The sequence below is a fragment of the Rhea pennata genome, chromosome 16, assembly GCF_028389875.1.
Source record: "Rhea pennata isolate bPtePen1 chromosome 16, bPtePen1.pri, whole genome shotgun sequence".
In the NCBI taxonomy this organism is placed as follows: domain Eukaryota; kingdom Metazoa; phylum Chordata; class Aves; order Rheiformes; family Rheidae; genus Rhea; species Rhea pennata.
Window position 1 is genome coordinate 7,453,345 of NC_084678.1, and position 108,313 is coordinate 7,561,657.

Here is a 108,313-nt window from a genome sequence, read left to right on the forward strand (position 1 = left end):
ACCCTGCCCTGGTATAGAGGGACAAGGTGCTGTGGGTGATGGTGCCTGGCTTGTGCCATGGCTGCCTCAGCCCCTGGCTCACCTCCTCTGTAATGGCAGCAGGATTTTTCTATAGATGCAAGGCTCTTAATGGTCTTATTTAACTGTTCCAGAGAAAAGCATAGATATTTTTACAGGCTCTGATTTTTCTGTTATGTTGCTTACTGTGTATGGAAATAAAAACAAAAGCAGTAGTTGCAAGTATGAGTACTTTAGTGCTGTTGTAGCTTTAGAGCTCAGATGGGGTTGAGCCCAGTGCTAGGAACAACTGACCCCAAGCCAGTCAGTCTGGTTATCTTCTAGCCTTCTGCAGCTGGGCTTAAGCACTTGAGTAAGCTCTTTAACTCCAGACAGTCATTCTGCAGCACTCAGTTTACAGCAGTTTCAGCCACACTTCTTTCTTATAGAGACTCCAGGCTCTAACTGCACTTTGCAATTGCAGAGACGGGCCTGTCACTTGCGCGCGTTAAATGGGACGGCGCTGGGTTATCACGACGGGTGGACAGGCGAGCCCTGGGAACACCTTCCTCCGTGCCACCAGAGCACGTCACCCTCGCTAGGGAGATCCAGTCAGCGGCAGAAAACGAGCTCCGTCCTCTTCCCCATCTGAGGTTTAGACACTGAATAACCCACGATATGCTGGGTTTCCGCCGCGTAAAGGGGAGCAGGCGGTACTGCGATGTCTGCTGTCTCGTGACAAGCGCTCTGGGGGGGGGCTGGTGTTGCCTGGTGGCCCATCTCCGCTCGGAGGAGCCCTGCCAATTCCAGATGAGGGAGAGCAGCTGCTCACTTGCGGAAAAAGGGCTGGGGAGCGGGGCAAACAAATTTCCAATCTATTTTTACCCTCCTATAATCAAACAGGGAAAATAATTTGTTTGTATATGCTTTCCACCTGGGAATTTGGATACTTTCAAGGAGTGATTTCAGTGCCTAAACAGTGGTGTTTGGGGAAAAAAGACACTTCCGACGGATGGAGTTAACAATGATCTATGGCCTTGGGATGAGTGAGGAGGAGAGGGGAGAAAGTTAAATGCATGGGATTAAATGCTATCATGGCCTGGTTTGGAGCAGACTTCTCCAGGAAGACAGAGTACCGTCCATTAGCTAATTATATATTAATAATGATGCTTGTCAGTGCAGCATTTTTTTGAAAAGTTGGGGATTTTCCCATTGCTACTGTGCCCTCGGTCTGCGAGTGCTGCAGCGGCTCTCCCCTCCCCCCCCATGCTGGGAGCACCCCAAGAAGCTCGAGGTGGGTCCAGATCCTGCGTCACCTGCCAGATTTCCGCTCCTGGATCCGCGCTGCTGGTGCTGCAGCAGCATTGCTCCTCTGAAACGTGGGTCTCCTGGGAATGACGTGCTTATCAAACGTCCTTCCAAAGCGTGAAGTGGATGGAAATAGTCATTCACCAAAATGACTGTGTTTATTGCATGTAACCAGGGAACGAGACAAGTCCTGCTGCGAATCGAAGCATTAAGAAAATATAGACGTAATTTATCCCCATCCCCGCGCAGAGCCCCGTGTAGCTAGCTGCCAACTGTTGCTCCAGAAAAACAAAAATACCTACCGGGCAGCCGGAGGAAACCGAAAATACTCCTCCAGCCCCACGAGAGGCTGCAGACACGGTCACCCCTCCGCAAAAAGCCTGCGGAGGCCTCGGGGACCGGGGGCTGCACGGCCCCGACGGGGCGGCGGAACCGCAGCGGGGGAGGGGGGCTCCGCGAGGGGGCGGGGCTCCGCGAGGGGCGGGGCTCCGTGAGGGGCGGGGCTCCGCGGAAGGCCCCGCCCACCGGGCGCCGCCGCCGCCGCTGATTGGCGGCGCCGCTGGGGGCGGGCCCGGGCCGCGGCGGCGGCGCGGCGGCGGCGGCGGCGGCGGCAGCAGGTGGCTCCGCAGCGGCGGCTCCGCAGCGGCGGCTCCGCGCTCCCGGCCCGCACCGCCCCGCACCGCCTCGCCGAGGCCCCCGCCGCAGCCAAGACGCCGCGGGCCGTGCTCCGAGTGAAGAATGGGGCGGCGAAGCTGGCCAAGCCGCCGGCGGCGGTGGCGGCGGAGGCCCCCGGCAGCGCCCCCGGGCCCGGGCTCTTCATGGAGCGGTCGCAGAGCCGCCTCAGCCTCTCGGCCTCCTTCGAGGCCCTGGCCATCTACTTCCCCTGCATGAACAGCTTCGACGAGGAGGACGCGGGTACGGCGGGCGGCGCGGGGCGGCGGGCGAGGGGGGGCTGGGGCGGGGTTATGAATGGGTCGGTGGTCGGGGGGGGTCGGGGTGTGATGGGGGTGAGGAGAGGGTCGGGGTGTGATGGGGGGTGGTCAAGCAGGGGTTTGGGGTGTGAACGGGGCAATGGCCAGACAGGCTGTCGTAAGGGTGTAAATGGGCTGGGGGGTGAGGCGGGGGTTTGGGGTGCTAGTGGAGGTGGGGGCTACAGAGCAGGTTGGGGTGCAAATGGGGCTGAGGGCCAGGCAGGGCGTTAGGGCGTAAAGGAGGTGGTGATCAGGCGGGGAACTGGAGGGGAGTTGGGGTGGGCATGAGGCAGGGGACTGGGGTGTAAATAGGGAAAGGGAGTGAGACGGGGGGTCAGGGATGTAAATGTGGCGGGCACAAATGCAGCTGGGGTGATGTGTGGGGTTGTGGGTGTAAGTGAGCTGAGGAGCAACGTGCAGGTTGAGCAGGAAAGGGGCTGGGGAGCGAGGCGTGAGATTAGTGGTGTTAATGGGGTGGGGTGGTGCAGGGGGCTAGGGCAGCAAGTGGGGCTGAGGGATGAGGGATGAGGATGCTCTAGGGCTGATGGATATAGGTTGCAGGAGACCTGGGGTGATGTGCAGCATCAGGGGGTGCCGGCTGCAGGTGTGAATGGGGCAGGATGTATTTGGGGCAGGGAGGGTGGGAGAGCGCTGAGGGAAGCAAGGGAGGAAGGTGTCCTCAGGGCAGAGGTGGGCGGTGCGTGGAGAGAAAGCACGGCTGGGAAAAGCACGGCGCGGTGGGGGCCCGGGGCTCGCAGGACGTGGGGAGGCAACGCGGCGGGGCAGGAGGCTTGTGTGCCCATGGGGAGCGTCCGTGCGGGGACTTCAGGGGCAGCCCTAAGGGAAGGACGATGAGGATCGAGGAGGAAGCTGGGGTGTGAATGGGGTCAGCAGCGAATGAGTTGGTGGGAGAGGGGATGCGGGAGCCGGCACCGCCGTGCGGGCTGTGCCCAGGGCTTCCAGGGAAGGGTAGCAGGTTTCCAGCGTGCTTTGTGTGTGTCCGTCTGTGCTCTGATGCTGAGGAAGCAGGAATTGCAGCGCGGGGGTGGCTCTGATCCCCGGAGCATGGGGGTGGCAGCAGGAGCAGATCTGGGTGAGGTGGCTGCTTTTAGCAGGAGAGTGTGGGTTCGTGCTGTGCTGGCGCTCGCCCTGACTCAACGCAGGCTTCGGTGTGTAATCGGTCCCCTTCTGATTTCCATCTACATGGCACAGCTGCTCGGGAGGGTTTTGGCGTCTCAGCACACGTTTTGTGTGCAGCAGGAAACCTGGGGTTGGGATGCCGAATTGCATGTGTGAGGAAGTGTGTGCATCTGGAGATTAAAGAGGGGGGATCTTACTGCGATAATGAAACGTGCTGGCTGTCTTCTAATTGATATCAAAATCAGGGGCATTTACAAATGAGCAGCTTAAGCTTCAGCTCTCCTCTTGTGCTGAGCTGCCTCCTATATAAAGCGGTGAAGGACAGCACTCGGGGAGAAAGCGTATCTTCTGCTGGATGTTGTGTCCAGCCTGCTGCTGATTTATAAGCAATGAACTCTCAGGTTAATTGTTTTGAGGGGTCCTTAGCACAATACACTATGCCGCTTTCCGGGCAAAAAAGGAGATTTTGTTGAAACCTAGGTAAAGTGTTATTTACATAATCCTTTCAGAATGGATGCAGTCATTTTTTTTTGCCTGCTTTGTGAAGATATTTTTGGCTTTAAAGAGTTGGCAGTGTTAATAACACAAGACTAAGCTTCAAAAGGAGGGAAAATAGTATGGGAAAGTGAGAAAGAACCTGGGTTGAACAGGAGAGGAAGGATGCTGGGTGCAGAGAAGGCGCTGGGAGCAGGGCGCAGCACAGCGGATGTGTGGATAGAGAGGGCATGCAGGGAGTGGATGGAGAGCAGTGTTTAAGCGCTTTCTCCATACCCAGTGGCTTATTTTAAAATGTGTCATGTTTTTTAGTGGTACACATTGTACCAGAAACTGAACCTATGCTATAATCCTTTGAATAACAAATAATGAAACTTGGTAACTAAGCCATATTTTAATTCTGACTGTCACGGGTGCATCTCTCAAAATGCCGGCTTGCTCCTTTGTCTAGTAGCTCGTCCCAAGACATGCAGATTCCAGCAGGAATACATGGGCAAGTTGGCACGTGAAATGCTGCACCTGTAACGCCGTCGTTTTTAAATGAATTGACGTCAGAATCGCTACCTCATCTACATGATTAACTTACAGTTGTCATCAGCATCATGCAAGGATGCTAGGAAGCAGGGAGAAGACTGTATCCTCCAACTGATACATTTTTCTAATTCTATTTTAAAAATCTTGCTAATGATTTATTTGCTTTTCATATCCAGTTTGAGTGCTAGGGAGCATACGTGGCAATGATGGGAGCTTTGGGAAGTCTCGGTGCTGTTGCTTTGGAAATGATGTATAGCGAGACGTGTTAGAGTATGAGAACCCGACACAGTGACTTGAACAGTATTTCGTTCCTGGGTGCCTGACCTCTTTTAGTCTGAGCAAGGTGACAGTTAAAGTGAATACTTCCTGTTCTAGTGCTTAGAAAAATGGTTTTGCACAGAATTTACTTACTTATTCTCACTGAATGCTCATGCATGAATATTAATAGACTGCTCTTAACAGAACACAAATACTCATCTCTGAATTAAATAAATCTGCAATTAAGACCCCATTTTCAAAAGGTTAGTAGTGGAGCTTGCTTGCCTGAGTTCGTCTCATTAGAAGAGCTACTTGAGGTAACATGGAATACACTGGGAGCATAGCAGTATTGCTCCTTTATTTTATGACTGTGCATATGTATTTAGACATGTACGAGCAAAAAGTAAGAAGGAATGTGTGCAGCTTTTTTTTTTTTTTTGCATTAAAATTACAAGTAAATAATTTTTTCAGGATAAAAAAATGTTGTGGAGGAGAAAAGATAAAAGAAATAATATGTTTGTGGCAGAGTAGATTCTATGATATTCCTAGTGATGCATGCTCCTGAAATGGAATGAGACTCTGACTAGTTTTGATTGCAGTGTAACTTGTGTCAAAAAAACAGATCTTGAATTAGTTCAGACAGGTGAATACTGCATTTGGCAAGATGTTCTCAGTAGGAGATGGCAGCAAAAAAGAAAAGACTGATCCCACAAGCATTGACAAAGTAAACAATCCTATTTCAAACGGACACATCATCCATTTTGTGTGAAGCTGAGAATCATGTCTTCAAGAGAATAGTCATCTTACAGAGAGAGAAGAGGAGTTGATAAATGGCCAGCCTTAAAGGAAACTTGACATGTTGCCCTGAAAGGAGGAAACAGCCTAATGAGAGCTAGCTCAAATCTAAATAGGAAAGATTCTTGAATTGTATTATTTACGTTACTACAGGTGGGTCAGATTAAAACAATGTAGAAAGATGCTTGCAAGAGTGCCAATGCAGAGAGCTGTGCAGATTTGGAAACACTGCTGGCTATATTTGATCAAGACTAAAAATATCTGTGGATTCTAGCATTTCTCACTTTATATCTTGAAAAAATGGACCAGCTTTTGAAAAATGCTTTTGCTTGCAGAATACTTCCATTTCTGCTTTGGCCTTTTTATTCTTCTTTACTGTCCATCTCGGAGACATTAGATGAGAAAACTCTTCTCATCTTCCTCATCTCTTCTGCCTGCTACAAAGCCGGGGGTGTCTAAAGTGGTTTCTCAGAAATGAAGTGGCTGCAGATGGTGCCCGCTTATATCATAGCATGTGAAAGCAGAAAGGTCTGTGAACGGGGGACGGTAATAGCGATGCAGGACTTGGAGCAAGAAATCTGACCTCTCTTTCGAATTATCCTAGAACTAATCATACTGTAATGCCAGTGTGACTGAGCTTCAGATCTGTCCTGTGGCAAATACGATCGTGTGCCTGTTTCTCCAAAGAGCTGGATATGGAGTGGCACTGAAATTTTTACTCCTGCCTTGTAATAGTTGGTTCGTTCCTTAGCTGCTTATACAAAGAGGATACTTGGAGCAAACACAGAGCTCTGCTCCCCAGTAAGGTGGAGCAGGGCTTTGAAATAACGGAAATTACTGCCTGGAGTCCCTACATTATTGAGTGCAGACTAATAACTCTTTTGATCTCAGAATGGTAACATTGCGATGCTTCCTGTTGGCTGAAGGCCACTGTCTGCACTCCGTCAAGCTCCCTGTGAACAGCAGTGAAAGTTAAGAATAAGTTAAGAACTCCTCTGGGTCCAGTATTGTTCAACTTATTTATCAGTGAGCTGAATGAAGGGACAGAGAGCACCTGCAGGAAGTTTGCTGCTGATGCCAAGCTGGGAGGAGTAGCTGATGCACCACAGAGCTGTGCTGCCATTCAGAAGGACCTCGGCTGGCTGGAGAGATGGGCAGAGAGGAACCTCCTGAAGTTCAACAAGGGCAAGTGCAGGGTCCTGCACCTAGGGGGAAAAACCCCCATGCACCACTACAGGCTGGGGACTGACCTGCTGGAGAGCAGCTCTGCAGAGAAGGAGCTGGGGGTCCTGGTGGACTGCAGGCTAACCATGAGCCAGCAACATGCCCCTTTGGCCAAGAAGGCCAATGATATCCTGAGGTGCGTTAAGACGGTTGTCAGCACATCGAGGGAGGAGATCCTCCCCCTCTACTCAGCCCTGGTGAGGCGCCACTGGGCGTACTGTGTCCAGTTCTGAGTTCCCCAGTACAAGAGAGAGACAGAGCTACTGGAGTAAGTCCAGTGGAGGGCTACTAAGATGGATAAGGCACCGGAGCCTCTCCACTACGAGGAAGGCTGAGAGAGCTGGGTCTATTCAGCCTGGGGAAAAGAAGGCTGAGGGGGGATCTTATTAATGTGCATAAATATCTTAAGGGAGGATGTCAAAGAGGATGGGGCCAGACTCTCTTTCTGTGGTGCCCAGCAATAGGATGAGAGGCAACGGGCACAAACTAAAACACATGAAGTTCTGTCTGAACATGAGGAAAAAAAAATTTTTTGCTATGAGGGTGACTGAGAACTGGAACAGTTGCCCAAAGAGATTGTGGAGTCTCCTTCCTTGGAGAGATTCAAAAGACATCTGGACATGATCCTGTGCAACATGCTCTAGGTAACCCTGCTTGAGTGGGGAGTTTGGACTCGATGATCTCCAGAGGTCCCTTCCAACCTCAACCGTTCTGTGATTCTGTGATTTTGAAGTTGGAGTTACCATCATAAATATTGGTTTAACTTAGGCAAATGTCTGACTTGGCCTGTTTTGTCCATAACTGAAAAAGTCACAGAGCTCAAAAAAAAGGAAAACTGTAGTGCTCATATTGAAATGGATGCATGCCTGTCAGTATGAAGTACACTTTCCTACCTAAGTCACGCCTGTGAGCTTATGGATTCTCCCTCTGCTCTGCTGGGGTTCGATGGAGTCACTGGAGGCTGCCTGCCATCCCAGGCTCTCTCTCCTGTCCCGGACTGCTGTGACTGCTGACCATCACAAGCAGATTAATCATTTCAGTGACTGCACTTTTTGTGTGCACGTTTCTAGAAATGGAAGCTTAAACTAATGCATATTTCTATCTGTTTGAAAACAATCTTAATCACACTAAGGATCTGCCATGCACTTTGTCTCAATCTTGATTGGATTCAGCCTTTCGCTATGCTGGTATCCGTATGGCAACATGTCCTGAACTGCCGAGCAACAAGTGCGCGTGGGTTCAAAATAATGTGTTGAGGATTTATGACTGTGGGAGCCTGTCTATAGGCAACTTATGAATTAAGGTGCTGTTTGCAACTTAAGCAGCATTATCACGGAGTGGTGCAAGAAATCTGCCTTTTACTGCTGGAGGCCTTAGCCTTGCTGAATTCAGGGCTGTGGAGGGTCCTTAAGATTAATGGTGATGAGCTCTTCTGTGTGTTTGCTGATGTGGGGGAGAACCAACTTTCTCTGTGGGCAGCATGGAGTTTGGAAAACTCACTAAAACAGAACAAAAAGTCAGATTTTTGGTAGAGAGCAATGGAAATTGCCTCAGAGCTACACAGGTACACACAAAAACGTAGCAAATTTTGGATAGGGAAGAGGAGGTGGTTTTAGAAGCATTCATTTTAATGGTGGACCTGCTGTGGGTCAGGCAGCCAGAAATGGCCATCAGTTCTGAGAGGTGCAAGCATCTGGGGAGGATATTGTGTGCCGTAGAGGACGTGAGCTACACTTGAGGAAACAAAGATGGAGAAATACACAAAATGATTGAGCATAAGTGGAAAGTACCCTGCTTTAAAGTCTGTGTGGACTCTGCAAATTCTGTGCTGTGTCTCGTGCTCATGAAGAGTGACATTGTCAACCCTGAGCGCTAGCAAGGTTGTAGCCAGAGGATGAGGTTTCCCTCAGCAGCTATGTCTAAATTGCAGGATCCAGGAGTACTCCTCAAGCCTGGGTATCTGCTCCAGCTCTGCCCTAACTTAAACAGGGTGCAACACAGGCATGCGTCAGCTCCTTTCTCCTTCGTTCTGTGTCCTAAATCCCTTGGGAAGGAAATCCAGCTTCCCTGGCCAAAGTGATCTGAGGCATGCCCTGGCTGGGATGTGAGTTTGGATGTTTGTATAGACTATAGCTGTAGCTCTGTTGCAGAGTGTGCATACCCCAAAGTCCAGCTATGACTTGAGCATCTACGAAAAGGGAACCTCGTGAGAGTTACAGGGCTCTTACGCCTGTGAAAGCACGGGCATCAGAGAGGAGAAGTTACGATACAGCTGCAAGGGATGAGTAAGGAGACCAGCGGATCAGGGCACGGCGTGGCAGCCAGACCACTGCCCAGCTCGGTGGACCTCTGCTATGGCTGTGAGAAGGCAGAATAAAACCATGTCTCAGCCAGCTGGAACCAAGTATCTGGCAGAGAGAAAATGGTTTCCAAAGTCAAAATGTCTCCTAGATACTGACAGTAAGCCCTCCTTGTGTCAGCTGCTCATTTGGGAAACAGTGGAGTCAGAAATCACAAAATCCAACTTAGGCTGCTTTTTTCACAGAATCAAGTACTGGCAGATACACTGTTTCCATCAAATGCTTCGAAGAGAAGCAATGTGAAATGTTAATTTAATGGATTGATAAAAACATATTTAAAACACGTTGAGGTGGAATAATGGGCTAGCTGTGGACTTGTGGGATAGTCTAGAATACTACTTTTGTCTGGGTTGTATCTATTGAACTCCTCTATAATTTAAACATTAAAGCGTCATCAAGTTATTAAATAAAGAGAGCCCCTACGTGTGTTTCCAAGTTGCCATGGATATTTTTCAATTGCAGTTCTGTATTGGATTGGAGTACACATAATTTTAAAGAAAATGATGATTCAAATCTTTCTAACTATAATGTATACTTTGTAAATGTATGTTTGAGGGTGTTAAGTCCTTCTGGTGTTTAGTTCTTTTTTTGTTTCTTCTTAAATTACCTTAGCAATTTTGGGTTATCCTGCAAAACTAACCAGTTTTGTTAGCTGTTTGATAGGTAGGTAACCATGTTCACATACAGAACGTAGAGGGAACAGGGGAAATTATCTGCACAGCTGGAATGTTAGGTATTAATCTGTTACAAACGAAATGATAGTTCATCCCTATAACCCTGTGAAGATACAAACTCGGGCTTGTCTGGCAACACATTACCCTAGGGATGCTGCAGGACAAATCTGGATCCGTCTGGAACGTGCATGTGCGTAGAGAGCCTGTCTGTGCCTTAATCCTTGCCGTGAACCTCACCAGCAATCTTGGCTGGTGCAAGAGGCAGTAAAAGCCGTGGCTTTTCCTGGCCTGGTGTACGCTACAGATGTTTAAAGGGTGGTGTTAAGCTCCAGCCATGGGTGCTGGTGTTGTAGAAAGCTGGTTATATGTGATGGCTGCCTACAGTAAAGGAAAAAAGTCCCTTTGTCTTATTCCACTGTCTATTTACCCTAAATAGACAAGTCTGTTCCTGGAAAGCTTTCCTTCTAGGAGAGACTGTTCCCATATTGCTTCTATTTCATGTAAAGTTAATTCTAATGCAACTTTTATTAATTCAAAAGCAGTGTTCTCCAAGCTAAAGAAATCTTTGCTCTGTCGGATTCCTACATCAGGACAAGTTGTGAAATGCTGCAACTACTTTGCTTCAACATTTCCGTTTGACAGAATATATGTATCTGCTTTGTGTAGGGAAGAATTAGGCTTAATTGGGCTAGTTGTTTTGAGAAATAATTCATCTGTACAATTATTTTCTGAAGCACTATCCGCTCATATTTGAGTGCCTTCAGCTAGATTAAAAATGTGAGCACTTTAATTTAGGAAACGGTCTGCAAGTTGCTAATGCGTTTTAGTGAGGCAGTGAGACCTGGTGTCTGACTCGCTTGTACCGGCTTCTCAGCCCTGTAGTCTTGTCTTCTCTTTCCCCCAGGCATCTGTCATGCTGCGCACCCTTAGCGTATTTGAATATGGATTTCCAGCCTTCTGCAGAACTGTAGCAGAATGTGAATATCCATCTATCCACATGATGTTCCGTCAAGGCTTAGCTTTCTTTTCTGAAAGAGGGTGTGAAAACCATGCTATACTATGTGGGAATACGTGTCAAGATGGGATCACGCAACGCAGATGATGCCTCATTAGGTGCTGTTGCTTAAGTAGTCTGTGCTGATCATATGCACAAATTAGGCACGCTCTGCTTTTGCTACCAAACCATGCTTGCCTTGTGCTTAAGTTATATTATTGGCTTTACTTTTATAAAGCAGCATGCCGGTAAAGATTGGAAAACCTTGATTCAGCCTGACTTCATGTGGGAATAAAGCAAAGCTCATCAGCCCTACCTTTTAACCAAATCCAGCCACAGTTAAATCGCTATAGCAGATAATACCTATTTCAGCTTCACACCATTAGCCTGTTATATCATCACCTTCCAACACACAAAGAACTCATACAGCCTTGTGGAAGCTGGCTGTCCACAATGTTCAAGTGCTCAACAATTTGGAGAGTACAGCATGTACAGAGGTGAATTTCACATTTTTTTATCAAAAACTATTTTATGACTAAGAGGAGCTCGTGCTAATGTCTGCATGTCCTTATTCTTAGAAATGTTGGGGTAGAAAGGGTCTTGATGTCACCTGTTTCAGTTCCCCAGGTAACTCACTCCTTCCAGTATTTAATTTTCTAACTAGAAGGACAGTTTTCCCTAGTGGTTAACCTAAATCTGTGTGGAAATTAAGTGAATTACTGTTGTCTTGTCCCCCAGGGACGTGGGAAGCGATTGATCACTGTTGTCTTTAGAGCAGCTCTTCATGTTACAAGTCTGTTCTTGTCTGTGCGAATAGTCTCAAGTCAGGAAATAATTGTCTCCCACACTTCGTATACAACATTCCTATAAATACATGTTTTTGCAAGAATGTCCCCATTCCTGACTCATGCTCAGGATGTGATCCATGCCACTTTCCGTATCATTCTCAGCAGGATTGCTGCCTGGCTGGTCGTTCCCTTCTTTTTGCATTTGTGCATTCAATTTCCCCCCTCCATGCGCAGGCTTTCTGAAGTTGCTGCTTTTTACTTGACTTTATTGAATTTCCTCGTATTGATTTGGAGGAGTGAACTATTTTATCCCATCAGTGTCGGTCGGAATTCTAATTCTGTCACTAGCAAGACCAAGCTGCTGGGGTGTTGGTGTGGTTTGAAGGTGGCTGAGCGTCTATGAGAAATCGCTTTGTCCTTGGGGCTCTGGGAGCTCTGCACTGTTTAATGGATGGTTTTGGCAGCCAGCGAAAGAGAGGTCTGAGGCTGGGGGGTCGCTTCCAGCAGAATCTGCAGACGAGCTGCAGCATCCCCGAAACCCTCTTGCTTTCGGCACGCCCGGAGCGGCCTGGCCTTCAGGCCTGCGTTAGGCACGTTCTCATTGCTTCATCTTGCAGCGTTTGGTTCAAGGGACTGCGGAGGTGTCGTCAGCAGCTAGAATTGAGCGATAACTGTGCTGGGTAGTGCTTTACTGTGGTGCTGGTGGCAGACCTGACTTGAGTGGTTATAACCTCCCTCCCCGCGGCCCTGGTGATCGTGGCCCTTTCTGGAGCTGGCCGTTTTTGCAGTGGTGAGAGCTCAGCAGTCCCTGGGGTTGGACTGCAGAAGAGTCTACCTTGGGTCTACCTTGTCGGCAGGGTAGGGACTCTTCTGCCAGGTGCCCACCAACAGTACACTTATTTACGCTAAGTGGGAATGTATCCCACTGCATGGATGGAAAGCATGTTAATTGTGTTGTAGCCAACATATCTATAAGGATAAAGATAACTTCTCTTTGCAAATCCTGCCTCTAGTTTAGTGTTTTGCAGCATCTTGGAAGGATTGTATGGGTGGGTGGGTTTTATTTTATTTTTACTATTTACCTTTCCTCCTATATTTGGTATATGATGAGACATCACAGCACTAGCAAAAAGTTATGAAGCTTTGATTCAAGATTTAAAGGTGGCTATTTTATGTGTTTTTATGGCTGTTTTAGGGGGTTTTAATCAGATTGTCAGGAATACAAATCAGAGAAGACTTCCTCTTTTTAATGCCTGCTGGAGTTCAAGCCGTTGTGAGCAGCTCACTTCTGGATAGTAGTGCTGTGACAAATACAGTACGGCAGCTTTCAACATGTCTCTGACATTTAGTACATGCTACTGTCCCTTTAGCAGAAACTCTGCTAGTTAGCATGAAATCTCGCTGGTGGCCCGTGAGATGGGAGCAATCATCTTGCAGCTCTTTTGCAGAACCCTTTCACCTTTAAAGGGTTTTTAATTAAGCCATGATGATAAAGGTAGGTAGTGGCCCAGATTAAACTGTGCGACCTGAAGTTGCCTGCCATCACAACCTCCCCGCTCCTCCCTCAAACCCTGCAAAGCAAATGCAGGACTTGCTGTCATAGCCCACTGTTAAATTTCCTACTTGGTCGATGGTGTTTTGGGACATTATTGCCAAAAAACACACACTTTTGTACTTGAGCAGGCTAATCCCTGTACATCTGCCTTTGGGAATTACACAGCCCACTCCTGATTGGAGATTTTAATTTCAATATAATTAGAAAAAGCTAGTTAATGTTACTTGTGATTTGAGATAAAAACAAGTTTTCTGTGATAATCATAGTTTTGACACCAAGAATCTGTGCTTGCTTTAAATGTTAAATATCCAAAGTTTCTGAAAACAGCCGTGAGAGTTTGGGTCTCTAGCTGTTTTTGAAAGCAAATGGGATTTGTCCTGCCTTCAGCAGGCTTGAAAATCATCTTCCAGCCTAGCAAACGAGAGGCTGAAACTCTGCCGCTTTGGTCATGCAAAGGCAATTCAAGCCCAGGAACAGATTCTTGTTTAGATCCTGCCATTCAAGTAAGTCGGCAAAGGACCATTCAAAATGCTGGTCTGGAAATCAGGACAAGAAGTGCTGGAAGTAGGCTTGCAGTCCAGCGTTCAGCCTGACCGACCACCCTTGCTAAATCAAAGCATGATTTATGGAACTGTTTCAGTTAAAAGCTTTTTCATGCACTTCAGAAAACCGAGCTGTCCGTTTGGTCAAAATCCAGTATCCCGCCGGTTTGCACTGGCTGCTGCCTGCAGCAGGAACCACGGCGAAGCTCCGAGAGCCGCTTTCTGCAGGCTTTGCAGTCAGCCACGTCGGTGCTGCCTCTCGTAGAACAGACAGCGTCGAAATGTGGCACAGTACGAGGACATCGCCATGGTAACGGTAGCATCCCATGACACCCGTTCTTGTACTGTGGTAGCGACGCATGCTGTCACGGTCGTACTTCCTTTCCCCATCTGGGGCCGTTACGAGTGCCACGGTACAGATCATACAGATTTGGTTAGTGGCTGCTAGTACTTAGGGGGCTGAGCACAGCGAAGAGATGAGATTATGAATGTCTTCAATAAGGCAGGTATTCCTGTTTTTTCCCTCGCTTAATTCAGACTAAAAACAGCTGCTTTTGTTCACTGCTGCTGCAAAAAAGCAACTTTCTCTCTGCCATCAGGCAGCTCACTGGAATATCTGGTTTGTAGGTGGCATCTCAGGCGCCCGGGCTCGTATCTCACAAGTCTTTGTCAGGCAGCTCCAAGATCGCTTGGTTTGTGGAAACGTTCTGTTCGTGTTTCCAATCCTTTCAGTCTGGAAAGAGCTTAGTGCCGTCTTCCGTATGCACCCTGTCGGGTCTGCTCTCTGCTCTCGTTCCTCTGCTGCTTCTGGCACTGCTGGCCACGCAGCTCCCCTGGGGCAGAAGCCCGAGGTCTTTGGATGCGGTCGCCTACAAGGCGCTCTCTCGGATTCATTCGTGTCTCAGTCCATGTTTTTAGCCTGCCTATAAATAATTCAGTTCCTGCTGCTGCCTTTGCAATAACAATGTTCCTCAATATTCCTCTCAGCCTCCATCTTTTTTCCCCCTTTTTCTGTATTTATCCATTTCTGCTAGGTGATGTTTTCCAGTATTAGCATCATGGCGTTTTTCTGCTATGCAGACCACACGTGGGGTTTTTCGTCTCCTTTTTCTTAACTTAGGGACAGCTGTTCTCTACATTTTCTGATAAATGACAGAAATTTTACAAAAAAAATAAAGGGCATAATAAAGATATTTGCAGTGTTGCAGTCTATGGCTGTTTCAACACTTGCGCTTTTCACTTCTGCTTGTACGTACAGTAAGGTGATCCTGGTTGCAAGGAAGGAGACAGGGTGCTGTAAACAGGAATGAGGAAGGAATAACACTTTTGTGTGTTTAGGGAAACACACCAGTTGTTTAACCAGTTGTTCAGTTACTGCGTGTGCATGGTTTCTGAAGACTGTAGGGCCAACAGGCACTGAGTCACCTGTTAGCAATTTGCCCACCTAAGATGCATCAGCTGTGGATTTGGAAGCTAGGTATGCGAGTGCGCAGCGAGGCTCTTGCTATTGCTATAGCAAAAGGGGTCGTGTGATAAAACTTGGACTTACGACTTTAGCATCTGGTCTAAAGTATTTTTACTTAAAGGGAATGAGGCAGATAATTAAATAGAAGGTTAGAGAAAGTACAGATGGAAAATAAAGGAAGAACAATTTGACCTTTGGTTTTTATCTGTCCTTTAGGACCCACTTCTAGACTCTTCCAGAGCAGTATTCTTAGCGGTCCAGACTGGCCCAGTGCTCCACTTGAGTCATCCCAGAATACCAAGTTAGCTTCCTATAAACTTACTTTTTATTTGTCTCCACTGAATTCTTAGGTCCTGCATAGTAACAGGAGCAAGCCTGACCTGTCTGCTCTGTGTCTGCAGAAACACCACCAACCCTCCTGCACAGGAGTCTTTTTTTTGTTGTATTTTTTTTGGGGGGAGGGGGGTGTTTTGTTTGGGGTTTTTTGTACAAAGTTCAGTTTTTCCCAGACCCAACCCAAACCCAAGCACCTCTAACATGGCACAATGTCAGCCCTATTTTACTCTTTTTCTAATGGTTGACTAAGTACTCTCTGGCTTCCCTATTAGGGAGCTCCAAGTAATTTTTTTTATTGTTAGTTATGGCAGAATTCAGCTTGTTCTTCTAGGAATAAAACCAGGCAAATTACTCGCAGTCCATTCTAGGTGGTGAGTTTGACTCTGTTTTCACAGTCTGTTCGCTTTAGCCATCTGCTGCAAAGAGACTGCAAGCTTGTAGGACAGATTGACTGTGAAAATCAGGAAGTTAATTTTGTTTAATTTCCTAAATTCTCTGAAACTCCTATTTCCCTAAACACCTTTTCCTCAGAACCCTAAGACACTGGGTTTCCACAGACCACATGTACAGGATATTAACTTTATATTCATGAGAGATGGGAGAAAAGTGAATCCTGAAAAGGTAACAATATGATGGACTGAAATGTTTCATTCATCAGAACATTCGTTAATAAATAATTTCCCAAGCTTCTATAATTTTTGTTAAGAAAATGCTTTTATTTACAAGTTGACCAATACAAAAGTATTCTACAAGTGTCAGTAATGCATATTCAAGCAACGTTTGGCCTCTAGTATTCCATAAATGATTTGTAAACAGGATTTTGCCTTCTCTAATGCTGAACAGCTATGTAGGGAGAGAGTCAGTCTTTCATTTCAGTTTGTTAGGGGAGTGGAAAAAAAGCTATAACATCTTGATAGAAATACATTTTGTAAGGGTTTAGACATTATAAAAGATTTATTGACCTGCTCTCTTAAGCTTTTACAGTTTTCAGACATGAGTGAAATTGCAGGCAAAAGTGAACATTTTAAAACTTGATGATCTAAGTGGTCTAGGGGTCAAACTGTTTCACCCCTTGATACTCCAGTGCTCATCTCCTCAGACTGGCAGGTATCATTCCTGTAAGGCTGTTGTGCAAAAGGGGGAAAGAAGAACTGAAAAACTAGGACAGATTTGGATTATATTTAACACTGTTCTATTTCAACTTGACAACCAGCTATCGAACACCTACAAGTTTGCAACCGTGATTCACTCGGAAACTGGTATAACTGATGTCACCTTGTATTAATAGCTACATAATTGTAGCTGCATTTAGCAATGAGTTTCATTAACAGCCTCTACAAACACAGTGACAATTGTTTGAAAACCTGAAAATATTAGGTGTATATAAAAACAGATTATGCTGTAAAGGAACCTCCTTGTGCTGCCAAATGTTGTGTTTACAGCAAGTTCTTGCAGTTGTTATGCATAAAAAATTCCTTTTTATCACTTAGGTAGGTCTTCTTGATGGCAAAAGCTGTTTGAAGGCTGATCCATGCTTTGAATTAATAAGGAGCTGCTGATTTAATGAGGTATGTGATGGGAGTGTACTGAGGAGCTGCCATGGTCATGGGGTTCTGCACCAAGAAATCCTTATTTCTAGGGGTAAGTGGAAGCTGTCTGACAACTTCCTGAGTGGAGGTGACTGCTTTGGGAGGTATTTGGTCCTTTACCTGTTTTAGTTGGACATGTTGGGCAGCAGTCCCATCCTACGAGCTTGCGGATGATGTGGTCACTAGGACCTCCCGAGCATGTTTCAGAGTTTGTGCATTGGGAGCTTGTTTCCTTCAGACACCTCTATAGGGAGCTCTGCAATCCAGTTGCCTGAGCTACGCGCCTGAAGCTGGGTGGTGTGAATTTTCCTCTTCTGAGGCCAGACTGGGTCAAACAGAAAAAAATGAACGCTCTTTGCCCTAGCTGCGGCTGCCCCTGGAACTGTCATTCTCACAAACTGCATCGACTGTGCTCTGCAAGTTGTACTAAGTTCTTTCAGCTCAGATCCCCCTTGAGCTTTGAACATGTTTCTTGGTGTGGGCTGCTAGCCACCTCCAAGAATGGAGCAGAGGAAGTGGCAGTGCTGATTGCTTCCAACCATCTTTTTCGAAGATGATGAATTGGTAGCTATTGTCCATGTAAGTGATCCTCCGTGGCCTCTGTTAACTGTCCTCTGGGACAACTGAGGCAGTTACTCTTCTAGGCCCTCAGTAGACTCGCCTCTGCATTAGCTGCATGCAGTTTTAAGGTCACCGGCATAATAGGTCAAGACTAACTGTAAAAATCAAATGAAAACTGAGATTCGAGAGAGCAAGGTTCAGAATGGAGTTGGCTCAGTGTTGAATTGCTTAGTCTGAATCTTGCTGGGATCTACAGCTTCACCTCTGAAAAGGTTACTGGAAGTAAATCCATAGATTCATAAATTTTGGCTGGGTTTTCTAATGTTCTGAGTATCTCTGGAAACTAATCCACTGCTGCTCACAGCAGTCAGTCATCTGTTTTCTTGTGTTCCTTCTTTTTCTTCCCTCTGCCTCTTCGTCTCTTCTCGTTGCCTCCTCTCTTCCTTTTGACCGTGAATAATTTAATTGTGTTTAAATTTCCAGGTGATGTCTGCTTCTGTCTCATTCATCTATCATCCATTTTTGGCATCTGTCACTTGCAGCTCTTCCATGTACTGACTTTTAGAAACTGTGAGTCTCATGAGCAGCAGGAATGGTTGGTTCAGGACACAGCAGATTTGCAAATAACAGACCTCTAAAAACTGACCTATTAGCAAGGGAACAAAATTCTTTATTTTGAAAAAAACAGAAGTCTTAGACAATGTTTTCCCTTTCTGATTGTTCCTTTTTACAGGCTTAAAAACATTGTATTCAAGTGCAACACTAAATAGTCATTCACCCTTCCTCCTTTAGAGTGCTAAGTAGCTGTCTGGATAATTAACTGTAGTCTATCAACTTCCAGTAAGATGGTTTATATTTTATATTTCATAATAGTGAGTGATTCATTGGGCGTATAACACAGCAAGTGATCAAACCACCTCTGGCTCGATTTGTCTGTGTTGAAACAGCCTATGACAGTGAAGGAGTATAATTAGCAAGGCGCATAGAATGGGACTGAAAAGATGCGAAAATAAGCAGAGGAATTTGAAAAGGATTAGGAGAGTAAATGACAAACCAGTAGTTAAATGGTGCATGATTAATGACTGTTAGAAGTAAAAGGTTGACTAAATATTGTGACTCTGTAATGGCTGCCCCAAAGCAAGAGAAAATATTTTGTTCAGAGACTCCAAAAGTGGCTTTATATCAACAGACTTTTTGGCTCTTGGTTAGACGTGTTTCTTCTTAAACTTTGGCTTTGGTCTGCGTGATCATCGGCAGACACGCTTTCGTTGACTTGACCCGAGAATCCATCTTCCATCTTTAATACTAATGATTACTACCAAAATAGCTGCGCTTATGCAGTCCTTTGAAATACTGTGAGATAACTTATTCCTATTTTGAGCCTCGTTACAGGTGGTAGTATCAAAATTGTCTGAAATTGAAGGGCTAATAGGTGGCTCTTTTTCCTGTGACTAAGGAAGTTAAATCTGTACCATAACTGTTTTTCTTAGTAATTGGGAACTGGTTTACAATGATAGTAGTTGTATAGGAAAGAAAGCTCAAGATATATATATATAGCTGGTGCATTGCATGCAGGAGGACCTAGGATTCCCTCTTTTGTCTTTATATTGACTTTGTCACATCTTTTATACAGTGCCTGATCTGGGACTGGATTTCCTCTCTGATCTCGTCATTATTTCTTAATTTAATCTCCAAGGAGATTGAATTCCTGCATGTATTTAATAAATATACTGCTGAGGATTTATGAGCAAACTCTGGATTTTCTCTTAGCTGTAGTATCTGGCAAGAGTCATCCAGTGCACCTCTGATGTTTTGGTATCAGTGTTCAAAGCGTTCCTAGCTGTGCTTTCCATCTAGAGTGGGCCTACAGCCACTCTCAGATCTATCCTTCTGTGTCCTGGAGGAAATGAGGTTGTATCTTAATGTGTTTTTAAAGGTCAAGATCTGTCTCAAACTCCTCCAAGATGACGGATATGAGAGTAGAAATGCCATCCTACTCTTGACATGATTTGACCAAGTTTGCAGCTGACCTAATTTCTCCATTAGGAACGTTGAAGCGGAGCTGCAGGAAAGGGAAAATTTGAATGCAGCAGAGTGAGCTGAGTGTGTGGTTTCAGCTCTCAAGAGAACTGGCTGTTAATTTTGCATTGTAGATTCTACATGAAATTACTCCTTAACCTTTGGCTTGTGGTATATACATTTTGTTGAAGCTAAGGAGCTAGGAAGGGCATCTGCTGTCTTCCTTATTGGGAAGAACATGGCTAACTTTGGAGGAAGCAGCTTCTCTATTTTTTTTCTTAAAAACTCATTGTCAAAATTCATTTTTTCTTGTTACCACCTCCTTATGAGAACAGAGTTGGATATAACTAATGAAATATAATTGTTTTAAATTTCTCTATTTGTTCTTCTTTAGCAGGACTGTACTCAGTTTCTTTTTTTTCCTGCTCAGCAAGCAATTTCCCCCCAGCTTCCTCAGGTCTTTCATGCTCTGGAACAGAAGAAAAAACCTTTCTCAAATAGGTGAATCTAACTGTAAAAACACAGAAACTGGAATAATGTGAGAGTGGGAAGAGAACAGATTTAGAACTTGGTTCAGACTGTTTTTTGATTCATTTTTTTGAAGTCTACATTTCAATTCACTTGCATTTTTCCCTCACCACCTTTTAAGGACTGTTCCAGGCATAGCTGAACTAATTGCATCTGTTCTTCCTGATCATCCCCTGTGAGGCACTGCCAGCTCCTGCTATCATCTGCAGCCTATTTGGATGGCCAAGCTGCAATTTGGGTGTATCTGGAGCTAAGTCTGTCCTAACCAGTCACCTGTTGCTTCTTCTCCAGCCTTTTATCTGGTGCTAGAATTGGCATTTCCTTCAGCTGGGCACTAAATTTGAAGTTTTCTGTGCCCATGGGTGCTAGTTTTCATGGAACTTTGGCAATATACTATTTCTGGAACCTGACCTCCCTGCCCACTGTAGTTAAAAGGTTCAAAAGGTATTGAGACTGGAAAAGAGAGATGGACAAGTCTTGTTCCCATAGGCAGCTATACTAAAAAGGCCATCTTTGTCCTGCAGAAGAGGAAATGCTGCTCGTGGGTTATGTGCTTAGACTAATGGCCAGATTTGCAGAGCTGTTCAGAGGCATACGTCTTCCTCGTCATGCATCTAGGGCTTTAAGCAGTGCCTCAGGAGCCAGCTCCCACTGATTCAGGGTCTGTCTATGTTACCGGAAATCTAAATGTCTTTAATAACTTCAGCCTTTAAATGTAAGTGTATCTTACAGGTTGTCCACCAAATATACCACATATAATAATGTTATATCTAAAAGTTCAGTTAATACCAGTATAATTTTCTTGAGTGTCTGGTTGTCTGTTGTTCTCTGGTGATACTTTTTCTTAAAATATAGGGCATGTGAAATAACTGGATGCATTAAAAATAAGAAAAAGAAAGTGAGCTTACAAGAAACACTTGTAAGTTCAGGGGAAAATTATTCCACATTAGAAATGATCAAAGAAGCCTATTTGATTTAAGTTTACTGTGATCTGCCTCTTTATCTTGAGATGCAGATATCATTTATCATTCCTGTATTTAATCGTTAGACTTCACCCTATGTTATGGACAAGTGCTTTATAAACTAAAATGAACCAGGAGTTGTTTTGAGTGCAGGCAGCCAGTATAAACCCTCCTGAAATTTTAGAGAGATCCCTGCGAGCCTTCTTCATTCATCTTAGTCAAAAATCCTGTTAAATCTCTTGGGTTTGTAGGCTTGAGACAGCTCCATAGCTGAACAAAGTCAGAGAACTGGGGTGTCAACTGTAAGGAATTTGAAACTGCGGTAAATAATTAGCTCTCAACAAAATGTCTGCAGCGAATTTCATCTCATCAGTAAAGTCATTATTAGAGGTGCATATAAGGGATCGGTTAATCTTCAAAGATCAAACCATTATTATGAACTGCATCAGTATGAAAAGTACTCTGACACTGTGGGAGAAATCACTCTGTGAGAAACAGATTTATGTTACGCAGTGCTTTATAGTTCGGAAGTTTAAATACAATTCTGTATTTATTAAGCACAAATGTGGAAAAAATTTTATTTAATGCAACTTTTTTTTATTATTATTTGTAATGCTTTATAGGAAAATCTTTTCATTGTAATGAAACAGTGTATGTAGGATTCTTTTGATTTTAGCAGGTAGGGTTTAGAAGAGTTCAGTTCTCTCCTGGATGCGGGTGCCCAAGCTGCATTGCACAGGGAGCTGATGGGAATAGCCAGCTGTGAGAGAAGCATAGATCTTGAGGACAACATTGTATCTAAGAAATCTCAGGTGACCCTTTCGCAGGGCTAGTGATAGAAACTGAATTCAGACGGAATAGCGAGATCAGTAAATGGATTGCTGTTGTCTGTCCATCGTTTGGAGGGTGTCAGTGGTGAATTGGCAGGTGGCGTCAAAAAGACCGCTGCAGGTTGTCCAGTGAGACTTGTAGATTATCCCCATGACCTATAGAGGAGCTCTCTCTGCATGGGCTTGGTGGTGTGCTTTTGTTTCCCATTTTGAGAACATTCACTGCTGGACTGGGATGTTCTGGGAAGTGGACAGCGTGAAGTAAAAACAAGCTGGTTATGCTAATTGTGTAAGAGATAAGGAAGAGGCCTTGGCAGTACTGCAGATCTGCCACATGAAAAGGAGGAGCACCAACATCTAAGGAGTTACAGGCAAGTGTTGGGCTACAGCTGAAAAGTGCAGACGTGCTGTGAATGCCCTGGTATGGCTAGATACCAGAGAAATGACCAGAGTATCTTTGCCAGAGTAGAGCAGTATAGCTTCAGGGACTTGACTTCCACTCGATGGCATGGCCCAGTGGTTCGTATTTTGGTGATAGAGCCACCTCTTGGTTTTGGCGGAGTGAAGAAGAGAGGTAACTGTATGAAATAACCAATGCCGTTAAAAATGGGTGTTATGTCATAGATAGAATTGACGTGTTTTAATGAAGAGATGAGATGCAGGGTTTCCTTTTTTGCGTTTTCAGTGGCCTGGCAGTCTACAGCTTATCAATAAAACTGTCCTGAGGCAAATCAGACTCCGTATTTGGAAGCTCCTAGGTTGAACAGTTTGGTTTTCTCTCTGAGCACTAAATTGCTTTGAGTTCAATAATTCATCTCCCTCCAACTGCTTTATTGTCATTTTGATTTATTAATGAGTTAGCTTGAACAGCTGTCCTAATGCTGCATCACAGCAAAGTAAAACCAAGGGCTGTGCTAAGTGCAGATTGCAAATGTGAACACATATTGTGGGAACAATATACTATTACCCCATAGCTGGTCCCAGAGGGACCATGTGGTTGGTAGATTGGGCATGCAAAAAGTGGAGCTCCTAAATTCTAACCTTGTTTTGTCAGTATCTCTTCCTTATCCTCTCTCTCTGCAGAAGAGCTTTAGATCATGCTTTATTTTTTGGAAGTGGATTATGATGCTTAATTAGATAATGTTTGTAAAGCAGTGTACAAAAACTGCCAAGGGTTGCTGTCCTCATTGATATTATTAGAGCTGGAGGAAGACTGCCAGAAGGTATTGATTACTTGGTAAAAATAAACCTTTCAAACTTCTTTGGTCTTTATTCATTACTGCTTTTTATCTTTGCTGCCTGCAAGCGTTTTAGAGGGTGGTTTTGTTTGCCAAAAGATCAAAACAAAAATGTTGACAAATACTGGTGCCAATTCATAGCCTCCTGTGTGGGTGACAGCTGCACAAACTCCTCTGATTTCTTGAAAGTCTCTCTAGGATTTATGTCCACTTAGATCATGGAGCTGTTGCATGGCCAAAGCACCCAAATAGTTAGGTACAGATAGCAAACTAGGTATCAAAAATGAGAGCATCTCTTTGTGCTTTGTGAAAGTTTATCTATTGTTTATAGAAGTTTATATAAACTTTATAAAGTTGATACTTTGATAAATCTTTACAAATTCCCCTCTAATTTGTTGTTGTATGCACCCCGTGTGAAGTGACAGAGAGAGGATCTGCCTACCTTGCTGGTAATAGTTGCCCTGAATTAAGCTGCTGTATTTGCCTGGCAGTTAGCGCTAGCTCTGTTCAGTGATGTTTGCCAATTAGTTCAGTACAGTCTTGCAATGTGCAGGGGGTACCGCTGAGACTTTGGAGCTCATGGGTGGGAAGAGCTTGCTGCCTTTTGGGTTTCATTTGCGGTCCATCTTGCAGTGGTGATTTACAGGTTCTTGTATGCCTTGCTGTGGAGGAGAATACATCACACTTTGGATTTATTAAGCAGCTGTGCAAAAGAGGGAGAATGTTTGGAGCAAAATTTATTTTTTACAACAGTAAAATGGGGGAGAGGAGGAGACCCTATCTGTAATGGAAAATATATGAAAAACATAAATATTATATGACATTCAGAAGGGTCAAGTTGTGCTGGGTAAAGTGAAGTCCCCAAAGAGAAGTGGTACAACAGAAGGACACTTTGAGAGGGAAGCTGGCTTACAGGGTATCGGAAGGATGAACTAGTCATTTGTGGATCTAGAGGGCTGAAATGCAGTAGTGTCTTCAAATCAAATACAACCCTAGCTTACTCTGATTGAAATGGGCAGCCAGAGCAGAAGCCAAATGCCCGCTCCTGTTCTGAAGCAGGACAAGGCATAGACCTCCAAACATCTGCACATATTATGACCTAGAAATCCCCTCAGCAGGGAGACTAAAGGCAGAATTTGGTGATGACTGCAAAATGCTTTCCATGCATGGATTCACTTTGGTTGTTGTGAGTCCCTTTGTGTTCGTTTTCTGCTGTTATCCCAACCATTGAGCTGCTTTGAACATTTGTGTTTTTAAGCAGTTTTTAAGCAAATACTGATGCCTGCATCAAGTGAGTCATCCGGTACTCTTAAGAACCGTCCTGTCGTGGAGCAAAGGACATGTCTTGCCAAAGCTCCTCGTTAGTGCTTGAATGTCCAGCACTGAACTGGCATGTGAACCTGCTTGCTCAGGGACCGAGTGCCTCCCCAATGCCTTGACCAGTCTTGCTCTTCAGTAATCTTGAATGAATACCGGCTTTTTTTTTTTTTAACAGAACAATCCACAAACAAAAGAGAGGCAAGAACCATCAACAGATTATTTTGTGTACACTCATTTCCCAGGAGCTAGCTGCTCCTATTTCTTCTAGAAGTAACTAAGATGTGAGTAAGTCTTCCAACTGCCTGCTAAATAAAGTACAAGTGAAAGAGGTTTAAAAAAAATGAAAAAGAGCAAATGATGTAGGAATTAATCTGCATCACATATGTTATCGGTAAAAGGCTGATGGGAGGAATATTTCTAATACTGGGAAGTGGCAAAGAGATTTCTTTTGTTACTAAAATATCTCGTAACCCTTCAGTAACTTAAGAAGAGCTGTGGGATATGGGACAGTAAAGATTTGACAGCATGACTTGAACATTCTTGTAATGGAGCTGTTTCACTGAATACAGATTTTAATTTTGGCAATGCTGGCTAAATCCTCCTGTGGACATGGCGTGCCTGGTGGCCCAGGCGCATGCAGAGTTACGAACACGAGTGTTGGCATGTAAGGTGGAGCATCGGTGTCTGTACCGGGACGAGGACCTGCCCCAGTGGGCTGGTAACAAACGAAGGAGAAAGGAAGACACACAGGACATCAATTAAACCTATTAAGAGAGCTGCAGAGGAGGAAAGCTGAAAGTGGCTTATAAAACGAATGGGAGAGGGGAGCTGTCAGATGAGGACTGTGCTCTCTCTTCTGTGTTGTGGCAAAATGGAAGAAGTAACAAGTTTTTCATCTGCAAAGGTATCCACAGAGATGGGGAGATGAAAAGATCTCACCCCGCAGGAGGTAACCTGTGAGGGAAATGAGTGGTGGGACAAGGCATCAGCCTGCCATCTTCATCACCTAGCACCAGCACTATGGGTTTCCCTCCAGCCTTGTTTGACACTCTGCTATGTGGCAGACGACGAGACCTGAAAGCAACAGCTTGGTGTCTTCCCTAGAAAGCTCCACTCCCACAGTCCTGAGTTTGGCCCGTTTTGTAACCCAGCCTCATAGCTCAGCTAGCAGCAGCTATTCGGGTTTCTTGAGGTGCTTCTCCAGGGCACTGGTCCAGCCTGCAGCAATTTGTGGCTTAGCCTTTCTCTCCTCCTGATTATTATTGTTACTGCTTTTTCCATTAATTTTGCCCACTTGTTTTTTGATTCTTGTCAATGTCCAGCAGCCACGGTGTCCTGTGGGCAGGAGATGCAGCTCCCTGCCTGGAGGTGAACATCCTCGTTAGGTGTAGGTAAATGGTTGGGCTGGTGAGCTCTTCGCTGTGGGCTGCCACAGGCTGTGGTGGGGCAAAGCTGAACTTAGCACATTACGCTGGTTTAATGACAGTAATAGAAAGTCAATTTATAGGCAAGAACAAATTGCCTTTCTGTATGGGGAGGAGGAGAATTCCTCCCCTGTGTTGCATTATTAAATTTATAATCTTCTTTTCTAATGCTTTTCAAAAGTGAATATTAACAGAATCTTAAAATGTGGATTTTATATTTATGAGCTGCATTTTTTCCCTCAAACTTCTTCGGTTCTATAATTTATCTTTTAAAGGTGAACTTCAGTAAGGTGGGTGTTTTAATTTTATTAAACTAAAATTCCTTATTTGGTGCCTCTCTGGAGAAGCTTACACACTCCAAAGATGCGTAAATTTTGAATAGAAATAATAGATATCTATTTTAATCTTTGAGTGGAGACTTCTGGGTTTGGGCTTATTCTCTAGCAATAAAAGACACTGGAGAAAACAAATGACACATTTTTGCATGCTATTTGCTAGTGATGAGGCCGTTGTGATTGCTCTTTTTGTTGCCAGGGAAACATCCAACCCTGAACTCATGGCTTTGCAGGTGAGAGAAGGAGGAAAAGATATATATATATATATATAATATTTTTTCACTCCTAAGTGTCCCTTTAACTTTAGATCCGAGAGCGTGAATGGTTTGGTACCTAGGATCTGTCTCTGAAGGTTCAGGTTGAAAATTGTGTGCGTGGAGGGGGTCTGTTTGTACCTCGTTGCATTTGTATCCATGTTAATTGAAGTAAACGTGAAGATTGGAGCCTGTTCCCACAGCTTCACTCTAGTACTAATAACATCCGCGGTGTGACTAGATGTGCACAGGCTGCCAGCACGGTTATTGTATATACCGGAGTGAACCAATGCTCTGAATGCAGCTAGTAATGGAAGGGAATTGTACTGTACCTTAAATTAACTTCTGTGACCTTGCCAGCATTCATCCTGAGAAATTCCAATGTCAACTCCTTGAAGTATGAGAATACAAAATTTGAGAACTGCAGGTAGAAAAAACAGGTAAGTTATACACACCCAGATACTTTATAAGCAAATGCAATGTACAGTGCCCTGCTCTGACCTCGCTGAACCACTTCTGCTGGTAAATTGTTGCCTGCACAATTTATAACGAGGTTTTATCATCAAACGTTTTCTTGTTATTTATGGTAGAATTATTTTTCCCCTAAATAGAGATACATAGTGCTCTGTAATGCTTATTGGATTTTCCTGAGATGGTAGCACAGTCTGCAAAACTGTATCTGTATTGGCTAAATCACAAGTGCGTACTTCGTTATTTCTTTCATCTGCCCTATCCTCTTTTCTGCTACCCAGTAGAGGGATAAAGAAATCTGCAAGATGCTCTAAAGCGTTTTATTCATCCCTCCTCCTCCTCCAAAATATGTTTAGAAATATTTGGCATAAAAATGATGTTTTGATGAACTTGCTGCCATGTATGTGTCAGTCATGGGATAGCTGTGCTACCAACTGCCGTCCAGCTTTCCTAAATGATGGCGAGCAACCAGATGGGCTGGTGTGCAGCTGTTTTACAATATGAGTGAGTGATTAACTTAAATTCCAAGATCTGTTTCTTCCTTTGTCTAATGGTTGGTAATTGAGAACTGTTTAAAACTAGCACTTAGTATTGCTCCTCAAAAGCATCAAGCTGCTACATTGATAGCTTTTATTCTCTAATGCAAAGTAATCTTCAAACAAGTGTGATATTTTGATTGGGTTCCCACATCCTCCAACATCTTTCATCAGAGATGAAGACCTTATGTCTATTTTTCAGCCAATGTATTCTTTTTCCTTTACTGGAAGCCTGAATACCCTGCTTAAGCAAACAATGGACTGAATTTTCCAAGCTGCTTGAAATCATTGTTTTTTCTTGTTTTTTTTTTTTAATATCTGAATGCTCATTTTGCACATACAGAAGACATCTAGGAGGCAGTAACATCTGCCTTATTTGTCTGTGGGTGAGTTTATCACTTGGGTGAGAGTTTTTGAGTGCATGTCTTTAGACTGTGAATTTTTTTTTTTTTTTTTTTTTTCAGTTAGGAGGTTGCTAATTAAATTCCAGTGCCTCTGTGTTTTGGGTACTGGGTACTAGATGGTGTTTCCTTTGTGTTTAATGACTTCACTTGTCACCAGTTGAAGATACCTGTCAAGAACAAAGTATAGCTGATGGGACTGTTTGCTATGTGATATGATCCTGGTGTTTTGACCACTTTGAAATCAAAGTAACCATGGATCGCTTATTTTAGGCTACCCTTACAGAATGAGGGGTGCCTTGCTTCTAGGCACAGGAAATGTAAGCCTGTCTTCCAGCTGTCCAGAGATTCCTGCAGCCCAATTACTGTGGTCATGAATTGCAGGGTGTCCTCCTCCTATGCCACCCAAACAGCAGCAGGCATTTCAGCTGTGTTAAATAGGCCTTCATCCTGAAAAGGGATCCGGATGAGAGAGCCTTTGAGTGTAGCGGACCCATTTGCAAGAGCAGAGCTCTCATTTGCAAGTCAGAAGAGCCAATTAGTGAGTCTGGCTGCTCCTGTGCCAAAGCCTTCAGCTTGCCTGCCAGCGAGTGTTGGGCTGTTCCCCAGGCTCTCCATGACATGCAGTGCCCTCATTGCACCATGCTTGCTGTTTGTGCATCGCAGGCAGGCTATGGGGGAGGCCTTGCCCCCATTCTTTGCACTGCTTTGAGGGAAAATATCACCTTTGGTGCATCTGTAGTGAGATATGGTAGACACGTAGCAGAGCAGGCGCTTCCCAGCCATGGGACTGTCAAGGAAGCCTTTGCAGGAATTGGAGCAATGTGAAGAATTAGAGGGGAAAAATGTGTCCGCCTTCATCCTTTGCCTAGTGTCTGCTACAGATATTACCTGAAAGCACCTCTTGTGAAGCCTAATGCAGATGGTTATGTTAGCTGGTGAAATTGCCTGAAATCGGAAGCTGAATGTCTGAAATCGCTGGCTGAAATTTTCTGGAGACCAGGCCATTGTCTTCCCCTTTCCGCTTCCTCAGTGGGTCAAATAATTGCTTCCAAATGGGCACAAGTTATTAAGCAGTGTGTATAAATCAAATCAACTCCTTGGGAGTTTGATCATTCATTCCTTCAAGGAAAATATGCTGAAGTAATTACAATCCCTGCACAACATAAATCATGATATCCCAAGTGAGATTTTGCCCAGTGATTCTAGTTTATGAATGACTGCAGGGTTGCATGGCTTCACGCCTGCTGGAGAAAATGTGGCTCTCGTTTTTTTTTTGCATGTGTTTCTAACAGATGAACAAGGGTTGTGTGACTCATTCTTTGTGTCAAGACCATTGTCAAGACCGGCTGTGCGTGAACACAAAGCAAAGTGGCTCACTCCTAAAAGAGACTTTTGTGCTTCAATGGGACAAAAGACAAGGAAAGAAAAACTTGTTATAATTAGACCTTGTCAGCTGTTTTCCCCTGGACTTTCTTTACCAAAACTAAGCGTAACCTGTCTTATCTGTGAATGAGGGAAGCAATTATTTCTTTAGTACTTGTGCGAGAGCACTGTCCTCACCATCTGCACTCACTCCATCCCTTGTAAAACCATGGCCTGTGCTTTCCTGTTTTGGCTAAATTTAACAGAGAAGTTTCAGTCCTCAAGATACACAGTCCCTGCACATCCTGTGAAAAGACCTCTGAGGGGGGAGACAGAGATCCAAATTAGTGCCAGGAAACTAGGAAAAAGGCCTGAGATATGAACCACAACACAATGCTGGAAGCTGAGCTTCACAGACTGTCCTGCAGATGAGCTGGTTTCTGAGGAACTTTTGCTGTTCCATGACCTCAGGATCTGCTTTTTCGGATGGAAAATATAGCTTGCAAATAGGCTACTTTAGATATTCTGCCTATTTCTTTCTTCCAAAGAGTGAGTGAGTGCAAGCCCAGGATCCAGGGCTCTTTGAGCAGGTAAAATTAGCAGCCAGGTGGGATAAGAGGGCTCGAGGGACAGCCAGCCTCTTGGGATGCCTCCAGGTTAGTGAAGCATAGGCAGAGCAGCTCTTTCATCTGATGCCATCATCTTCTTAGGATGACACTTCCTAGCTATTTTTGTGAAATCACCTCATTTTCCTGATCCTCTGCTAAATCGAGAAGTTTTCTGTGGCTCAGACTCATTCATATTTCACATGCTGGACCAAGATGATGTCCTCAGAGTTGTTAATAGTATAAGAGGGATGGCAGAATGGTGGCAGAGTGCTCTGGTTCTTCAGCGCTCTTGTAGTTAAGCAGTTATCCTGACCTGACCATTATAACTTAGGCTGGTCTGCCTGAGGACTTCCAACGGCAGGGACGCGGACCAGCTCTACACCTCGTCCTCTTCGTGAAGTGTAAGAGAGTCCTGGGACATCCCCAGCAAGCAAACTCGCTCGCCCCTCTGCTGCTCAGGTTTTTCCAATGCTCAGGTCTTCATAGTTCACAAAGTTTTAGACTTCTGAAATGAGAAAGCTTTGCCTTAATGCGCTGCTGGTTATTAGTATTATTATGTTCGGCATTTCCCCAGCTTTCTGAGGAATAACTATTACAATGCAGTGGTTAACAATGAATGACCCAGATTATTTAACTAATTGCCTATGGACTGAAAAGCACTAATTTCAGCTGTTGCTCCCAGAAGGCTGGGACGTGCCCGTCCGAGATGTGGCTCTGCGAGGGATGACTGGTGCAGTGTCAGCAACCACACGCCCCTCCCTCGAGGCCCTGGGCTGCAGACTGCAAGTACTGTGGTTTTACTAGTAGACTGCTGAATAATTCTTTAACGGTGTGTTTCTGTGTGCATATGGACATTTCATTTAATCACAGACTCCTTCCTGCAAAGCCTGGCAGATTGGAGGAAGAGAAAGGGGCAGCATGTTCCATTTTCTTGTAAAAATAAAAATGCAGAACCAGCCATCAGACTAAGCTATTTGGATCCTGCTGTCGCAAACAGGATAGAGACACACGGGAAGAATGCTAAAGAGTCAGACCGAGCAGAACGGTTCCCAGGAAATACTTTGAAAGAAGCGAACATTTCTGTAGTGTTATGGTGCTGTAAATTTTTTTTTATGGTGAAAATTCTAAAATGGTTCTAAATTTTTTTCATAGTTGTTAGAAGTCTCTTAAAAAGCCATTGACAGTAGAATATATATGTTTACCCTTTGATTTCTTAGCTTTTTCTGTCTTTTGTCAGTGAAGAGAAAATCTCAGTCATTTTCTTAGCCACAAGTTTTAGCCGCGAGGCGCCGGCTGCCTTCCGCCCGCCCCGGCCTAGTGAGGGGGAAGGGGGCAGAGCCCCACGGGAGATTTTCTGTTTAATTTGGAAAGAGAGGGTGTAACTTTATTTGCATCTGAATCTAGGGCAGGAGGAGAAAAGCAAGCAGACCGATCCGTCTGTTCATCCGCAGCCATTCTCCGGCATTTCGGGGGGTGAATCGGGCTGCGGCGACGGCCCGGCTCGCTCCTGCTCCGCGCCCCGCTGGGCCGGCGGCGGAGGGAGCGCTCGGCGCCGCCTCGGAGCCTCCCGGGCGCGGAGCGGCCGAGTTCGCCTGGTTAAACTGCCCCCTGAAATGACGGGCCGGTAGGTCTTTATTTTTTGCTCGGCAGCAGCAGGCCCTTAGGAAGAGCCTGGCTTGCTCCCGACACGGGTGCCGGGAGCGAAGGCCCGCGAGGCCCCCCGGCACGGCATGGCACGGCACAGCACGGCACAGCACGGCACGGCGGCCCTTCCGCTTGGCACGCGTGCTGGGCCGTCCTCGTGGAAGGAGGGAGAAGGCTTTTGTTTTTTCCTTTGGGATTTGAACACAGGGATTCTCTTAGTAAACTCGGGGTGGATTTGCAGCCCGTGAATCTTAGCACACGGCTGTAGGGATTCGGCATGTGATGAAACGAGGGAAAAGAAATCTTTTATTTTAAGCCCACTAGAAACAGGAATGCTGTGACAAAGTTTGAAGCGGAGAAGCTAGCATTTTGGTTCTTTCCTCAGTAGAATATTTGAAAATAAATGGAAGCGGGTGAAGTGGTAGAGCTTCAGCAGGATGTCCAGATCTGGAGCTGAGGCTCCCTCTGCTTCGTTTGCTTTACACCCACAGCTGTGCTAAAGACCAGCTGTTGGGCTCGGGGACCTTCGCTTCTCAGAAGGTGCTACATCCCTGAGTAGGTGGGTACTTGGTGTTTTACGTTGTTCGTTTTCAGACCAAAACTGACTCTCACCATTTCCACCGTGCTGCAGACCTTCATGGGGAGGAAAGCAAGAATCACCTGTCTTTCTGACCTTAGGAGTGAGCTTAGTAGCTATGGAAAACAAAAGATCTCACAGGACCTTATCTGAGCCAAGGATAGTGCAGGCAGGTTTTGTGTAAACAGCTGCTTAGCTCAGAGTGCCTCTTCTTTGCAGACTATCAGATCCCACCCTATCCCAGCCACGCGCTCCTGATGGCCCGGGATGCTGACTTCAATCATGCGCCACCATCCCCGATGCTCTTCCACCGTCATCTCTGCTGATAGTTTCCAGGTGATCTGCAACATGCTCTGAAGCCGGCGTCTGCTCTGTCAAATTGGTTTGTTCTCTGTTCCCTGCTGGGGTTGTCAATTCTCTGTGGTGCATAAGTGCTGGTTTGTACCTGGGCCTCGTTTTGGATTGAAGCAGATAAATCCCTTGCTGAGGAACCCAGGCGTGAAGCCAGAGAGTAATGTGTGCCCAAGTCAATATCTTACAGGATGCATGGATGCAAATCGATCCATACTGCTTGGTCCACATAAGGAAAGCAATGGAAATGTAGTCTCTTTGCTCAGCTTTGGACTAGTCTTTGGTGGAAAATACAAAATGTTATTTTGTCCAAGACTTTGCAATAGGAACAAATGGAACCTGAAAGCAAACATCCAACTGATTCCCTCCACCCCTCCCACCTCTAGACGCACTTGCACTCTAAGGTGAAGTTTTGGAAGGAGAAAACCAGGGCGTTCCGCTTGTGGGGCGCTGGAGCGCACTGGGTAGCCTGCGCTGGTGCTGCATGGTCACGTGCTTTGGATACCGGCGCATTCTGTGCTTGGGGAGCAGTTGGTTAATTTAGAAGCAAAGCTGATTGAGTTAAAACTCAGTCAATTTCTAATCTCAGGGTTAAATCAATGTCAATTAATTCTAAAGTATGCAAGGGCCCTAGCATATGCATGATGTGTTTTTTTTTTTCCTGCCTGTGTTAGTAGCATTCAGCAAGCTGAACAGACACAGAGAAAATTAAAAGCAAGAAATTGGAAAAGGAAGATACTGAGCACTGAGCTGGGAGAAAAAGAAGCGACAGGAGAGGAGGTAGTGTAAGGATAACGGACAAAGGGGCGTACTGCATCCCTCAGGAAGATCAGCTCAGTAAGCATCTATTGTAGGGTAACTCTGTATGATGGTAATAATTATATAATCGTGACCTTGCAATGAGCTGTTGCAGAACTAACATGGATTTTCAAGACTTGATGTCCTCTGAGCACAGAGACCTGTCAGGTGGCTTTAGAGATCCATACTTTAGACTGGCAGAGAAGACAGCATGAAAGACAGGGACTGTGTTTCCTTAGGGGAGAGAAGGACACAATGCCCTTTTTTTTTTTTTTTTTTTTTTGGGGGGGGGGGTATTTTTCCCCAAGATTAAGACAGATACTGTTTCTGATGGCAGTCAATTCTGCCACAGAAGCTGCATCATCCTTAAGAGCTGCCTTCCAATGCAGCTGGCACTTGAAAATATCTTTAGTGAAGTGAATGCTCCAAAAAGTGCTGTGCCTACATGGTGCACCTGTGTGGTCACTTTAACTTTGAGGAGCTTTTGGTTAGTTGATCTGATGTCAGTCCTAGACAAGATTCGGGGAAAGACAGTAATGCGATTCAATTAATAACGAATGAAAGGATAGCAATATAATTAGTACTAGTCAAGAAGGCTTTGCAGAAAATGGGTCTTGTCAGACACTTTTATTCTGCATTTTAGCAGAAGCACGTATGTGGGTAAAAGCGGTAAGTATGTAAGGGCTTTGACCTAGAACAACGTCAACCTAAAAAAGTAATGCTTTATAATAATGATAAATGGATTAAGAACTGGCTTCACATCTCAAAAAGCATGATTAAAGGCAGTGAGCTGTTTTGAAGGCCTGGTCATGTTCAGCATTTTCATTTGATTTGGAGCAAACTTGAATTTAATTCTTACCAGATTTACAGATGATAGCCCTGTTGGCAGGATAGTAAACAGTACTGAGAATGGGAGAGTTGTATAGAGTGGTTTGGGCTGTTTGCTAAGCTGTCTCCTTTGAAATAAAATGTTTTCTTACACTTTAATATAAAATTCTGCAGAGCTGTACCAACAGAACAGCCAGGGACAAGGAGAAACAGTGAAGATGAGAGTACCAGCAGGATTTTACCTCTGTACATGGCCTTTGTACTAAAACACGCTCTCTGGTTCTAGTGTGCATGTTTTCAAGAGAGTGCTTAAAACCTGGGGAGGTCATTAAAATGATTCAAGGACAAAAAAAATAAATAAAAATAAAAGCTTGAGAAACATAAACAGGCTGAGCTGTTTAACTTGTCAAAAAGCAGATTGAGAGATGACTTGATTACGCTGCAGAAGAGCCTTCATAGCGAGAACACAAAGCAGCCCTTGCTGTGGAGAAGGGCATTAGGGAAAAAAAAGATGATTGAAAGCTGACGAGAGACAAACTTAAGTCACATCTTCAAATGTTGGGGAGTGAAATAAACTGCACAGGCAAATGGCAGATTCTTCATCTCTCAATACCTTCAAATCCAGACTGGATGCCTTTTTTTAGAAGGTATTCTTTGGCTAAGCATAAATGATTTGGTTGAGCACAGCATGAACTAGCAAAATCTAAGTGCTAGTCAGTGTGGAAAACTTGGCAAAGTATCTTCTGGTCCCTTCTGGTTCTTGGAGTCTGATCATCAGGGTGACTGTGCTCAAGCAAAAAATTTCTTCTTCCCAAGGTCATTCTCAGCCAGAATCTGCTCTCTAGCTGCATGTTGCACTGCAGACTTGACTGGCTGCTTAACCTTTGTGGTTTACTGCTTAATTGGAAAAAGTGCACAGAATAAATCTGGTGACACTGCAGAAAAAGTCAATATTACTTTTGCTTGTTCCAGATACTACTAACAAAATAAGACAAATAGATTTGCCAGGCAACACCCTCACAGAGGCATACTGTTTACCTCCTTGATTTACAGAGGGGTTGAAGCACAACGCTCTCCTGTATTGCCTGGAGAAGGCTGCTAATAGGCGAGTATTGCTTGTGAAATGCTTTCAGTTCACAGAGAAGCAATGCAGCTTTGTAGGTATTTATTTCCTTTCTGCATCCTGTCCTTTTCCAGGTGGTCCTGTGCTTCTCTTCCAGCTGAGGGAGTTAAAACATTCTATTTTTTGTTACATACTGACAATGAGTAATGTTTGACTGAACGGTTTAAGTGGGTTAGGAGCCTACATCCCATGTCCCTCAGTGTTACTGGTGCTTATCCTGGTTTTTCATTCTGTTTCAGTCTTGACTTGCATGCTGTGTTGGGTTGGAAGCCTGCCTTTTTGGTGAAACAGGTTCATCCCCTTCTGTTCAAGGGAAACTTATGGCAAAAAGAGAATGAAGGGAGAAAAAGCCACAGACATCTTTCTCAAGTGACTAGAGATGCTTCATTCACTTTATTAATTGCAGCAGTTGCTACGCATTCCTGCCAGGAAAGGTAGGGAGGAACGCAGGATCTCCGTCACTGCAATCACAGCTCAGACAAGGGCAGGTCAACTGCCCAGGATATCAGCTCTTTTCTTATTTTCTAGAGCTTCTCTGTTATCATCTTTTTTTTTCTTTTTTCTTTTAAATGAGAATATCCATGTCTCATATCTGTGAAAACCTTTAGGAATACTGGAAGACCAGTAACTTGCAGAAAGCCTGGAAGAAGAACTGAGAGAAGTTTGGACTTGCCCATTTACCTCAGAAACAAGGTAGTTCATCTGCCATACAGGGTTGTTGACCATTAATGAGGCTGTTCCTTATTCAGGAACGGAGAACAAGCCATTAGGTTGCAGGTTTATAGCAAGATTTCTCTTTCTGGTAATACAGATACTTGGAAAACACCGACACTCATTTTCCTCCTTGCAGCCTAAGCCAAGGAAGTGCCAAGGGCAATAGGCAAGAACCATGCTGCAATCTGGTCATGGTTTGAATGTGCCTGGTCCCCTGTCGCCAGCACCCTTGTTTGACTTGAACAGGCTGAGAGGTGTGAGGGTGTCATGGAGTACTCTGCAAATTGCGCGTTTTTCCCTCCGTGAATTCCCTTTGCATATTCAGCAGGATAGCCAAAGGCATCTGGCAGTCTACTTTGTCTCCCGCTGATGTGCTGCAGTGCTAGCAATGCAAAGATGCACATGTGGTGCTGCAGCAGGACTTACACCAGGCCAGCTGAATCGTTTCTGGTACAGTGCTCTCATATTGCCCATCTTCCACAGTGCTATCTGTCTTGGTCTTTGGGACCTTCTGCTATGTGCAAGCCAAAAGATAGATGATGGAAAGCAGCAAGCACCTTGGGTTGCTCAAATGCCTTACTCTGCCCCAAGCCGCCTTATTTTGTTGCGAGATGGAGGTGCATAGTTTTCTAAGCATGAATTTCTTCTGACATCTCTAATTAGATTATGGAAATAATCAAGAGATTTTTAAAGTATAGTTGGACAATTGAACATTTTCTGTTTTTTTATGTATATGTCACTTCGTTATTTTGACACTAGTTGAATACTAAGGCTCTCATAATAATTAACCTAAAAGATGCAGAGGGATGAGTATTCTGAGAGCAGGCACATCAGGGAGGGGTGAGAATTAATGGATGTTGATGAGTAAAAGACTGTATGTAGAGGTCAATGAGACAGAGAAATTAACTGGACCATCAAGTCAGTCTACAAGGCTGTGGGATGCTCTCTGAAAGGAACCCGGAAATCCCATCAGTCAGAGCATCCAGACTGGGCTTGTAGAGGGGACATCAATGGGAACTTCTCTCCAGTGGCTGGAGAAATGGGGCCTTTTCATGAGGCTTTGCTTTTATTGATGCCTGTATTAATATTCTTGCCTGAAGGTTTGGGTTTGGAAAACACTTAAAAATATCTGTTTTACATTTGTGTAACTTCCTGATTTATACAATGTGTTTCATACATTGCTCTAGGCACACAAACAATACAATTTGTATTTAATGTTAACCCAAACATGCATATTCTACCCTGTTAGCCCACAGGGACATACATACACATACTACACCATATGTGGGGACAGCAGCTGGTACAGCACCCTGGGGCCAGTGTGTTTACACAGTTGGAAACGTCATGATATTAGAGGAAAAGGGGACTTTATGGCTGAATTCATACAGGCTGAATGAACAGGTTGAGTTCCTGTTCTTGCAGAACACTGTAGGTGTTATTTGAGAAGTAGGAATGGAAGCATTTCTAATATCTTAGTGGTTTATTATTATTTTTTTATACCAAGAAAAGTATTTCTAGGTCAAGCCACTTTCTCCACAAATAAAAATGCTCTGCATATTTTGAACAGTTTCTTACAGATGCACCCTTGTTTCTAAAGTAGCTGGAAGAGACTTTGCCTCTTTGGTGTTCGGGGGTCCTGAGTACTTGAGGCTTGCGTATCTGGGTCACTTCCCCAGGAGTACTCTTCAAAAAGCTGGTGGGTTTCCAAGAGCACAATTACTGTGTTGCATTCTCCCCTCCATGCTACTGTCTGCCACAGTAATAATAACAAAAGGCAAAATAATCAGTAGCAATATAAGGAAGTTTGAATCAAAGGTCTGTTGCTTGAGACCTAATGAACAGCATCTTCCTTTTCAGGTTTCTGGGCAAACACCTCTGAAGGGATTTAGATATTCTGGCTTGTATAGAAAACGTGTAGCCAATGTGTTTCCAGATGCGTGCTGTATGTAAGATGAAATTTGTAGTTTCCTAACACTAGTAAAGGCAATCAGCGGTAATGGTATACATTACATATTCATTATATAACATGGTGGTTCTAAGAAACACAGACTGCTGGAAAAGGATTAAAATAGCAGCTGCTAATTTCAGAGCCTTTGAAGACTGAACCCAGGAGGAGAGAGAACCCACTTAAGTCCCTTTTGGGCTCTGGCTGAGGGTGTGTGTGAAAGGACTAGTTCTCTCTGGGTTTTTTTCCAGTACTGACCCTTTTCCAGAGTGGCCTGTATCAAGGAATATTTTGGCTGTGCCTCAGTATTTCCCTGTTGCCTATTTGAGAGGTTTCCTCTATCTGCAGCACTCCTAATGCCGTCTGGCCTTTTCCTTCTCTTCTGATGCTTTGAAGCTGACCAGGAATTATGGGTTATTCCTGCTCCTCCCAATCTGAGAGAGCAGTGCAGAATTTAAGAAACATTAAAGGCACAGCTGAGTTGTGCACCTCAGCTCTGTCTGTAGTTACTGCTGCTCTGTTCATGAGTTGGGTTGCTCCACACGTGGGGCCAGTGTGTATGCACCTGTGCTCAATGCGTAATTAATTGATACAAATGGTTAAAGTAACTAGGGTGGTATGTATGTTTTGAGTGTCTGCTGGGCCTTGGCTTGCTGGAATACCAGGTTTGTCCCAAAGATGACGGAGCTGTAGTTGAAGCAGGGCTGAGTGATGAAACACGTGACTGCCAGATTGCCAGGCTGATCTTCTGAAAGGCCGTCTTTGCATTTCCTTGACTCTGTTATTCCAAAAGAGAACGACGGCTGACTGCCTTTTCTTCACTTCTGTTTGTAGATGGAGATGGTCGGAGACTCAAAGGAGCCATCCAAAGGAGCACAGAAACTGGACTAGCTGTTGAAATGCCCAGCCGGACCGTCCGTCAAGCCAGCCATGAATCCATTGAGGACAGTATGAACAGCTATGGATCAGAGGGAAAGTAAGTCATTGAAAGTGAGCTGCATAATCACTTGTGGGATGCTCTGATCTTGCTATACCTATTTTCCTCCAGTATGATAGATGATGTGGGTTTTTTTGACTTGTCTGTGCTGCAGGTATACTGCCCATTCAATTAGAGCAGAGCGGGTCTCTCTCCCTGCATAGCTGGCACATACTTCAGCTGTTTATGGACTTTTCTTTTTTTTTAGTGTCCTCATTATTCTGAGCTGAAGCAGGTACCCATTACTTTTAACAGCTTTGCCTTTAGAAGAGTAGTTCAGGGTGAATAGCTGAGGATCGTTACTGGCAATAAATTATAAGCCAGGAGCCTTTAGCATGTTGAAAAATAGCTGTATGTTTCCCCTCTTCCAAAATAGCCTTTTGGGCAAAAAACTGTGCCAAGGAGTGCTGAGGTGATGAAAAGGATACAAGTAGCAAAATGATCATATTGATATCAAAATATATATTTAGAAGCGTCTGTATATTTTGGTAACAAACTCTTTTTCCATTTAATCTTGAGTTAGTGTTCTCAACAAATGTATATTAGAAATGTTTTTTGACCCTAAGAACAATTATAACACGTTTTCTTGCATATAGGTTTTATACCTGAATGCAAAGCACAGGAACCTATGTCTAGAATTTTAGGGTCTGACTTGACCCAAATTCTGCTTTTTGTATTCACATATTTTGAAGTAATATATTATCATCATTTTATTAAGATGACCATTTGTGGGAATTCTTGAGAGGGAAAACCCATAGAAGGGGGCAGAGGGGAATATGTATCAGTAGATTCCATCCTTCTAGGTGTGAGGCCAAAATATTTGTATACCTAAATCAGGTACTGCTTAAGTACTATGCTTGGCTTCTCTCTGGGCATTCTCTCCTGTCCTCTGTGGTATTCCAGATATGCTGTGCTACTACAAGGGTAGAAGAGTGTAAAGGCTCTCTCAACTAATGCCACTCTGGTGTTAAATAAGGCTGTAAGTTACAAGAGCTTTCTTTAGCTTTAGAAGTAGGCTAACCCTAGAAAAGCATCATGGATCTGCACTAAAGGTTGGGAATAGTAATGAGAAGTCAGTCTGTGATGGAAATCTTGCCACTCCTATGCTGGGAGGCACTTTGTCTCTCTTGTGAGCTGTTGTCTCTGGAGAAATATTCCTACTATACCACCAAAATCCTGTGGTTTGGAGTGCTGCCTCCACTACAAAGTTTAGAGGATTAATGATTAAATTCAGTCACTTGGCAGTGTGGGGCAAGAATCCGCTTTCCATGTGTAGGAGAACGCTTTCCTTTTCATAATTATTTAACTTACCCTTCTGGGAACGGGGTATGGTTCTCCCAAAGGCCTGTGGCCATTACGTATACTGAATGCTTCGACTGGTCTTTCAACAAAATAATACACTCATGCAAGTACTGTTTTACCCTTGAGGCAAGGAGCATGTAGCTAGCAGCTCAGCGAAGAGAAATCCTGTCTTGCAATCTGAATATGTTTGTTAGAACAAGTCTAACATGCAGTATTAGAATCTCAAACACTGCCAAAACATCCTCATTAGCCCCTCCGCGAGGGATGGGGCAGTTTCTCCTCTTACTTCTCTGGAAGTTGTGATAAATAGCTCTTGAATGTTTTATTCCTAGGCAGGATAATTGATCTCCTCTGGAAAGCCCTTGGGAGTTGCACTTATCTGTCAGAACCACAAGCGATAAGCAAACAGGGTTGAGAGTACAAAGAACTAAGAGGGCTCTGTTCTCTAGGAACATGGTGGGAGGGGAGTTTCTTCTTTCTTCTCCCACAGCAAGGAAAGGAAGTGTTTGGGGAATAGCTTCAAGGGGCAGATTTTTTTCCTGCTAGATCAGGTTTCTACTGGCTTCTCTCACATGCTGCAGCTGTGTTCTGAGGGAAGCGATGTGAAGATTCATATGACTGCACTGGTTATGGCAAGTTTATTTTCTTATTGATGCAGATTCTTTTAGGTCAGAGACAGTTTTCACTAGTGACTAGCAAAACCCAGTTTTCAGAAAGACGAGATTGCCCTGTTTTTTCTTACCCAGGCTTCTCTTCGGTAAGTTCACACAGTGGAGTCAAATTTCATCTTCCAAAGTTCAATGTGTTTTCTTAATGCTTTTCAAGATAAGGACTAAGAGGACACCTTCCAGAGGTGACACACTGAAACAATCAAGGATTGGAGTTGAACTTTGCTGCAGAAGGCCTTAAATACCTGTTCTCAGCCATAGACAAGCATGCTTTAAAAACTGACGTTAGGTTTGACTCGTTTCACATTTATTACAGTTAACCACCAGCTAGCTACATTTAGCTGAAACTGCTCTGCTTCAAATACAAAGAGTCAGTGGAAGAATTTTTCCATGCCACATAATTTGAGCAGTGCTGTTTATACCAGAACACCAGAGTGCATAAAACAGAGATATTTTTATGAAGAGGCTTTCATTATATAAGAATATGCTTCTCTTCAAATACGCTAGGCTCTTCCTGGCATATTCCCATATTTCCTTCAAGAAAATACTTTGGGGTTTAACCTGAAAACTAAAATATACTGAAGATTAACTGGTCTAAAGGATGCATCTTCTGGAATTTAAGATCATACAGAATGCCAGGAAGGTGCATGACAGCGTCAACACACTGCTCTATGGCTTTAATTTTTGTCACGCAAAAAGTCCCCCAGCCATTACTGCCTTTTAATACTGCACAGTCATTGTGCACTAGTGTAAGAAATCAATATAATAAAACTCGATATGAAATGTTACAAAAGGGAAAGGTAGCATTTATTTTAAACAAAACTTTTCGGTCATTCACACCCTTCCTAGATTTCACTCGCACATTCTCACACCCACGTGCAAGTGCCAGGGTACGTGTATCCAGGAGGTCTGGCCAGGCTTGCTTATGTGCTACAGAGAGGACAAGGGATGCAATCTGCTAAGTCCTCACTATGTCTTCTGAGTTCTTCTTGAGCAATACCAGTGCTTGAACGGTCTTTTCTACCTTCTAGGACTTGCCCATTATTATGGGGGGATCTTGGTTACTTCAGCCCCCATGAATCTTAATGCTGGTACCTCTTTTTTTTCTGTGTTTTGAGGATCTGTGCAGTTATAGCCTGTCTTTTTATGATATGCTCTCTAACCTTGTTGTCCTCCTTCTGTCGTCAGAGCACAGGTGGTCTGCTGCTATGTTGTTTATGTTTTCAGGCACACAGATGTTTCCATTCGTAATTCATCCATTAATCTTAATATTGGTTACAAATCTCTACAATAGTATTTTCTTCTAGGTGTGTACTTAATCTGCGTGACAGGACAGTAACCCACTGTAGCAAGTGCCTACTAGGCTCTGTCACGACAGCACCGAGATTATTGCAAGGATAAAATTTGGCAGATTAGAGTAACTCCCAAAGAATCTTGAATCACTGGGATTCAAGAGTTCCAGTTCCATTCTAGCTCTTGGACAACTTAATTTTGTTTTGGCTGGATTTGGCTGCAGCTGCACAAGACCATGTTGCAACAGTCAGAAAGCAAGATTCTGGACTTATGTGTACCTTATTCTTGCCAACCACTTTCTTTCTGAAAAATGAAGCAGAAAGACAAAAATGGATCTGGAACAAAAGATTGCTAGCTGCCTTAGTTCCTAATACGTAGTACTCGTAGGTTTTTTTGTTCTTACTGACTACTGCTGAGATGATTAATTTACAGGGAACTACAGCAATTTTTCTTGCCTTAGAAAAGTGCAGCAGATGATGACTAGCAAAGACTTCGAGGAGTGTTCTTGTAATATCTGAGGAGATTAGCCTTCCTTGTCCAGCAAGGAAGCATCTTGTTCATCATACTATCTCTTTTTCCCCTAATCACGAGGGCAGTATCTGCTGGGGCCTTACTCAAAGCTGCCATCACGAAGGGAGCTGGGCACATTCCTGCTGTGCCCTAGCCTCAGCACAATGGACCTGCTGAGCACAAGCATCTCACAGTCATGGGGTCAGTTGTGTCTCTTACTGTTTCTGTAAATTACAGCTTGTGCGTGCAAGGAATCACTTATCAGCACTGACCAGTGCTGATAAGGCTAATTTGAACTAATGTCAAGACTAAGACTGGGATAAATGCCTGCCCTTGCCTACTTTCCTCTAAAGCAGTAACTAAAAGGAAGCTGGGGAGAGTAATGGTCTGGCTTGTGACAACATGGCCATGTTAAAATTCACTTTCTTTCATCAGAACTGCCACAATGTCCATCTTTGTTTAAGAATTGTCAGAAGACTGCATCCTAGAAGCTGCTGGTCACCAGCTAGAAGATTCATATCACAGTTATTCCTTTAGTGCCTTTTTTTCAGTATCCAAAGCCAGGAGACTTCTAGACTCTTTTATGGCAAGTTCGTTTCAGGGCTCTGCTATTATGCAGGCCTTTTAAAAATAATGAAATGTGGTACTAATACAGTTGAGCCTGTAAGAAAGCAAGGGCTGGAGGTCTCAAGAAAAGCTGACCAGGGGAGGCAAGGAGGATTCGTTCTGTAATATGCCAGGAAAAGAATTAGCCTTTTCAGCAACAGCAGATCTTTCATGTTGCTAGGCTTGGCCAGCATGGCTCAGAGAGGATGCTGTCTTGCAAATGTTTTAGTTATAACACTGAATGCTGTGAATTTGCAGAGTGGAACTGCTTGGGAAAGGGCAGAATTACTTGGAAAGCAGGCAGCCACCTTACTTGTACTTCGTATGCCTGAGACAACTTGTGATCTCTGAAAAAGGAACTTGCCTGACAAGGTGGGGAAGGGAATGGGGGAGGTCTTTGTACAAAACTTACTGCACAGTTTTTATAGCTTGGTTTAGGTGGCAGAATTCATACAGCAGAAGGAACTTGAGGTACAAATGGAGTACAGTGTGTTATAGCACATAAGACAGTACGTCACAGTGCTAAAAATGTTGCAGAAAGTGGAGTGGCCAGGAAAGTAGATAAGCTTGTTAAGGGGCAGAGACTGGATATTGCCTGCCTGTGAAAAGAGGTGAGTGATTCGTGCTGTTACGTTGACTTTAGATATTGCAAGGATCAGCATTTCCAGAAAACCTTTTGCAGTGGAGGTTCCTACAGTATTTGCATCAACTTTGACAGCCCATCATGCTGCGCTTGTGTACCTGGTCCCAAGGCACCAGGACACTGTAGTCGGATGTGCATTGTGTTAATAGTTCCTGATGTGCACAATAAATATTTTAAAGGAAGAGGCAGTGGACGTTAGACCAGTTCCACCTTTCTCCTTAGTTGATAGTTATCTGTTTGGCTTCTATACTAATTAGATTCAACTTAAAAGAGCTTAACGTGCACTGTGGATGAGTGTGATTATTCTAAAGTATATTACTGCTCCCTGAAATCGGAGGATTTTTTTTTTTTAAATTCTCTGACAAAATGGCTATCAAATGTTATCAGTCTGGGAGGAGACATTTTTCTTTCCTTCTGGATGAAGGGAGCACAGCAGAAACCAGCGACAGTGATGCCGTACCTGGTTTCTAAAGATAGAGTCAGAGAACCTCCCTGTGCAGTAGATGTGGAAGTACAGCAAATTTGTTAGTTCAGCTGTGGAGGTTTAACCGCTGTTTTCTGTGGCATAGCTGTGTTTAGGCAACTTGCTTATTAACTGTTGGTGCCCTAAAGTGTTTGAGTAAAAAAATCTTTTAGGAGTATTTGCAAGGAGAGAATAATGGTTCCTGAACCCCAGAAATGCTCCAGCCCAAACAAATTCCATGTAGGTATGAGCCACCATGGAGCTCCTCTTTAATAGTGTGTCACTTCTGAAGGCTTGAATTAATAGCAAATAGGCGGTTGTGTGGATAGTATGAATAAACCCATGAAAACTCAGTTGGTTAGAGCATGGTGCTGCTAATGCCAAGGTCAAGGGTTCAATCCCCGTAAGGGCTATGCTGAGGGTTGGACTAGATGATCTCCAGAGGTCCCTTCCAATCTTACCATTCTGTGATTCTCAGAAAAGCACAAAACAAAATGTTACCTTTTGAAAATAGCTGTTTACTGTTTGTACTAGGGGGTGGTTGCATTGCAGCAAGCTGTGTTCACCGTTACCCCCCACAGCACTGGAGCAGCACACCATTGCAATGCCCTAGTGTAGTGAAGAGGCTCATGGAGATTTGGGCCAAGGAGGACACAAAGTCTTCTCACAATAACCTGGTTCTTGCCAAAGCTGTGTGACAAAAGGGTGTTGTGCCTAACCTGCACAGGGAGCAGAAGTACCTTGCAGCAGCAAGTATTTAGCTGCTACTAGCTGGTGCAATTGAGAGCAGTCCCAAGGTCTTGTAAGATGGAATTAAAAAGCAGTGTATCAAAAGCAAAAGAATGAAAATACTCTGGCCTGTCCTTTGAAAAAACAACTCATAAATGCTGATGAGGAATGATGTGCAAAGGGAAAGGACTGGAAAGGATGGTTTGGGAGGAAGAAGCCAGTGTAGTTAAACACAAGGACAGAGCCTCTAGGGAAGGTTTGGTATCTCCATCACTGTATGGCTTTGGCAAACCTCTGTCATGAAGGATGTAGGCAAGGCTAATCTGATCTTGGGACCACTGTGTGAACTAGGTGACCTGTGGATGCCCTTTCTTGCCCTCTTTGTACAAGTTTTGCAATGTCCTGGCAAGCTGGATCTGCAAATGCTTGCAGCAGCATAATGATAGTACCTGGCATACAGCAGCCCAGAAGCAATTTAAAAATAGATCTGTAAAGAGGTCACACAAACTCCACATGGATGAGGAAAGAAATTAATGAAACATTTTCCCTAAACGTGTCTGTGCTGTTACACACTCTGCATGCTAATGTACAGTGAGCAACAGCTTGGGGTGAGGAAGCCACTGAGTAGAGCCATGTACGCAGTATGAGAAGGATCAAACAGGTATTCTGAATTCTTGTACCATTTTGCATTGAAATTGGCATTGTCTGTTACTGAGTATTACTACTGAGTATTCAAAACATGATCAGTTTTCAAGCAAACTTTGAAAAACCAGCTCCCAATATGAATACATCTAAAGGGTGGTCTCACAGTGAAGAAACCAACTGCATGATGATTTGTACACAGAAAAGAAGGGCACAAATTTTGCAGTGTGTGGACTAGGAAATGCTACTGCCATAAAAGAACAGAGAAGCAAGCAGCTGGCAAAGGGCCTTTAAGCTGCTCCTAAATTATACTAGAAAGGGCAGATTTCATATGCCCTGACCTACAGCATCTGCAACCCAGGAGTAGGATCTTCAGAGACTGCTGCACAGATTTTGTAAATAATCAGGATTATGAATATTGCCTTAAACAACAACAACAACAAAAAACCCCAGCCAACAGCTAGGCAATTTCAGCCCCGGCTTCCACACAATTCCAAAGAGAGTTGAAGGCATAATCTTGTTACCTTCTTCACGAAGTCAGGAGTGATAATGACAGATGAATTTTGCACGTGTGGTGCATACGAGTGTTCCGTGCAGGTCTGCCAGGAGCCCAGGAGCTTGGGCCCACAGCTCTGCATTACAGTCGTAGCCTTGCACGCTGGTGTCTGCGTGATCTTGTCTCCCTCTCGTGGGTGTCCAAACGACTGCAGCGATAGCAATTATCCCCCGCTGGCTCGAGGTGTGTCCACACTGCGATGCTGCTATGCCTTCAGTGTGGCCTGGATGGATTCAGGCTAGATGCAAACTGGCTTGTGTACCAGGAACAACATGAAATGGCTTTTTTTCTGTTGCATCTCAAATGGATTTTGCAGTCTGGGCTGAGCCTTATGGTGCTGCTGGTACCTGAACTGACAACCAATGCTGCTACAGGTCCCTGCTGCTGCAGCTCTGTCCAGACCCGTGGTGGTGGTGTCAGAGGCCCCAGGATCAATAGCATCTGGGTTGTCTTGAAGCTGATGCCTCAGTTGTGCTCATCTCCTTACCTAAAGCCAAAGGCTATGTTTGGCAGGTCCTCAAGCAAAGCTGCCCTTCATTTGCCCTTGTCACCTTCACCCAGGTTGCTGAAAAACAGCAAAACCTGCAGCCTTTAACTTCATTAAAATCACTCTGATTCAGCTGTGGCAAAACAGAGCCCATGAATCATGATTAGTGAAAGTGGAGGGCCAGAGAAGAGATAATTAATTTCTGTTTCCTGTTGAAAAAGCTGTGTTGCACTTGCTCAGTGGAGAATTTGTGCCCTTTAGACAAAAAGCTGACAAGTGTCACCTGTTAATCTTCTCCTCTTGCTGCTGTTCGTCAGTGTGAGATGGTGCCACAGCAACAGCCCCGGTCCCCAGGGCCTTGCTAGTTATGACAGTTGCTATTTGCAAGTCAGTTGCAAAATGCTCCCTCTTTATTCCTGCTTTATTTTTAGCACTTCTTTTTAGATTGAAGTAAAAAAAAAAAAATATACCATTCTGGTGATAATCAGGTTGCAGCCTTTTCTTCCCTTAAGGTGGAGTGATTCTGGGGGGAAGAGGCAGGGGTTTAAATGACTGAAATCGAAAACTTTCCCACAGTCTGGCTTCTAGGCAATGAAAAACAAAAATGCCATTCCAGGTTCACTGCAATGCATGTGAAAACCCCTCTGTTGGCCAATTTCTCTTCCTACTCGCTTCCCTTACGGGAAGAGCAAACGAGCGATGTGGCAGGTCTGTCCTGCAGGTCTCAGAATCGCGCCGTGAGCAGCCCCTTTGCCTCAATAGCCTGAGCTCTTCTTTGAGCACTCGACATACACACCTTGATGAGCAACATTTGAGCATCCTAAACTTGACCAATGCAGCTAAATGACTCCTGCTGTTTTTTTTTTCTTTGCATGCCTACTAGATTTCTACAGTTTTATTTTCCCCTTTTCTCTCCTCTCCGGGGAGAAGCAATAGCTTTTGTGGAGGTAGCACGATTTTTCCAGAGGGAAATCATTTCCATTCCATGGTTATTGACAGTGTCCAAATACGTGTTCAGGAATCACTCAAAGCCAAGGAGCCGGATTCAGAGCTGCTGCTTCTTATGTCTGATAACGTGACGCTGTAAAAAAAATCAGCCTCTGTGCAATGTAGTAGCCAGTTGCACCAGCTAACGGTATAGTCCATTAAAGAATTAATTCCCTACATCTTCCTCTCCTGGCCAAATATAAAAACAACAGGGAACACTAAAATGACTAATGTAATTTTGAGTTTTGCATAGTTCTAGTAAACTTATAGACTGAAAGTGTTATCAGAACTGCCTGAGTCTTGACCTTGGTGTCTGGTTTTGGATGGACTTCTGCCTTTTCTCTAAACTCAGCCTTAGTGTTGCAAAGCAATAGCAGCTTCATTTGTTCCAGCTACACAGTTACTCTCCTTGCAGGTGTCTGGACAACTGTGTCATGTGCTCACAGGCACAGCCCTGGTGTCCCTGTAGCAATTTCCCTCATTCTAGTCTCACTCTGTAATTTGTACTGACAAATGTTCACTGTTTCAGCATGGTCCTCAGCCCTCCTGCTTCTGAGACATGTGTGGTGGTAATCACCATGTTGGAGCTTACCTGGGCTGAGTTAACCAGCAACGGTAGCTTTGCAAACACTTCCAGTTTCTGTTGGTTCCCCTTTAGCCCAACAGCTCTCTTACTGCTGTTGCATACTGCTCCTCGTGCTCTTCTGTGCTTTTCTCCCATACTGGAATGTCGTCGATGCAGGCTGCAGCATCTGCTGCTCCGTTAACACGTGCTTTCGTTTCCTAGGGAGCTGCTCAGCTGCTAGGCAGAGCCTCTGGGAGCAGTGCTGCCCGGAGGAGGTGGTGGTTTGGTGTGCAGAAAAACATGTGCAGTTTCTCTCCAAACACACGGCAAGTACAGACAAATATTTGACGTTAGCCTTCACCAGAACTTTCTCCCCAGTTGAGAAACAGTCTCCTGTGGCATAGTTATTAAATTATTTTGAGTCTGCAGGTGGGCAGAAAGATCTCTCTTCTATGCTCTCCTACAGTGATCAGTGGGTAGAATTTCTCCGGATGATCTTCTCCCTGCTTTGCACAGCAGTAACCCAGTCAAACCCCGCCACGTGCTCTGCCTTTGGGGAGACCTTTCTGAGACCCAACCCTGGGTATGTTTTGGGCTGCTTTAACTCTAGTCTTCACTCAGTCCCTGGAATTTTCTTCTATTATTCTTATGCCAGGCATCATCTTAATGAGAGCAAGCACATCTGCTTTAGCTTGCAAGGAGCATTTCTCCTGAACTGTTACAAGTTCTGTCTTGTCAGGTTGTTATTTACATGCTTGTGCAGGTCACATACTCCCTGGGGTAGGAGTAAGACCTAAGTTTTACCCATTTATCTTTCACAAGTCGAAGAGAATGGGGGGAAAAAAAAAAAGGTCTGGCTGTTAGTCTGTTCGTATCTCTCTCGGGTCTCCTTTTTCTTGAACTATCTGTGATTCTCTAAGCACTAGTTTTCCTCCTTTTTTGACTTTCTACAGGCAGCTCCAAATGCCTGAGCCAGCAGACTCGAGGAGTCCCTCTCGTCTCCATGGGCAGAGTGCAGTAGAGCTCACTTGATCCCTCCTTGCACATGCAAATAATGAGCCTCATAAAGCCCGTCTGGCTCCGGCCCCCCTCCCCTGTCCTGTGTCCCTGTCCCCGCAGGTTTCAGCAGCCCTTGGGATGTCTCTATGTGTGCAGTGTGTCCTCAAGAGCTGTGCCACACACTGAGCACCTCCATCCTGCTCCTCGGGCCGCGGCAGTGCTCCATCCGGGCAGGCTCCCGTCCAGGCAGGCTGGGAGGTAGGAGCTGTATGCCAATGGAGCAGGTGGCAGCCCCTCGCCGGCTTTCCCCTCCCGGGCAAGCAGTGGCACTGGGAATGGGCCTCACATAGCTGGGACACTGGTGACACAGCCAAAACCACTTAATGCCAGGTATAGGGTCCTGCTCTTTCTGTTGTACCTGAAAACCTCACCAGGGAGTTTTGTGCAAACAGTCAAAAAACACTGAATCCAGGGAGGCTTTGGGGAAAATTCACCCCCTGGAAAGGATCCATCTCGAGGCTTTGCCTTTCAAGATGTCAAGACGCGCTCCTGTCTTGTCCTTCATGCACAAAGATGACTTTTATGAAGAGCTCAAGGGCAGGTTTTTGCATGCTAAGCACTCAGCAGCTCCCTGCGTAACGGCGATAACTATATTTCCCGAAGAGCGCAGATCAGTACAGAATGAAGGTGCAGTACTCTCAGGAAAAACTGGACATTTAATTTGTGGCCCCTGTCACAACACGTGGAGCTATCCTGGAAACCTGTTGTTTGTTCCTGCGTTTGTGGCATGCCCTTCAGCCACACGTGTAGTGTGATGCTGAGGTCTGTATGCCAGCTTCCTCCTTACTTGTGAGAATAAAGAAATATTCCCAGCAGGCTGAGACCAGCTCTGCAAATAGCTAATGAGAGCTGAAATCTCAACCTGGAATTAACACCATTATAGCTGAATAGGATTGTAAAAAAAATCTTTTAAATGTCTTCTAAATGTAAATGTCTTGCAGGAGGGAGTCAATGAATCTTTGTGGCTGACTCAGTTGTGTGTGTGAGCTTGAAGTCCCCAGCCCTCCCTGAACACAGAGTTTCTCGCTGAGCTCATTTGTACCATTTTGAGGGTAAACTGGGGAGAACATTTGGCCCTCCTCGTGGGTTCATTTCTAAGAAATGAATTTTGGGAAGCAGTGAGCTGAATCACTACATCTGTAACTGCCCCTCTCCAAGAACGTTTGGAAAAGTGCGAGATGTTTGTAATTTTTGCCTAACGTCCTTAGGCAGCAGCTTCTCTGGGAGGAAGAGGGCAAGACTCAGGGCAATTGCGTAGATATCCCTGGCACACAACTCTTGACGTATGTTTAAGCTGCTGTGTCACAATTTGGCAGGTGCCAGCAGTATGAGTAGAGGTGTCTAATGATGGCCTCAGGCCATTAGCACCTATTGAGGCAGCAAATTTTTCCATGACCCGTGATACAGTCATAGCTGCGTAACCCTGCATTTGAGAGCAAGGCAGTATCTGCCCCTGCAGTACTCTCAGGTAAATTTTGATTTGTATCAATGTGCTTTTAATTGGCCTTGACCCTTTTGCATTGCTTTATTAACATGCAAGTGTGGCAACTGGCAGTCTGTAGTCCTGCTGCAGATGAGCCACAGGTGCTCCACGAAGAGGTTCAGAGCCCGTGTCCCTCAACAGCTTTGGTTTCGCTGCTGTGAGGTGCAGTACCAGTGGAGCCAGAGTTTGAGGGTGTCGTCCCTGTAGCTATGCACAGATGTTACGGAGCCTCTTTATGATTGTTTCAGACCCAGGAGTGGGCGCAGGTGTGAAATGCAGCTGGTGGGTGTGATGATGCTTTTGGTGTTGAGTGGCGGGGAGTGGGGCCCTCTGCTCGGTAACGGGGTGCATCACTCTGCATGAGGGGAGAAACAAATAGGAAATTCAGTCCCAAGGGAACTGATGTCAGCACCCCTAATCTCACTTTTGACTCCTACTCTATCTGTGTTATTCCCTTCCAAAAAAATGAGCTTTGAGAAAGGATGGCTACCAAGAGAGATCCTGTAAACCAGCCCAAGAAGCTGCTCAGATCATAATGCTGTCTGGAGGAGATGGCAGGCAGCATCTGAGCCTGAGATGGCAGGGAGGCTTTCCCTTTAGATAATTCATTATAGATAAACAAGTATTAACTAATGGGTGACTACAACCACTAATAGGTGGGTTTATTGAGGGTTTTTTTGTTTTTGTTTTTTTTTTCCACAAAGAGAGGGACTTGAAATGGATCCTGTGCGACCAGAATGCCTGGGAATCAGTGAGTTTTATAAAGGAAGAGGCTTCTGCAGATGCCATCATTTCAAAAATACATTAAATCAGGCTCTTTAATTACTAGGTTACTTTAAAATGCAAGTTAATCACTTGACAAATTCAATTTCTTTTACAGCTTGAATTTCAGTGGTGTCCATCTGGCATCTGCTGGGCAGTTTAGCGACTTCCTGGGGAGCATGGGCCCTGCACAATTTGTTGGGCGTCAGACCTTGGCCACCACCTCGATGGGTAAGGAGCGCAAAGATGTTAGGTGGCTTTAATTTAATCCCTGATGAACCACTCCTACAAGCCACCTGATAATGTATCCGGTATCTGCTGCTCTACCATTCCCCAGCTCAATTTCTCAGTTAAATTAAAAAAGCTTGGCTGAAACATTTTGCTGATTTCTGCTAATATGGTAGTAGCAGGAGAACAGCAGTTTTTTGCTTTCTTCTGTCAGAGCTGAAAAGCATAGGTTAGATAAAATGCACTAAAATCTTGAAAATGCATTCTGTGCATCTTCATGTTTTTCTTGTTCTCTAAGATCTACTAGGCTCTGTAAACATTTCCTTATGGTGCACCATAACTATATTTTCCAAAGCAGCTTGCAATTCTAGGTGCTCCATTTTGGGAGGGATTAGAGGCTAGCTGTCACCCAAGAATGTGAGACTGAGTCACCAGAGCCATGTCAGAGGGCTGAAATTAGAGATTGCTTTTGAAAATGTGGGCTTGAATTACTGCAGAGCTGCTCCAGAGTAACGCAGGAGGAAGTCAGGCACTTAGGGCCTACAGTTTGTTACAGCTTATAGCAGGCATGACATGAGAATTGTTATTTCTTTTTTTAAAAAAGCATTTTATTAGCCTACAGATGTATAGTTTTGAAAGCTTCTGTCTATTTTGACGTTTTGGTTTAGGGGATGTGGAAATTGGCTTACAAGAGCGAAATGGGCAGCTAGAAGTGGATATCATTCAGGCTCGAGGACTGACGCCAAAACCCGGCTCCAAAACACTGCCAGGTAGCATGCTTTGACCTTCTAAAATAATTCACTGAGCCCCAGCCTCCTGTGATGCTTGTGAATAGGTAAAATTTTGGTTCTGCTTGCTTTCTGTGAGAATAAGCTTCTATGTCTGTATATGGCATTGAAAATAAGACCAGTTGAGCAAATCTTTTCATTACTGTAAATGCAATCTTTAGAGAGAACACTATCTTTTCTAAAGTGAGCTTGAAGATATTTTCGTATTTGACTATATTTGTTTTTTCCAGCTGCTTACATTAAAGCTTACCTGCTAGAGAATGGCGTGTGTATTGCGAAAAAGAAGACAAAAGTGGCTCGCAAATCATTAGACCCTTTGTACAATCAGGTGTTACTCTTTGCTGAGAGCCCCCAGGGCAAAGTATTACAGGTAAGATGAGCAAGTCTCAGGTCTTCCTATCTGTCTTCTACCTCTGCTGGAATATATTAAGTCTGGCAAAGGATCTGAAGAATTAATACTGATGAGAAAACATTAATGCTTTCATTGAACCGACTGCACTCAATCTGAACATAACAAGTGGAAAGGAAAAACTTTATTCATACTTGAACTGATTCCTATTTGACACCCTGCCAGGTAACATGAAAAGGTTGGTTCCCTGCCAGGAAAAGGTTGATTTTTTTTTCCCCTATTAGGAGATAGATGGTATCTGTAGCAGCTAAACAGTCTCACAGCACAGAATATCTTCTGCATTTATATGTATTCAGAGCACTCTGTTGTGTCATCATGCAATCACATATCTTACCTCTTTCTACCTTTGTTCTTTTACTGCCATATATTTTCTGCCATACTACTCGCATTTTCAATCCTGCACCTATGTTTCCAGAGGAAAGAGTGATTCACATCATTAATTCATATCTGAATCATTTGCACCCAGAAAACCCTGGCTAAAATCCAGTGGTAATCCTGATGTAACTAATCTGTGACCCCACTGGCCTGTGAATTGCCAGATAATCTGATGGATCCTTCTCCTGAACAGATTCCTCAAAGCTGTTTCCCCCATTGCAGCCAGAGGGCATGTTTTTGATTGAGGTGTGATGGGGCGTAGCTTGGCCTGCTCTTGCCTCGTGTGGGTTTCCTTACCTTCAGCCTTGCTGCCAATTGGACCTTCATCCTGACTTCTTTGTGGAGCACAGCAGTGTTGCTGTCATAGGGCAGGAGGGAATGATCAGGCAGTCCAAGGTACCTGCAAATCAGCTTGTAAAGGATGTTGTTGAAGATGGTAAGAATTATTGATTTTTGTCCTCAACAAGGTAAGTAGGCAGCAGCATTTAAAGAGAAGCTGAGTGTGAAACATAACACTGGTCTCTGTTTCAGAGGGGTGAGCAGCTGGATCTCTCAGGTATGGCCTCCAAGTGTGAGCTGGGAGAGCCCAGCTGCTCCTGGAAAAGGTCGTCAGTGTATCCGGTGTTGTCTGTTGTGGGCCAGCATTTCAGCTTCTGGCATCCACTTTGGCTGAGTTGCCACAAGTCTTTGCTGTTGCCTTTCTTTTTTCACTAGACTCGGATAGCAGGCCAGTGAGAAATGCTCTCACCTAGTCTTGGCCTCAGTAAGAAATGCTACCAGGTTTTGTTGAGCAGTGCAACAGAAATTGAGAAGCAGGCCATCAAAATAAATGTCAAAATTATGTCCTTTGTAAGGCCTTCTATGCAATCTCTTAACCATGTCCTTACCTTTGCAGCAGTCCTGGTAAAGAAGGGCTGTCCCCTTGCAAAGAAGGTTGAACTTTGCCTACATCTCTGCAATTCTGCCTTTCCCTGCCCCACTCCATTTATTTACATCTTTCAATTTGTCTTAAAGATCAATTTCAGTCTTGTTGGAACTTTCTCAGAGATAATAAAACTGGGAGAATGGTTCTCTGCCAGTTGACACTCCACCAAACCGACTTTCTGCAATGTATTGCTCCATCCCATGCCAAATCTTAGCGTGCTAATTTTTGGCTTTTAATTGACATTCATTGTCTCTCCGACCTCATTTTACAGAAAACTGTAATGTTCTGGTTATTCTGAGCCTAGGGAAAGAAGCTGTTAGGATTAGCCAAAGGTCACTGGTCACCTTCATAACCCATCATGCTCATGTTCTCCTCTTCAGAACACGGACTCACTCTGGAGTCAGTCGTCACCTTTGTCTTGAACCACATAGGACCATTTGGTCACCTGAAGATCTCCAGCATGTTTAAGCCCATGACCCTCACTACATCTGTTGTTCCACCCACTGGTCTCCATCATGTCGTAAGTGTGATTCAGCTTTCCCTGCTTGTCTGTGCCAGCTCTCTTTCATTTGACCTTCCTCTGCACCTTCAAGCCTTTCTCCACAGTCTGTTCTGCTTTCCCTGCATGCCACCCATGTGTGCCCCTTACGTCACCACTCTTGCTTGCCAGTGCTCAGCCTCTGCTCTTTCTCCAGGTGAGTAACCATGCCTTGTTGCCATCTGCCATGTGTCACGAGGTCTGAATAAAGGAATTGAGACATGCTCTTTTCCTCAGACTGTTGGCTCTTGACTCAAGCTATTGCCCACCATTTTTTTATTGGTTCATTTTATCAGTTCAGGGGCCCTTCCTGCCATTTTCCCGTAGGCCATTTTTGCCTGTTGTTGTGTTTGAGGCCCATGGTCATGCCAAGGGCAGGAGTTACTTGAGGGTGTTGGAGTTGCAGTTCTGGGGATGTCTGTGGATGGTGAGGTGGGCACTGGCAATTGAGGAGGGTTGAAATTTTTTAATGTTGGAAAAATTTTTTGAAGGAGATTGTGCCTCTGAATCCAGCATTTGCAATTCCAGTCCTGAAATACAAACCTATGCTGAATCAAAAGAAAAAAAAAAGAGAAATATTGAAGCTAGTTGTGCTCCTAGATTCATACCTGAATCACAGATCACTTGTCTCTTTTGACATAGGCAGTAAACTGGTCTCAAGCAGAAAGAGTCTGTTCTGAGATGGAGTGAAATAGATGTGTTAAATTTGTAACTGGGAGATTTTGTTAAAGAAAATTTCAGGAAGAAAATAAATTTCAGAAGGAAATAAATTTCAGGATTTTCATATCTGAAATGGTGTGTCCCATCACATTGCATATAAATAGCAGCTGCTAGAACTGAGTGAAAAATCGATGTTTGCCATTTAGGAAAATGCAGTATTTTGACAATTCCTTTCACACCAAATCAGGAGATAAAGCTCTGGAAACTGTTGTGGTTGCATTGCTCTCCTGATGCACTGTGTGTTTTGTTAGCGAGCCCTGCTGTGAGTTTCTGCAGGTGGAGGAATTTTGTGTTGAGTAGACTAAGAGGTAAATGTTTGATTCTGTTGAACAAAATAAAATGTTGTGATCTGGGCAGCACTGTTTTGAAATGGCCACTTCCATGTCAGTCCCCATTTGTTGTTGCACATGCATGTTGCATATCAGAGCCCAGAGACCCCTCGAAAGCTGCGGAGCTACCCTGCAAAATCTAATGCAAGATTCAGAGATGAGAAGATTACAAAATGGTCTGCATGGTGGTCTCACATGAGGGCCAGTCTACATGGCTCTGTTCAAGCACAGAGGTCACTTTATTTTTACCAACCTGTGGGATTTTGGTCTAACAAAACAAAGATAACAGATGGAAATTATCACTATTGTCATTTTTACAAATGGGGAAATGAGAGGTTTTATGCCTGGCTGTGGGCAATATGAGGGAGACTTTTGCAAATGCAGTGGAAGAAGGATCAAGTCTCAAGCTAGAACAGATGCAGAGACATTATGCATATGCTGATCTTGTGCAGCAGTCTGCAGTAGAACAGTGCTCACATCCACTTCCGCATCCAGCTCTTTTTTGTGAGAAAAAATTTAATAACATCAGGATCTGTAAAACTGATCAAGAAAAAAAAAAAAAAAAAAAGCCAAAGCCTCAGGTCACTGACAGCCCAGCATACACCCATTGTAGTGTAAGGCTTTCTGCTCATCTCAGGCCCTCTTATTCTGAGACACGATGGCAAGTTTAATTTAGTATATTTAACTGGTTGTCTTAAATACAGAAGGACTGGTGTCTTGCACTGTGTAGCGTATGGACAACCTTTAAAAAGTCAGGAAAGTTGGACAAATGGAAAGAAGAAAAAGAAGGAATAGAAAGAATAGAAGAATTGATCAGATTTGTGCTTCCAAAGCAAGTGTGCAAGTCTGAGAATTAACTGTGTGCCCTCCTCTTGTTTTGAAGGTGATAGTCTGGGGAAACTACGGACGCATGGAGCGCAAGCACTTCATGGGAGTCGCCAGGGTGCTCCTGGAAGAGCTGGATTTGTCAACTTTAGCAATTGGCTGGTACAAGCTCTTCCCAACCTCCTCAATGGTGGATCCCACTACAGGCCCGCTCCTCCGTCAGTCCTCACAGCTTTCCTTGGAGAGCACGGTGGGACCCTGCTGTGACAGGTCTTAGTGAGTAAGGAAGGGGGAACTGCTTTTGTTTTTTAAACATGCTGTCAAGGTTTTGTTTGCTGGAACTCTGACCTCAAGCGCAATGCATGTTCAATCAGTTCTTGTGGAGCTGGAAGAGGAGGATAAACCAGTGACCTTAGACAGAAGACAAGGGGGAGGGTGCTGTACCCTCTCCATCCAAGGAGGAGGTGCCATGGGGCATGAGTCCTAGTTGTCAAATTAGACATACACCTCTTGTTTCACTTCTCTCACTGTCATTCTTGGACCCTTGTTTCAGATCAATATTAATCCTGGAAAGTTGCAGCATTTTAAAGGATTTGGGGGGAGTAAGGAAGGCATTTTTTCTTAACTTTGTATCTTACAAATTTCTAATACAAATTCCTTCTGGTCGCACCTGGAAAAATCAGAAGCCAGTATCTGACTTAAAAAGAATAGGAGCAGAAAGTTTAAGAGAAAGCCTAATGTTTTTATAAGATCTTTGTTCTTGAAAGGAAGAAAAAGAAAACTGCAACTCTTTCTCTAGTATAAATCCACACCACTGAGTCCATGTTAACTGTAAAACTGTTGTTGCTGTGTTTTCAAACTGTGCCAAATTACCAGCAAGTGTCTTTACTGCATTACTTGTCTAACACTGCTGATGAAGCATACTTGGTGGGAGAATAAGTAGAGCCTACTTAGACCAGGCAGTTTGAGCAGAGTTTGAATTTAGCAGGCTAATTAGCTGCAATTTTGCTCAGAAAAAAATACTAGAAGTGGGAGTTGAACATTGGACGTGCAGCCTGAAATGCGATTTATATTGTCAGATACAACATTCAGCGATTTACTGAATCTTTCTTGTTGCTGTGCATCCTTCAGTTGTGATGTCTTCTATCTCTTGCTTTTCATCCATCTCCTTTGTACCAGTACATATCTTCTGGAGATGCTGCCCTTCCTGTTGTGCTATGGACTGAAATGGGACTGTTGTATTTTGCTACAGGAAAGGAGATTGAGATTTCTGGGGGTGCAGGAGAGAGAAACCTCAGTTTATCATCTGACAAGAGGGTGCTGGAGAGCATATAACCTTTCCTTGCAGAAAGCAAAGGAAGTTGCTTTAGTTCTCAATAGTACAAGCGTTGTCAAGTGTCCTGAAAGAGGAGAAGCTATCTCCAAATTATGGAGTGGTAGTAGTTGAGGAATCAGAAGACGTGGTGGTCACAGCATGTATATTTTGTTAATTTAAGTGCAGCGCTAATTGTAAACAAGTCATGTCTATTAACCCAGTAAAGCACGTTCTCTGAGCTGCCGAGCTGTGGTGGCTGTTGTCAACAGAGTCACGTGCTGAACCCTTCGAACTATTAAACCCTTTTGGATGAAATCACTTATTATTCAAAATAATGGTGAATCTTCAAAGATTCCCTGTCAATAGACCTTTTCTGCTAGATTTTCTCATAATTTTTAATGAGGATTTGGTGACTGCTGTCCCAATAAGCTTTTGGGGATGTTTTACTTAGTAATTTGAAAGTCAAGGTCTCGTGTCATGTTTAGGAGTTAGCAGATTCTTGACCTGTCATTGAGGTGAACTGAACGCTTGTTTCTGCGTGTGGACCTCAGCTTTCTTAGAATAAAAGCATGAGTGTTGAGTGGATGGTAAAAGTTGCTTTCGGTCTTAGTTTGTCTATGGCATTTTAAATTATTTTGAGATAAATTTCAGGATAGATGCAAATATAATAGGCCTTATAATAGTCTCTGTGAAAAATGGTATAATATGAAGGAGAGGAAAGGAGGAGAAGGGACATAGCATGAAGAACTTTTAGAGTCTTAAATGGCAAAAGCTTCAACATTTCAGTTAAATCTCTTAATTTCCTTGATGAAATATGTCTCTGGCCTCTCACTAATTATTTTTTCTAATCGTATTAGACAGTTTCTATATATTAACTGAAGAAAGTTTGTTGCATGCTGGTCAAACTATGTTGTGGCTCTTTTTTCTTTAAAGAAAAGCACATTTACTGTAATTCAAGTCAGCATCTTTTCCTCTTGGTATGTAGTGAGTACTAGGCAATATTGTACAATATATGTATGAACTAGAATAGATTAGGTAGATTTAGTGGTTTGTAGCACTGGATCTTTTAATAACTATGTCTTTAAAAGGACTGTGGGGAACTACAGATACATTCCAAACCTAGTAACTGAGTAACAGGGGCTCTGTCTTAGTTATGTTAAAAACTTCATATGGGTATTTTATTTGGATGTTATCTACCTGTAATATCTAGCTAATCATGTTTTTCTGATGTCCAATAATATGAATACAATATTTTTCAGTCTTTAATGGGGAGTAGGAGACTATATATGCTAAAAAATTCCCTCTGAAACTGTCCTTTAATGACTGTCTATTGAAAAGCTAAGTTCCTTTATGCCTGGCAAAAGTAATGTGTCTTTTTGTGTCCTACCCCTCCAAAATCTCTGCAAGCTTGAACACAATCAGTTTAGTTAAAATAAGACTATTTAACGTTGAGGACTATCTTCTATATATTTTTAATCAGGCTCAAACCTATTGCCAGGTTAAAAAAGGCTACACTGCTCCTTGTGTTATTCTCAAGTTCTGGAATTTGGAGGCAGTTTTAAGTCTGCTCCTGTGCTGTTTTCTTCTGCCTTTTTTGCCTGGTGGTTGTAGCCCAGTGATTTGCACTTTTGGTTCCGGTCATCCCCATGTCCTGTTTTTCCGCAGAAAGTGCATGTTGCAACCTCGGGGCACCAAGCGAAGCAAAGTTGCTCACACTGGCAAGCCTGAGTGGTGTTCGTTCACGAGCCAGGAACGCTTCGGAGAGCGCACATGGGACGGAGTGTTTGAGGCCAGTGACATTTCAGTGTGTTATCCAGTCCAAATTCTTACTTCATTTGTTCCCATGAGTAAATAGAGGAAGTCTTCTAGCTCTCCATCAGCTTAAAGACCCCCAGGGTAGCATCCAAGGCAGGTCTCAGGCTTGGAAAGCCTTATGTATGTAAAACTTAACCTTCTTCTTTTGTAAATTTGACTTGCCAGTTTCTGTCTGAGGTGATCTGCTGATTATGTGATTACCAGTGTGGTCATGTAAAAAGTAGCAGTTTGCTAAGTGATGAGCAGCTGAAAACTACGCTTTGGTCCCCTTTAGAAGTCCTGAGTTTTTTCTTGTGTCTGAATCTAACTGTTATTTATAATCAGGGAGGGGGAGAGAAAGGAAGAGCAGGAGACTTTAATAATAATAAAAAAAAATAGTATTTTTGGTCAGTGAGTGATGATGAGGGAGGAGACTGAGGACAAATGAAGATCTGCCCAGCTCAGGGTGGTTTGCCTTTTCTCTGTGCATGAAGTACTACGCTTTAGTAGTAAAGGGAGGATTGCTTGCAGAAGAAATGGAGAGCTGGGCCTTAAATGTTTGTTACTATGCTGCAGCAAGTGAGGCCATCGTGCTGCTTTCTCGCTGCGAGCAGGGCTGTCCCTCACTGGTGGGATTTCCTGGCACACATGAGAGCGGAAAACCTTCGGGCGAAAACGCGCTGCTTTCCCAGTCTCCTGGTGTTGCTTTCCCTCTGCCCCGCCGCAGCTGGGCTGCCGCAGAGACAACGCGAGGTCCTCGTCCTGCGACGGCGTGCGTGGAGCCGCGTCCCGCGGCCGGAGCCGGCGGGCAGCCCGGTGCAGCCCCTCCGCAGCGGCACTGCCAGGGCCAGGCGTCCTCATCGCTTAGCCAAGCCCGTCCCCGCTTCTTGGCCGTGGATTGTTTCAAAGAATATTGCAGAGTTATTTGAATAGCGATATATATTTAGTGTTTCTAGCTACTGGATCCTTTATCAATGTACTGTTCTAAATTTGCAGGTCTTCTGGAGTCCGAATATCACAAGTTCCTGTACAGGAGCTATTTTTAAGATGTTGAGGCAGTTAACAGAATCTCAACCTAAGCATGTTAGACAGCAAGACAACTTTTTTATGAAACTCATTTTAAGTTAGTTTATTACATGCTGTTAGTAATATTTTAAAACAGGAAAAATATTTTTCTTTAAAGACAAAATGATGTATGTTTTTTAACAGATAACATAATTTAGTGTTTTCAAAAATGTTTAATGTTCTTGGTATGAAGTTTACTCATTCTTTTGATTTATATGTTCCTTGTTATATTTTATCAACTTTTTTCCAAAAGAAAAGAGGCATATGTAAATAAACACCAGAAAAGAGTCCTATAGGAAGCTCTGTTCAAACTGGCCATAAAATTATTGCTAAATATTTGTTATTGTTCATTAAATCTCAGCTACTAATCAAGCCTTTGTTGAAAAAAATTGATGTTGTATTTTCAAGATGAAAACTACTTAGCTAGTTTTGTCATAAACCTGTACTCTGTATAAAAATCTTTTTATAAAGAAAGTCTAATAGGCTAACAAGCAATAATATATTCCATTTGGTGTGCACAGATTGTGACTTGCAGGCTGTAGTACATATTGTTGATACAGTTTATAATTGTCTTCTATCTCAATGACATCACTTTTGAAACAGATCCATATTAACTTTGAAATCATTGTAAAAATGAAGATTGGGCTGTTGCCATGTAAGAAATACTCATCATATAAACTTCTCTGTGAGCATTTGTGCCCATTGACATGAAACCTCTCTTAGGTGAGGGATGAAACAGCTGTAGGTGACTTCATACTACAGAGTTAAAATAGTTTCGATATAAACTTCCTGACTGTTTGAATCTCCCTGTTTTTCTTAGACTATTTAGTATTTGTAACTCAATGCGAGTATTTCCCACTGCCACTGTAGCCCTGATAAAGCAAAAAAGCCTTTGCAGTGTGGGGCCACACACAAGTTCTGCCTGATAGCTGCCTACGTTCCTTGGGAGACCAGGGGTGAGCTAAAGGGCGTTTTTTCAGAGCCAGCAGGTTGAGCTGCTCATTTCAAGGCTTTGTGGGTTATTTTATCCACTTCATAGATGGTATCTATCCGTTTCATTAGAAAATTCCACCCGAGGTAGAGAGAAAATGCACCTTCGCAAAGCATAACATGGGACTAATGTGTAAAGCAGGCTCTTCTGGACCGTTCTCCAGAAAGTTAGTTACTGCTGGCCTCATCTAAAGACCTTTCCAAAACAGCAGGATCAATATATCAGATTTTAAATCAGCTCCATCACTAATGCAGTGCATAAAAATAAAAGAGCTTCAAAACGGCATCCCAGTTCATTGCCTGTGGATTTCTCATACTATTTCCAGTGGTTGGCTCTCAAGATCGCCAGTCTGCTGGCCGTGCAGATGGTGGTGTCACTGGCCGAGCGACGCCAGAACCCCAGATGAACAGTGAAACAGTAACTCACGTTTGTTTGTGAAATGCTTTGAGAATAAAAAGAGCTATGTAAATGCAAAGTGCTGTTGGTATATAATTCCAAGAAAACACATCTTAGCATCTTTAATAATGCAAAGGGACATATTTGGATCTGGAGCGAGCATCTAAACTGCAGCTACTGCATTTGAGCCAAATATTTAGAAAGAGAAAATTATTGGAAGTCTTTTTGTGTTTACCCCTGAGCACACCTGCCAATGTGTGCGCTTTTGTGGGTGTCTACATGTGTAGTGCCTGTATGACTACAGAGGGGCACCCACCACAAAATACTGCTTTGGAAAACACCAGGTTTCCTTAGGGAGGCAAAGTCCCTCTGAAGGGGTTGGTTGCTTGTGCAAGCAGCGTCTTGCTCCCTCGTACGAGCGCCTTGCCCGCTGCAGACCCAGCCAGGACAGTCGCTGCCTATGGGATGCTTTTGAACCACAGCATGGCAGAGACCCCGTGCTGCCCTTGGTGCACCAGTCCCGTGACACGGGGCTGGTGCAGCACCATTCCCCGCTGCGCCCGGCATGCCTCCGCGGTCTGCCGAACGCTTTTCAGCATCGCGCGTTGCTGCTGGCCTGTAGCAGTGGGGCTGCCAAAGAGATAATTCCCATGGGAGTTTGCAGGTACTCTCAAAATGAGGCAAATGAGTCTTCAACTTGCCCTGGTCAGAGTCCTCTCTACTCCATGACTCCATGTCGGGAGCTGCTGCGATTCCTCCCCAATCCCAGCAGCATTGGCCCCTTTCCCAGGGAGCCTCGAGCAATTTCCATAGCGTAGGCGCCCTTCCACCCTCCCTTCCCTGCCATAGCTGCTCTCTGCCTGGCAGAGAAGACACCCCAAGGAGAGTTGCTTGTAGCATCTGGTTCTTTGCATTTCTGCAGCTGAGATGGAGCCAGCACCAGCAGAGAGAGAGAGAGAGACCCAACGGTTATCCTTCTGTGGCTTTCCTGTAGCTAAAACAGCAATCGAAGCTGCCAACCGCTGTGTTGCTGGGTCAGTAGGCAGCCTTTGCGGTTTTGCTGCATGCTGGGCATCTCCTGGGGGCTTGAGACACCTTTGCTTGGGAAGCAGAGGGCTTGCGTGTGAGCAGCAAGGACCTGGAGGCCTGCACAGCCCTCGGGGAGCTCTGCTCGCTGGACAGACGCAACCCCGGGCGGGAGTCAAGGCACCTCTTCTGCTGAAGCCAAGCCCGTGGGCTGTCCAGGGCTAGGGGTTTTGAGTCTCTTAGCTATGGCAAAATCAGAGAGCTGCCCGGTGGGGGCTCCAAATCCCATTGAACACCAGCCTGGATCTGCAAAATCTCGCAGCAGTCCCCTCGGGGCTGTTATTTTTACCCAGTGCTGCTCACTGTTCTCTGCGTTGATGACGCCGTCTCCTGGGCCTGGAGGCTTTCTTCGGCGATATTTAGAGAAAGGAAGAAGAGTGAGTTTTGGAGGGTGAACAAAAGCCTGGGAGCAGGGAACGTCAGTCCCATCAGCCAGATGTGGATGTCCCACAGAGCCACCTTTTGCTTCTCGCCTCAGAGGGGAAGCCCCGGGGACGGCGCGGTCGCGCCGCTGCAGCCCGTGGGGTGGCCCTGCTCGCGGGCGCGGCGGGGAGCGCGGCCGCCCCACGGCCAGGGCGAGGGCGCACTCAGGTCCCCACCGCGCGCGGAGAGGCCGTCTTGGGGCCGCGGCACCGCCGGCACAGCGCTGCCACGGTCCGCCACGCGCTGGGGGCGCGCGTGGCCTGGCCGCGTTGCGGGGCACTCCTGAACTCGGACTGGGGGCGTCCGGCCGCCTCGTCACCGCTAGGACCGAGGAGCCTCCGGCAAGGCCTCGGCAGCCCGCGCCCGGGAGCCGAGGAGCCGGGGCAGGGCGAAGCCGTCGGTGCCGGCCGGGGAGCAGCTTGGCTCCGGGGCGCCTTCGCGGGCGGCGAGGGGCCCCGCGGCCGCGGGGGCACACGCACGGGCTGCACCACCCATCCGAGAGGGCTCTGCCATCCCCCTCCTCCCGTCGGTGGGTTTTATTCAGGCAACAGGTGACGGTCGAGCGACTGGCAGCTGTTTAGCGTTAAGCTAATGGAAACGTTGATAATAAAAACGTTTTTTTTTTTCCCCCTCTTTCCTACAGTTGTGGTGGAGGTTTTTAACGAAGAAGCTCTAGGCCTCCGGGTTGCCACCAGGATCTCCTCAACCTAAAGTCTCGCCCGGGCCCTCCGTTCCCTTTGGGCCTACGGGGGACGAGGCGACGGCCGCCCGGTGCGCGGTGGCACGGGCCCTTCCCCGCGGGCTCTGCGGGAGGGTCCTCCAAATCACGACGCGCTGCCCCGGGCCCTTCCCGGGCGCAATCTGGCCTCTCCAGGCACGGGGCTGAACTCGCTCCCGCTTGATCCCAGCTCGGAGCCGGCTGCTGCCGCCGACGCCTTCCCGGGCGGTCCCCATCGGCGGAGGCTGTGCAGCCGCGCGGGCCGGTCCGCCCGGCGATGCGGGCTGCTAAACGCGGGGATCAGAGCGGAGCAGGAGCCTTCCCGGCGGTCGGCTCCAACGCGGGGGTTTCCATAAGCGTTTTGCAGGCGATGTCTCGCGGGCTTCGACTCCGGGTAGTGACCAAAAAGCTGCTTTGTGCTGCGGAAGTAGCGCGGTGGCAGGCGGGTGCCGGCTCTGTCCTGGCCGCTCGCAAGGTGTCCCCACGTTCTGGGGGCCTCAGAAGTCATCAGCCTCAACATGGAAATTGGAGAGACATCTCTGCAACACACCAACCTCATTGCAGCAGCCCAAAAGCCCACCCAGCTCTCGGGCTCAAAGCCCCGGGGGGAGAACAGGACAGGCAGCAGTGAAGGAGGGAGCTGGGGCTGAGCTGGTGGGGGTCAGCACCAAGCCTCACCAGCAAGAAACCAATGAAGACCTAATCTTAAGCCTTTTTTTCATACGCTTGCTTTTGCCCCAACTTGCTGTATATGTTTAAACCCAGGCTCACACAGGTGGTGTGCATTTGTGGCCCCCCAGCCCAAAGAGATGCAGGTGCTGAGCACCTGGGAGCATCTGCGGGGAGTGCTCTGGTCCTTCGTCCCTCCTGCCTGGCACTGCACAGGGAAGTCCCAGGCCTCGCAGACCAGTATCACTGGCCAAGGCTGCCTTAGGGAACCTTAAATACTTTCAGGAAGCTGCAAAAGTAGCTGGAGCTGCTGGTAACAGGGGTGTTAAAGCAACGTTTGACAAGGAGAGTCTGGTCCCTGCGATGGTGGTCATAGAGAGTTGCTGCCCCCTGCTCCATCCTTCCTGCGTACGGCGTTCACTAGAAATGCAAAGTATCAGTAAGTATTAGTGCTTCTCGGGAATGTCCCTTTCCTGTTGGGATGCACGCTGGTGGACAAGCACAGGCACACTTTGGGTTTCTGGGAGGCCTGTCCCAGAATGGTGCCAGCAGGACATGACCCGTCCTCCTGCCCCTGGTGCTGAGGGGCTCTTGCCACGCCGTGTGCCCTGCCGGGAGCCATCCTCCCCCCCACAGCTCGGGGGCACTCGGCGTCCCACTCAGCAAACCTCTGCGGGCTGCCTCCTCGCGTGCTTCCCCACACCCCAAGTCACCAGCACCAGCAATCAGATCCCATAAGCGAGGCAAGAGCAGCCTGGGGCTTCGTCTCGGCCCCTTTCCCACCCTGCGCCAGCCATGCGCCGGTGCCAGGGCGGGGGCCGCGTTCAGGCTGAGATGGGCTAAGCACCCCTGCAAACATCTGCAGCTGGGTTTTCAACACCTCCCGGCAGCTGAGGGCCTCCGGGGCAGGGACGGACCCAGGCCCGCTGCTCCGCTCCCCTTAGTGACAAATAATCCACCACCACCAGCTGGTTTCACCTTTTATTAAATTTCCCAGAACAAAAAAAAGGAAAGAGAGCAAAAGGCAAAGCCTGCTGTGAGGCCTTTGCAATGCGGGGGCCCATACTCCCTCCCTGCTGGGAAAGGGGGACTTCCCCCTCAGAAAAAAAAAAAAAAAAACGTGGGGGTCCTTTAGCTACAACTAAGAGTGAAAATGTCTCTCCATCAGGGGAAAGTGAAAGGGAGCTTCTCCTGCCGTCAGGATCCAGGTGAGTCCACGTGGGAGGAAAGGGGGCTGCAGGAAGCAGGGCGCCGCGGCCAGGGCGCGATCCCCCTCCGGCTTCCACGTGCCAGACCTGCCCGTCCCAGCCAGGCTCCTCCTAAGCAGAGGGCAAAGAAGAAATGCAGAAGGAAGGAGAGATATTTGGGGAAGGAGAGCCCAGAAGAAGTGTCAGCAGGACCTCAGCTGAAGTGCCTGAGATGTGCCAGCGCCACCTGAGCCCCTGCTGCTGGCCCGGACTGCAGGGCGAAGGCTCCTGGGTTTCAGGCACCTATGTCTTTTGCAAGGCTTTCTCCCCTTCTTCGCCTCCTCTTCCCCTCTGTAGGGAGGCAGAGCGACGAGGAGCCGTGTGGAGGCTGCCGGCATGGTGGGCAGGAGCTGGCAGCCTCCCTGCCTCAGCATGGGAAGGAGCAGCTCGCAGGAGCGGGTCGAGGAGGTTCAGCTTATGGGGCTCCTGTGGCCTGGAGGGCTCACGGCTGTGCCAGGCACCCACGAAGGGCCACCCTGCACCCAGGCTCCCTGCGGGAAAGGGAGCCTGGTGGAGCAGGACAGCTGGGCCGGGAGGCTCTCAGGAGGCCCCAGAGTCCAGCCCCTGCCCACCCCACCTCTGGCAATCCAACGCACAAAGCCAAGGGCTCACATGGGGGGGGGGGGGTCAAGTGCAGATAGTGAAACAAATGGTGATTTTTAACTGATGATCTAATCAGGGCCAACCCCTTCACAGGTGGCTTTCTATGGCACAGGGAGCACCTCCCTGCTGCCATAAAACTGCCCCTGCACACTGAGCCAGGCCTGTCCTTGCCCTTCCTCCCCTCCCTGCCCTATCACTGCCTACCCCATGGCCACCCAGCTGCCCTCCTCCCCTCCTTGCTGCCCGGCTGCAAGCCTGGCCTGTGGCACTGCCTTACCCACACCTGATATGGGGAGGACCACTGGCTGGAGGATCTTTGCCCCGGTGGGCTTGCTAAAACTGGTCTCACTTTCATATGCTCTCAGCAAGCGTAATTTGGTCTGCATTACTAGAGCCGCACACTGGTAGTGACCTCGGTTGAGGTTAGCGGGGCAGGCACAGAAGAGGGCAGCGATGCTGCCGTTTTGGGAGCGGGGAGGGTTGGAAAGCAAACCCTCAGCTGTGCTGGATCCCGCATCATGTAGGGACCTCCTGCCAGAGCCAAACGCTTGAATAGATTTGGGATAAAAAAGCAAAGAAAACTGGCAATGTGTAATTCAGTTCACCCAGTCCTTGCAAAAAGGAATGATTGTTTATCAATAAGGTTGAAAGGATCCTGCTGGCCCCTCTGCCTAGCTGGCTGCTGCAGGAGCTGAAGCCAGCTGAAAAGGGAGTGGGACAAAAAAACGGGAGCAGTAAGTGACCTGACTTCTCAGTTAATAATTTATCATCAAAATACACCTTGAGCAGCTGAATACAGCTCGGCATGCACCCCGCCTGGAGCACACGCGCGCTCCTAGATGGATTTCCTCCGCGGGTGGGGGTGCTGCCGGCAGCGAGGGCTGCTGGATGATAAAGTGCTCCCCGGGGAAGAGCCGGTCTGCCCCCTCGTGCTCAGGGAGACCTCGTCGATTTTGTAGGAAACGGAGTTGTAATAGACGGGGTTGGTGTGGCAGCTCAGAGTCTCGGGGTGGGAGGGCACGGGGCTGCCGCACAGCTGAGGTCTGTAGCACAGGCACGTGCAGAAGGAGGGGACCTTGGCGGCTGAGTTGGCAGACTGGCGCCGCTTCCTCTCTGCATCTTCCTGGATCAGCGGGATGAGGTTCATCTGGCTCGTCCTGTCTTCAACGGGGAGAAAAATAGCATTGTTGCTCCGGTTGTCCTCCTTCGGTTTCAGGTGGATGTTGTTCCTGGCTCTTCGCAGGGATGCCCTCTCTTCAGCGTCCCGCCGCTCGTCCTCCGAGTTCATCGTCAGGAACCTCAGCACCACCAAGTTAAGGAAGGCGCCAATGACAGTCAGGCCCACCAGGATGTACATGAAACTGAAGGCCACATATGGGGGCTTTTTTTGCAAAGCTTCATTCTTCTGCAGAGCCACAAAGTCTCCAAAGCCAATAGTGGTCAAGGTGATGAAGCAGTAATAATAGGCATGAAAGAAAGTCCAGCCCTCAAAATAAGAGAAGGCTGCTGCGCCAATGCACAGGGTCCCCATGCAAGAGAGAAAGCCGACCAAGACCATATTTTCCATGGAGACGTTGGTTGTCCTCATGCCAAGACATTTCTTTATCTTCTTGAGCAGTAACCGGACTACAGTGTTCATGCGCTCGCCCAGGCTCTGGAACATAACCAGGGTGAGGGGGATGCCAAGAATTGCGTAGAACATGCAGAAAACTTTGCCAGCATCAGTGCCTGGGGCAGCATGTCCGTAGCCTGCGAAGCAAAGAGGAAAGGCAGGCATCAACCCCGCATCTGGGTTACTAGCAATGCTACACGGGGACTGGCAACCAGCTCTGCTGAGATGAGCCGGAGGAGAACAGCGTAAAACAGAAAAAAATAAATCACTAACAAACTTGCAGTCCTCCAGCTGATGATGGGACCATGCGATGCTGCATCATTTTGGATGATGGCACATCTTAGTGTCATATGCACAGAACCTCATTTGGTCTCTAAAAAGCAAAGTTACCTCTGAATAGCGTTTGAGCTTGTATGGTGTCATGGAAATTAGAGCTGCACCTGGAGTCTGCAAGCCATCTGCAGCTCACAAGCGATTTCAGTGCAATGTGCTGTGCTGGGTCTGCAGGGTAATCTGACTTCCCAGCCTGGGGGAAGGAAGAGGGCAGCATAGGATGATGAGACCTACAGCACCAGGTCATCCTGCGACAAAGGCACACATCCAGCCCGCTCCCACCCACAAGTGCCCATGGAGGATGGTGGTCACCTCCCTTGGCTCTCCCATGTGGACTGCATCTTTGACTCTCAGCTATGTGATAGTTTATTACATGTCCTGTTGGATAGGAGCTAGAGGGTTGGACCCTGCAGAAGCAGGTAAGCCTGGTATGCGAGGACTTCTGCAGAGCAACTTCTGATCTTCTCCAGCATTACTGCAAGAAGAATCAGACCTAAAGTACTACCAAAAATTTTTGGTGTGTATGTGTGGGGGTTGTACTGTCTTAAATACAGTGAAAGTTTTACTCTGCTGCAGCTCTGCCAGCTGCCCTGTGCAAGAGACCAGAGAAAAGGAGGGGATGTCTTCTGCTCTCCTTGAATCCCTTCCTGAGTTTTAATTTCCCCATCTTGCTCTGAGTTTCAGAGCTGTGACTCAAGGACTCACACAATTACCCTGAGTCGTAATAAAGTATTCAGCACAATATTCTGGACTTCAGTGATTCTGCGCCTACCTGACTTAATTATATAAGCTTAACTGAAATTGGCAGCCTCTGACCTAAACGGATGAGTAACTAACTCAGTGCACGGGAGTCATGCAGCATCTCGCTGCGTGGGGGATACCGGAGGAGGCATCCAATCCTTTCTTCTCAAGAAACTACAGGGATGGAGACTTCCTTTCTGAACATGTCTGCAGAGCACCACCAGCTCACCCAGCAGGGTGCAAAGCAGGCTCTTTCCCACACTGCTGCGTGGCCTTTTGCAAACAGCTATTTTACATTTCCTGTCTTCCCAGGATTCATGTGATTTTTGCATGAGGAACATGGGGAAAAAAGCACTCTTTATTTCTTGGTTTCATTCAAAGTTACAACTTGGCTTCACCTCTGCCTCTGCTGACAGTGGATTTCCAGGACTTTTAGGGAAACTGTTAGCATGCAGTGATGGAAAGATCAGAGGATGATTAATGTGTTGTCCCAGGCGCTCAAGCGCACCTCCCACTCCAGGGAATTCTTGCAATTGGACAGAGCCGAGAAGCCAGGCACAGCGTTACCCTTGAACACGCTACGCTCGCAACCACAAATGCAAGGGCGAAACAGTTTATAAACCCCAACAATCAAAAAAGATAAACTTAATTTCTGCATGCCACATTTCACAGAGCAGAAATAAGGCTGCAGTGGCAGAAAAAAGAAAGAAAAAAGAAAAAAAAGAAAGAAAAAAGATCTCTAACCTACTAACTGATTGCAATTACCAGGCCCTAAGGCACGGGAAAATACTATGAGAGCAATGAAGAGGTAAATAATGATCCAAAAGAGCAGTAAGTGGAAAAACAGCTGTTTTATCCTGAGCAAGTCCTGAAAGAGCATATGATTGATGCTTTCAGAATGACAAAGGGAATTAGAAAGAGTAAACATAGCCACATTAATGGTAAACCTGAGATATAGAGCACAGCCCCATTTAAAGAAATCTGATGTGCCAGGGTTTAAGAAATATGGCATCTGGGCTGAAATTATTTATTGCATGGTGTGTGTGAAGTGCTTAGCAATTGTATTTGTTACAGACAACTGAAAAATAATGTAAATGAAGCCATAACCTGTCATGAGACGATGGGGATTTTTGCTGAAGTCATTCATCTTACCCCACTGTTGGGGCGTTGCACTAAATATGCCTGGAGTCCACCCCCACTTGCTGGTAGCGCGAGTTAGCAGCGGCACAAAGCCCACAACACTTCACGTGCAGGTGTGCAAACAGCTTCCCTGGGGCAGGACCTGCAGGCAACCACAGGTAGCTGCCCAAGTGCCACCTCTTACCCCCAGATAACACCATGCAGTTGATCCCACTAGTCCTCATTTGCTTGTACCCTGAAATATGGTGCTTTCTGCTACTAGATGTGTTTTATCTGTTCCAAGCCCCTCCTTAGGGCTAATCCCTGTCCTACAGACAAGGAGGCATCCTGGCTGAGGAAGGCCAGGATTTGGCCTCTGGGTTCCTGCCTCCGAAACACATCTGCTCACTGAAATCAGAGCACGAGGACTGCCACAAGCATGGGCTCCCAAGGGCTGCCTACCCACATGGGACACACGGATTAATAGAAGTGGCTTAATTAAACGACATTAAACACCCATGTGGCTAATCTTGCTTATAATTAAAACAATCCTTATTCAATTTAGTTTCATTCCATTCCAAACAGAAGAGGGCAAATTGAATCAAGGCTGGACTTTGGTCTGGGTAAGTGCACCTATAGGCAAACTTAATGGGATTCATTCATTCCCTTCCAAGATTAATCCACAGCTGTGTCTCTGGGTTCCCATGCGGGCAGAGCGAGGTTCAGCGCTGTGGTGGCTGTCCTGGCTCCCTGAAACAGGGCTGCTACAGAAAAACATCCAGAGTTTTGTGCTGTCAATGGGGCCAATGCTTCTTGGCCAGCTCTTCAGCCAGGCTTGCTGGCGCCGTTCGGAGAACTCAGCACAGCAAACCCAGCAGCGTATGTGTCGGCACACTGCCAGGCAGAGCACGAGGGTGGCTCCCACCTCTGCTCTCCTACACCCCGGCGAACTTCTGCAGCTCCCTGCCACGAAGGTGCTTGCAAAAGTTCTGCGTGCTGCCGCCTCGCTGGGACAACGTGCACGTCGCATTTTGTGGCTCTGGCCGTTGCAGCACCTCCAACATCCCCCAGAACTGGGTGGCCCCCAGCATGCCCATGAATTATATCTCCCAGTGCAGGCTGCCAGGCCCTGTGGTCCTGCCAGGTCAGCCTCGGGTGGTGGTGCGGGGCTGACAGGATACCCCAGCCTTGTGCAGGCGAGATCTGCCTTCCCATGCAGGCAAGCCCCCTGGGCTGCCCCAGGGCGCCCGGAGGCCCTGAGGGTGTGGGGATGGGGAATGCAAGGATGCATGGATTTGGGGATATGACGCTTCAGGAGTGTGGGGTGCACGGATGTGAGGATACAGGGATTTGAGGATGCAATGGTGTGGGGAATTGGAGGTGCAGGGAATTGGGATACAGGGATTTAGGGATGCAGGGGTGCAGGGATTTAGGGGTGCATGGATGTGGGGATACAGGGATTTGAGGATGCAGTAGTGTAGCAAATTGACAGTGCAGGTAACTGGGATACAGGGATTTGGGGATGCAGGGGTGCAGGGATTTAGGGGTGCACGGACGTGGGGATGCAGGGATTTGGGGAGAGAAGGGTGCAGAGGTGTGGGGATGCGGGTGTGCAGGGAGGCGGGGATGCAGCTTGCAGGGACGCACGCCGGAGAGCCTGCACTCACCGATGGTGGTGATGACGGTGATGGCGAAGTAGAAGGAGCCGGCGAACTTCCACTGCCGCCCGGCGCGGTGCGGCTCGGCCTGCAGCACCAGCCGCTCCAGCTCGCGGTAGTCGTCGGCGGAGAAGCGGTACTTCCTCCGCAGCTCGCCGCGCTTCTGCTCCAGCAGCCGCTTGCGGCCGCTCTCCGCCTCCGACTCCAGCGCATCGAAGACGGCGGCGCCCACCAGCAGGTAGGAGAAGATGCAGAGGATGAGCGCGGCCGTGCGCAGGTTCTGCCGCTTCATGGCGAGGCGCGGCCGCGGCGCCTCAGCCCGGGCTCCGCATGGCCCCGCGCCCGCCGCCCGCGCCGGGCCCCGCCGCCGCCGCCGCGCCGCCGCGCATCGCCCCGCGCCGCCCCGCCGGGCCCCGCCGCCCCGCGCTGCTCCGCGCCGCCCCGCCGGGCCCCGCCGCCCCGCGCCGCCCCGCGCCGCCCCGCGCTGCCCCGCCGCCCGCGCCGCCCCGCGCTGCTCCGCGCCGCCCCGCCGCCCCGCGCCGCCCCGCCGGGCCCCGCCGCCCGCGCCGCCCCGCGCCGCCGCCCGCGCGCGCAGTCCCGCCGGCACCGGGCGCCGCCTCCCGCGCGCCCCGCGCCCCGGCCCCTCCGAGCCCCCGCTCCTGCGTGCACCGCACCCCGGCCCCTCCGAGCCCCCGCTCCTGCGTGCACCGCGCCCCGGCCCCTCCGAGCCCCCGCTCCTGCGTGCACCGCACCCCGGCCCCTCCGAGCCCCCGCTCCTGCGTGCACCGCGCCCCGGCCCCTCCGAGCCCCGCTCCTGCGTGCACCGCGCCCCGGCCCCTCCGAGCCCTGCTCCTGCCTGCACCGTGCCCCGGCCCCTCCGAGCCCCCGCTCCTGCGTGCACCGCGCCCCGGCCCCTCCGAGCCCCCGCTCCTGCGTGCACCGCGCCCCGGCCCCTCCGAGCCCCGCTCCTGCGTGCACCGCGCCCCGGCCCCTCCGAGCCCTGCTCCTGCCTGCACCGTGCCCCGGCCCCTCCGAGCCCCGCTCCTGCGTGCACCGCGCCCCGGCCCCTCCGAGCCCTGCTCCTGCATGCACGGCGTCCCGGCTCCCCTGGGCCCCCGCTCCTGCGTATGCCGTGCCCCGGCTCCGCTGAGCCCCTGCTCCTGCGTGCACCGAGCACTGGCTCCCACGGGCCCCATCAGGCAGCGGGGAGCCAGGGCATTGGGAGCAGCACCCGGGCTGCCTGGGGCTCCCTCCCCGAAGGCCTCCCAGGGGTGGGCTGGGGGGGATGCCCGGCGAGCCGCCCTGCGGTGCGGGGAGGTGCACGGTGCTGCACGGGCAGCTCTGCTCACCCCGTGCACTGGCCCAGGGAGCAGGAGGGAGCAAAGAGCCTGCCCCTGCGCCCACAGCACTGTCCTGCACAGGGGATGGCCCCGGCAGGGGGGCCGGGAGCCAGGGCTGGGGTGACCTGCTGCATCCCACTCCTCCTGGGGCTGTGGCCGTTTGCTCCGGGCTGAAGGAGTGTCACGGGTGCCGGCGCGTCCCCACCGCCTTGCTGCCTGCCCCGCTTGGAAGCGGCAGCTTTGGCTCCGCGCGGTCCGCGACTGCTCCCGCAGCCCGCTGGGGCCAGCACCCGCGTGGGCAGCGCTCGCCTCCGCCGCTCTGTCCGGCTCTGAGCGGGGAGCTGGCACCGACCCCGGCGGCGGCGAGGGCCGCGGGGCGAGCGGGGGCTTTCCTCGCAGCGATGCGCCTGCCGGGATCCAGCTAGCTGCCCCCCCCCGGGGCTGCTGACCCCAGGTGCAGGCCGGCTCTGACCGCGGTGGGTTTTAGTCACTTGGACTTTGGTGTGGGAGGAGAGGAAGGCCACGGAGTCGCAGGCCCTGTTTGTCATTACTGGTTTCCTGAGCTTTCCTGTAAACTCCATGTTTCACTTTCAGAAAGAGAAGGGTAATTCTCCGCCGAGGTGTATGCGGCAGGAGATAATTTCTCCTTCAAGAAGCCACTCTCCTTCCTTTGACAGAGAAAAAAACAGCAGGCTTTAATCCTCACCGCCACTTCTTAGCTCTCCCCGTGGAGAGGACAAGGCACTCGAGGCTTTAATTGCAGCAAAGGAGATTTAGGATGGACATAGCAAAAACTTCCTAGCCGTTCAGGCAGTTAGACACCGGAACAGATTGCTTGGGGAGAGAGCGGCAGCCGTGTCTCCGGGAGGGTCTAGAAAGATCAGCAGAGGTTTGCCAGAAGTGCTCCGGGTATGGCCGGTGCCCTCCTGGAGCAGGGGACACTCGGTGACCTCTCGAAGCCTCTCCCAGCCCTGGCTCCTGCATTTTCACGGCCAGTGCTAAAGATCCCGTGTCCTTTCCCATCACCCTGGACACCTGCCACTTCCCTCCTCTTTGCTAAGCCTCAGTGCCAGCACCATTAGTGAGAGTTGTTATTGAAGGGAAAATATGGGCTCCAGCATCCATCACCGCCGGTAAGTGCTGTTGGTGGGAGGCTGTTTGACATCGTAGCAATCGCAGCCTCCTAAATCACGCGGCAAGGCCTCCGCTGGAGGAATGTGTCTGGTTTATATTGCCCCGGTCTCATTTGCAGCTCTGCTAACCTGTGCTGGGATCCTGTCACATCTCAGACACCTGGGCAGCATTGGGACCGTCTGCTGGAGAAGATGCACTTCATGTGCTGGTGGTTAGCTGTGGGTAATTTTTTCCAGTGGTCGTCAATGAAATCCTACCTTGAAGACAGGACACAGGGGCTACTCATTAAAGTCCTGCTGGTTCCACTAAAGAGAAAGCAGATTTCGGAGTGATCTACTACGTATTATTTTGGTCCTTTGCTTAACTATTCCTTGCTACTCCCTCTAAAGGTTTTATGCTGTTCCCTTGCTTTTTGTTTGAAAAGGCTATTTACTATCATTTTGGGCCAGTGGTTTTCAACTTTTCACCTGGTGGTGGCCACCTTGAGACTTTCTGGGGGATGTATGAGTCCAAGTGGAGCAATTTGAAACAACCGCTTGTTGCCTTTTGCACATCTTTTAGGGATGGTTCTGGGGTCTCCTGTGCCCTGTGGGCCAAACCTGAAAATCCAGGTGACATTTGGACCGTTAAAGAAAAAGTGTGTTGTCCAAAGCCAGCTGCTGCTTGCACTTGTTGGGCTAATGTGCCAGTGCAGGTTCAAGTGTGCAAAACCCTGGCAAGATCTTCTCCAGACACAGAAGAGGAAGATAGGTACAATTCTGGGGCCTTTTGCCGTTTGGGGACCAGGAGCACCCCCACCTGCTCAGCACAGTTGGCTCTCAGCTCTTCCTCGCCTTGATTTTGGTCATCTCCTGGCTCCCCAGCAGAAATCCTCACCTTGCAGTGTCCTGTGCTATTGAGGGTCTGCCCGCAGCTTTTCCTTCATCGTGGCCTTTCCCTGCTGCGCAGGGTGTTGAAGAGACTCAGGCCGATGTTCTTCTGGAAGAGGGGAGGGCAGCAGTGCCGTGCTGTTAGAAGAGGGGCTCATTCAGCAACGGGCACGGCGAAGCTGCTGTTCGCATTGCTTTGCACTGGGCCACCACGCAGGTCCCTGTGGAGTGACTACTACTAGCAGGAACAAGGGCAGCAGGATCCACCTCGCAGCGAGAAACGGTGCGATAACGGATCCAACCATAACAAATCCAGGAACGGGCAGGCAGCAGCGTCCCTCGCAGTGGCTTTTGACCGGGGTCTTACGCTTTATTGTTAAAAAAGTACGGACACCGGCATGCTGTGCCGCCGCCGCGGTCGCGCTTTCCTTTCTCCGGCGTCCGGTGCGCGCAGGGGCACTGCGTGGGTGCAGCTGTGTCCGACAGGTTTTGTGCAGGGCATCCCCTTCGGATGCTGCCGAAAGTTTCGTGCTCCGAACCCGCCGTGAGCCTCGCTCGGTTCAGCCTTCGTCTTTCCGCTGACTTCCCTGCTCTTGAATAAGGTCACGCCAGATCTGCAGGATGGGACCCGGCGAGGTAATGTACGTTATCATCGATTTCCAGCGAGGAGCTGCATTATGAGATTAAATGTCTCATTTTTATTGCGTGGGGAGGCAGAGAGAAAGCAAGAGCTCCGAAAATAAAATAGTCTAAAAGTGATGTGTTTTTGTTGCAAGGTGCTTGTGACCGGGAACAAAAGTCCCTTGTTAATTCAGTCATTTTAAGGTGAACTTTGAGAAATTTGTCACTTCCTGGAGGCTGGTAGATAACGTCAGACCTCACCTGTGTTTAAAGCAGTGTCTGATCAAGGTGCCTGCCTGGCCCCTGACTAACAATTCCGGGCTGGCAGGGAACCTGTTAAAAAGCGTTTCTGGTTCTAATGGACCGAAGGAAGCGCCGGCCCTGCCCCGGCGGCACTGCCGTCCCGGCTCGGGGCGCCCCAGGGGCCAGGGCAGCTCCGGGGCGCCCGGGCTCGCGCCCCTGCTCCCGGCTCCCGGCCGGCTGCGCGCGGCCCGGGCCGGCCCTGGCCCCCGCCGGGGCGTCCTCGGCCCCGGGCTTCGGCACGGAGCCGTTGCGGCTCTCCGAGGCGCTCGCAGACCCGGCCGGGCACGCTCTCCTTCTTTCAGTTATTTTTAAAGAACAAATAGATGCTCTCCTTTAGCAAAAGCATCAGCTCTTCTGGCTTTGATGCCATTTAATACCGAGATTATAGGCTCACCGTGCCACAGGATATTATTAAAGCAGCAGATTAGTTTATTTCTAAAAAGGATTAGATACTGAGATACGAGTAACAGCAAGGGCTGCAGCTGCCCGCAGGGGACGGCGGCTCCAGGGGCCGCAAAGCTGGTCGGCGGCTGACATGCAGACGCGACCGCTCCGCTCCGCGGCACGCCGGGGGACGCCCTCGGCTGAAGACAGCGTCCCTCGAGGTACTGACATCTGCTTCCGCCCCGCGATCGCATGAATCTTCCTGTAAAATCCCTTGCGCCCCGGCTGCCGCGAGCCTTGGCCAGCCCGCCCCCGCCCGCCAGGCCGGGCTCTGGGTTACTGGCGGCTCCCCCGCCGCGCTTTGCTCCTAGCGCGCGCGGAGATTTGCTCTGGGGTCAGCTCAGCGCAGGCATTGCTGGCGCCCAGGAGGCCCCACCGGCTGCCCGAGCTTCCCCGACCGGCTCGCGGCTTCCCCCTGCTGCGTCCCCCCCGGGCGTCCTCGGAGCTTGGGGGGCTGCAAGCGCTTTCCTCCGTGTCATGATCTAGCGAATTAATAAAGCTCTGGGTATAAACTGTTTGCAAGTGCAGATTGCCTAGGAGTGATCAGGACGGACGAGGCTTGCAGAGCTCTGGCCCCAGGGCGCTCGCGCCTGGACCGAGCTCTGCCCGCGGCCATCGCCGCCGGCCTCGCCTGGTCCAGCCACGCTAAACCTCCGCTGACGCCTTAGCAGCTTGCGGCGGCTGGCAGAGGGCGGCGCAGCCCGTCCCGGGGAGCCCGGCAGGGCGCTCTCGCAAGTGGACCTGCTCCTCGGCCACCCGCCCCGGACGGTGCCGCTGGCCGAGAGGTCCCCGCGCGAGGGGCCACGCAGCCCCATCCTCACGGCTCTGCACCGCCGGCAGCCCGAACCACCGGGGATCCTGCACGGAGCGCACCGGGGCTGGAAATGCTGACAGCAGTGCTCTTGACATTTTATGATCACAGACTCTATTTTCAGCCTAATAAGGTTTTTATATGCTTGGAAAGCTGTCAGCTGAACGTCAGCCAGGCACAAAGCACCTGCCATAAACTGCCTGGATTGCAACCAAAGGTGCTGCGCTGCTTTTCGATCTCGGTCGCTTTAATTGGTTCATCTATTTGTGTTGAGAATTCTGATGTTAATAAATAGAACAAAATAAAAATAATTACAAAATAACATCCTTGCTTAATAATTTGTGGGGATATTTGCTGAGAGCCTCTTAGATCAGAGCCCAGAAGCAATTTGGACCGAGTGTTTTTCAGCTCTGCTTGGCAGCGCTGCCGCAGGCGCCGAGCAGAGCTGACCCCTGCTCGGAGGAGCCAGCGGGGACTGATGAAGGACAGAGCCTTTGGGAAAGCGTCTGCAAAAATTTCCTTGAAGCCTTTGCTTCCCTGGAAGGTATGTCTGGAGACACGCTGTCGCCGCCGCGACATCCCGCTCGCCATAGAAACACGGCCGCGACAAGCCCTTGGGCGAAGGCGGCGCCGGGGCCGCTGCGCTATAAATGACTGTGCTGCTGGAGGGATCGCGGGGTTGCCAGGAGGGTCAAGGGTGGGGGGCCAAAGGCTCTGGGAACGAATTGCAAGTATGTGCGGCTCTCCTGGCACGCGCCCCACCGGCAGCTGCTCCCCTGGCCGGCGGGAAAGCCGTGCGCGGTGGGAGATGGGAAAGGCCCTGAGCTGCCAAGGGTCTCTGCGGGACGCCGATGGAGGAGCAGCAATTCCAGAGCGTTGCACGGGACATGCCAGGAGCCTCCCCTGCGGCCACCGGTGGGTTTGGTGCCATCATGGGACTGCAATCCCCTTGACATCAACAAGGTCGAATGCAAAGTGCTGCTGGGGTCAGCAGTGGCCCACGACGTGGCGTGTCCCATCCGTTCGCCGCAGCGCTGGTGCACAGCGCTCACCGCTCAATGACAGCCTTGGAGCCACCTGGAAATGTTCCTGCCAGCTTGTTGCTTGCTGCCTTATCAATCCCTCGTGCATCCCCATGGCGAGCAGCTCCTGGGGCTTCTTGCATGGGCCGCTTGCTATGAGGACAAGCTGTCACCAGCACCAGCACCAGCACCGAATGCCCAGGAGTGACTGTAGCCTGGAGCCGGGCGGCCATGAGACTCCTCACTAGCAGCAGCTCTGCAGGTTCAGACAGGCAAAGGGGCCAGAGGGAAAGGGCTCCCTTAGACCACCCCCCGTTCGGAGTCATTCTAGCCACACTTTGAAGACCTGTGTCCCCAGGCGATTGCCTCATCTGCCGTCTGCCCTCATGGTCAGCTAACCCCGCTGCTGCGCTGTCACCCGGTCATTAGCTCAGCTCGGGGTGCAGCCTGCCCTGCGCCGTGGAGGTTCGCACACATCGGAGCAGCCTCCGCAAGCGGACCTGGGAACCACCGCACAAGGCCAGAGCCTGGGGCAGGACCGCCTTGGGCAGGGAGGGAGGACCCTGCTCAGCTCGTCCCCGTGACGCCCAGATCCCCGTGCGTGGCATGGGCTGGCGGAGCGGGAACTGACGGTGCAGAGAAACAGGTCCCAGGGCAGCCGGCAGGGACAGCGTGGACCCGCAGGCTCAGCGGAGCAGGGAGCCAGCGCCAGCGCTGCTGCAGTCCTGACGCAGCGCGCACCTGCCTGCGTGCGCGTGGCCGGGGGAAGGAAGGACGCGGCATCCTGCCCCCTGGCAAGCTCAGTGGGGCTGCGGCTGAGGCTTGGGCCAGGCCATCAGCCGGGGCCAGTGAATCCCTGGTGCGGGACCATTGCAGTCCCCTCTGCCGCCCCTGGAGCTTCACTTCCAAAGCAGACAGTTTGCAGCAAATGGCTCAATGCTAGTAATAACCCAGTGGGAAGCAAATGGGCCCCAGAACCTCAGCTGGGGAAAAGCGCATCCAATAGTAAAAATCAGCATGTCTCTTCCTGCTCTGCCAGCAGGAAGCAAGCGGGGAGCGAGCACCATCTCCTGAAGCTGGCCGCATTTCCCAGCCTGCCTGGATTACAGCAGGCATCCCCTTCTTTCAGTGTTGCCTGCGTACGATTCCAGCAAGATGTGTTTTTTCTTTCCCTGCTAGTGATGCTCCATGGACTGGCCCTTGCCAGCCCTGGTGGCCCAGGTCCCAGGGCTGCAAGTGATTTCCCAGCCAAAGAGGCTGCGAATTGCCCTGTGACAATGTTCCCAGCTGCTCCATGTCTGAGAGCACAGCAGGTTGCTGGTGGGGAATAAATAAAATAAAATGAGAATACTTGTTCTATCTTGCAGTGAAAGCACCATGTTGGTGCCACATTTTTTCCTCCACCTCAAAACTGTAAATTCTACTAAGTCTGATATGTGTGCAGATATTCTCCAGCTGCTTCTCTCCAGTCTTTTCTCTGGAAGGAAGAATCAGGGGGATGAGGAACATCCTCTCTGACACGCAAATGCAAAGATGTTTCTGTCTTCGCTTGGCCCAGCTGTCTGTGCTGTCTTCCAGCCCTGGCCCTTTCTCTCCAGCAATGCTCAGTTGCTGTGCAGGGTCCCTGGAGCAGAGCGAATGGCAGCGTGAAAATCACAGCTGTCCCTAGCATCAGGGCTCCAGAGCATGAATCAGATCTAGGGAATCAGATTAAAACCAGGCTTTTTCAGAGGCTGGCAAACCACCTGAGCTAAATAGGAACACGAGTCTGAGGCTTCTCTGAGGTCAGAAATGCTTAGCTAACTTTTAGGTCTCCTGGTTGAGGCTCTCTGGAGGTGGGAGCTGAGGCACCAAACAGCAAAAGGAGCCGATGCTGGGGAATTTTGCCCCATATTTCCAGGCTGAGTCTGTTACTGAAGTTTGCCAATGGATGAGCCCCTGTGATCCACCCCATATGGCACTGGAAAGGGAAATAACCCCCCCCTTGCTTTCCACCCGTGCCTTACCCCCGCCGTCGGTCACCAGCTGCGCAAAAGCCCCGGGCTGGCAGCAGAAGACAAGGACTGGAGGTGACACTGGGTGTAAGATGGTGGCACTGGGAAAGCAAGCTGGTGTTGGGAGGGATCAAGCCGTCCCAGCGCTGGGACGTTGCGTGCAGCGCAGCAGGGACACGCGAGTGATTTCAGAGGAAAAAATCTCATGCGCAGGGAGAGGGAGCCCACGGCCGCCTGCGGGTCCCGGCTCCCTGCTACGCCGGGCGCAGGGGAGCGGGACTCGGAGCCGCTCTCGTGGCAGGGTGGGAGACCAAATACATATGGAAAAGGGATGAGTCACTCGGCAACGAAAGGTCACGGCAGCCGCTAGCTCAGCGAGAGGCATTCGTTTCCTCGGGAAAACAATTTCATTCTGCAAGTACCTTTGGCTGTAGGGAGAGCAGACCTGACAGTTTATTGCATTTACTGAGGATATCGACTGGGTTGTGAAAGGAATAGTAGATGGCCTGGGGAAATGAGGTAAACGTACCTGGAACTGGGTGCTGCTGGTGAATATGTTACTGAAGAAGAGTATCTGACTCTTTGTTATATTACGCAGAGTGTTTCGGCACCTGGGAGACCAAACGGCTTGCTAAAAAAAGCAAATCACATAAATCGAATAACATTTAACGCAAACGCGTGAGACCATCCGTCTAAAATTACTTCTGCAAGCCAAGCAGTTATAAATAGGCGCCGCCGCCTAGCCTGGGACCGCGCGGGGTGGGAGCGGAGGAGCGCCCAGCTCACCGCAGCGAGTTGCTGTTTGCACGCGGGAGCTTGGAAGTTCTCTGCTAATATAACAAATCTCGACTGTATTTGAAGCAAATCTTCAGTGAAGGCCGGTTTATGTGATGAAACAAGAAACGCTGCCAAATTTCCAGGCCCGATCTTCATCCCACCAGTGTCAACAGAATTGCCGCACAGCTTGATTTGGGGGTTGACCCTAATCTGGGGAAAGTGGTCCAACCCCTCCGTTCGGCTCTGATTTGCAGACAAGCCCGTTGCTGCACTTTGCTGCGCCGGCGAGGCTGTGGGGCGGTGCTGGAAAGCAGCCGTTACAGGTGGGGTTCCTCTCGCCTGGTTTTAGAGATCTTAAAGCCTGACAGCAGCTGGCAAAGGCGGGAGACAGGAACATTCATCTCACCCCTTAAGCCAAGGGACCAAAACAGATGAAATGAATTACTTGCTTTCCTGCAGAGCAATTTCGCCCCGTGAGGATGTGCAGCTCAGCTGCGGCAATCTGACGGCATTAAAAGGTCTCTGCGGCCGAGAGGAGAGGGTTTTGCTCAGAGCATAGGTGCTGATTCGGGCCCTCCCAAGTCTTTGCCTATGCTTGTGCCAGCCTGGAGCCAAGGATGAAAGCCGGATCAGGCCCTCTGCCCCTCAGCACCCCAGGAGAAACCAGGGCTCTGGGCATGGTGAGTGGCACAGGTGGAACAGGCACTGAGCAGACCGGAGACAGAAAAAGCAGGAAAGCAGGGTGGCCCAGGGGGCTGCTTTTCCAGCTCAGCCCCCCCCATCCTGCTTTGGGGTCTAGGTGAGGGGAGCAGCCTGCGACCCAGCCAGTCCCCCCGTGCGTGGGCTCAGCAGCGGAGGGACGCTGCTGCTCCCACGGGCCCGCCAGATCCGCTGGCAGGCACGGTGTCTCTGACGAGAGCCTTGCACGAAGGCGGAAGAGCTGGGCAGCTTTCAGAAACGTGAGTGTTTCTCCAGACAAGGAGGGAGAGAGACCAAAGGCCTGGTGAAGCTCCAGCGAGGCCCCAGCTCCACAGACTATGTGGAAACAACAGAGGCCAGACTGGGTCCTGACGTCCTGAAGGTCTTCCCTACTGCAGAGACAGAACATCTTCCTACTCGTGAATTTAGGCTTTCCTTTCGATTTCATCTGAACGAGGAAGGATTTCAGCTTCAGAGATGCTCGAGTGCTTTGCTGGACCCCTGCCAGGTGCTGAGCATGCTCCAAGCACCTACCCTGGTCCGTCCTGGCCCAGCACTGCTCGCTTCTCCGGGGGATGGAGCCTCACCGTGGACGCTCTCACCAGGTGGACAGACTAACAGTGTTTCCACAAACTCCCACTCTGCAGAGCCCCAAGAAACTCATTGCTTCCTCCTGCAGCAGGCAGGCCTCCCACTGCAGCCTGCAGGCCAGCTGGCTTACGTGTTCCTCTAAAGCTTTAAAAGAAGCCAAACGACTCACGATTGAAAGCATTGAGTGTTTATTTGCACTTTAGACATACTAACGCTGTCTGAAAGCCAGCCGCGGCTCCCTCTGTGGCACGGCGAAGGTGGGTCGGTGCGAGCAGCGGCTGACAGTGAGAAACATCGGGCTTCGTGCCAAAGAGTGCCGGGCTCACGCGCTGGCGCTTTCCCAGTATTGCCTGGTTTTAACAATTACTAAAAATCGCTGTTTTCACAAGAACTGAAATATCTGAACTGTTAGTGGTGAGAACAGCAAGAAGAAGTAGTCAACGATCGCTCGGCAGCCTTCGCTTCCCCGGGAAGCGGAGAACCCCGTGGCCTTGGTGCCAGCCCGCCCTGGAGGCTGCACAAGCCCTACGCTTGCTGTCTGAGCTTTCCTTCACAAGTCTTCAAACCCATGTTGCCTCCCTTCGGGCAAGGCTGCGAGGATGACCGTAAAACAAATACTGTTTAAGGTGTGTGTTGCCATCTATGATGGCAAATTAGGACATCTGACTCTCTTTGGATCAGCGTATGTCTTCGTCTACCCCTCGAACAGTGATTTTAGAAGTGCAGAAGAGTATGATGACCATTTCCGAATACTCCCCAGGATGAGGCTGAAACTCATGGCTGCTTTGTAAACTGGGCTTCCCTCACTGCTAAATGGACGCAGTCAGACATACCGAATTTCTAACTCTGAACACTTGGTCGTTTTAGTGAAATTATCAGGAGAGAGTTCCACCAAGTTTAGCATGCAGTCAGACTTGCTAGATGCAGGCCTGATAGGCAGACGCAAAGCTGTTACGAGTCTAGGTTTGTGCAGGCAAAGCCACAAGCAAAACTACGCCCAAAGGCCCTGCCACGGACCTATCACTGCACGCTCACAGCTGCAAGCCTGTTCAAAACAAAATCATTGCCACATTTTCAGATACTGTAGAGTCAAGCTTTGCACGTAATGAGTCAGCTGCTGTTGATGGTGATCATTAATGGCCACAAATTTAATGATTAATGGCCACATATTTAATCCTTTCATCCATAATTGTTACTAGGCCAGCTGTGGTCAAGTTAACACACCGACACCCCCACCCACACCCCCTCAGGTGTGTATTTGCATATCTAGTTTCTAAAAAAGGCAAGAGTAATATGCAGCCACCCACCTGAAGATCTGGAAAATCTCCTGAGATTTGCCTGTTGAAACCAGTGGTTCAGGTTTCTGCAGCACACCAGCCTCCAGAAACTTTAAAATGTCAAGTTTGTTGTTGTCTGCTATATGCTCTTCCGGAAGAGGGTGAGTAATGCTAAAATATTTTTTTCCTTCTGCAAAGGAGGTGAGCAATAGGGGATAACACAGCTCCTGAAGCAGCTCAGTCACCCAGGAACAACTTACACAGGAACTGGCACAGCTTAGTCATATATTTAATATCTGACGTTTTTATGAACCGTTCCAAAGCACTTCCCCCCCAAACTTGCCCTTACAGTGCTGCTGCAAGGTAGGTAGGTAATTCCCTTTGCCTCTCCTTAGGTGAAGGACAGCGTCCTGTCTCAAATCCGCCTCTTGAGCTGGGTAACTCAGAGCTTGTCAGAAACCTGCTGCTCACAGAGAATATTGATTTTCTTCTCATCCGTCTGGTGACTGGCTTCGCTCCTGAAGAGAGAGCGCAGAGAGTGGCTGGCCCTTTGCCCGAGAGCCCGCACATGTGACACGCAGTCTTCGCTGGTCATTAGGTAGAGCAGGGGGTTCAAGGCACTGTTCAAGCTGGCCAGACCACGGGTCACCTGGTAGGAAACGTAAATGTTCTTTAAAGTCTGTGTGCAGGCCCCTTGCAGTTGCCAGGTTCGAGACAACAAGTTGAGGTTTCTGAATATGTGATAGGGGAGGAAGCAGAGCGAGAAGAGGACCATCACCACTATCACCAGTCTGATGCTTCTTCTCCGCAGGCTGGGGTCCACGGTGTCGTTCCTGCAGAGCACCACAACCACGTGGCCATAGCACCCGATGATGATGAGAAAGGGGATGACGAAGCCCGTCACGGTGATGGCTGCGGTGTACGGCAAGTAAATACCCAGGTTCTTGTGCTCTGTCGTGTCATGGCACCGCGTTCCTGTGTAGTCCATCTTGCTGAAGGCAAAATCAGGAGCTACCTGCATGATGACCCACACCCAGACCATCACACTGAGCCACAGGGAAGAGGTCAGAGCCTGGCACCTGCCCCGCATCTTCATTGGGTGCACGATGCCCAGGTACCGGTGGACACTGATGCACGTGAGGAAGCCAATGCTGGCATAGAGGTTGAGGTGGAAGAGGCCCCGGGTGAGCCGGCACCAGACCCTGCCGAAGAGCCACACTCTGCCCTGCAGGTAGTAGCTCACCAGGAAGGGCAGCGTGCTGACGTACAGCAGGTCAGCCAGGCCCAGGTTGCCCACCAGCAGGCTCAGGGCACTGTGGGCGCTCCGCCGCGGCCTGGCGCACAGCTGCCACAGGCCCAGCCCGTTCCCCACCAGCCCCAGGGGGATCACCACCAGATAGACGGTGGGCAAGTAGTGGTGGGCGAAGGCCATGTTCACCGAGCACGCTGCCCTGCTGCCATTGCCGGGCTGCGAAGCCCAGGCTGTGGCAGCCTCCGTGGCCATGGGGCTGGGGCAGCAGGGCTCAGCCCGGGGATGAGGTGGGCAGGGGCAGTTCCTCCTGGCTCCGTGCTCCGGCTGCTCCTGCTCGGGCTGGGCAGTGCCTCAGTGCCTGGATCTGTGAAGCAGTGCCCAGGAGTGCGGTACCACGGGGCAAGGCGCCCCGGTGCCTGGAGCTGCAGGGCGGTGCCCCAGTGCCCGACGCAGTACCCACCGCGGTGCCCAGGTGCGCGGTGCCGCGGAGCAGTGCAGCGGAGCAGTGCCCCGGTGCCCTGGTGTCTGGGTGCGCAGTGCGCCAGTGCCGCGGAGAGGTGCCCCGGTGCCCAGGCGCACGGTGCCCCGGTGCCTGGATCTGCAGTGCGGTGCCCAGGCGCGCGGTGTCCCAGTGCCACGGAGCGGTGCCCTGGTGCCCGGATCCGCAGTGCAGTGCCCCGGTGTCCGGGCGCACGGTGCCCTGGTGCTGCGGAGAGGTGCCCCGGTGTCCAGGTGCGCAGTGCCCCGGTGCCCGGATCCGCAGTGCGGTGCCCCGGTGTCCGGGTGCACGGTGCCCTGGTGCTGCGGAGAGGTGCCCCGCTGTCCAGGCGCGCGGTGCCCCGGTGCCTGGATCTGCAGTGCGGTGCCCAGGCGCGCAGTGCCCCAGTGCCGCGGAGCGGTGCCCTGGTGCCCGGATCCGCAGTGCGGTGCCCCGGTGTCCGGGCGCACGGTGCCCTGGTGCCGCGGAGAGGTGCCCCGCTGTCCAGGTGCGCAGTGCCCCGGTGCCCGGATCTGCAGTGCGGTGCCCAGGCGCGCGGTGCCCTGGTGCCCGGATCCGCAGTGCGGTGCCCCGGTGTCCGGGCACACGGTGCCCTGGTGCTGCGGAGAGGTGCCCTGGTGTCCAGGTGCGCAGTGCCCCGGTGCCCGGATCCGCAGTGCGGTGCCCCGGTGTCCGGGCGCACGGTGCCCTGGTGCCCGGATCTGCAGTGCGGTGCCCAGGCGCGCGGTGCCCCGGTGCCCGGCGCGGTGCCCCGGTACCCTAGTGCCTGGCGCAGTGTCCAGGCATGCGGTGCCCCGGTGCGCGGATCTGCGGCGCGGTGCCCAGAGCGGTGTCAGGCGCGCGGCGTCCGGGCGGCGCTGGCGGCGGCGGCGCCCGGGCGCAGCGGTGACGGCCGCGCCGCGGCCCGGGCGGGCAGGGCTCTGCGGGGGGCGGGCCGCGCCTGGCCGCTTCCCCGGCAGCGCCGCGCCCCGGCCCGGCCCCGGCCCGGCCTCCCCTGGCGTTCAGGGTCGTCCCCGAGGAGCCTGGGGAGGCAGCTGGCGGGCTGGGTGCGCACCGCCTGCCGCTGCCAGCCCACCCGGCCGCGTGCGAGCTGGGCGCCGGGGCTCCGCTTCTCGACTCCGCGCGCCCCTGGCAGGAAGGCGGCAGGGGGGGATGCAGGAGGGCGACTCCGTGTCGGGCTGGCTAGAGAGGCGGGAGACGTCTCACGAAGGTGATCAAAGCACCAGCGTTTTAGCTTATTCCCTGTTCTGTCCCGTTTCAGGTGAGGAGAGATATCCCATCCGTGGAGAACGGAGGCGACCAGCCAGGAAAATCACACCCGGTGAGCAGGCTCTCATTTCCAGTGCCAGCACCTCTTCTCCTGGTCCCGGTGCTGTGCTGTGAGGCAGCAGAGCCCGGAAACGCCCCGTGCTCTCTGGAGCGCTCGAAGGAAGGAGCGCAAGTGAAAGCAAAGATCAGCAACCTTCAGAAAGGCTCCTGCCGAAGGCCTTGGCCCCGCTCCAGCAGCCAGCCCTTGTCGAGGGCAGTGTCAGCGTGCGCAGGCGTGCACGGCTGTTCGGCCTCAGAGCAGACAGCAGTAAACCATGCCCCATGCGAAACGGCTGCACCTTCTTTACGCCACGCAGCAGCAGCCTGCTACTGCTGCTTACTTTTATACATCTCCCCAAAACACGGATGGAAATTCTCTACTGCCTCCTCCTCAGTGAGATTTTGACGGATAATGCGAGAATGTCTGTGGCTTTCTATCCTGCCTTCAGGATGTTACTGGGGACGTCATGCAGAAGATGCCCAGATATTGCAAGAATAAGGCAAGAGTTGAAAATAGCATCCTCAAAGAGGACCCCAAGTTTCCCAGCCCTTAGGAAGGTGACCCCCCATTTTCGTCTGCAAAAGGCGCTGCAGCATGAGCAGGACAGTTAGCCTGATGAATCACAGGGAAAGGACCTTAGCAAAACAACTTCAGGCGCTGGGCTGGGCCCGGGGAGGGCCGTGGCTGCCTGCTTTGCTGGAAGTGAATCTAGGGCAGTGTGTGCAAAGAGCACGCCGCCTCACGGGGGTTCCCCACTAAACCATCCTGGCAGCCAAACGTCTCTGCGGACCGTGCTCGGGCTGCAGGGTGCCCGGGCACCGACGGCTGGGGCCAGCGTAGGAAAGCCCAGGACACTGGATGCTCTTGGTTGCTTATTGTGGGTATCTGTGGGTTTACTCCAAAAAGTGTGTGCTGGAGCAGATAAATTCTGAGGAAAAGGTGTGTTTTATTGCTTGACTAAGCAATAAAATCTCGCTGCTTCAAGCTAGCTCCTGAGATGTGCAGCTTAAAAGTCATTTCCATGAAGTGGGAGAGGGACGAAGTTTTCCTGACCTTAGAGGTTTGTGGAGGCTCTGGTGGGACTGCAGTCCTGGGGCAGCACAGGCAGAGGAGGGGCTAGTGGGCCCTCATCGTTTGGGAGGGCAGAGCTTGTCCTGCGCGGGCTCTGCCCCCTCACCTCCGCGCTGTAGGCGCCAGGAGCTGCACGTTGCTCCTCCAGCCTGGCACTGGGCTGGCACTCGTGGAGCCGCTTTACGGAGGCGGGGGGAACAAGCGGGGATGGGTCCGTCTCACCCCCAGAGCATCAGTCCTGGGGGGGACTGAGGCGGAGGTTGCAGCTGGCCGGGAGGACTGCTGTAGTCGCGGGGAGGATCACAGACGGCTCGCAGCTTCTCAGCAGGGCAAGCAGCGCTTCCTCGCCTCAGAAATGAAGGCCTGGGGTTAGGTTGCTGCTGTCACAGGAAGGGAGAAGGGAGGGGAAGGGAAGGGGGGTGAAGCAGGACTGGCTGCCGAGAGGCTCCGGGTCCCTGGCAGCAGCCAGCCTGGCTCTCCGGATCACGGGCCGTTGGCGGCAGGGACCCGTTTTGCTGGTGCCAAGGAATAAAACCCTCCCTTCTTCCGGTGGGTGAGATGCGGGGAGCGTGCCGAAGGACCGTTTCCTCTTCGCCCCTCCGCCTGCGGTGGCGGCGGCTTGGCCGAGGAGAGGCAGCCGGGCCCGGGGCTCGGCTCCTCCCGCGGCGGGGGCCCCGGGGCGCTCTCGGCGCCGCGATAGCTCGAGCGGGTCTCCAGCGCGTCACGCCCGGGTGAGCGGTGTGCAGGCGCCCAAGCGCGGGGCTGCTCGCCACCTCCAGACACGTGTCTCCATCTACTTTGATTTTACGGAGCGCTGCACTTGAGTGATACATGGGATTTATGCGCGCGGGAGCCCCCGGTTTCTGGCCTCTGCTTCAAATAACCATATATTTATCTGACGTCTCCTAATGCCCCAAAACAACAGGCAAAGACCAGGACCTGCTGCATCCGATGCTGTGTTAAACATAGTTCTCAAATAACCCCACTTCCAGAGAGGCGGGGCTTTACAGGGAATAGCAAATATTGCGAGACTCACGGTTAAATTGCAAGAGTTGGTTTCCCTATATTCTTAGGGAAACATATTTATTTGGATTCGCTAATTTATTATTTAGATGTGTAGTGAATCAGAGAGTGATGACTTTTTCCAGCGAAAAAGGAAATTATAACAAGGAGGTTTGTTAAGTCGTTTCTGTTGGAGATAAGAATTTCATGTTGCATTTAAAAAGCCGCAAACTAGTGATTTTTATCCTCAGCCAGAGATAGCTGTGCCTTTGATAAGGGGCTGCGAGCCCTCGTAGCTCTCTCCCCACCAGGAAATCACCAGTTGCTGGTGGCTGGGTCTCAACATGCTGAAAGGAGAACTGGCTGAAAAACAGGATTTTTCAGTTTGCAGAACCTGTCTTATCCATGTTAGCAGACAAGCGCTGTGGTTTTAGAGTCTAATATAAGCCTAAAATCACTGTTTTTTTGGCATTTCCATTGCAGAGTTTTTTTTATTAAAAAAAAAAAAAAAAAAAAAAAAGCTGAAGAAGAGGCAGGCCGGACCACATTCGTTCTGCAATTTGCTGCATGCCAGAGATTCACAGAGTCCTTGATATCAAGCTGAATTAACAATTTGTATACGGGCAGAGTACCAGATCACCACTATAAATAATTCTCTTCATAAACAGCGCTCTGCTGCATGAGCAGCCAGGCTCCCATTTTTTCTGAAGCGGTGGCTGAAAAACATCGCCGATGCTGGTTTTATTTTGTACCCCGGGCTGAGCAGCCTGGATGCATCCGCGTGGTGCTGCGCCCCGCGGTCCCCGGCAGCGAGCGGGGAAACGTGCCCCGTTACGGCTGCTCAGGCCCTGCCAGGGAGCTGATGGAGGTCACAGCGATGCGAGAGCGAGGGGCCGAGTTCAATCCAGGCTAATACGCTTTAATAATGTTCTCAGTGCTTGAATGCCCTCTGGTTTTCTCCTACTCAGTTTTAAGCTGCCTGGATCGCGGATGCATCCCGGTGGTTGAGCTCTGGGTCGTGGCTTGCTGCCAGCAGGGCTCCGGCCGGCGACCCCGAGGACAGGTCCCACCTCGTGGGCAGGGGGAGACAAGCCCCACGCCTCGGGGAGCACGGTTTTGTTTTCCGTGAATACGAACGCAAAGTGTTCGGCTCCCACCTGGACACGTAACCTGAAACACTGCTCTGCTCTAGCTGCCCTCTTCATCCAGCCGCAGGAAGCGTGTAGCCTCTGCACTTTTAAACAGAGGCCATTAGAGGGCATTTAGACTTCATTTTTGAATAACCCTGAAGGATTATCACAGTGAGAAAATTAAAGCAGAGCCGCGGAGTAGCTCTCCTGGGCTGGTCTTGCCTAGCTGGGGTGGCTCCAGGCCGTCAGGAGACGGCCCCGACTCATCTTTGCGATTTGTTTTCTCTTCTACTTCCTTTGTTTTGGCCTTAGCTTTGGGGGTTTATGCTTGGATATTAGGTGGTATGTCTGGTGCTGCAGAGCGTTGTCTCCTGCGTCTGAGTTCCTCGCTCGCCGAAGCCCCGCCAAACCACCAGCGCTTTGGAAAGAAGGAGGCCAGGCGGAGCAGGAAGGTTTGTGTTTATTCTGGAGAGACGCGGGGAAGGTGAACTGGAGCTGCCATGAGGAGGACGCCTCTGCCGATGCCCAGAAACGCGGCCGTTTGCTGGGCGGATATTGTGGGATAACTGAGTGCGTGCGAACTGTGGAGCTGTGCAACCTGAAGCGGAGATAACCTGTGGTGCGAGGCCCGTCCTGCCCGCCCCGTTCCCAGCGGGTCGGGCGAGGCGGGTCCCGCGAGGGATGTGGTCTACCTGATGCTTGAGGCGGTCTCTCTCAGCCCCCGCGTAGCCACGGAGCAGAGCTGGGTGCGTGGCACACAGCGGAGGAACAGCATCACCTGGCCCTCTCCAAAAACCCCACCAGTCCCAGCCCCTGTCCTGCAAAGGAGCAATTCCTGGTTTCTCGGGTGGGTTCCTGCTCGGAGGCAGGGATTTCCCCGTTTCCCCAGACCTCTGCATGAGGCTGTGTCACACGATGTCCCCTGGGGAGCCCAGGTTGCCATCCTACCTCTCAGGAGGAGCAGACACAGCTCAGAGGGTGGAAACGGGGCAGGATGCATCCCTGGCCTGGCTTGATGTCCCCGCAGAGAGGCCTGGAGGTGACTGCGGGATGGTGCCACTTGCGAGAGTCCCTCCTGATGTGGCCGGGACCACAAGAAGGAGCTGGCCTGGCCACCTCCCTGCTCCTTCCTCCCTGTCCCCTCCAGCAAAGGGCTTTCCCAAAGCCTCATCCTGGGACTCGCCCTAGCCCCAAAGCACGGCTGCAGCGGCCGTGTTACAGTAACAGTCCCGAGCTGCGATACGGGCGTGCTGCTACTGCGCAGGCTGGGGCTCGGGGACGCTTTCCTCGCTGGCCAGCAGCCCTGCCGAGGGGAACTGGGGTGCACACGACGGGGCAGGTGCCAGGTGAAACGGGGATCTTAATCTCGATTCTCCACTCTTCTTTGCAGCCAAGGTCCATCCATTCTTCCCTAGTTTCCCAGGGGACATGTCCTCCATCTCCACTGAAACCACAGGGCCGGGGGCTTGTGTCAGACGCTTTGCCGGGACGAGGCGTTGGCTCCAGGCTGCGAACGGGGCGGGCATGGCTACAAGCGACCTCCTCTTCCCCTCTGGAAAGGCAGAGCAGACGGTGACATGGAGATGGGAGCACTGTGAGCTGTGGCACCACGGAGGGACTGGCGGGATGTCTGCTGGGTCTACGGGAGCAGGGGCACGTGGTGGCACAAGCTCTCGGCCCAGAAAAGCTCTTGCAGCATGGGTGCAAGACACCGTGTCCACAGTAGGTCTGAACCTGGCTAACGAAAGGGGTGGAAAAGCCCTGCCACTCGGGGGCACCTGGCAGCCATAAACACATGCCCTGTTGCAGGGCATGTCAAGCTGACCCGTGGGGCTCAGGGCCATGTGATTTCCATCAGTGCTCTTGGATTCTGACATCCAGAGATCCCAAAATTCATGTCTGCACCTGCCATCAATAACCGGGATATGTTTCCCAAGTGCAATTTGAGGAGATGGTTTTTCTGATATGTGGTTAATTTGTGTCTGGGGAGGCGAGAAGGGTGATGAGGTGTCCACAGACACCTGGGGATCCCATGGCTCTTGTGTTGGCTGGAATTTCCCTCCCTGTCCAACCCTTTGCCCAGAGGTGTCAGAGTCACCGAAGGCCTCACTCACCACAGGGGATGCTCCCAGCGGAGCCTGGCAGGGCCTGACCACGCACAGCCGTCTCTGCGTCTCCAGACGGCAGTAGCGGTTCTGGTTGGACACACGGGTGGAGAAGCCCATGCCGCAGGTGGCCGAGCAGGTGCTCCACTCTGTGCTCCACTCCTCACAGGGGTAGGGGAGGGCCAGGGGGGCCTGCCCCGGGGCCCTGGGCACTGCATGGGAAGAGAGGAGAAAAGGGTGGTTAAAGCCAAGTATGGTGTGCCCAGGATAGGTGCTGCAGGCTTAGCCAGGCTCAGGTTTGGAAAGCAGGTCATGAATATCTGAGCGTGGGTGGGAAGCCCTCACCGACGGCACAGTGAGGCATCTTGTGTTGATGCTCATGATCCGGGGTGCAGGGGGATGGGGCCGCATCCACACCTCTGCGCCTTACCTGCCACGGCGTCTCGGAGCAGCGGCTGCTCCCGGGTCTCACAGATCCACTCCTGGCAGCACTTCCCCGGGACGTCCACACGCCGCGGGTAGGGGCAGTCCGGGGTGGGCAGGCGGACGTCCTCCTGGCACAGCGGGATGCAGGTGACACCTCCGTCCAGGCAGCGGCACTGGAGCTTGCAGCTGGGCTGGAAAACCTCCCCATCTTGATAGACCTTGCCATTCACTTCGCAGCTCTCCTCATCATCTTCAACTGCAAACAACAGCCAGGGACAAAATTAGGGACAAAGTGCTGGTGAGGTGTGGACGTCTGAGGGGACCGAAACGCTTGGAGGGCACCCCCATGGCCAGCACCAAGGGGGAGCTGCCACCTCCCGCCTTGCTCCATGTCCAGTCTGGGTAGAGTCTGACCATAGCTGTCCCGGCCTCCGAGGAGCCTCAGCTGTGGCATTCGACAGCCCAAGGGACCAGAGTTTATTGCTTCTGACCTGCAGCAGCCATGCACGTCATGCGCCCTCCTCCTCTCAGCCTCCCTCCTGATCTCCTCGCGATTTCCCAAATGAGCAGCTCGCAGCCGGAGAGGCACCGCTGCCCTTGGGCGCTGCCTTCTGGGGTGTCGGGGGGTGAAAAATATTTTCTCGGTGGCGTCTCGCGGAGCCCGGGGAGGTGGGAGAGGAGGGTTCAGTCCCGGGGCCCTCGCTGGGGGAGCCTCTCCCGGGACACCGCCTGCTCCTCCTTGCTGCCCGCTGCATGGTGAGGATGCTGGAGCTGGCCCCGCTCCGGCACCGCGGGGACCCCGCTCCCCCTGCCCGCCCTGGCGGCTGCCCCCTCTCCCACCGGAACCGCCTGGAGACCCCCGCAGCGCGGCCCGCCCCCCGCCCCCCGGCCCGGCTGCGGGTGCAGGCGCGCGGGGGGCCGTAACGGGGAGGCCCGGGGCCCCGGCGGGCGGCGCGGCGCCCGTGCTCACGGTGGCAGGTTCCCGCCGGGCCCGCGCGCGCGGCGCTGTAGTCGCAGACGAGGCCCTGGCTCCGGTCGCACACGGCGAGGAAGTCGCAGGGCTCGCCCAGGCGCCGCGCGCAGATCTTGCAGCAGCCGCAGCCGTCCAGGACGAGGGGCGACCCGCGGGGGCAGCGGGGGGGGGCCCAGGGGCAGTAGCACGGTCTCTGGCACAGCTGGGCGCACACCTGCAGAGGCAAAACCACCGCTGTCAGTGCCGGCGGCGGAGCTGTGCCGCTGCAGCGCCGGGAGCCCCCCTCCCGAGCGCAGGCCGGGGCAGGTCCCGGTGGAGGGATCGTTGCGCGGGAGCGCGGCAAAGCAGCCTGGCACCGTGCCGCCCTCTCCGGCACCCTCAGCCCCTGCGGAGCGCGGGCGGGGGCTCGAGTCACAGCCCTGCCGAAAGAACGGGAAGAGGAGGGAGGTGCGAAACAAATATCCCACGTACCGGCGTTCATTTAACCAGCCGAAGAGAAACTGCTCTCACGCTGTCCATCGCCCTCTTTCCTTCCTTGCAGCCTTGCAAAAGCCGCTGCAGTCCAGCTGCCGCACCGGGGCCGCGGTCCGCGCAGCCCGAAGGACGGCGCGCGCTGCTGTAAGCAGCCCAGCGCTGCGAGCGGGGCGCAAGCTGCCTGCCCCAAAGCCTGCCCCTGCGCCGCGGTAAGCGTACAGCTCCTGCCCAGCACCTCTGCCCTCAGGGCAGGTGTAATAGCTTGTGCTTGGGCCAGGAATTAGGGTGATGCATGCGCCCCGGGAGAAGGGAAGCCAAGGAAGTCGCACTGCTTTCCCGTGCGGCCCAGATGCCTCCTGCCCTGGCCTCTCCCTGGCTGCAGCATCCTCCGCCTGGGCTGGCCAGTTGGGTGAGGGGCACTCGGACCGGCACATTTGCAATCAATCGGTGCTGAATTCTCCCTCCCTCTTAGACTAATTACTTCGGCAGGTCTGTGCCCCGCAGCGGCTCGCCTGCTCAGGGGCTGCTTTGCCAGAGCTGGGCCCTGCAGGAGTTCCCCGGGCGCGTAGCTGTTTATAGCCACCGCTCATTCTGCATGCCCAGTTACCCCGGGCACAAACAGCTTTTGCAGGCAGCACTTCTAGCCTCGTCATGTCACATCTGACAGGACCACTGATAGAGCTGTTGCCTATAGCGACTGAAACCAAATGCTTTGGATCTATGTGCTGGAAGCGAATTCTTTGCCAGTACTAAACTGAAAGCCAGCGTATGTATAATACGGACTGCAGTGGACTGGCTCTGGGTGCCCCTGCTCCCAGCTGGCAGGACTGATGCTCAGGGCCACATGCACTTTGCTTGCAGCAGGTCCAACACATGAAATTCAGAGAGCAATTCAACAAATGTGCAACCACAAAATTCAGTCTCATGCTGATGCAGACACAGGTGTCTCTGCTGAGACTGCCAAGAGATCAATGGACTCCGCTGGACCATGTGGGTTGTGGTTACCATCTTTCCATCTTAGGTCTCTTCTATTAGCATAAACCCTGATATGACCGGTAGGACAGAGAAGATGGGTATTGGTGTGCGATCTGGTTTCCTCATCTGCAGCAGTTCAAGTGGCCAGATGTTTCTTTTATCTGCCTATAGAAATGTCAGTGCTAGTAACTGAAGATGAAATATATCCAAAATGGCCTGGAAAATCTGTATCTTCTTGTTTTATTAATGAATTGTCTAACTCCCATGGCAAGAACCATAGCGAGAACCATGGCAGGGACCAAAGGACTATCTGTGGTGACAGAGTGGGCTGGAGATACAAGGCTCTTTGGTGATTCTTCAGAAACGCACTGAGTGCTCTTGGGGCAGCAGTCGTTTCTCAGTCACAGCTTACCCAGGCAGCCCACTGCTTTTTTTCGTCTTTCAGGAGGTTGTTATTACAGACTGATGCTCTAGAAATATTAGCCAAGCCAACTCCATTAATATTAGCTAAGCCAACTCTGCTCCTTGCAATTAACTTTGCCTTTAGATGAGAATGTGTCTCCTAGCAGAGATCTTAACTGCTTAGGAAAATTCAAACAGGTATGAAGCTGCCAGTGCCCCTGCTTGCAGAAGGTCTAACTTGGAGATTCAAGCAGCAATTAAAAGACCTTGCAACTGATATACCCCCAAAGTTTTTAGTTTTCCTGTTCTGTGCACAGCAAACTCTTTCATGCAGAATCCAAGAGAAAAAAGTTACTAGGACAACTCAAATCCTGTAGGAGGCAACAGCTTTACGTGAGCATCACGGGGGGGGGGGGGGGGGGGGACTGAGTAATCCTGAGGCTGCTGCTAGCTGCTTGGCCCCCTGCCTCGAGACTCGAGCCCGGAGTAAGGAATCCGCAGAAGGAGCTGCTGCTCGCAGGGACGTATACTGCCGCCCCGGCGCAGGAGAGCTCCTGGGGAGGGGCAAGCAAGCAGAGCACGTTGCTGCCATTCCTGCGTGCTCCGTGGATGTGCACAACAGGCACATTTGGCCCATGAATGTTAGGACCCTGCTGCTGAACACAAAGTATCATCTCTGTCGGCATTACTCTGCCTCTGTGAGACTGTGCAAATACAGCCCCTCTGCCAGCAGGCGTTAGTCACCGGGCGAAGGGCTCTGAGCTGGCGTGTTGTGATGCTGGACTCCTCCCCGAGCCTCATTTTGTGAGAATCAGACGTTTCCCTGACTAGAGCTAAAGGCACCCCAGGACCCCAGCTCCCTTACCTTGGAAAGGGTGCAGAGAAGGGAGAAGAAGAGAAGCTGCTTCTCCAGCTGGAGTCTCATGCTGCGCTCTCTGCCAGACACTTCAGCTCATCACCCCCCAGGCAGTTTGGAGGCAGCAGCGTGTCTGCAGGTTTTAAAGCCCTGAGTAGGTCCTGCTGGTGTTTATACTCTCCCTGCTCTGATGTCACTCATAGGCTCCAGTATAAACACGAGTAGGTTTGGACAAGCCTCAAGATTTTTTTTTTCTTTTCCAGCTCACATTCCAGCTGACGTTTCCACTCTCCTCAAGGTGAGAACGTGTTGTCCGTGGAGATAGAAAGCAAAGAGAAGGGATCCTCTCCCAGGGGGATCACAGGCACAGGAGAGGGGGCTGGAAAGCCAGGCTGGCAGGGCTGAGCCTGGCATGTGGTCCTAGCCAGACCGTGAGGGAAGGTCTATGCCTCAACCTGCTGATCCAAGTCTGCCCAAACAGATCCAGCGTCTCCTGGGCTTCAAACAGCTCCTTCGCATGGTCCATATGTCCTGGGGTTGGATGTTGAAAGCAATTTGCATTTTTCCATTTTGAAAGCTTGTCTCTATTCTCAGAGCTCCTGCCCAAGATTAAATCCTCTCCACGAGACAGGCTGTCCTCCCCGCAGTCTGCACTGGCACATTGCTACAACTGAGCCGCAGCAGGGAGCCCACCCCTATTTTTTATGCTGAGCCTAGTGCACGGTAGGAAGCTCTGTGGGAGACATGTGGTTACCCACGCTGTACACAGCCCTTGAGTCAAAGGGAAGATCAGGTCCCTCTATTTCTACGGATGCTGGGTGATTTGCTTTTGATTCCCAGGAGCTGTGGTTGCAGCAGTTTGCCAGGCCTAGTAGGTGCATTGCCTTTCCCCATTTTTCTGGCACATCGAGAACAAGAAAGGGATTTGCTGTGGTTGTTCTACCACCACGGCGTCCACAGTGCTGCTTCTAACCGCAGCTGTCCAGAGAGGCTTGTCTGGGGGTACGTGCAGGTTTAGGTGCGCAGCGTAGTGCATTGCCCGAGGGTCAGTGCATGTTGCAGGTAAGGCTGCAGCTCTGGCGCTTGCAGCAGCACTGATAACTTCAAGCCTTGTAAACCCAAGTTCAGCTTGGGTAAAAAATTATGACTGGCTTAAATAATCATGAGATTTAAAATCTAACTTTGGGGGATAAAGAGAGAGTGCTTTGTATTTGCCCCCCATGCCTGACCTCTTTCAGTGTGCCCTTTGAAAACTTTCTTCCAAATTGCTTCCTGAGGAGTCAAGGCTGACTCTTCAGAAAAAAAAGAAAGAAAGAAAGAAAGAAAGAAAGAAAGAAAGAAAGAAAGAAAGAAAGAAAGAAAGAAAGAAAGAAAGATCTCAATTCTTCCAGTAAACTGAGCCCTCTCTCTAGGCCCCCGGCCCCCTGATCTTTTCAGGAGATAGAAGAAGGGGCATTTGTGAATGCAAAGCTCACAGGAAAGGCCTGAGCTTGCAGCAGGATGCACGTGTGCCCTGCAGGTCTCCCATGCTCCTCTCCTGCAACTCTGGTGACTGGAGACGTGCTCCAGGAGCTGGGAACGTGTCTCCCCACGTTGGTCCAGGGGATGGATCCTGGCAGGCTGCACACACCAAGACTTTATCCCTGTCTCTCAGGCAGGCATGATGAGAACTGCTCTGGGAATTACGAAACATGTTGGCAAACGTGTAGGAGAGGCTAAGTGCCACTTAAGCAGGGCACTGACATTATAAAGTTACACAATTATGAGTGATGTCCCATCCCTTCCTCCACCCGCTTTTCCCTTCCTCTTCGCTTTTTTTCTGGCTGCAAAATGGGATCATTTTGAAAAGGAAGGTGACAAATCCTTAGTCATTCAAACAGCAATGCTAGATCTCAGCTTTTTGGTACATGAGCTCTCTGCAGCTTGAAATAGCTGCAGAGCATGAAAGCAAACACCTTCGAGAGCACAGCCGCTCTGCGAGACACGGAGCCGCAGGAACAGAGGCAGCCGAGGGAGGCAGGCAGACCCGGGTCTCTTCAGTTACCGGCGCGATCCTCTGCTTTGGTTTCACTTCATTAGCTGTAATCAATTTGTTAATGAGATCACGGCAGCTTGTGAAAATACGCAGCTGCCTCCCAAGGCTGCTGCGACTTACCCTGGAGCTGGAATTCCCTCTCCCGGCGGGCGAGCACGCGGTCTCCCGCCTCGGGGGGTGAAGGCGTGCCTGCCGGCGGCCGCGCGTTTCCCCGAGGCACGGCGTGCTGCAGGCCCGCGCGCCCGGCGTTTCTCCATCCTCGCAAGCAGATAGGTTCAGGCCCTGCGGACAGACGTTGGCCAGCCGAGGTGGTCCGCGCGGAGGGCTGGAGCCGCGGCGCGTGCTGCAGTTTTCTCCCCTCTTTCCGGGAGCTGGTGAAGCCGCGTTGCCTTCTGGCCTGCTGGGTGTCCCAGTCGCTGAGGCTTAGCCAGACTTTCCGCGGGCAGCTGTGACGCCTTTACCAGCAGCTGCTTGAGAGGAGCCAAAGCACCGACCCAGCCCTGCCTCTGGGGGAGGGTGGCTTACTTAATTATTGAGTCTCATGTTTATTAGGGAATCCTGATTAACAGGCATCCCCCACTCTCATTGGACATCAGGTTATAGTGGTGCTAAGGGAAATAAAACCCTCTGTCCGCTTCAGTCGGCAGTGTTGAGCGCAGCTCCTTGGTGCACGGACAGGTGGACGCGCAAGGCCTCTGCCCCGCAAGCAGCGCCCGAGCCCTGCGGGGTGGCGGGAGCCTGGGCCCGGCGCGGCCCCAGCCCCGGTGCTGCCCCTCGCCCCATGGGCACCACAGAGGCGCTCGGCTGCTCCCGCCTCTGCCTGCCTTGTCCTCATTAGCACTGAGCTCACTGGGGTAACATCTTGCGTGGTACCTCACGCGTGGTCCTCGCAGGGTCCGTGCAGCCCCCCAGCCTCTTCCCCAGGGAGCAGGTCGCATCTCTGAGAGCTGTGTGGGCAGGATGGGGGGGATGTCAGGCATTAGGAGAGGAAAAAACATCTTTCAGAGATGCTCTGGCATGGGGTAGGCTTGCAATCTGAGTGTCCTGGGGAGCTGCCACTGGGGCTGGGATGTCAGCGGCCAACCCACGGCGCAGCCTGGCTTATTCCTCCTGCAACTCCATCCTGCATCCTGCCCTGGGTCCAGAGCCATCACCAAGCCCACTTGCAGGGCCTGTGATCCCTGCTGCTGGCCATGGCAACGAGCCCTGGGGATGCACATGCTGCTCAGGGAGGGCAAATGTCCCCCCTCACTGCAGGCTTGGTGGGGAGGGGAACCTCCAGCATCATCCTCAATATCACCATGAGAACATGACACCACGGTGACAGTGCAGTGTTGCTGGCATGGTATGATGTCTCTGTGACATTGCTGTGATGATACAACATCACCAGGAACCAGCATTGCTCCGGCTAGTGACAGAGGGCTGCAGTGTTAAGGAAAACAGCAAGGCCTGATGGAGGCCAAAACCACAAGCCCGAGCAGAGCCAGCTGCCCATACTTCAGATTTTATCAGAGCTGTTTATGGAGGAAGTGTCTTCAGCAATATCGGCTCCGGCCTCATGAGGCTTCCCGGCTGCCCAAGGAGCCATCCCTGTTTCAGTCCTCGGCAGATGTTCCCCTGGATAGGGCATACATGTGGCTGGTTCCCACCCAAGGTGATGGGCCACCTCTTTGCTCACCTCCATGTCCCTGGCCAGCCAGGTATCCCAAGATCACGGACATGCAAGCCCCATCCCACTCCCCTCCATCTTCCTGGGGCTGGGTCCCTCCTCTGGCATTTCCTCTGCCCACTCTCCTCCTGGGCTGCCCCATTAGATGGGGAGAATTTGTGTAGGTGCAACTTGAGCAAAGGACAGGTCTCCTGGGACATGCAGGTTGGCCCTGGCCAGGGAAGCATTGAGAGCTCCAGGAAGAGATCAAAAGTGTCCAGTGAGAAGAGGAGAGATTCCTCGGGCAGTGCCCAGTGGCAAGCACGTGGTAAGAGCATGGAGGGTCTGCCTGACCTCAGGGACTTGCTGCTTTTGAAAACAAATCTTGCAAATGCCCAGGAACCCAAGAGATGAGGCAGTGCTCTGTCTGGCAAAAGGCAAGCAAGACACGGGTAAAGGAGAGCCCGTAGTGCTTGGGACCCTTTCCTGCCTCTATAGGAGGTTCAAGCCAGGAGTGGACTGGTGTGACAGGGAGGGAAGCACTCGCCATGAGCTTCAGCATCTGTAGCTCAGGCTGAAACCTCTCCTGGGCATGAATCCTAGTGTCCAGCATTGACAAATTTCATGGATACAGATCTGCCAAATGAGATAGAAAATGGAGAGGCAGTAGCATTGCAAACACAGAGCCACAGTGTTGACAGATGGCTCTGGGGAGCTGGAGCATGTGCCGTAACCTCGGCAGGCTACAGACCTGCCAAGCAGAGACGTGCACCAGGAGTGCTCTGCGAGGGCAGGAGCCAGTGCAAAGCAGCAGGAAAGCTCAGGGATCGCTCCGCTCAAAGCCTTTCAGCGGCCTGACCCAGGTTAGGTTCCCCCTCCCGCTGGGTACCGACAGCACTGCCTTCGGGGCTGATGGGCACTGCTGCTCAGACGTCGTGACGCTGCCCATAACAGCCCTAGTGCGGCTTGCTCTGCTCTTCCTTTTCTTTCCACTCCCCAGTTAATTGGAGTTCACTGGGGACCATGATTGATTTGCAAGGGACTTTACAGTACAAGGTGCAAAGGACATTTAATCTCTCACACGTTTCTGGAGTACAGGACAGAAGTAACAACCTTGCTCCTTGCTTTGGCCAGTTTCAGGCTCACAATCCAGCATACGGGGAAACTCTGCTGCAGGAAAATGTGGCACGCTCTGGGCCACTGCCAATGCACACGACGAGTCCCTGTGAGCCGTCTCATAGCCTGTGTGCCCTGCCCAAGCCTAGCCCATGCATGGAGCTGCAGGAGCCAGTTCAGCCACCAAGTGCCACAAGCAGCCGCGAGGAAGGGATGCCGCCAGCCCAGGGATGCTGAGCTGCGCTGTCCCTAGCAGCCCAGGCCTGCGCTGCTCACCCTGGCAGTGGCCTTGCCCAACCTTTACACTAATGGAGCAGAGCAGGGACCAGGCATGGGGCCATGTGCTGGTGATTTTTAAGAGACTTCTTCCAAGCCCCAGTGAGATTCAGGACCCCCTAAAAGATGTTACCCCTGCTCCTGCCCATACTGTTCCTGGCCTGAGGAAGGAAGCTCTTCCTGAGCACCAGGAAATATCTTGATTTGCAGAAGTTTTAGCCCATCCCCTGGCAAGTCCCTTTCCTCCTCCATTTCCAGGATGGAAACAGGATGATTTCTCCAGGAAGCCTCCGGCCCTAGCAGTGACCAGCCAAAATGCTTCTCATAGCCAGAAAGTCTATCATGACGATTCCTCCACTAATGAGGAAGCTTTTCTGTGAGTGGCTAGGCCTGAGGCTTGCCTTCTACCAGCTCTTGGGGTCCTGCGTGCCCACCGCAAGGGAGGCAGCGAGCATTTGGCAGAGGTAGCCAGTGTTGGGAACTGCATGTCCCTGTGCTGATGGAGCAGACACAGCTGGGCAAGGGGCTGCACGGGGGGGAAGAGTAGAGGGCCTTGCCAAGCTCTTGCTCAGGTTTTGATTTATGAAGCAGCTTCAGAGAAGTACATTAGCAGTTCATTTTATAAATATGCAGTTATAGCCCTTCCCCTCAGGAGCACGTACCCCATATGTGTTCTGTACCATACATGTGATTTCATAGCTAATAACTAAATCCATATGTTGTGCTCTGCAGTTTCCATGGTATTATTGTCAGATTTTTTTTTTTTTTGTGGTCAGTTGTGCAAGAAAATAGTTGATACAGGGATCTGAATACATCTCCTTTGAGTTAGCCGCTGGCAAGCTCTACCGTTTCTATAGAAATGAAAGAACTGAACCAGTGAATTTACATTTTTAGACAACCGGGGTTTTTTTTATGTTAGTGCCATTTAACATGCCAGCATGAATAACACTGCAAATCTCATATTTGATGCACCCTGCTCAGCTGAAATTGCATCCATCTGTAAGGGATAAAGACCATATTCTCCCTTGTTCCTCTTCCTTTGCTTGAGACTCTCTTGTTCTTTGCTCCATGTTTTGTGTTGAACATCCTCATTATAGCCGGTTGAAGCCAGACCAAAGTCTGGGTGTCCACCTCTCTGCCCAGGGGAGCACCTGGGCTATCCTAGGAAGGTCTCCTGAGTCCTTGCTGGATCTGTTCCTCTTGGTATAAACAGCAAAATTGTTATAGGTCTAGGGTGAGACCACCTCCTTATCTTGGGGAATAGGATGTTCCCTTTACTTCTGGGACCTCCTGGCTCAGATCCCTGCTCCAGGGAAGCAGGGCTGCTCACGAAGAGTGGACAGCACTGATGAGAAAGCTGGATGGACACCCAACTTGGAAAAGCCAAGAGCCAGGAGATGAAAAGGAGAAGTCTCAGGCCTTCCTCAGCTGCTTCAGGGTGGCTGCTGGCTGTTTTTCATGAGACTTTTGGAAACATCTTGGCTTTGTCATGGAGTTGAACAGGGGAACTTTGAAATACCTACATTTTTGGCAGAATGGGAAAATTGTTTCAAATTCTATTTCACTTTGAACTGCAGAGCCGAGAGGTGATTATATTTCCATCTTCCATTTCCATCTTTGTCTGGCCATTTTTGGTCCCTCTGGCTCTTCCGCTTTAACTCGAGAGCAGAGTCAGGTTCGGAGGATGGGCCACACGGAGGGATTAGGGCTAGGCCAGGGAATCTTTTACCTTTAGGTCACTGCTTCTAACCCAGGCCCAAGCTAGGAGAGACTAAAAGTATTTACCATCTGGTGACTGTCCAAGTGACTTGTGAGAAAAGAATTCAGGGCTGCCGTCCAGTTTCAGATGGTCAGGCACTACATCATAAAACCTCGGTTTCATCTGGGACCATTTGACCCCTCCAAATTCCCAGCCTCCGCAAAGAGGCCAAGGAGTGAGTGAACAACAGCAATGAATTGCCATTTCTCCCATTGACTTTCTCCCACCGAGAAAGGGGTTTGCAGATCGGGGCTGGTACATGGAGATGGGATGTTCAGAGCGCTGCCCTGCTGATTATGTTCAAAACTTGATTCTTCACCATTTTTCCAGCACTTTAAATAGATTTCATTTCTTAAAAATTATCAAAAAATGGGTTTCTGTGCTTGTGACCAATTCTGGTCTCAAATACTAAAATAGCCAAGAGGAGGGAGCTGAGAGATTACGCGGAGGAGCAAGCAGATGATCACAGCTGAGAAAGGGCTTGCTTAGCCAGAGCTATAGCAAATTTTCTTAATTCATACTGAGGGTCTTATCATTATTACAGTATATCCATATATCAACTACTATGAAAGGACCACACTTATTTTAACAGACGTATCAAACCCTGGGCAGTAATTCCATGTGATTTTTTTGCTGAAGTCCAGACAAGAGTAATTCATAATTGTCCCCATAACTTAAACATTCAGATAATCCAAAGAACAAGAACTTTGTAAAACAAAGCTTGGAAACTTCAGCCAGATGAGTCTTCCCATTATTGTTTGGAAAACAGTGTCAGAAATCATCAAATATCAGACATTATGATCCTCTGAGAGTTTATTTTTGGTACTAAATATCATCAAAGATAAACTGCTTTTAAAAAATCTCACTCGAAGCTTTGCCTTTCAGACAAGATGTAAAACCCAGACCCTGACCTTGGGTGGCTGCTGACAGGCCCTTAGTGTTTTCCATGGAGCCGCACGGTTAACTCATGCTCCCTGATCAAAAATCGCTCCTTCCTCCTGACTATCTCCGTTTGTCTTGTGGTTTCAGGCTAAAAGAGCCCGTGTTTTTCCTTCAGCTCTCGTCCTGGTCGAGTGCACCTCGTCCCCGAGCCGCTGCCACGTCCCCTGCAGCGCCGCAGAGCTGCGGGCACCGAGGCAGGGAGGCACCCGGAGACGGGAACGTGCCGCGCGCGGGGGCTGCGGCGGCGCGGAGCGGACCTCCGGGCCTCGCTCCGGTTGGGAAAGCGGCGATGTCGCCCGGAAAGTATGCAGCAGCGCGCCGCCGCCGCGCCGAGCGGGGCGAGCGGCGGGGAGGGGGCCGGCGCCCGCTCCGGCGTGACTCAGGGTCAGGGGGAAATTATTTCTGATGAACGTAATTACCTCGGCTCCAGCCCTGATCAATACGAGGAGCCGAAAGGCTCGTAAAGCGGCCGGGAATGCGAGCTATGCGGGATGATTTGTAAAAGGTGTTTGGCTCGGCGCGCCGCCCGGCCGGCGGCTGCGGGCTGCCCGCGGGCAGGGGCCCGCGGGGCGACGGCGCCCGCGGCGAGGCTCTGCCGCGGCCGCCTCGCGGGAGCCGCGCCGGCCCGGCGCCCTCGCCGGGGTCTCCCGGCCGGCGGCAGCGCCCCGGCCGCCCGCCCGCCGAGCCGCCCTGCGGGGCTGGGCGGTGGGCGCGCGGCGGGCGTTCGGCTCTCGCCGGGGACCCGTGCTGGAGGGGGCGCTTCAGCCGCGCGCCGCACGCGCTCCTCGCCGCTTTTCCCAGGGCGGACCTCGCTCTTTCCCGGGGCGGGGGGCTACCCAAGCCGCACGGAGAAATCCTGCTCTCCCTGGGCTGCGATTTCCCTGGAAAGCAGGCGCCGCGCGGCGCGGCCGGGGTCGGAGGCCGTTTCCCAGCTGCGCTCTTCAGCGCCCGCAGCCGATCACACCCAAGCCCCGGGTTTCTTTGCATCGCCCGGTCCCGCCGAGACGCGGTCTGCCGCCCGCGCGATGAAGCCGCTCCCTTGCCGTCCAGAGCAGACGCTCCGGACTCCCTGCACGAGGACCGAACGCGAACGCGTTGCGAACCTCGAGCGCGAGGCGCTGAGCCGAGAGCTGTCAAAGCACGGGGGAAGATCCTCAGCGCTGCCCGGGCGAAACCTGGTCCTATTCGCAAGCGGGGCAGCTACGAGTGCAGAGGAGCCCCTCGGCTGCCCACGGCCACGGCGCGGGCGCTGCGTTCGCGTGGGAGCTGCCAGGCCCTGCCCTAGCTGCCGGGGACCTTGGCCACCCTCGCAGTGCCTGCCTAGACTTGTCGATCCCAGTTTGCTGAAGCCCGTGTTCAGCAGTCCCGCGTGTGAGCCTCACCGCGGAGGTTACACCGGGCATGACCGGAGACGACAGCGTGCTGGGAACTAGCCCCTGGGACCCGGCAGCCTGCGATCTGCTCTGCACCCCGGGCTCCGCAGCTGGGGAATCCTGCTCTTCCAGCTTCGCCAGCGGCAGCCTCTCGCCCCTAGGCCTGTGTGATGACGACGACGACGATGATGATGGTGTCATCCCTTCCTCCCCCTCATGCCACCTTCGATGCTCACAGGCAGTATTTTCCTTCACCCTCGGCCCTGCTGCAGAGCATCCTAACAAGCATTCCAGCAGCTGTGTTGTCTCCAGCCCAAATACAGATTTCTCAACAACCCCTTGTGACCAGTTCAGGGCAGCCAGGAGGAGCGCTTGCACCACGGCCCCAGCCCCAACAGCCCCAGGCTTTTTCTTGGAGAGAGAAAGCAACCTGTGACCCTGCTTCTCCTTCGCAGCTTCAACGTGAGGGTCTCAGAGCAGCCCACCGCAGGGGCCTGTAGACCTAGAGCTTAGTTAATACAAGTCCATCTCATAGAGGGGTGGCGTGAGGACTCTGTGGTGACATGCGGCTTCTGCTGGGACCTGGCCGCGTCATGCACCTGGTGGTTGTCCTTCCTGTACGAGCGTGAGGCCACGGGCACCTGCTCCGAGCCGCTCTCCTCTTGCACCTCCCTTCCCCTTGCAGGGCCGAGCAGGTCTGCCGGGAGGGAGCCCAGCCTCTCCTCCTGCCGCCAAGCGCTGGCCCCTGGAAACAGCTCTAAGGAAATAGCTGAAGGTATTGAAAGGGAAGGCAGGAAATGCTCTGTTTCTTTTTCTTCTTTTTTTTTCTATATATAATGACACTAACGCTGTTTGTAAGATTAAAAATAGAAATCTAGAGAACTTGCCTTTTTCCTGTTTGCTTTGAGCTCTTACTTTCCTGCCTGTCTCTGCATTCTGGGGATCTGTGTGAAAATAAATCTAACAAAAAAGATCTCAACAGCATGCAAAGCAAACCCAGCCAGGTCTGGCATCCATTCCAGCTTCTGCCCCGCTCTGCCCCGCTGTGCAGCACGGGGAGCTTTGCCGGCCTGCCACGGAGCGAGGCAAGAGGGTCGGAGGGGACAGGCAGCCGTCACCGCGGGGCTGCGCGCCGCCCCAGGACCGAGCACTGGCCAAGGGGACCTGGATGCTCTCTCCAGGTGCCTCTGGGAGCTGCGCCCCGGGACAGCCCTGTCCCCGGCCGTGCCACCTCGGCCGTGCGGTTCACCTGGCGCTGTGCTCCTAAAAGAGCCCGGTTTGGTCTGATCAGCTGCTGACCTTGCAAGCTGCTCGGTGGGAAGCAAAATCACCCGGCCGGTGCAGCGAGCGCGGCGGGAGGGCCCTGCTCGTGCGAGGGGAGGGTTTCTCGGGAGAAGTCAGGTCCTGCCTGGGACCAGCCGTGCAAAATGCATTGGTCCAGCTCCCAAATCCCTCTGTCCTCATGGGTCTCTTCTGGTCAGCAAAGACTCAAGGCAAAATGGCCCACAGAGCCTGGGTGCGGCGGGTCGCCGGCGAGACGTACCGGCAGAGCTGCGAGCGCAGCGGGGAGCTGCGACGCTGCCCGGCCAAGCCAAGGGAGCGGTTTAAACGGGCTTTTCCTGGCAGCTGCGCAGGCAGACTGCCCGACCCGGCAACGTCCATACCATGGCACTGATTTTATTTTGGGGTGAACTGTGCAGCGTCTGCCCGGAGACCAGGCAGGCGCAGCAAGGAGACTGCCGGGGCCATGGGGAAAGCGCTCTTGCTGGCCGGCAAAAACCTGCCTACACCCGTGAAACAGGACCCTGGCGCACGTCGCTCCGCTGTGCCCTGCACGAGCCAGTTCCCAGGCCTCCGAGCAGTCTCCACGGTGCGGACAGGAGGATTTTGCTGCCCGTCTCTCACCAGCTCTTCAGGGAGGAACGGCCACGTTCAGCACTTGCGTCCACAGATTCGGCTCCAAAGAGGCTGATGGATCTGAGCTCCCTTTGGCAGCACCGGGTCCAGCCGATGCACACCGAGCTCGAGAGAAGCGGGCTCGGGAGCTGCTCCCTGCCCCATCCCGCGCGGGGAGACAGTGTTTGAAGAGCGACGTGCCTTTCACGCAGGAGGCGGCACCGCACCCCGGGCCAGCGTGTTTTCCTGCCGGCTGCAGGTGTTTAGATGAAAAGCTACACGTTCATTTTTCAGCAGAGTAAACCAGGGCATTCGTGTCTTGGACGGAGGCTGCTGTCTGATTTATTACAGACTCGGCTCTAGGTGCCCCGGGAGAGTAAGTCCTGGCAGAGGATGAGAGGCGAGCGTGTGTGTGGA

At 50.0% G+C, this 108,313-nt stretch overlaps 4 protein-coding genes across 5 annotated transcripts; 1 reads left to right on the plus strand and 3 right to left on the minus strand.

Annotated features, from left to right (window-relative positions):
* The first annotated feature begins 2,123 nt into the window (after positions 1-2,123).
* Positions 2,124-57,002, plus strand: RIMS4 (regulating synaptic membrane exocytosis 4). Its single transcript, XM_062589309.1, has 6 exons — positions 2,124-2,220; positions 38,692-38,833; positions 51,707-51,819; positions 52,485-52,586; positions 52,835-52,974; positions 56,784-57,002. Exons 1-6 carry the CDS (start codon positions 2,124-2,126, stop codon positions 57,000-57,002), a joined length of 813 nt encoding a protein of 270 aa, XP_062445293.1.
* A 9,178-nt stretch (positions 57,003-66,180) lies between these two features.
* Positions 66,181-72,831, minus strand: KCNK15 (potassium two pore domain channel subfamily K member 15). Its single transcript, XM_062589206.1, has 2 exons — positions 72,505-72,831; positions 66,181-68,781 (listed from the first exon to the last, which is right to left on the minus strand). Exons 1-2 carry the CDS (start codon positions 72,785-72,787, stop codon positions 67,868-67,870), a joined length of 1,197 nt encoding a protein of 398 aa, XP_062445190.1. The 5' UTR covers positions 72,788-72,831; the 3' UTR covers positions 66,181-67,867.
* A 10,459-nt stretch (positions 72,832-83,290) lies between these two features.
* Positions 83,291-86,413, minus strand: LOC134147777 (P2Y purinoceptor 1-like). 2 transcript variants are annotated; one of them, XM_062589273.1, is made up of 3 exons: positions 85,156-86,413; positions 84,408-85,026; positions 83,291-84,145 (listed from the first exon to the last, which is right to left on the minus strand). In XM_062589273.1, the coding sequence occupies exons 1-2, from the start codon at positions 85,879-85,881 to the stop codon at positions 84,820-84,822; spliced, it is 933 nt and encodes a 310-aa protein (XP_062445257.1). In that variant the 5' UTR covers positions 85,882-86,413; the 3' UTR covers positions 83,291-84,145; positions 84,408-84,819. The 2 variants fall into 2 exon arrangements, with proteins under 2 accessions (XP_062445257.1, XP_062445256.1); XM_062589272.1 differs by having other exon boundaries at positions 84,408-86,413.
* Positions 86,414-91,082: 4,669 nt separating this feature from the next.
* CCN5 (cellular communication network factor 5) lies at positions 91,083-97,016 on the minus strand. Its single transcript, XM_062589194.1, has 5 exons — positions 96,861-97,016; positions 94,142-94,358; positions 93,176-93,427; positions 92,755-92,957; positions 91,083-92,192 (listed from the first exon to the last, which is right to left on the minus strand). Exons 1-5 carry the CDS (start codon positions 96,918-96,920, stop codon positions 92,169-92,171), a joined length of 756 nt encoding a protein of 251 aa, XP_062445178.1. The 5' UTR covers positions 96,921-97,016; the 3' UTR covers positions 91,083-92,168.
* Between the last annotated feature and the right edge of the window lie 11,297 nt (positions 97,017-108,313).

Excerpts from the sequence above, each read along its gene's own strand:
- RIMS4 (XM_062589309.1), top strand. The coding sequence starts at position 2,124 with ATGGAGCGGTCGCAGAGCCGCCTCAGCCTCTCGGCCTCCTTCGAGGCC. Across the intron at positions 38,834-51,706 it reads AGCTATGGATCAGAGGGAAA|CTTGAATTTCAGTGGTGTCC; the intron begins GTAAGTCATTGA and ends TTTCTTTTACAG. Across the intron at positions 52,587-52,834 it reads CGGCTCCAAAACACTGCCAG|CTGCTTACATTAAAGCTTAC; the intron begins GTAGCATGCTTT and ends TGTTTTTTCCAG.
- KCNK15 (XM_062589206.1), bottom strand. The coding sequence starts at position 72,787 with ATGAAGCGGCAGAACCTGCGCACGGCCGCGCTCATCCTCTGCATCTTC. Across the intron at positions 68,782-72,504 it reads CACCGTCATCACCACCATCG|GCTACGGACATGCTGCCCCA; the intron begins GTGAGTGCAGGC and ends TTTGCTTCGCAG.
- CCN5 (XM_062589194.1), bottom strand. The coding sequence starts at position 96,920 with ATGAGACTCCAGCTGGAGAAGCAGCTTCTCTTCTTCTCCCTTCTCTGC. Across the intron at positions 92,958-93,175 it reads GCTCCGAGACGCCGTGGCAG|TGCCCAGGGCCCCGGGGCAG; the intron begins GTAAGGCGCAGA and ends CTTCCCATGCAG. Across the intron at positions 92,193-92,754 it reads CGCTGGGAGCATCCCCTGTG|AGGGGAAGAGGAGGTCGCTT; the intron begins GTGAGTGAGGCC and ends CTGCCTTTCCAG.
- LOC134147777 (XM_062589272.1), bottom strand. The coding sequence starts at position 85,881 with ATGGCCACGGAGGCTGCCACAGCCTGGGCTTCGCAGCCCGGCAATGGC.